The sequence below is a fragment of the Ranitomeya variabilis genome, chromosome 2, assembly GCF_051348905.1.
Source record: "Ranitomeya variabilis isolate aRanVar5 chromosome 2, aRanVar5.hap1, whole genome shotgun sequence".
Taxonomy (NCBI): Eukaryota; Metazoa; Chordata; class Amphibia; order Anura; family Dendrobatidae; genus Ranitomeya; species Ranitomeya variabilis.
The window spans coordinates 471,672,492-471,816,670 of NC_135233.1; the positions used below are offsets into that span (position 1 = coordinate 471,672,492).

Consider the following 144,179-nt stretch of genomic DNA (forward strand, 5'->3'; position numbering starts at 1 on the left):
CACCATACATGTGCTAAAACGTGTACTATGTCTATTTATATTTGTTGTGACTTTTATTTATGTTCTCCTCAATAAAATTTGATATTTTTTACATTTATATTCTGGTGGGTGTTGTATACTCCGTAGTTCTCTTGTAGGATCTATATATGCAGTGGAGTTTGCCCTGTTATATCTTATGTCCATGGTAGGGTATTTCCCTTTTTGAAATCTGATATGCATCAGTGGTTTTTGTATTCTTTATATATCATCTATCTATCCATCTTTGTGTGTAAACATTATTGTTCAATGGAGTATGTAAATGAAGAGGTTGGACAAGAAATGACATCACTATTCTTTTTGTTAAATAATAGATCTTTATTTAGCTTAGAAATCCGCATGAAAATCTACATCAAATCCATGCGGATTTTTACCTGCGTTTTTTGCCAAGAGATGCAGACTCTGTGCAGAAAATTCCACAGGCAAATCTGCAACGTATGCACATAACCCAATACCATTAACACTTTGTGTTTCTATATACCCTCACCCCCTTGTTCCCTGCGGAGTATTTACTGCTGTGATAACTTTATTTAAAAAATCCATTAACTCTTGCTCTGCCTGCTGCTCGTCACTGCATCCCTTGTACCTGCTAGTACATAACACTTAGCATAATCGGCAGGATGCAGTCCAACAGCACGGAGGCAGAAGAACAAGCAGTGGCTCTAGGTCCAGTATCTCGCTGGGGGCAATGTTGAACAATTTGCCAAAGTTTACGGGAAATAACAGCATGTCTGTGAAAACAGTCTGATTGCCCACAACCCATTTGGGCAAGGCTGGAGGGACCTGAGTTTGATGCGGGGCATCACTATGTATGTAATGGTGGTGTGGAATTATTATTATTTATATAGCACCATTGATTCCATGGTGCTGTACATGAGAAGGGGTTACATACAAACTACAGATATCACTTACAGTAAGCAAACTAATAATGACAGACTGATACAGAGGGGAGAGGACCCTGCCCTTGCGGGCTTATTCTACAGGATGGTGGGGAAGGAGACAATAGGTTGAGGGATGCAGGACCCCCGATATTGGTGGTGCGATAGCTTCAGTAGTGGTGAGGAGGCAGTGGGGTCAGTGCAGGCTGTAAGCTTTCCTTTAGAGGTGGGTTTTCAGTTTCCGTCTGAAGGATCCGAATGTGGTTGATAGTCGGACGTGTTGGGGCAAAGAATTCCAGAGAAAGGGAGATATTCGGGAAAAGTCTTGGAGGCGGTTGGGTCAGGAGCGGATAAGTGTGGACGAGAGAAGGAGGTCTTGGGATGACCGGAGATTATGTGAGGGAAAATATCAGCAGATTAGTTCAGAGATATATGGAGGAGACAGGTTATGGATGGCTTTGTTGGTTAGTATTAGTCATTTGAACTGGATACGCTGAGGGAATGGGAGCCAGTGAAGAGATTTGCAGAGGGGTGAAGCTGGAGTAGCGAGGAGAGAGATGAATAAGTCGGGCAGCAGAGTTAAGGATGGACTGGAGAGGTGCAAGGGTGTTAGCAGGGAGGCCACAGAAAAGGATGTTGCAGTAGTCAAGGCAGGAGATGATGAGGGCATGCACAAGAATTTTAGTACATTGACGGTTGAGGAAAGGACGGATTCTGGAGATATTTTTGAGCTGGAGGCGATAGGAGGTGGAAAGAGCTTGGATGTGCGATTTGAAGGACAGGGCAAAGTCAAGGGTTACTCCGAGGCAGCGGACTTCCGGTACGTGGTAAAGTGTGATGTCGTTAATTGCGATAGATTGGTCAGGTAAGGAAGATCTATAAGGTGGAGGAAAAATGATGAGTTCAGATTTGTCCACATAGAGTTTGAGGAAGCGAGAGGATATGGCTGATAGACACTCCGGGATTCTGGACAGCAGAGAGGTGACGTCTGGGCCAGAAAGGTAGATCTGAGTGTCATCAGCATATAGATGGTACTGGAAGCCATGGGACTTTGAGTTGTCCCAGGCCAAGTGTATAGATTGAAAAGAGTAAGGGTTCAAGAACAGAGCCTTGGGGGACTCAAACAGAGAGAGGGTGGGATGAAGAGGTAGTGTGGGAGTGGGAGAAGCTGAATGTGTGGTTGGAAAGGTATGAAGAGATCCAGGATAGGGCGAGGTCTTTGATGCCAAAGGAGGAGAGGATCTGTAGTAGGAAGCAGTGGTCAACTGTGTCGAAGGCAGAGGACAGGTCTAGGAGGAGTATAGAGCTTTGTGCGTTAGCTTTGGCTGTAAGTAGGTTGTAATTTTGGTCAGGGCTGTCTCAGTTGAGTGATGGTGGCGAAAACCAGATTGTGGATTGTCAAAGAGCAAGTTAGATGAGAGGTGGGAGGAAAATTCAGAGTGGGCGTGCTGCTCCAGGAGTTTGGAAGCGAATGGGAGCAGCGATATTGGGCGATAGCGGGATATAGCAGTTGGATCGAGGGTTGGCTTTTCAAGGATAGGCGTGATTGTGGCATGTTTGAAAGCAGAAGGGAAGGTGCCAGAAGTTAGTGAAAGGTTGAAGAGGTGGGTTAGGGATGGGATAAGACTGGTGGTGAAGGGATGGGGGTCGAGCGCACAGGTGGTGAGGTGCGATTTGGAGAGGACACAGTTAAGCCCCCCTTCAGTGATGTTGGATAGGGAGGTTATGGGGTTTGGTATGGTGTACAAAGGGGTTGTGGTGATTCAACAATGAAGACTTGCCTTGTTTGGTTGATCTTATTTTTAAAGTGTGTGGCAAAGTCCCCCAGCAGAGATGAGGGAGATTGGAGGGAGCAGTGGGGGGAGGAGGACGGAGTTAACGGTTTTGAATAACTGTTTGGGGCTGTAGGAAAGGGAAGATACGAGGGTTGTGAAGTAGGCCTGTTTAGCATGAGTGGCCCAAAGTCATTTAACCCTTTAAAAATTAGTTACTTATTCAAACCTGTGAAAATTGGCTGTTTGCCCAATTTGATGGCAGTTCTGATGCCCAAAACCCATTTGGGCCAGGATGGAGGGTCCTGTGTTTCATGCAGGGCATCAATGTCTGTGTATTCTTTGTGTGTGATCAGTGACCCAAAGTCATTTAATCCCTTAAAAAAAATCACTTATTCAAATCGGTTAAAATGGTCTGTTTGCCCACTTTGATGCCAATTCTGATGCACAGAACCCATTGGAGCCAGGCTGGAGGGACCTGGGTTTGATGCAGGGCATGTCTGTGTGTTCTTAGTGTGATAGATCAGTGGCCCAGTCATTTAACCCTTTAAAAACATCAGTTATTCAAATCAGTGAAAATTTGCTCTTTGCCCACTTTGATGCCAATTCTGATGCCCAGAAAACATTTGGGCCAGGCTGGAGGGTCCTGTGTTTCAAGCAGGGCATCACTGTCTGTGTATTCTTAGTGTGAAATCAGTGGCTCAAAGTAATTTAACCCTTTAAAAACATCACTTATTCAAATCTGTGAAAATTGGCTGTTTGCCCAATTTTATGCCATTCCTGATGCCTAGAACCCATTTGGGCCAAGCTAGAGGGCCCAGTGTTTCAAGCAGAGCATCAATGTCTGTGTATTCTTTGTGTGATCAGTGACCCAAAGTCATATAACCCCTTAAAACATCAGATCCTTATTAAAATCTGTGAATATGGTCTGTTTGCCCACTTTGATGCCAATTTTGATGCCCAGAACCCATTTGGGCAGGCTGTAAGGACCTGGATTTGACGTGAGGCATCACTTTGTGTGTATTTTTAGTGTGAGATCACTGGCCCAAAATCATTTAACTCCTTAACCCCCGAGGGCGGTTTGCACGTTAATGACCTGGCCAATTTTTACAATTCTGACCACTGTCCCTTTATGAGGTTATAACTCTGGAACGCTTCAATGGATCCCGGTGATTTTGACATTGTTTTCTCATGACATATTGTACTTCATGTTAGTGGTAAAATTCCTTCTATATTACTTGCATTTATTTTTGAAAAAAAGCGGAAATATGGCATTTACAATTTTCAAACTTTTAATTTGTATGCCCTTAAATCCCACAGATATGTCACACAAAATACTTAATAAATAACATTTCCCACATGTCTACTTTACATCAGCACAATTTTGGAAGCAAAATTTTGTTTGTTAGGAAGTTATAAGGGTTAAAAGTTAACCAGCGATTTCTCATTTTTACAACACATTTTTTTTTTTTTTTAGGGACCACATCACATTTTTGGAATGTTTACAAAAAAAAAATTGACATTTAACTTTTTCACAAAAACAATTATTTCAGATCCAAATTTTTTATTTTCCCAAGAGTAATAGGAGAAATTAGACCCCAAAAGTTATTGTGCAACTTGAACTGAGTATGCTGATACCCCATATGTAGGGGGAACCACTGTTTGGGTGCATGGCAGAGCTCGGAAGGGAAGGAGTGCCATTTTACTTTTTCAACGCAAAATTGGCTGGAATTGCGATTGGACGCCATGTCGCCATGTCGCTTTTGGAGAGCCCCTGATGTGCCTAAACAGTGGAAATCCCCAAGTGACACCATTTTGGAAACTAGACCCCTCACGAACTTATCTAGATATGTGATGAGAACTTTGAACCCCAAAGGCTTCACAGAAGTTTATAACATAGAGCCGTAAAATTAAAAAATCATTTTTCCCACAAACATGATCTTTTAGTCCCCAATTTTTTTTTTTCCCAAGGGTAACAGGAGAAATTGGACCCCAGAAGTTGCTGTCCAATTTGTCCCGAGTACGCTGATACCCTATATGTGGGAGAAAATTACTGTATGGGCACACGTCGGTGCTTGGAAGGGAAGTAGTGACGTTTTGGAATGCAGACTTTGATGGAATGGTCTGCGGGCGTCATGTCGCGTTTGGAGAGGCCCTGATGCACCTAAACAATGGAAATCCCCCAATTCTAACTTCAACCCTAACCCCAACTCTAACAACAACCCTAACCACAAACCTAACCCTAACACACCCCTAATCCTAATTTTAGCCTCAACCCTAACAGGAAAATGGAAAGAATTTTTTTTTTACTATTTTTCCCTAAGGGGGTGATTTGACTTACTATTTATAGCAGGTTTTTAGGTTTGTCAGCTGTCACACACTAAAAGACACTTTTTATTGCAAAAAATTGTTTTTGCATCACATTTTGAGAGCTATGATTTTTCCATACTTTGGCCCACAGTCATGTGAGGTCTTGTTTTTTGCGAGATGAGTGAAGTTTTCATTTGTACCATTTTTGGGCACATAACATTTTTTGATCGCTTTTTATTCTGACTTTTTGGGAGGCAGAATGAACAAAATCAAGGAATTCATGAATTTCTTTTAGTGAAGGTCGTTTATACTGTTCCGCGTGTGGTAAAATTGATAAAGCAGTGTTATTCTTCGGGTCAGTACGATTACAGTGATACCTCATCTATATCATTTTTTTATGTTTTGGCACGTTTATACAATAAAAACTATTTTATATAAAAAATAATTATTTTTGCATCACTTTATTTTGAGAGCTTTAACTATTTTTATGCTGATGACGCTGTATGGGGACTTATTTTTTGCAGGACAAGATGACATTTTCAGTGGTACCAAGTTTATATCGGTCTTTTTGATCGCGTATTCCGTTTTTTGATCGGCGGTGTGATGATAAAGTATTTTTTTTGCCTTTTTTTGTGGTGTTATACTCGAGTCATACCCATGGGTCGGCAGGGGAGGGGGAGCGGCAGCTGTGTAATAATACTCACCTGCTGCTGGCGCTGTGTCCCGAGTTCTCCGGCAGCTTCTTCCTGTAGTGAGCGGTCACATGGTACCGCTCATTACAGTAATGAATATGGACCTGACTCCACTCCAATAGGGGTGGAGCCGCATATTCTTTACTGTAATGAGCGGTACCATGTGACCGCTCAATACAGGAAGAAGCTGCCGGCACTGGAGAACCAGGGACACCGCCAGGAGCAGGTGAGTATAACGCAATGCACGATAGTCACCTGCTCCCCGTTCCGTTGTCGCGGCTGCGTCTTCCGCAGTGACGCTCAGGTCAGAAGGCGCGATGACGCGATTAGTGTCAGTGCCGCCTTCTGCCTGAACAGTCAGTACAGAGGACGGGGAAGATACAGCGGCGCCGACTGTGGAACGCAGAGCAGGTGAATATAGCAAGTGCCGGGGGCCTGAGAGGTGAGTATGTCATTTTTTTTTTTCATCGCAGCCCCAACAGCATTTGGGGAAAATGTCTGTATGGAGCATCTTATAGGGCCATGTGCAGCATTATATGGGGCAAATATCTGTATGGAGCATCTTATGGGGCCATGTGCAGCATTATATGGGGCAAATATCTGTATGGAGCATCTTATGGGGCCATAATCAGCATTTGTGGAGCATTATACGGGGCAAATGTGTCTATGGAGCATCTTATGGGGCCATAATCAGCATTTGTGGAGCATGATATGGGGCAAATGTCTGTATGGGGCATCTTATGGGGCCATAATCAGCATTTGTGCAGCATTATATGGGGCATATTTAATATGGACCATCTTATGGGACCCATCATAAACTGTGTGGAGCATTATATGGGGCGTATTTTGTATGGAGCATCTTATGGGGCCATCATGAACTGTATGAAGCCTTATATGGGGCTCCTGATTCAATATGAATATTCAGGAACACAACCTACTGATGTCTCAATTAATTTTACTTTTATTGGTATCTATTTTTATTTTTGAAATTTACCAGTAGCTGCTGCATTTTCCACCCTAGGCTTATACTCGAGTCATTAAGTTTTCCCAGTTTTTTTGTGGCAAAATTAGAGGTCTCGGCTTATACTCGAGTATATACGGTATTTAAACTTTTTTTTTACTCAATTCTTATTTTTCCACTGTGCCCCACTATGGGACATTCGTTTTGTGCAAGCTGATCACTTCTATAGCATGCAGATCTGCATGCTACAGAAGCTGTCAGCGCTGTACAGAGTTGCACATTGACCTTACAGACTTCCTGGTCATCACTGCGCATGACAGGAAGTCTCAACAGTGGAGACCTGGATGTCGCCATGACATCGGGTCTCCATGGCAGCGACCTGGACCCCGCGTCATGCCGCGGGGTGTCCGATCCAAAGGCAGAGGCATGTTTGATCGCAGTGTTTCGGGGGTTAAAGGGAACCTGTCACCCCCAAAATCAAAGGTGAGCTAAGCCCACGGCATCAGGGGCTTATCTACAGCATTCTGTAATACTGTAGATAAGCCCCCGATGTATCCTGAAAAATGAGGAAAAGAGGTTAGATTATACTCACCCGAGGCGGGCCCGCTGCGGTCCGGTACGATGGGTGTCGTGGTTGGGTCCAGCGCCTCCCATCTTCACGGTCCGGTGCCCCCCATCTTCATAGGATGACGTCCTCTTCTTGTCTTCACGCTGCGGCTCCGGCGTACTTTGTCTGCCCTGTTGAGGGCAGAGCATAGTACTGCAGTGCGCAGGGAAAGATCAGAGGCCCGGCGCCTGCGCACTGCAGTATTCTGCTCTTCCCTCAACAGGGCAAAGTACGCCTGCGCCGGAGCGTGAAGACAAGAAGAGGACGTCATCCTATGAAGATGGAGGGCACCGGACCGTGACGCCCATCGGATCGGACCGCACGCGTGAGTATAATCTAACCTCTTTTTCTCATCTTTCAGGATACATCGAGGGTTTATCTACAGCATTACAGAATGCTGTAGATAAGCCCCTGATGCCGGTGGGCTTACCTCACCTTCGATTTTGGGGGTGACAGGTTCCCTTTAAGGTGCCAGGTGCGGTCTGTGAACGCTCCTGGCACTTAGTGCCGGGTGTCAGTTGTGAAAATCAGCTGACACCCAGCCGCGATCACCCCCGTGATCGCAGCCGATCGCTTAGAAGTACTATTCCGTCCATGGGAATTAGGGCCCCGGTCACATGGACAGAATTGTACGTCTGATGGCAGAAAGGGGTTAAAAACATCAGTTACTTATTCAAATCTGTGAAATGATCTTTTTTGCCCACTTTGATGCCAATTCTGATTCCCAGAACCCATTTGGGCCAGGTTGGAGGGACCTAGGTTTGATGCTAGACATCACTATGTATGTAATGGTGGTGTGGAATCTGTGTTCCAAAGTCATTTAACCCTTTAAAAACTAGTTATTTATTCACATCTGTGAAAATCTGCTGTTTGCCCACTTTGATGCCAATCCTGATGCCCAGAATCCATTTGGGCAAGGCTGGAGGGAGCCAAGTTTGATGCAATCATCACTATGGATCTAATGGTGGTGTGGAATCAGTGGCCCAAAGTCGTTTAACCCCTTTCTGCCATCAGACGGGATAGTACGACCGATGGCAGAACCCTCGCTTTGATGCGGGCTCGGGCGGTGAGCCCGCATCAAAGCCGGGATATGTCAGCTGTTTTGAACAGCTGACATGTGCCTGCAATAGGCACTGGTGGAATCTCCATCCGCCTGCGCCTATTGACTAGTTAAATGCCGCTGTCAAACTGACAGCGGCATTTAACAAGTGCTTCCGGCCATCTGGCTGGAAATGCACGCATCGTTGACCCCCGTCACGTGATAGGGGGTCAGCGATGCGTTGGCATGACAACCAGAGATCGCCTGAAGGCTATTGAAGCATGTCAAAAGTAAAAAAAAAAAATGTTTTAAAAAATATGAAAAAAAAATAAAAAAAAATAAAAATATATAATAATAATAATAATAATAATAATAATATTAATATATATATATATATAAGTTTAAATTACCCCCTTCGCCCCATTCAAAATAAAACAATTACAAAAAATCAAAACATACATATATTTGGTATCACCGTGTTCAGAATCGCCCGATCTATCACTAAAAAAGGCTTAATCTGATCGCTAAATGGCATAGCGAGAAAAAAAATTCAATTGGCTGGAGTACGTTATTTGTCATAGTACTCAGGGGGTCAGTTGGCAGCAAACAATAAGATTTATATTTGATTAAGATTGGTGTATTTATATACTTAGCACTTTCTGGTAATCTTTCCTGTTCTACATATGTTGTGAAGTATTAGCTTTCTTTTTCCCCTCGGGTTAAATTCTTTATGGTCTATTTTGCCATATCATTGTTTTAAATGTATGTCTTGCCTGGCTCTGTTTTTGGATTATGACTTTTGTACAATAAAATTGATTATTTAAGGTTGATCCCATTGGTTTGCATATCTTATCTCTCTGTTCAGTAATTATTTATATGCAATTGTTGATCCCTAATTTTTCTATTGGAGTGGTGCCCGCTTCTCTTTCTCTCTAGAGAAAAAAATTCAAAACGCCAGAATTACGTTTTTTTTGGTCACCGCGACATTGCATTAAAATGCAATAACGGGCGATCCGTGCAGCTGCACCAAAATAGTACCATTAAAAATGTCAGCTCAGCACGCAAAAAATAAGCCCTCACCCGACCCGAGATCCCGAAAAATGTAGACGCTACGGGTCTCGGAAAATTTTGCAAATTTTTTTTTTTTTTTTTAACAAAGTTTGGAATTTTACTACTTAAATAAAAAATAACCTAGACATGTTTGGTGTCTATGAACTCTTAATGACCTGGAGAATCATAGTGGCAGGTCAATTTTAGCATTTAGTGAACCTAGCAAAAAAGCCAAAACAAAAAACACGCATAGGATTGCACTTTTTTCGCAATTTCACCGCACTTCGAATTTTTTTCCCGTTTTCCAGTACACGACATGATAAAACCAATGGTGTAGTTCAAAAGTACAACTCGTCCCCCCAAAAATAAGCCCTCACATGGCCATATTGACGGAAAAAAAAAAAGTTATGGCTCTGGGAAGGGGAGCGAAAAACTAAAAAACCTTCGGTCATTAAGGGGTTAAAAACACCAGTTACTTATTCAAATCTGTGAAAATTGTCTGTTTTTCCACTTTGATGCCAATTCCGATGCACAGAAAATATTTGGGCAGGGCTGAAGAGACCTAGTTTTGATGTGGGGCTCCCTGTTTTATATGTCTCCAGTGTGATATTAGTGGGCCAAAGTCATTTAACCCTTTCATTAACGCCCTTCGGCTCCACGGTGCAGCCCCTCGGTCCTCTCCTCACGGGCTCCACGGTGCAGCCCCTCGGTCCTCTCCTCACCGGCTCCACGGTGCAGCCCCTCTGTCCTCTCCTCACCGGCTCCACGGTGCAGCCCCTCTGTCCTCTCCTCACCGGCTCCACGGTGCAGCCCCTCTGTCCTCTCCTCACCGGCTCCACGGTGCAGCCCCTCTGTCCTCTCCTCACCGGCTCCACGGTGCAGCCCCTCTGTCCTCTCCTCACCGGCTCCACGGTGCAGCCCCTCTGTCCTCTCCTCACCGGCTCCACGGTGCAGCCCCTCTGTCCTCTCCTCACCGGCTCCACGGTGCAGCCCCTCTGTCCTCTCCTCACCGGCTCCACGGTGCAGCCCCTCTGTCCTCTCCTCACCGGCTCCACGGTGCAGCCCCTCTGTCCTCTCCTCACCGGCTCCACGGTGCAGCCCCTCTGTCCTCTCCTCACCGGCTCCACGGTGCAGCCCCTCTGTCCTCTCCTCACCGGCTCCACGGTGCAGCCCCTCTGTCCTCTCCTCACCGGCTCCACGGTGCAGCCCCTCTGTCCTCTCCTCACCGGCTCCACGGTGCAGCCCCTCTGTCCTCTCCTCACCGGCTCCACGGTGCAGCCCCTCTGTCCTCTCCTCACCGGCTCCACGGTGCAGCCCCTCTGTCCTCTCCTCACCGGCTCCACGGTGCAGCCCCTCTGTCCTTTCCTCACGGGCTCCACGGTGCAGCCCCTCTGTCCTTTCCTCACGGGCTCCACGGTGCAGCCCCTCTGTCCTTTCCTCACGGGCTCCACGGTGCAGCCCCTCTGTCCTTTCCTCACGGGCTCCACGGTGCAGCCCCTCTGTCCTTTCCTCACGGGCTCCACGGTGCAGCCCCTCTGTCCTTTCCTCACGGGCTCCACGGTGCAGCCCCTCTGTCCTTTCCTCACGGGCTCCACGGTGCAGCCCCTCTGTCCTCTCCTCACGGGCTCCACGGTGCAGCAGGGTGGATAAAAATCAATGTTTTTTAAAAAAAATCAAAAAAATCGGATTTTTTTGATTTAAATCGGATTTTTTTGATTTAAATCGGATTTTTTTCAATAAACTGCTTTTTGAGGAAAATATTTTACCATCCAAAGGTTCTTCCATCATGAGATAAAGCTGAGTTGTTTAACTCAGTAGAATAAAGGCTGTATATGTGTAACATTCACAATGCCATGCTCTTCGGCTACGTTCACATTTGCGGTCAGCGCCGCAGCGTCGGGCGCCGCAGCGTCGCCGCATGCGTCATGCGCCCCTATATTTAACATGGGGGCGCATGGACATGCGTTGTGCTGCGTTTTGCGCCGCATGGCCGCAAGCGTTGGACGCAAGAAACGCATCAAGTTGCATTTTTTTTGCGTCCAACTTTCGGCCAAAAAGGACGCATGCGGCGCAAAACGCAGCGTTTTAGCGTGCGTTTTGCCGCGTTTTTGTTTGCGTTGTGCGCTGCGGCGCCGACGCTGCGGCGCACAACGCAAATGTGAACGTAGCCTTCCAGAGGTTTCTGTAGGATGCTGACTATCCAACAAGTTTGGGCATGTCAACTGAATGGAAAAAGAAACTAAACCAAAAGTGAAACCAAGCTAGAAGTGTGGAATTAAAGGGGCAGTATGAACAAAATGTGGAGGCTATTAATAGTTTATACAATTAAGACATGCTGCTTTTAAACACCTACCTATTGCCATATAGTAAAACAAAAAAGATTTTTACTTACTTTGGGGTCCTCCCCTCACCCTGGCGTTAGATCGTTGCCCCTAGTTTCGTCCGTGTAACTATGGGCGCACATGCGCACTGCTCTCACTTCTCATTTTAATCGTGATTTATATTAAAAAAAACCTTTTGATTTAAATCAGTGATTTAAATCATGATTAAAATCATGATTTAAATCGATCCGATTTAAATAGAAAAAAATCTTTTGATTTAAATCGTGATTTAAATCATGATTTAAATCGGTGTGATTTAAATCAATCCACCCTGCGGTGCAGCCCCTCTGTCCTCTCCTCACCGGCTCCACGGTGCAGCCCCTCGGTCCTCTCCTCACGGGCTCCACGGTGCAGCCCCTCGGTCCTCTCCTCACCGGCTCCACGGTGCAGCCCCTCGGTCCTCTCCTCACGGGCTCCACGGTGCAGCCCCTCGGTCCTCTCCTCACGGGCTCCACGGTGCAGCCCCTCGGTCCTCTCCTCACGGGCTCCACGGTGCAGCCCCTCGGTCCTCTCCTCACGGGCTCCACGGTGCAGCCCCTCGGTCCTCTCCTCACGGGCTCCACGGTGCAGACCCTCGGTCCTCTCATCTCCTGCAGCCTCAGACATCAGCACACCGCAGCTTCCTGCTATTGGGTCTTCACTGGACAGTGGACATTGAAGGAGGCCCCGCCCCTTCCGGTGACGTCATTACCTCAATAATCAACTCCTTCTAGTATCACTGCCATAATGTCCCGGGCTGTCCGGGATCAGTATGACCGGAGGTATCACGTGACCGACACCCGCACTAATCCGAAGGGATTTACAGAGTACAAGGTCATTGCTGAAGTAAGTGACAAAGCGGCATAATGGGGATGTGTGGAGATGGAGAGCACCGCGGGGGGGCGCTGTATCGTCTGGTCTGGAGGGATCCTGTGCTGTGCTATGGCACTGATACTAGAGGAAGGGGGGAAACTATGGAAAGTTGGAGAAGTGGTGACTGACTGCTGACATCCTGTGACCGCTGCCTGCTGTCACTTCTGTCAGGTCTCCTGTGTAGAGAAAAGTTTCCATGTAAAGTCTCCACTCATAGGTATGTCACGGGACCATGTTTTTTGGATAAAAAAAAAGAAAATTGGGGGGGAAAAAAAATAGAGGCACAACGTATGAGTGCAGAGCACAATGTATGAGGGCACAACGCAGAAGGGCACAATGTATGAGGGTGCAACGCAGAGCGGCACAATGTATGAGGGCACAACGCAGAAGGGCACAATGTATGAGGGTGCAACGCAGAGCGGCACAATGTATGAGGGCGCAACGCAGAGCGGCACAATGTATGAGGGCCCAACGCAGAGCGGCACAATGTATGAGGGTGCAACGCAGAGCGGCACAATGTATGAGGGTGCAACGCAGAGCGGCACAATGTATGAGGGCGCAACGCAGAGCGGCACAATGTATGAGGGCGCAATGCAGAGCGGCACAATGTATGAGGGCGCAACGCAGAGCGGCACAATGTATGAGGGCGCAACGCAGAGCGGCACAATGTATGAGGGCGCAATGCAGAGCGGCACAATGTATGAGGGCGCAATGCAGAGCGGCAAAATGTATGAGGGCGCAATGCAGAGCGGCAAAATGTATGAGGGCACAACGCAGAGCGGCACAATGTATTAGGGCACAATGTATGAGGGCGCAATGCAGAGCTGCACAATGTATGAGGGCGCAACGCAGAGCGGCATAATGTATGAGGGCGCAACGCAGAGCGGCATAATGTATGAGGGCGCAACGCAGGACGGCACAATGTATGAGGGCGCAATGCAGAGCAACACAATGTATGAGGGCGCAATGCAGGATGGTACAATGTATGTGGCACAACGCAGAGCGGCAAAACGCAGGATGGCACAATGTATGAGGGCGCAATGCAGAGCAGCACAATGTATGAGAGCGCAACGCAGGATGGTACAATGTATGAGGGCGCAACGCAGAGCAGCACAATGTATGAGGGCGCAATGCAGAGCGGCACAATGTATGAGGGCGCAACGCAGAGCGGCACAATGTATGAGGGCGCAACGCAGAGCGGCACAATGTATGAGGGCGCAACGCAGAGCGGCACAATGTATGAGGGCGCAACGCAGAGCGGCACAATGTATGAGGGCGCAACGCAGAGCGGCACAATGTATGAGGGCACAACGCAGAGCGGCACAATGTATTAGGGCACAATGTATGAGAGCGCAATGCAGAGCTGCACAATGTATGAGGGCGCAACGCAGGACGGCACAATGTATGAGGGCACAATGCAGAGCAACACAATGTATGAGGGCACAACGCAGAGCAGCACAATGTATGAGGGCACAACGCAGAGCAGCACAATGTATGAGGGCACAATGTATGAGGGCACAACGCAGAGCAGCACAATGTATGAGGGCGCAACGCAGGATGGTACAATGTATGATGGCGCAACGCACAGCAGCACAATGTATGAGGGCACAACGCACAGCAGCACAATGTATGAGGGCACAACGCACAGCAGCACAATGTATGAGGGCACAATGTATGAGGGCACAACGCAGAGCAGCACAATGTATGAGGGCACAACGCAGAGCAGCACAATGTATGAGGGCACAACGCACAGCAGCACAATGTATGAGGGCACAACGCACAGCAGCACAATGTATGAGGGCACAATGTATGAGGGCACAACGCAGAGCAGCACAATGTATGAGGGCACAACGCAGAGCAGCACAATGTATGAGGGCGCAACTCAGAGCGGCACAACGCAGGATGGCACAATGTATGAGGGCACAGCGGAGGACTGCACGATGGCACAACGCAGGGCTGCACAATGTATGAGGGCACAACGCAGAGCAGCACACTATGAGGGCACAACGCAGGACGGCACAACGTATGAGGGCACAGCGGAGGACTGCACGATGGCACAACGCAGAGCTGCACAATGTATGAGGGCACAACGCAGAGCGGTACGACGTGACAACGCAAGATGGCCCAACGTATGAAGACACCTCTGCCTCTGTTTTCCGTAGACTGCAATGTTTACAACAAAAAGATCAAAGGTTCTTCCATTTTTTTTTTTATTGATGAAAAAGCATAGCAGAAGGCATGTTTTGTGTCGTGTTATATAAAAATCAGATCAAAACGGTTGTGTCAGACGGAGACCCATTTGACGTATGTTTTTACCATCATAATTTGTAGAAGTGCAAGCTTAACTATTTATATGTTTACTTTATTTTTGCTTACAAACGGAAGTCAACCACAAAAACGTGATGTGAAACAGGGCTTATTCCACTTCTGTTCCCAAAACAGAACAAACAGAATGTCTGAGAACAGCGGCCATTATTATATCTATATACAGCTGAGTGTCCGTTCTTTCACTGTAGAGGTGTGATCGTGTGAGGGTATGTGCACACGTTGCGGATTCTACTGCGGATTTTTCCGCAGCGGATTTGGAAAATCCGCAGTGCAAAACCACTGCGGTTTTCACTGCGGATTATCTCGCGGTTTCTTCTGCAGATTCCTCAGCGGTTTTTCAACTGCACTTTCCTATTGGTGCATGTTGAAATCCGCACAAAGAATTGACATGCTTCGGAAAATAATCCGCTGCGTTTCCGCACGTTTTTTTCCGCAGCATGTGCACAGCGGTTTTTTTTCCCATAGGTTTACATGGTACTGTAAACTTAGGGAAATCTAGCGTCAAATCCGCTGCGGATCTGCAGCAAAATCCGCAGCGTGTGCACATACCCTGAGTCTTCATCTGCACTGGACTAATTATCAAATAATAAATACAGGACTTTGTCAATGTACTTTTTCTATCAGAAAATGAGAATTAGATCCTACTATAGAGCGGCACGGTGAATCAGTGGTTAGCACTGCAGCATTGGGGTACTGGACTCAAATCCCACCAAGGACAACATGTGCAAGGAGTTTGTATGTTCTCCCTGTGTTTGTGTGGATTTCCTCCGGGTTCTCCGGTTTTCTCCCATATTTGTGGGGTTTATGTCACCTTTGTATTGTCGGGTGACATCAAGCCCACAGGTTAGTAATGGAGAGGCGTCTATAAGACACCTATCCATTAGTAACACCATAGTGATACTGTATAAAAAACCAGACCCAGTATTGTCATTTATTTGAAATAATGACACAGACCCCTTTAATGAATCTTAATTAAAGCACACTCACCGAACACCTAATCCACAGACACCAATGTCTCCTGCAAGAAAAATAAAATAATAAACCACAATATACCTCACCTGTCCGCAGAGAAGAAAATCCATAATGTCCCATGACGATCCTGATCTCTTTGAGAGCAGTCACTGATGTGACTGCTCTCAAAGACAGCCGGCGATACACTGACAGGAGGTGATCGCTCTTGCAATGTATAGCACTGAGCTGCTGTGAGAAATTTCTCACGCAGCGATGCCGTAAGTGAGAGCATCGGAGCTGATAAACTCCGGTGAACTCTCTTACAGCAGCTCAGTGATACACTGCGGGAGCGATTACCTCCTGTCAGTTTTTCGCCAGCAGCTGGGTAGAGCTGTCACATTTCCCGATGTGACTGTAAAACACGTGAGATCGCCGTGGGACACTCTGGATTACGGCGGACAGGTGAGTATACGTATGTTGGTTTATTATTTTACATTTTTTCTAGGAGACGAGAATGTCAGGGATTTGGTGTTTGGTGAGTGTAATGATTTTTTATTTTTATGTAAATGTCTAAGTAATTATTTAACTTTTTTTTTTCAAACTGTGATCACGGTCACCAGCAAATGATACTACGTCTCCCTCTCTGTTATCATTGACAGCAGACGTAGCCCGATGAGAGCAGTAGTCTCATCAGCCCACGCCTGCTGACTTGCGGTAAGCTTTTTACTGCAGGTCACCGCTGCGGGTCACAGTCACAGCTACAGGGTCATGCTGACATCTGACAGTGTGACCCTGCAGCACTCTGACTTATGGTAGCATATACCGGCGGTAGCGTTACCGAGGGTCGCAGTCACAGCTGCGGGGTCACGTTGATATCTGCCAGCATGACACTGCAGCACTCTGACCGACTGTCTTACCGGCAGTAGCGTTACCGCCGATGAGAACCTTCGTGCCGGTGTTTTCCACGCTGTCACACAGATGACAGCGTGGGAAACATCATTGGATGCCGGTAAAACGCAAAACAAAAACTCAGCAAATCCGCAAACATTTTTATACCTGCGTTTTTGCTGCAAATTTGACTGACTCAATTGAAGTCAATGGGCGAAAAACGCTGCAGAAACGAACAAAGAATTGACATGCTGCAGAAAAAAAACGTGCTGCAGAAAAAAAACGTACTGCAAATACTTAAAGAAAATTATTGATCATGTGCACAACACTTCAAGATTGTCATTGGATTAGCTTGCATAAGGATTTCGTAGCATTTTTGGTCCATTTCCGTGTGGAAAAAAACGCACTGTGTGCACATAGCCTTTGGGTACGCTCACATCTGCGTATATAAAGTAGCTGAGATGCTCAGCATAAGTTGGAGAGCGTCAGGCGAGTGTCATGCATTTTTTTCCCTTACCTAGCATCCGTATACAATGCGTTTTTAACATCCACTTTTACATACAGGAATTCTGTCATTTCAAGCTACTTTTCTAACTAATAAAGCAATCTTATACAGATACACAGTAGATAGATGATGGTAACAAATGTCAGTGACATATATAATTGCCGTGCATGTGTAGTTTACTGTACATATATTTAGCTAATTAATAAAAGAAATAAATGGCGTAAGGTTCCCCCATATTTTTAATATCCAGCTGAGGGAAAGCAGACAGCTGTGAGCTGGTATTATTATTCTGGGTAGAGGCCAGTATCCATGAAGCTTCCAGGCTATTAATAAAAGCTCACAGCTGTCTGCTTGGCCTTTGCTGGATATTAAAAAAGGAGGGACCCTTCCCACACCCTAAAAAAATAAAAATGACTTGGCTTCCCCTCCTTATTTTTAATAACCAACAAAGACTAAGCAGACAGCTGTGGGCTGATATTAAAGGAAATCTGTCAGTCGGGTTGTGTTGAGTAACCTACAAACAGTGACAGTGCTGCACCATTAAACTGATTAAAATGATACCTTGGCTGATTAAATCCGTCTTGTATTTTTATTATCAGTTTTGAGTTAATGATATACTCGTGCCCTGGGGCGGGCCTGTGGGGGGGTCTTTACTCATCCTAATTCCCTAAAGGGAATCAGAAAGTAACCTATTGTTAAAATCAGTTATTTATGTCAAATGTAATTTTTCTTCTTTTTCATATCACAATCTGTATTAAAAAAAAATAAATCTGAAATCTTGCAGTTTTCATGCTGTCCACCAGGCCTAAATCTAGACTTGTATTTTTTTTTTTTCCGTAAAACACACATGGATCTTTAGCAGCAATAGACTGACTCTGACCATACTAGTTGTATTGAAGTATGTGATCAGCATGCTCTCATTACAGTTACGGTCATTGTGAAGGGAGGGGGAGCAGGTGAGCTGTGACATTGCCTATTGTGAATAGTGGATTTTGTGCTATGTTCTGTATTAATATGGTGTTTCCTGTAACTAGAATCGTGTTAGTGATGATAACGAGACTGCTGTAAAGTTTTCCATTAAAAAAAAACAAAGAAAAACGGCAAGTATGAATCTAAAATTAGTACTAATGGTCAGTGTGAACGCTGCAAGATTTTTGTATTTTTGAGAAGATAGTGATATGAACAATACATCGGGTTTTTTATTACATTTTCCCTTTAAAACAGTGGCTGTGTAACCACTTGTTATCTTTCCTGAGACTTTGATAACTACCGTATATATTTGTACAAGGGGTACCCATCAAAGTAAACAATGTCTTTCTGGCTAATTATCATGATCCTTATTTGTTTTTTTTCTCAGTTTGTCCATATTACATATATATATATATTTCTTTTGTTTTATTTTCCACAGTTTATATCAAAGAAGAACCCTCAGGATGTTAAAGAGGTACTTTTTTTTCAGTTATATACATGACTTAACTTAAAGGGGTATTGGCATCTTCAAAAATTGATATTCTCGGATAGTGCTTGTAAATACAGCACATTTTTACAATTTAGCGTTTAGTAAAACATTCCGCTGTTCTTGAGATATTAAAGTGGTTGTCCTAGTAGTGGATCTAAATGTCCTGCCCTGTTACAATAATAAAGCTTATACTCGCCTCCTGTGCCAGCACCGTTCCAGCAGTGTCGGCACTCGTGGTCCCCGGACTCTCGTGCGATTGCATTAGGCTAGGGTCACATTGCGTTTATGGCTGAGCGCTAACGGACAGCGTTGCACGGGGAAATTAACGCCGTGCACCGCGTCCGTTAGCGCTCCCATTGCCCGCAATGTTAAAGCGCATTGCTAGCGCGTGTCATTTTCGGCACGCGCTAGCGATGTGCCGGTCTTTTGTAGCGCGCCTCGGACACTGCTTGCAGCGTCCGCGGCGCGCCCGAGGTCCGTTCCCCGCTCTCGCAGATCGGGGATCTGCGCCAGCGGGGACGTTTAACGCGACCCCGAAAAAGACATTGCGTTAGCGCAATTCGCTAGCGCTTAGCGCTAAACGGATTGCCCTAACGCAATGTGACCCTAGCCTAACACGTGATGCCCGGCGCCCAATCAGAGCTGGCGTCGCTGTCTCCGCCTCCTCCTGTCGAATTGAACATGAAGAGGAAGTCCGGGCTGCAATTGATCTCTGACTTCTTCATATCAATTCGTATGAAGGCGGGGACCACGTGTTATGCAAGCGCACAAGATCCCCAGGACCAGAAGTGCCGGCACCGCTGGAACGGTGCCGGCACCGCTGGAACGGTGCCGGCACCGCTGGAACGGTGCCGGCACCGCTGGAACGGTGCCGGCACCGCTGGAACGGTGCCGGCACCGCTGGAACGGTGCCGGCACCGCTGGAACGGTGCCGGCTCGGTAGGTGAGTATAGGCTTTTCCATTTTTTTGTGGCCAAACATTTAGAGCGAGAAGAAGTTGTTCTAGTAGTGAACAACTCCTTTAACATTTTTCTTTTGTTAACAGCTTGTTGCCTCGGAGACCGACCACCACTACAGAACATGCTCAGTGCTTACAAGTTCTTTGCTATTCAGCTTGTAAGCACTGTTTTCAAGCTTCGGAGAGCGCATTGTCGTTTTAATTCCGACCAGCTTCGGCACAGTGCTCACAATCTGGAAAGCAGCGGAGTGCTAGGTACTAGTTGTGCTTCATTGGGACATTTTGAAAAATGTGTCAAAAAGTGTATTTGGCAAAGCGGAGATGTAACATGCATGAGACGTGATCTCAGTATAAGGTAAGTCTGCCAAGAGGTGACATAAGGAAGAGTTTTACCATGTAATGTCATCACTTTGGTGCCGTTTTTTGCACGTCTGGTCTAGTTTATGCTGATTAATCAGAACTAGAGCACGTTCACACGTCCAGTGATCATCCGTTACAACCGATCCAGCAGCGATCAACAATATAGTTTTCCAGACACAACTTTTTTGTCCAGCTAAAAAAAAAAAAAATGATTTCAACTAAATCTATTTTTTTAACATTTGAAGTTTATGGGAAACCGGATCTGATAATGAGCCATCTGTTTTTCGTTCATTTGAAAAGATCAATTTTTGCCTACTGGATCAGATTCAAATGGAAGAAAAACTAATCTATAGTTAGCAGATCCGTCTCCCATAGACTTCAATGTAAAAAAAAAAAAAAGGATTCAGTTGTAAATCTTTTTTTTTTTTTAAGCTGGACATTAAGTCCAACTTTTTAGTTAACAGATCGCTGCTGGATCCGTTCTAACGGATGATTACTGCACATGTGAGTGGAGCCTTATTCATTCGGCCCTCACTGCCTTTTAGATTGTAGTTTGGAAACGCTACAGTGACTTCAAGAAACTTCATGGAGAACTCTCGTACACTCACAGAAATCTCTTCCAGCGCACTCAGGAATTCCCTCCATTTCCCCGTGCTCAGGTGTTTGGTAAGTCATATGCTATGTGCACAAGTCGTCTTTTAGATGTCGACGAGTTTCTGCTTCAGGAATATGTCAGCGATTGTTGTTTTGAAGCAGTTTTGTCTCTGTTCTTGCAGCGGTCTACCACTGCGCGGCCTTCACTCTATACTGTTAAAAGGATATTCCAAGATTCTATCCCAATATGTAGTAGGTGTAATAATAATAATATTAGGAAATACCTCCAATTAGAAATGTAGTATAGTTCTCCTGATTTGCTATGTCTCTTTCCTCATGTGCAGGCATTGCAGGACCTTAGGTATCCATGATTATGACCACTGATATAGTGACAGTTCTCTAGTTGCTAATTGTCATAACCATGGATACCTAAGGTCCTGCAATGCCAGCACATGAGAAAATGGACATAGCGAGTCAGAAGAACTATACTATATTTCTTATTGAAGGTATTTGCAAATATTATTGTTATTATCTCTTCTACCTATTGGGATAGGATCTTGGAGAGGGGAATACTCCTTTAAGTATAGAGAGCTGGAGACATCCTAGCGGAAGCTACCTGAAGCATGAGCATGTCACTTCTTTTAACCATTTCAGTGGGTTTTGGGGTTTCTTTTCAGATGGATTCTGTCTGCAATCCTCCTGAATTAGCCCCTTTATGTGTACATGGCCATAGTGAGAAATCTCCGTTCATTAAAGGGGTTTCCAGTTTATGAAAACCCCAATTCCGCGGTTACAGTGTGTAGTACAAAAAAACAACAAAACTTCTTTACTCAGCCTCCCCAGATCCATCGTTACGTCTCTGTTGATGTTTGGCTGCAGTTCCGTCAACGCAACAATCGCTGAGTTCTGCCCATGCACACTGAACACATCACTATGGTCATTAATTGGCTGCAGTGCTGTGGACAGTAGAGGCTAGTGGAGACAAACGTAGAAGTTCTTGCTACAAGTGTTGTTTATTGTGATTCGGCATCAAGCAAAAGACAATTGTCAGTCAACGTTTCGGCCAACTGGGGGTCTTTCTCCAGGACCTCTGTATGTGTATTTGTTGGGTGCATAGGGTTGTGTGCAGCTCTGTTTAGTTCTGAAGGTCGATCTTTCCTTTACATTGATCCACTTACCTAATAGACTGTGTTTTGAAAACCTATAATTTCCAACCAATTTTCTCGCAAATATGTCAAATTCTACCTTTATTCTTCTGAGCCTGCAATTATATACACATTGCATACGTAGTACGAGAGCTCTGTTTTCAGCTGCTGCGCTCCTTCTCCCTTCAGTTTCACAATTTTCACATGAGTTACAAGTCACAGGTGAAAATCCCATGAAATCATTTTAAAGACAAATAATTTAATTTTTTATCATAATTTTGTCCATGGAAAATTCTGAAAAATGTGGAAATCGCTTTACTAGGAAATTTCTTTAAATATATGTAAGAAAATTGCATGCATGTGGCTTCCACACCCCTGATTGTCCAGAATTTCCCTCCCTTATGTCGGACCGTACTACTTTGGAGTACAGCTGATGGCAGTGATGGATCAGCGCCTGTCTCCTTCCCTTTCTGTCCTGCTTACCAGAACTATCTCCTGCAGCCGTTTATCCCAAGTGTTAGGAAGACCCAGGTGCTGACCCCGTCACTGCCATCATCTGTACTCCAATGAGTACTTTCTGGTAATGTGGACTGGGGAAAATTGGGGGTTTGGTGCCACTTAAAGGCAACTTTATTTTTACAGCAATGAAGACCAAGCCCCTAGTAAAGTTGATTTGCAAAGTTTCATAAATGTTGTGATAAACTAATACATATATGCTTTTGTGTATGACATGATCTACTTTGGCGTTCACATATTCCAGGACGTTTCGAGGCTCCTGTTATAGAGGGACGCAGGCAAGCTGCAGAAGACATGCTGAGGTTCACGGTGAACGTCGTAGCCCTAAACAATAGTCCTCAACTAAAGGAGTTCTTCAGGGTAAGATGTATAAATATAGCTTAAAGGGGTCATCCAGCGCCTCTCAGCTGTGCATCGGAGGTGAGCGGTGCCAACATTAGAACCCCGCACATCAGCCGTGCCTGATACATGCTGATCATGCTCGTCTCTTGGCAGGTAAATGAGATAATGTTATTGACACCTCTCACTTCCAATTAAAAAATCAGCGCTGCCCTTTAATTCAGGAGTGGCCATTTTTGCTAACTGTTTGTGTGGTGTTGTGTTGTCCTGTCACCAGACGGGAGACGTTACCCTGCGATCGGATGGCCCGGACTCTGCAGATACAATGGTGCTGCCTCCGCCGTTAATCCCAGAACCAGTCAGGAGCTCTTCTATAGAATTAAAAGAAGAGGTGGATGGCTCTGATGAGACGGAGACACTAGTGCTGCCTGAAGTTCAGGATGCCATCAGTAGCTGCGGTAAGTGTGCACTATTGGCGGGTGTAGGTGTCCTCCATATCAGATCAGTGAGGGTCCGACACCTGGCACCCACACTGATAAATCGCTCTCAGCTGTGACTTCAGCCAGATGTAAAGGGAACAGCACTGCGCAGATTCATTCATTCATTCATTCATTCATTCATTGTATAGCGGCCACTATCCGTACGTCAGAACAGCTCTAGGGATGAGCGGACCCGCGGACAGTCCGGTTCTGGTACCAGAACTTTATCCGAACTTAAATCTGACCCCACTGGAATGTATGGGGACCCGAACTTCAGAGCTGGAAAATGTTCTCTCTGTTGTTGTTTCTATGTCTCTCTCTCTGTCTCTCTCTGCCTTTGTGTCTCTCTCTGTCTCTTTCTCTCTGCCTGTCTCTGTCTGTGTTTCTCTGTGTCTCTTTCACTCTGTGTCTGTTTTGTGTCTCTCGCTGTCTCTCTTTCTGTATTCATTTCTTTCTCGGTGTGTGTCTCTCGTGCGCTCTCTCTCTCTGTCTATTTGCCTGTCTCTATGTGACTCTCTCTCTGTCTGCCTCTGTCTGTGTCTGTTTGTCTGCCTGTTTCTGTGTGCGTCTCTCTCTGTCTTTCTCGGTCTCTACCTCTCTGTCTGTATGCCTCTCTTTCTTTCTCAGTCTCTCTCTGTATGCCTCTCTGTCTACCTGTCTATGTGTCTGTCTTTCTCTGTGTCTCTCTGTTTCGTGCTCTCTGTCTGCCTGTCTGTGTGTCTCTCTCTCCCTCTGTCGGTCTTCTGTGTGTGTCTCTTTCCCCGTCACTCTCTGTGTCTCTCTCTGTCTGCCTATATGTGTGTATGTCTCTCTCTCCCTGTCGGTCTCTCCCTCTGTCTCTCTCTCACTCTGTCGGTCTCTCTCTGTGTCTCTCTCTCTTCCTCTGTCGGTTTCTGTCTGTCTCTTTTACCCTGGAACTCGAAATATTAAAACTGATGTCTGGGAGGAGTCCGTGACTGGAGTTCAGCTCAGACACTAAGTGTCTGGTATGAACCCCGAACTTTTAAGTTCAGGTCCGCTCATCTAAATCAGATCCCGTATACAATACTGTATGTCCGGAGAAACCCTTTAATTGTCTCTTATGACTGCATAAAGCACGTCCTGGACGTGTAATGCAGTCACTGGTACCTGGCTAGTTACTGTACAGTCTTTAGAGTTGTATTTAGTAACGAGCAGTATGAAAAACAACATTTCCATTACGTCCCTCAGGACAGCACCATGGAGGACGTCCTTCCTTGACCTATAGCGGGACAGGATCATAGAGAGGTTAAAAGGACCCTCCCACCTCCACCCTCCAGTGTTTTTTCCTGTCCCTACAGGGACGGTTGTATGAGAGGTTGCTCCTAGAGCGAAGATATCCTGTGGATTCTCTTCCCCCTGTCAAGTGGTCCGTGGCCGACACCTCACTGGGTAGAGGTCCCTCAGCTATCAGTGCTGTACCAGATGGACTCAGAGTTCGTGGATCTCAGCCTTCCCTTTTCCCGGTCAGACGGACCATGGCCGACTCCCCTTTGAGAGGTTCCTCAGCCATCAGCCTGTGTAATGGGCTTAGGGGGATCGTGCGGCAAGTCCAATCCTTCCCCCTATCAAGTAGCCCAGGGTGGAAACTCCCCGATGGGGAGTCCCTCAGCCCCAGAGACGGGCGGACGGGCTCCTGGGTAGAGCCGCTTCCTCCCAGTGGGGGGCTCTCGGCTCGGACGCTGACCTGCAAAACACCGCTACTTCCGAAAGTCGTGTGGTGGAGAAGGCCGTTGCGCTCCCAGTGACGTCAGAGAGGATCGACGGCACACAGAATCGGCGTGCGTTCCACAATGGAACACGGAAGGGGGCACAGGCAGTAATGCAGCATTTCTGAATGGACGCCGCTTCCTTCCACGGTAGGCTCTCGGCGTTACCAGCTCCCCCTGTCTTCTAGCTGGTATGGAGCCAGCACAGGTGAGTGCATGGTTTAATGTTGCATCGATGGCCAGGGCCTCTGGGCTGACTCTAGTCTCAGGCCTTTGTGCCAAAGCTATACCTGGAACCCATTTGCAGCTAGGCCTTGGACCTCTAGGCTATGGTGGGGCCATATGTCCAGTCTACATCTCATTACTGGACTTTAGTTGTTGCAGGTCTTGTCTGCACAGAGCCTTTTGATCGAGCTTCAGAGTGACTCTGGAAGCATGCTTTCCATTTTCTGGTTCAATAAGCAAGTGTTTCACTTTTCTTTGCAATTTAACTACTCCATCCATAGGAGGACACAAGGTGTTAATTCAGCACTTTGTCTCCATGAAGACTGCCCTCCAGCTGCGGCTCATTAATTAGCTCCTTCGGGTGGAGTCAGTCTGACAAATGAGATGTATTGTTCAGAGTGGAGATTTATCTGAAACTCTGATAGATTGCTCTTTTGCTTAAAAGTGTAAGTCTGGTCTCTTGTTTGGCACCTTCAGGCATGGCCTAGTCATACTGCCTCTATGCATCATATTGAGTGCCTCTGTGCATAATACTGCATAATAGTGCCTCTATGCATCATATTGAGTGCCTCCGTGCATAATACTGCCTCTATGCATCATATTGAGTGCCTCCGTGCATAATACTGCATAATAGTGCCTCTATGCATCATATTGAGTGCCTCCGTGCATAATACTGCATAATAGTGCCTCTATGCATCATATCATATTGAGTGCCTCCGTGCATAATACTGCATAATAGTGCCTCTATGCATCATATTGAGTGCCTCTGTGGCATCATACTGTTTCATAGTTACTTTGTGTATCATATTGCATCATATTGCTTCATAGTTCCTATATGCATCATGGTGCTTCATTGTTCCTATATGCATCATAGCGCTTCATAGTAACTTCATGCATCATATTGCATCATATTGCTTCATGGTTCCTATATGCATCAAGGTGCTTCATGGTTCCTATATGCATCAAGGTGCTTCATTGTTCCTATATGCATCATAGCGCTTCATAGTAACTTCATGCATCATATTGCTTCATGGTTCCTATATGCATCAAGGTGCTTCATGGTTCCTATATGCATAGTGGTGCTTCATTGTTCCTATATGCATCATAGTGCTTCATAGTGCCCTTCTGCATCATATTGCATTATATTGCTTCATGGCTCCTATGTGCATCATAGCGCTTCATAGTGACTGTTTGCGTCATATTGCATCACTGTTCCTATATGCATCATAGCGCTCGTATTGCCTTTGTGCATCATATTGCTTCAGGTTTCCTATGTGCATCATAGCGCTTCATATTGCCTTGTGCATTATATTACAGCATATTGCTTCATGATACGCATCAGCGCTTCAGATTGCCTTTGTGCATTCTATTACAGCATATTGCTTCATGGTTCCTATACGCATCAGCGCTTCATATTGCCTTTGGGCATTATATTACAGCATATTGCTTCATGGTCCCTATATGCATCATAGCGCTTCATAGTGACTTTGCGCATTATATTACAGCATATTGCTTCATAGTCCCTATATTCATCATTTTGCTTCATTGTTCCTATATGCACCGTAACGCTTCATAGTTACTTCATGCATCATACTGCTTCATTATTTACATCATATTGTCTCATTGTTCCTATATGCATCGTAGTGCTTCAAACTGCCTTTGTGCACCATATTTCTTCATAGTTGCTATATGCATCATAGCGCTTCATAGTAACTTTGTACATCATATTGCATTATATTGCTTCATAGTTCCTAAATGCTTCATAGTTCCTATATGCATCATTTTGCATTATAAGGTTTCGGTGCCCTTTGCAGGGCAGGGGGTATCAGAGTGTCGGGCTTGGTGCCTTTTTCGCCTCTGGCTGTGAGCCACTGAATCAGACCTTCTGTCTGGTGCCTTGTTGTGTGGTCGCACATTGTATCATCGGCCTACCACTTCACATTTTTGTCTTGGGCCTCAACTCTGGATATGGAGTCCTTGTGTTTTGGACCCAGATCCAGCTTCTGTTACTTCATTCTTTACAACAGGGCTTAGTCAAGCAAACAGTTATGCTTGAATTGGCTTAGTAAAATCTGCATTTCTTCTGTTTGGAATAGATCTCTCAGGTAGGTTCTACCTTGAGTGCTAAAAGCAAGTCTATTTCATAATTAGCTTTAAAAGATGACATACGTCATTTGGGTACATTCTATAATCCTATAGAAGGACATACTACTGTCCCGGGAGCGGAGAATCCCACGAGTTGAAAGGAAGGATTCCTTCCGCCTCGGAATGCTTTGCCCTAAGATATTAGGACCATCTACAATTTGCATAGTTTTGGGCGCTCCCTTAAGACACATTTGTTCAGAGCGGCCTATCATGTTCCCTGATCAGTCATTTTATGTTGTGCGTGTAGCCCATTCACTATCTCCATCTATCCCCCACCCCCTGAGTGGTTGGGCCATCATTATAAATAAAATATTGTTGATACACACCTGTATTTTGTATCTTCCCTGTCTCATTGTAGAGTGTAAAGGTACCTTCACACGAAGCGACGCTGCAGCGATAGCGACAACGATGCCGATCGCTGCAGCGTCGCTGTTTGATCGCTGGAGAGCTGTCACACAGACCGCTCTCCAGCGACCAACGATGCCGAGGTCCCCGGGTAACCAGGGTAAACATCGGGTTGCTAAGCGCAGGGCCGCGCTTAGTAACCCGATGTTTACCCTGGTTACCAGCGTAAAAGTAAAAAAAACAAACAGTACATGCTCACCTGCGCGTCCCCCGGCGTCTGCTTCCTGACACTGACTGAGCTCCGGCCCTAACAGCACAGCGGTGACGTCACCGCTGTGCTTTCACTTTCACTTTAGGGCCGGCGCTCTGTAAGTGTCAGGAAGCAGACGCTGGGGGACGCATGTAAGTATGTACTGTTTGTTTTTTTTACTTTTACGCTGGTAACCAGGGTAAACATCGGGTTACTAAGCGCGGCCCTGCGCTTAGTAACCCGATGTTTACCCTGGTTACCAGTGTAAAATATCGCTGGTATCGTTGCTTTTGCTTTCAAACACAACGATACACCGCGATCGGACGACCAAATAAAGTTCTGGACTTTATTCAGCGACCAGCGACATCACAGCAGGATCCTGATCGCTGCTGCGTGTCAAACTACACGATATCGCTATCCAGGACGCTGCAACGTCACGGATCGCTAGCGATATCGTTACAAAGTCGTTTCGTGTGAAGGTACCTTAAGGCCATGTTCACACGCTGCGGTTTTTACCGCGGAACCGCCGCGATTTTGATGCTGCGGGTCCGCAGCAGTTTCCATAGCGTTTACATTAACATGTAAACCCTATGGAAACCGCAAACCGCAGTGCACATGCTGCGGGAAAAACCGCGCAGAAACGCAGCGGTTTACAACCCGCAGCATGTCACTTCTTTGTGCAGAATCGCTGCGATTCTGCACCCATAGGAATGCATTGAACCGCTTACTTCCCGCATGGGGCTGTGCCCACGTTGCGGGAAGTAAGCGGATAATGTGCGGGTGGTACCCGGGGTGGAGGAGAGGAGACTCTCCTCCAGGCCCTGGGAACCATAAAATAGTGTAAAAAAAAGAATTAAAATAAAAAATGAAGCTATACTCACCTCTCAGCGCTGCCCGCGGCCGTCCGGTCTCAGTTGCTGTGCCGAACAGGACCTGTGGTGACGTCGCGGTCACATGACCGTGATGACGCCGCGGTCACATGACCGTGACGTCACGAAGGTCCTTGTCGGCACAGCCGCTTGCAGCGCCGGGGAGATCGCGACGTCAGAGGGTGAGTATAGCCAATTTTTATTATTTTTTACATTACTATTGATGCTGCATATTGCTGCATAAGCAGCATCAATAGTACAGCAGTAATCCCGCAGCGGAAACCGCGGAACAAACCGCGATAAATCTGCAGGGATAACCACAGCGGTTTTGCCCTGCAGATTTTCAATTCCGCTGCGGGATTAACCCGCAGAGGAACCCGCAGCGTGTGAACATGGCCTAAGCTTTCAAGAGCAGGGTCGTCTTATTTTGCTTTAATTATTATGGTTGTTACTTATGACTGTTGTGTTTGAAACTGTCAAACTGTAAAGCGCCGCGGAATATGTTGACACTATATATAAATAAAAGTTTATTATTGTTATTATTATTATTATTAATCCTTCCCAAACTCTACATTCGGCAATCAGACAGATTCTTGTCCCATAAGTCTGTTGCGTTTGTTTACCAGGGACGGCACCACTGCCTTCTGTACCTTGTGGTAAAGCAGCAGCTCTGTGTCGTGTGGCAGAGGATCCCATACTCGCTGCTCTTACAGCAGTCGCAGCTCCTAAGATAAATGAAACTGTATCCAGGGCTCTTACTGTTAAGACCCCATAGTCTCACTGCCTCACAGTAGATAATCTCTCTTTTATTAGGAAGAAACCTACTTTTCTCTAGCCATGGAATATGGTTACTCCCACAATGGCAGTCTGAGTGTATAAAGATCCCTGAGAAGATTGCCTCTTGGGATATGTATGAGCGTAATATGCATATATGGACAAATAAGTTGACATACTTATAATGTCTGGACTAATGACTCGTAGAAATGCTGTTCCGAATAATTTCAAGTGTCGGAAGATTTTTACTTGCACCACCACCTTCATCGATTCACAGTTCAGACTCCCTGTGTCTAACATCAGTAAAACAGGAGTGATGATCCACGTTTCTCTTTCAGCGCTTCTAATCAGAAGCCAGACGTTGGTAATGGCAGGAGATATTACCTGCCGGAGGGTGTATTCCTTAGTTTCAATAATATATAACCCTTACTTGGGGTTAGACATCTAAGGATTTGGAATAGACGTGATCTCCTGGATGAGTAATGTGCGTACACCCAATGCTGTGCCATTATCCATGTACTAACTGTTATTGGTTTCATCTTTCCGCAGTCCAGGGCCTCTGTCCTGCAGGTCTCCTTGTAGTACGGTAAGCTGGTCTGTAACCAAGACTTAACCTGAGCCCAGAAGGTCTGATGAAGGAACAATCCTGGGTTATAAGCACATGCAGCTTATTATTGGTCGGTACAGTCCTCATTGTGTGGTGGCTGTGACTTTCACCGTATTTTGCTGGGCAATAAGGTTCTCTAACCCTATTCTGGGGCTGTGATGTCTATAAGTATCTATCACAATAAATAACTTGCTGTGGTTCATTATTGGTATTGGAGTACAATGGGTGAATTTCACTCTCTGCTCCTTATGCTTATTTCATTCACCAAATTCATACTGAAATTGGGCATTATAGATGTATACCAGGCACTCACTACGGTGATTTTCTTTGCGGATCTCTTTAGATATCTATGGTTTTTCTGATCTTTCAGATCCTCTATATATTTAGTCTGGTTTTGCCTGGGACTTTGATTCCTGGGCTTCTGTACCCACCCTGGGAGAGTTGCTTTGGTATTCTCCATGGTGCTGTCCTGAGGGACGTAATGGAAAAAGGGAAATTAGACTTACTGGTAATTCCATTTCCAGGTAGTCCCTCAGGACAGCACCCGTAGTTCCCTCCCTTATGTTTCTGTTTTTTAGGATTGTCGGGATTAATCTACCGGCAGATCGTTTATCCTTTGGGTCACCATGGCTCGAAATTAAGATGAAGCAGTTTAATGGTTTAAGATGAAGCAGTTTAATGGTTATTACAGACATGTTTGTAAGGGCATGTTTAGACCATTTATTTCCATCCTCGGTGGTACTTTGAAACAACACTGGAGGGTGGAGGTGGGAGGGTCCTTTTAACCTCTCTATGATCCTGTCCCGCTATAGGTCAAGGAAGGACGTCCTCCATGGTGCTGTCCTGAGGGACTACCTGGAAATGGAATTACCAGTAAGTCTAATTTCCCTTTTTATTCAAATATTAGAAACTTTGTATAACTTTTCATTAAACTTTTATTTGCTGAAACTTTAATACCCTTTTAACATATTGATCCTTTCTCTGCTTTTAGTAATAGATGTGGGTCCTGAATTAGGGACTCTAATAACTCCGAATGTCATACTATACTAGGGTGTATCAAAACGGATTTGTTTGAAACTGAAGCATCCTGATAATGTAGAGCGGGTTTTTGTATTTTACTTATTTTTAGCAGAACCAAGTCAGTTCGATTTACTCTTTGATCTCGGTGAAGACCTATGCCAAACATTGGAGGAAGAGACCGCAAATCCTACTCCAGCTCCAAAAACCTTGGCTCCCAATGACTTGGCGCTTTTTGACCCTTGCTATGCCGAAGGTACATGTCTTCCTCTTATTACTGCTATTGTTGTTATCTGTTCTGAATGGTATGCTAAACTTGTAAGTTCAGCCATTTTTTTTTTTTAGCACAGTTTTATTATCGGGAGTTTCTAGCCAGTATTAGTCTATTATATAACAGGAAGGGGCCGGACAGATGGCTTCCCGGAATACACAAGGCAAAACTGCGTAACCCGGGGTCTGAGAAGGAATGAAGGAATGAAGATTTCAGACTTGGGGCTCGATCAAATATTAATTTTCTCGGATAGAAAAAAAAAAGCTTCTCCATATTTTCCAAATTAACAGTTTAACAATTTAGCTCGCCCTTCCTCCCAGCTGTTACATTAGCCCATCGTCGCCCCATAATCGCATCGCGGTAGGTTGATGGGGCACATGGTGGTAGCGCCGAAAGCTGCTGTTTAAAGTGGATGCTAGCCAGGGCTGTGGAGTCGGATCCCATTTTGGTGGATTTAAAGTCGGTGTCATGGAAATTGAGGAGTCAGGGGTTTGGCTTATCGACTCCACAGCCCTGATGCTAGCTATGTAATACAGTTCATGGCCTAAATTCACAAAGATTTTACTCCAGAAAACCAGCATAAAAAAAATTAAAAAAAAACTGAGGCTGTGACAAAATTTTGTAACTTTTGGTGTTTTCGCTCCATTTTTGCTCAGGCCTGACAAAGTGTGTGAAGCTGGAGTGGGATGGGGGCATGGCGACCCCTGTTTTTCAAAGTTGTGGTGAGGCACAATCCATTTTTCACCTCGCCTTCTTCATTAAGAGGCCGGTCATGATGTATCGGGGCCAATGGGTCTCATTTATGAGAACCGTCTAAAAGAAACACTCTGTTGCTCCTAGTGACCAATGAAAGCTCTGCTTTCATTTCTTAAACCTTTCTCGTAAAATGAAAGCTACGCTGTGACTGGTTGCTATTGGCAACAAAGCATTTCTTGATTAGATAGTTTTGATAAATCTGGCCCGAATTGTGTAAAAATAGGCAATTTTTTTGGTTTGTTTTGCTGGCACCTCTCCCCAAATTACATTTAAGTTTGTACCTCACATGTCCTATTCCATTCACTAGACCACTGCAGCCAATCACAGGCCTCAATGGTGAGGTGACTAAATACCGGGACGTCATCTCTTCCTGTCCTGGTGGAGACCATCGGATTGTACGCCTTCTTTTATTATTTTAGAACCATCCCTCCATTTTTTTTTTAAGTTTTAGAAGTTGGAAAACACATTTTGGGAATTTAAAGGGGTTGTCAAAGGAGCAGACACCCCCTTTAAAACTATATGACTGTACGGTAGGGGTAAATTCTCTGAAGCACTGCATCCTTCTATACCGTTCCATGTGATTGTATCTGTAGATGGTGCGCTGCCGGAGACAGAGTCCTCTCTGACCCTACTGTCGGTGCGGTGCAAGGAGGAGGAGCTCGCACCCGCCATGCCTGTCGGGGAAGAAGATGGGGCATCGTACCTCTCACAGGCTACCGCTGAAGTCCAGGAGGCGATGGGCAGAGAGTCATCTGGAGACTACGCAGAAGCATTCCGGCTCTTCAGAAACGCTGTGGACATCTTGTTAAAAGGAGTGAAAGGTGACTGTGGATAAGACGCCATTCAGACAGCAGTGATTTTTCTCGTATGAAAAAAAAAAAGTTTTTGTGATTTTCATCAGTGTTTTGCATCAAATTTTCTTCACTGTTTGGTCGGTGATAGTAAAAACTGTCCGGGTTTCATCATCATTTTTTTTTTTTTTTTGTCTGGAGGTTTCTTCAGTGTTCCCTTCCAGTCATTAAAAAATGGACAGCACGCACATGGCATCTGAACGCTATCCAATTTTTATGTTTGTTTTTTTCACGCACCATTAGACTTGTATGGGTAATTTTGATCCATGACTTTGATCAAAATTGACCATGTTCTTATGACCTTTCAGTCTGCAAAAACCAGCCATAGACTATAATGGGCACCAGTTCTATCCATGAAAAACACCATTACAACTTGTACGTGAAAAAGCGACATCTGAATGAGTGCTTATTGGTATAAGGAGCAAAGTATTCTATAATGGTCAGACTGTAATGGAAGCTTGTACAAATGAAGCCTAGAGATGTAGGAACCCATGAACCTAAAGATGGCCTACACCTTAGGCCTCATTCAGAGGTCAGTTTTTCATGTACGTCTTGTATCCATGTTTTTCGCAGATCTACTCTGTACCCTATGTAGTCTATTGGGCTGTTCAAATGTCTGTAGGGTGATTTTTTATTTTTTTTAATTCTCATTTACAAAAGATTAAAAAAAAGCACTGAGACATCCATATTTTGATTCGTCACTGATCAGTCCCGCCAATGTAAGTCTACAGGTCTGTGAAAAATTTGGACTGCACCTGAATGGCATCCTAGGGGTATCATGGTCCCCGTTTTTCACTTGACTGTGAGGAAAAGCTTGAAAAACACTCTAAGAATTTATTTTTTTTTTTTTTTTTTGCATTCAAGAAAAATTGACCGAACACTAATCTTAAAAACTGACACATGGACCAAAAATAGCTGAAAATCTGGTTCACACACTGATTGAAATACATCCGTTTTTTTCGCGTATGAGAAAAAAACAGACGTCTGAAAGAGGCCTCGGATATCTGTAGGATAAAAACACTGTTCGTTATTGCTCCCAATCTCCACATACATGGGTGCACACATGGTCCCTGCTTATGTCCCTAGAGATCCACGAATCCGTCATGTAGATACGTGGTATGAAAGAAAGTTGAAGATGAAGTGATCTCTAAAAGGGCTAAAGTTAAAGATGACACATTTCCTTTGTATTTTAGGCACAAAAAAAAATATTGTCATTTTTTACATTTTAAAAATTACAAAAGAGTAAATAGGCCGATGCAAAAGTTTGGGCACCCTGCATGGTTAGTACTTAGTAGCACCCCCTTTTTCAAGTATCGCAGCTTGTAATCGCTTTTTATAGCCAATTCTTGTTTGAGGGATTTTCATCCGTACTTCCTTGGAAAATTCTTCCTGTTCTGTGAGATTCCTGGGTCGTCTTGCATCCTCTGCTATTTTGAGGTCTAGACACAGATTTTCAATGATGTTCAGATCAGGGGACTGTGAGGGCCATTGTAAAACCTTCAGCTTGCATCTTTTGAGGTTATCTATTGTGGATTTTGACGTGTGTTTAGGATCATTATCCATGTGTAGAAGCCATCCTCTTTTCACCTTGAGCTTTTTTTACAGATGGTGTTATGTTTGCATCAAGAATGTGTTGAAATTTCATTCCCTCTACCCGTGAAATGTTCCCTGTGCCATTGGCTGCAACACAACCCCAAAGCATGATTGATCCACCCCCATGCTTAATGGTTGGCGAGATGTTTTTACTGAAATTCTGTGCCCTTATTTTTCCACACTTACTTTTGATCATTGTGACCAAAGAGTTCTATTGCAACCTTATATGTCCACAGGACTTGTTTCCAAAATGCATCAGGCTTGTTTAGATGTTCTTTTACATACCGCTGACGCTGAATTTTATGGTGAGGACACAGGAGAGGTTTTCTTCCGATGACTCTTCCATGAAGGTCATATTTGTGCAAATGTCTCTGAACAGTAAAACAGCGTAACACAATTCCAGAGTCTACTAAATCTTTCTGAAGATGTTTTGCCATGAAGTGGGGGTTATGATTTGCCTCTCTAGCAATCCTACAAGCAGCTCTCACTGAAATTTTGCTGGGTCTTCCAGACCTTACATTAACCTCCATTGTTCCCATTAACTGTTAAAAGGGCAACTTGAAAACGTTTTGCTATCTTTTTATAGCCTTCTCCTGCTTTGTGGACCTTCACTATTTTAACCCCTTCACCCCCGGAGCTTTTTCCGTTTTCGTTTTTCGCTCCCCTCCTTCCCAGAGCCATAACTTTTTTTATTTTTCCGTCAATTTGGCCATGTGAGGGCTTATTTTTTGCGGGACGAGTTGTACTTTTGAACGACATCATTGGTTTTAGCATGTCGTGTACTAGAAAACGGGAAAAAAAATTCCAAGTGCAGTGAAATTGCAAAAAAAGTGCAATCCCACACTTGTTTTTTGCTTGCCTATTTTGCTAGGTTCACTAAATACTAAAACTGACCTGCCATTATGATTCTCCAGGTCACTACGAGTTCATAGACACCTAACATGACTAGGTTATTTTTCACCTAAGTGGTGAAAAAAAATTCCAAACTTTGCAAAAAACAAAACAAAACAAAATTGCGCCATTTTCCGATACTCGTAGCGTCTCCATTTTTCGTGATCTGGGGTCAGGTGAGGGCTTATTTTTTGCGTGCCGAGCTGGCGTTTTTAATGATAGCATTTTGGTGTAGATACGTTCTTTTGATCGCCCGTTATTGCATTTTAATGCAATGTCGTGGCGACCAAAAAAACGTAAATCTGGCGTTTCGAATTTTTTTCTCATTAAGCCATTTAGCGATCAGGTTAATGCTTTTTTTTTATTGATAGATCGGGCGATTCTGAACGCGGCGATACCAAATATGTGTAGGTTGGGGGGTTTTTTTATTGATTTATTTTGATTGGGGCGAAAGGGGGGTGATTTAAACTTTTATATTTTTTTTTATTTTTTTCACATTTTTAAAAACTTTTTTTTTTTACTTTTGCCATGCTTCTATAGCCTCCATGGGAGGCTAGAAGCAGGCACAGCCCGATCGGCTCTGCTACATAACAGCGATCATCAGATCGCTGTTATGTAGGAGAATTGCAGGTGTGCTGTGAGCGCCGACCACAGGGTGGCGCTCACAGCCACCGGCGATCAGTAACCATAGAGGTCTCAAGGACCTCTATGGTTACAATGGAGGAGCATCGCCGACCCCCGATCATGTGACGGGGGTCGGCGATGCGCTCATATCCGGCCGCACGGCCGGATGCGGTAGTTAAATGCCGCTGTCTGCGTTTGACAGCGGCATTTAACTAGTTAATAGCGGCGGGTGATCGCGATTTCACCCGCCGCTATTGCGTGCACATGTCAGCTGTAAAAAACAGCTGACATGTCGCGACTTTGATGTGCGCTCACCGCCAGAGCGCACATCAAAGCGGGGGTCCCGACATGTGACGTACTATTCCGTCACATGTCGGGAAGGGGTTAATTTTTCGAGTGCTAGGCAGCTGCTTAGAAGAATGGCTGCTGTTTTTTGGCACAAGGTTAGAGGAGGTTGGGTATTTATAAAGCTGGAAATTTGCATCACGTGGCCTTTCCTAACGATGACGGTGAACAAACCATAACCCTAACTGGCTAATTAAGGTCTGAAACCTCGGTCAAAGTTATCTGACCACACAAATCTCCAAGGGTGCCAAACCTTTTGCATCGGTCCCTTTTCCTTTTTGTAATTTTTCAAATGTAAAAGATTAAAATATATATTTTTTTTGCCTAAAATACAAAGGAAATGTGTCCTCTTTCACTTTAGACCTTTTAGAGATCATTTACTTGCTTAACTGTTCACAATAAAAGTAATTTTGACCAGGGGTGCCCAAACTTTTGCATGCCACTGTACTTAAGATCCCCAATCTTTCTTTGTTTCCATTCATTTGACATTAGATAGTTTAATTCAGATAATACTGCAAAAAAATATTTGGTTTAGTTGATTTTTATCTAATGTGAATGGTCACCTTAAAGGGGTATTCCCATCTCCAAGATCCTATCCCAGTATGTATTAGGTGTGGTATTAATATTAGCAAATACATCAAATTAGAAACGTAGTATAGTTTTTCTGATACGCTCTGTCGCTTACCTCATGTGCAGGCATTGCAGTAGCTTAGTTATATAGTGACAGTTAGCTAGTTGCTAGTGGTTGTAATCATGGATACATAAGCTACTGCAATGCCTGCACATGGGGTAAGTGACATAGTGTATCAGGAGAACTATACAACATTTCTAATTTGATATATTTGCTATCGATGTGAATACTTTTCTGCCCAATGATGACAGAAGTATTCTAGGAGTGATACCTTTATTGGCTAACCAGAAAATATGTTTGCAAGCTTTCAGAGCACAGTGGCTCCTTCTTCAGGCAAGATTACAAATAGATTATTAAGAAACAAGCACAACATTTAACCCCTTAACGACCGCCGATACGCCTTTTAACGGCGGCCGCTAAGGGTACTTAAACCACAGCGCCGTTAATTAACGGCGCTGTGGAAAAAGTGAATAGCGCCCCCCAGAGTCGGATTTTCTCTGGGGTCTCGGTTGCCGAGGGTAGCCGAGACCCCAGAGAACATGATTCGGGGGGTTTTTACCGACCCCCGAGTTGCGATCGCCGGTAATTAACCGTTTACCGGCGGTCGCAACAAAAAAAAAAAAAAAAACGCGATTTGCCGTTTAATTTCTCTGTCCTCCGATGTGATCGCACATCGGAGGACAGAGAAATGTGGTCCCCGATGGCCCCCAATAGCCCCCCAATACTTACCTACCTCCCCCGGTGCTCCTCGTGTCTCCCCATGGGCGCCGCCATCTTTTTTCCGGGAAAAAATGGCGGGCGCACGCGCAGTGCGCCCGCCGCCCGGCACCCGGATGTTCTTTGGGGTCTCGGCTGCCGGGGGTAGCCGAGACCCCAAAGAACATGATCGGGGTCGATTTGCACCGACCCCTGCTTTGCAATCGCCGGTAATTAACAGTTTACCGGCGACCGCAAAAAAAAACAAAAAAAAAAACGATCAGTTATTTCTCTGTCCTCTGATGTGATCGCACATCAGAGGACAGAGAAATAGGGGGATTCGGGGACCCTATCATACTCACCCGGGGTCCCTGGGTCCTCTTCTGTCTTCTACCAGCCGGCTTTTTCATCATGGCGGGCGCATGCGCAGTGCGCCCGCCATCTGCTGCCATCTGCCGGCCGGCAGGAGAAGACAAGTTGGGGCTAAAATTAGGGTTAGGGTTAGGGTTAGAGTTAGGGTTAGGGTTGGGGCTAAATTTAGGGTTAGGGCTAGGGTTAGGGTTAGGCTACTTTCACACTAGCGTTTTTTGGCTTCCGTCGCAATGCGTCGTTGGAGAAAAAACGCATCCTGCAAAAGTGCTTGCAGGATGCGTTTTTTCTCCATTGGCTTGCATTAGCGACGCATTGCGACGGATTGCCACATGTCGCATCCGTCGTGCGACGGATGCGTCGTGCTTCGGCGGACCGTCGACACAAAAAAAACTACATGTAACTTTTTTGTGCGACGTGTCCCACATATTTCAGTGCCACGTATTTAAGTGACACGTGCCACGTATCAAAGTGCCACGTGCCACATATTTCAGTGCCACGTATCAAAGTGCCACGTATCAAAGTGCCACGTGCCACGTATCAAAGTGCCACGTGCCACATATTTCAGTGCCACGTGCCACATATTTCAGTGCCACGTGCCACGTATCAAAGTGCCACGTGCCACGTATCAAAGTGCCACGTGCCACGTATCAAAGTGCCACGTATCAAAGTGCCACGTGCCACATATTTCAGTGCCACGTGCCACGTATCAAAGTGCCACGTGCCACGTATCAAAGTGCCACGTGCCACATCTTTCAGTGCCACGTATTTAAGAGACACGTGCCACGTATCAAAGTGCCACGTGCCACATATTTCAGTGCCACGTATTTAAGTGACACGTGCCACGTATCAAAGTGCCACGTATCACGTATTTCAGTGCCACGTATTTAAGTGACACGTATCACGTATAAGTGCCACGTGTCACGTATTTAATTGCCACATATTTAAGTGCCACGTATCAAGATTTTCCATGGAGAACAGACACATCCAGAGATATGTCTGCTCTCCACGGCTGCAGCAACACACTGACAGGAGCCATAGTTCCTGTCGGTGTGTCACTGCGCATGCGCGAGCGAGTTTACCGGCGGTCATTGACCCCGGCACTCTCGCTTAACGGCAGTGCTGCGTGGGAAAGTTCAACGCAGCTGTACTGCTGTTAACCGAGACGCCGGAGTCATTGAACTCCGGAACAGTACGCGATACACTGCTAGGAGCTTCGCTCCTGGCAGTGTATCGCCGGAGAGCAGCCGATCGGCGTGGGACACTCGTTTTATGGATTCTGCGGACAGGGAGTATGAATTTGGTTTATTATTTTTGGATTTTTTCCTGGAGGATCGAGGGCTTCGCCTACAAGTGTGCTGTTGGTGAGTATATACTCTGTGTTATATGTTGTATGTACTGTGTGTCATGTATGTGTATTGTGTGTAGGTGTTTTGTGTAACTTTACAATTGTGCTAAGTCGCCGGACACAGGGACAACTCTCCCATCCTAATACCGGATGGGAGTAGTAGTCCCATACGGCGACTTAGCACAATGGTGGCACTAGCGTCGCATGGGGACACACACACGCACACACACGCACACACACGCACACACACACACACAGAAGGACTCCATGCTGCTTCACTGGGGGGCGGGGGCTTCCCTCTTCCTGTCCGACGTCACGTCCGGTCCTGGGTGTCAACCCCTCCGTACAAAGACGCCGACACCCAGGACAAAGGCGCTGTGTGTGGAAGGTAATATGGGGCCCTAGGGGGATACGCAGACACGCCGCTGCGTAAAGAATTGACATGTCAATTCTTTTTACGCCGGCGTGTTTGCAGACAAAAGCGCCGCGTTTTTTTGCGGTGTGTCTGAACGGCAAAGTGAATTTCTCATTCACTTTGCCGGCAGACGAAAATGACATTGCGCATTTTTGAAAAGCGCCCGCAAAATAGCGCTCAAAAATGCGCTATGTCTGAAAGTAGCCTAAGGCTTCTTTCACACTTGCGTCGGTACGGGGCGGTCGCAATGCGTCGGCCCGATGTACCGACGCACGTTGTGAAAATTGTGCACAACGTGGGCAGCGGATGCAGTTTTTCAACGCATCCGCTGCCCAGTCTATGTCCTGGGGAGGAGGGGGCAGAGTTACGGCCACGCATCCGCGGAAATGGCGGACGCGACGTACAAAAAAAAGGTTACATTGAACTTTTTTTGTGACGACGGGGGCTAAAGTTATGGTTAGGGTTGGGGCTAAAGTTAGGGTTGGGGCTAAAGTTAGGGTTAGAGTTGGGATTAGGGTTAGGGTTTGGATTAGGGTTGGGATTAGTGTTATGTTTGGGATTAGGGTTGGGATTAGGGTTAGGGTTGGGATTAGGGTTAGGGGTGTGTTGGATTTAGGGTTTTGATTAGGGTTATGGTTAGGGTTGAGATTAGGGCTGTTTTGGGGTTAGGGTTGTGATTATCGTTAGGGTTGTGATTAGGATTATGGATCGGGTTGAGATTAGGGTTAGGGCTGTGTTGGGGTTAGGGTTGGAGTTAGAATTGGGGGGTTTCCACTGTTTAGGTACATCAGGGGGTCTCCAAACACGACAGCCAATTTTGCGCTAAAAAAGTCAAATGGTACTCCCTCCCTTCTGAGCTCTGCCGTGCGCCCAAACAGTGGTTTACCCCCACATATGGGGCATCAGCGTACTCGGGATAAATTGGACAACAACTTTTGGGGTCCAATTTCTCCTGTTACCCTTGTGAAAATAAAAACTTGGGGGCTAAAAATCTTTTTTGTTGGAAAAAAATATATTTTTTTATTTTCACTACTCTGCATTATAAATTTCTGTGAAGCACTTGAGCTTTCAAAGTTCTCATCACATATCTAGATAAGTTCCTTAGGGGGTCTAGTTTCCAAAATTTGGTCACTTGTGGGGGTTTCTACTGTTTAGGTACATTAGGGGTCTGCAAAGGCAACATAACGCCCGCAGACAATTCTATCAAAGTCTGCATTCCAAAATGGCACTCCTTCCCTTCCGAGCTCTGCCATGCGCCCAAACAGTGGTTTACCCCCACATATGGGGTACCAGCATACTCAGGACAAATTGGACAACAACTTTTGGGGTCCAATTTCTCTTGTTACCCTTGTGAAAATAAAAACTTGGGGGCTAAAAAATCTTTATTGTTAAAAAATATATATTTTTTATTTTCACGACTCTGCATTATAAACTTCTGTGATGCACTTGGGCATTCAAAGTTCTCACTACACATCTAGATAAGTTCCATGGGGGGTCTAGTTTCCAAAATGGGGTCACTTTTGGGGGGTTTCTGCTGTTTAGGCACATCAGGGGCTCTCCAAACGCGACATGGCGTCCGATCTCAATTCCAGTCAATTTTGCATTGAAAAGTCAAATGGCGCTCCTTTGCTTCCGAGCTCAGCCATGCGCCCAAACAGTGGTTTACCCCCACATATGGGGTGTCGGCGTACTCAAGACAAATTGTACAACAGCTTCTGGGGTCCATTTTCTCCTGTTACCCTTGGCTAAGTTCCTTAAGGGGTCTAGTTTCCAAAATGGTGTCATATGTGGGGGGTCTCTACTGTTTAGGCACATCAGCGGCTCTCCAAACGTGACATGGCGTCCGATCTCAATTCCAGCCAATTCTACATTTAAAAAGTAAAACGACACTCCTTCTCTTCCAAGCTCTGCGGTGCGCCCAAACAGTGGTTTACCCCCATATATGGGGTATCGACGTACTCAGGAGAAATTGCACAACAACTTTTGTGGTCTAATTTCTCCTGTTACCCTTGTGAAAATAAAAATTTGGGGGCAAAAAGATCATTTTTGTAGAAAAAATGAGATTTTTTATTTTCACGGCTCTACGTTATAAACTTCTGTGAAGCACTTGGGGGTTCAAAGTGCTCACCACACATCTAGATAAGTTCCTTGGGGGGTCTAGTTTCCAAAATGGTATCACTTGTGGGGGGTTTCCACTGTTTAGGCACATCAGGGACTCTCCAAACGCGACATGGCATCCGATCTCAATTCCAGCCAATTCTGCATTGAAAAAGTCAAACGGTGCTCCTTCACTTCCAAGCTCTGCGGTGCGCCCAAACAGTGGTTTACCTCCACATATGGGGTATCGACGTACTCAGGAGAAATTGCACAACAACTTTTGTGGTCTAATTTCTCCTGTTACCCTTGTGAAAATAAGAATTTGTGGGCGAAAAAATCATTTTTGTGAAAACAAATGCGATTTTTTATTTTCACGGCTCTACGTTATAAACTTCTGTGAAGCACTTGGGGGTTCAAAGTGCTCACCACACATCTAGATAAGTTCCTTGGGGGGTCTAGTTTCCAAAATGGTGTCACTTGTGGGGGGTTTCCACTGTTTAGGCACATTAGGGGCTCTCCAAACGCGACATGGCGTCCGATCTCAATTCCAGCCAATTCTGCATTGAAACAGTCAAACGGTGCTCCTTCACTTCCAAGCTCTGCGGTGCGCCCAAACAGTGGTTTACCTCCACATATGGGGTATCGGCGTACTCAGGAAAAATTGCACAACAAAATTTGTGGTTAAATTTCTGTTTTTACACTTGTGAAAATTAAAAAAAATGGTTCTGAAGTAAAATGTTTGCAAAAAAAAGTAAAATGTTAATTTTTTTCTTCCACATTGTTTTAGTTCCTGTGAAGTACGTAAAGGGTTAATAAACTTCTTGAATGTGGTTTTGAGCAGCTTGAGGGGTGCAGTTTTTAGAATGGTGTCACACTTGGTTATTTTCTATCATATAGACCCCTCAAAATCACTTCAAAGGTGATGTGGTCCCTAAAAAAAACATGGTGTTGTAAAAATGAGAAATTGCTGGTCAACTTTTAACCCTTATAACTCCCTAACAAAAAAAAAAATTGTTTCCAAAATTGTGCTGATGTAAAGTAGACATGTGAGAAATGTTATTTATTAACTATTTTTTGTGACATATCTCTCTGATTTAAGGGCATAAAAATACAAAGTTTGAAAATTGCAAAATTTTAAAAATTTTCGCCATATTTCCATTTTTTTCATAAATAATCGCAAGTAATATCGAAGAAATGTTACCACTAACTTGAAGTACAACATGTCACGAAAAAACAATCTCAGAATCAGCGGGATCCGATAAAGCGTTCCAGAGTTATAACCTCATAAAGTGACACTGGTCAGAATTGTAAAAATTGGCTCGGTCATGAAGTACCAAATTGGCTCTGTCACTAAGGGGTTAAAGAATACTACAGGAGGACATTTGTTAGGGGGTGGGAAGCGTGATGAGTCCATAGATAAGCCAAGGTAATCAAATTAGGCATTTTCTTACAAATGTAGAGGCAGTGGGAAAAATGTTCTTAGTTATCTGGAGTACATCAGGTGGAGGTGTGAATTGTATCCATGTAGTGACTCATAAATCCAGGTGTTAAATTGAGTCCTAGTGTCAATGAAGTAAACATCTTCATTAGTTTGTATTCCCAAATTTTTATTTCCCTGTGGTCCTTAAAATTACCTTTTAGTATTAAGACTTTTAAGTCTGTCATACTGTGTCCAGGTCCAGAGAAATGTTTTCCCACCGGTGTGTCCATTTCATTCCTGATTGTGTGCCTGTGTAGATTCATCCTAGTTTGTAGTCTTTGCGTAGTTTCCCCAATATAGATACTTCCAGGGCACCTCGTACATTGTATCATGTACACCACGTTGGAGGATGTGCATGAGAAGGAACCCATGACCTTATAGTCCTGATTTGTGTTTGGTACACTGACTATATCTGCTGGTAATATGTGGGGACACGTTTTGCATTTTTTATTGTTACAGGGGAATGTGCCAATCATTGATGGTGATGAGAGGACACTTCTGACAAGCAGATTCCTTAAGTTAGGGGGCTGTTTATAGGAGAGGTGGTAGTTATTATTATTATTATTATTATTATACATTTTTATAGTGCCATTTATTCCACGGCGCTTTACATGTGAAATACGGGGCAAATATAGACAAATACATTAAACATGAGCAAAAAACAAGGCATACGGGTACATAAGGAGGGAGGACCCTGCCCGCGAGGGCTCACAGTCTGCAGGGGACGGGTGATGATACACTAGGAGAGGGTAGAGCTGGTTGTGCGGCAGTTCAGTAGGTTCAGGATCACTGCAGCCTGTAGGCTTGTCGGAAGAGGTGGGTCTTCAGGTTCTTTTTGAAGGTTTCTATGGTAGGCGAGAGTCTGATGTGCTGGGGTAGACAGTTTCAGAGTATGGGGGAAGCATGGGAGAAGTCTTGGATGCGGTTATGGGAAGAAGAGATGAGAGGGGAGTAGAGAAGGAGGTCTTGAGAGGATCGGAGGTTGCGTGTTGGTAGGTACCGGGAGATCATGTCACAGATGTATGGAGGAGATAGGTTGTGGGATGGCTTTGTAGGTCATTGTGAGGGTTTTGAACTGGAGTCTCTGGGCGATAGGAAGCCAGTGAAGGGCTTGGCATAGGGGAGAGGCTGGGGAATAGCGGGGAGACAGGTAGATTAGTCGGGCAGCAGAGTGTAGGATGGATTAGAGTGGTGCTAGAGGGGAGTCCAGAGAGTAGGAGGTTGCAGTAGTCGAGGCGGGAGATGATAAGGGCATGCACTAGTGTTTTTGCGGTGTCGCGGTCAAGGAATGCGCGGATCTGGGAAATGTTTTTGAGTTTGAGGCGGCAGGAGGAGGTAAGGGCTTGGATATGTGGCTTGAAAGAGAGGGCAGAGTCGAGGATCACCCCGAGGCACCGGGCGTGTGGGACTGGGGAAAGTGAGCAGTCATTGACATTGATGGATAGGTCTGGTGGAGGGGTAGAGTGAGATGGAGGAAAGATGATGAATTCTGTTTTGTCCATGTTCAGTTGTAGAAAGCGAGCAGAAAAGAAGGCTGAAATAGCAGACAGACAGTGTGGGATTTTGGTGAGTAAGGAGGTGAGGTCAGGTCCGGCGGATAGGTAGATCTGCGTGTCGTCAGCATAGAGATGATACTGCATACCGTGGGATTCTATGAGCTGTCCCAGACCGAAGGTGTAGATGGAGAAGAGTAGGGGTCCTAGAACAGAGCCTTGAGGAACACCGACTGACAAGGGGCGAGGTGAGGAGGTGGTGTGGGGGAGGGACACACTGAATGTCCGGTCTGTCAGATCTGACGAGATCCAGGAAAGGGCCAAGTCTGTGATGCCAAGAGATGACAGGATTTGTAGCAGAAGGGAGTGGTCCACAGCACGTTACTCCATCTGTCCCCATTCCTCCGTCGGGCTGTGTCTTCCGTGTCCTCTGACTGTGACGTACAGGTCAGAGGGCGCAATAACGTGGTTAGTGCACTCGCTGCCCTCTGCCTGAACAGTCACTGAAGAGATGGAAGACACAGCGGCGCGTGGCGGTGGAACGGGGACAGGTGAATATTGCAAGTGCCGGGGGCCTGAGCCAGTGGTGACACCGGCACCTGGTTCCCAGCGATGAGAAGTGAGTGTGTCATTTTTTTCATTGCAGCAGCAGCATATGGGGCATATTATTCTATGGAGCATCTTATGGGGCCATCAACCTTTATGGAGCATTATATGGGGCATATTATTCTATGGAACATCTTATGTGGCCTTCATTAACCTTTTATTCAGCATTATATGGGACGTATTTTAATATGGAGCATCTTATGGGGCCATTATTATCACTTGTGCAGAATTATATGGGGCATATTTTAATATGGAGCATCTTATGGGGCCATTAGTAACCTTTGTGCAGTATTATATAGGACATATTTTTTGTATGGAGCATCCTATGTGGCCCATCATGAACTTTATGGAGCATTATATAGGGTGTATTTTGTATGGAGCATCTTATGGGGCCCATCATGAAATGTATGCAGCATTATATGGGGCTCCTGATTCAATATGGATATTCAAAAACATTTAACCCACTGATGTCTCAATTAATTTTACTTTTATTGGTATCTATTTTTATTTTTGAAATTTACCAGTAGCTGCTGCATTTTCCACCCTAGGCTTATACTCGAGTCAATAGGTTTTCCCAGTTTTTGTGGCAAAATTAGGGGCTTCGGCTTACACTCGGGTCGGCTTATACTCGAGTATTTACGGTAATCAGATCTTTCAACTTCTGTACTGATCCACCCTGCATGTTTTCACTCCATTCTATGTCAGCAAGCAGCCTGAATGGTAATGAGATCTTTCAACTTCTGTGTGCTGTCTCATCTGCAGCATATCACCTGCAACATATTTGAACTGTTCTTACTGAATATATGCTATAATTCATCTATTGCATTGTTCTCAGTACTGACTGTTGTATATCCGTTAGGGGGTGGCACTGAAGATGTTATCTTGGTAGAGGTGTTATAGCACAGAGATGGAATCTAAACTAGTGTCTTTGAACATCTATCCACACCAGGATGTGTTAAGCAGCTGTTGCTAATTTATCCCAAATCAGCTCCCACAATCCCCCTCTCCTGACTATCTATTGTGGACTATAAATTTAGAAGCATTGTAAGGGGTGCACGCAGGCATCCCATAAGCAAAGCATCCGAGAAGATATGCATCAAGCCAAATGCAGTTATTCCATGGCAGCTAGTCAGGGCAGGAATCAGGTAACCCACACTTTGTACTCCCTTTTATTCATGTGCTCTATTTCTATCCTCCTGAGGTCCCTTGCCATACACATTCACCGCACCATCACGACTCATCCACATCAGCCCCTCTCTCCTTCCCTCTCCCTTGTCCAGCTCCCATGCACTTCTCACCTTCCTGAAAAACCTCAGCCCATCTTCCCCAAACACACTGTACAAAAAACTTTTCTACAATTCCAAAAATTACTTGCTTTTTATCTTCCTACTCCTACTGATTTCAGGGGACATCTCCCCCAATCTCAGTCAACCATCTTTATAATAATAATCTTCATTTTTATATAGTGCTAACATTCTGCAACGCTTTACAGTTTGGTACAAATTATCATAGTTCTGGGAATATGTCTTTCAATTTGTGATCTCTATGGAATATGGGTTGGAGATCAGCACCAATTTTCCTTAGGATGCTCATGTGGGGGTTGTATGTGACCACAAGAGGTACCCTGTTGTTATCCTCTCTCAGTTTGTAATCCAGGAGGCTGTTTCTTGGGATCCTTGTAGCCCTGTGGATCTGCTCATCTATTACCAGTGGATGGTATCCTTGTTGTAGGAATGTGTTCCTCAGTGATCGCAGCTGTAGTTCCCTGTCTTTGCTGTCTGAACAGATCCGAATATACCTCAGAGCTTGACTGTAGATGATGGATTTTTTTGTGTGTCTTGGATGAAAGCTGTTCCAACTAAGATAAGCCGGACGTCCGGTGGGCTTGTGGTAAATGGATGTCTGTATGGCATTGTCCTTGATGTATATGGTCATGTCCAGAAAATGTATTTGGGTCTTTGAAACGTTGAGGGTGAGCTTGATGTTTGGGTGGAACTTGTTGAAGTTATTGTGGAAGGTGAGTAGATCATCTTTTAAACCTGTCCTTTCATCCAAGACACACAAAAAAATCCATCATCTACAGTCAAGCTCTGAGATATATTCGGATCTGTTCAGACAGGAAAGACAGGGAACTACAGCTGCAATCACTGAGGAACACATTCCTACAACAAGGATACCATCCACTGGTAATAGATGAGCAGATCCACAGGGCTACAAGGATCCCAAGAAACAGCCTCTTGGATTACAAACTGAGAGAGGATAACAACAGGGTACCTTTTGTGGTCACATACAACCCCCACATGAGCATCCTAAGGAAAATTGGTGCTGATCTCCAACCCATATTCCATAGAGATCACAAATTGAAAGACATATTCCCAGAACTACCACTTCTCTCCTACAAACAGCCCCCTAACTTAAGGAATCTCCTTGTCAGAAGTGTCCTCTCATCACCATCAGTGACTGGCACATTCCCCTGTAACAATAAAAAATGCAGAATGTGTCCCCACATATTACCAGCAGATATAGTCAGTGTACCAAACACAAATCAGGACTATAAGGTCATGGGTTCCTTTTCTTGTACATCCTCCAACGTGGTGTACATGATACAATGTACGAGGTGCCCTGGAAGTATCTATATTGGGGAAACTACGCAAAGACTACAAACTAGGATGAATCTACACAGACACACAATCAGGAATGAAATGGACACACCGGTGGGAAAACATTTCTCTGGACCTGGACACAGTATGACAGACTTAAAGGGAACCTGTCACCAGTTTTTTTGCCTATCAGCTAAAAATATCATCTAATAGAGTGAGAGCTATACATTCCCCAACTACTTGTGAAACCCCCCGACTCCCCATGAATCCCCCATAAGAACCTTTTATATTGCTCCCGCACTGTATGGAAATATCCTCGGTCCGGTCCGATGGGCGTTGGTTCTGGCCCCTCTCCCCACCCTAAATCTGCGTGCTGTACGCATTCCGTTCTGTGAATACCGTTGTTTGCCTACAGGCCCTGCGCGTGCGCCTTCAAATTGCCTCCTGCGCACTAATGCTTTGACCAACTGCAGACAGAGCCGAAAAGCATTAGTGCGCAGGAGGCAATTTGAAGGCTCACGCGTGGACCTGTACGCAAACAACGGTATTCACAGAACTGAATGCGTACAGCACGCAGATTTGGGGTGGGGAGAGGGGCCAGAACCAACGCCCATCGGACCGGACCAAGGATATTTCCATACAGCGCGGGAGCAATATAAAAGGTTCTTATGGGGGATTCATGGGGAGTCGGGGGGTTTCACAAGTAGTTGGGGAATGTATAGCTCACACTCTATTAGATGATATTTTTAGGTGATAGGCAAAAAAACTGGTGACAGGTTCCCTTTAAAAGTCTTAATACTAAAAGGTAATTTTAAGGACCACAGGGAAACAAAAATTTGGGAATACAAACTAATGAATATGTTTAATTCGTTGACACTAGGTCTCAATTTAACACCTGGATTTATGAGTCACTACATGGATACAATTCACACCTCCACCTGATGTACTCCAGATAACTAAGAACATTTTTCCCACTGCCTCTCCATTTGTAAGAAAATGCCTAATTTGATTACCTTGGCTTATCTATGGACTCATCACACTTCCCACCCCCTAACAAATGTCCTCCTGTAGTATTCTTTAAATGTTGTGCTTGTTTCTTATTAATCTATTTGTAATCCTGCCTGAAGAAGGAGCCACTGTGCTCTGGAAGCTTGCAAACATATTATTTTCTGGTTAGCCAATAAAGGTATCACTCCTAGAATACTTCTGTCATCATTGGGCAGAAAAGTATTCACATCGATTTTTCTGGCTAACACGGTACCACAATACAATTTGTTATTGTACATCATGATATATTTGCTAATAATATTATTATTACACCTACTACATATTGGGATATGATCTTGGAGATGGGAATACCTTTTTAAGGCCAATTTTATGTGAGGTTAATACATTTCAATCCTCTGTCTGATCATTTGAACGAACAGCATCAGTAGAAGCCATGCGGCTGTTGGTTTGGTGATCAGGGTAGGATTTACACCCGCTCATGTAAAATTGACCAAGGCTGTGACAAAACCACCAAAAAAAAAGTTCCCCTTTTAAATCCACGATTATGACACAGTTGTGAGACAGCTCAGTCTCTACTGATGATAAACGCCCTTTGCTGTTGGGATGTAAGTGATATTTTTTCAAAGGATTTTGTTGGATTCTAGGTCTTTTCTTTCAACTATTTAAAGGGGTTTTCCACTTTTTAGAAAAGTGGTCTTTACATGACAGGCAATGGTTAAAGTGACAAAATCAGATAACAACACTCAACCTCCCCGGGTTCAGCGCTGGCGCCCCGCCGCTGCTTTAGTTTGTGTTTTGGTTGCAGCGGTGATGTTACATTGGCCGCTCACATCTCTGCTGCAGCCAATCACTGAGCTAAGTGGCTCATGCTGTCTACGGGCTGTCCCACACGTCCAGATAATTCCGGTACCGGAATAAATCGGTACCGGAGTTATCCGTGTCCGTGTGCCTGGGAACTCACGGAGGCCATACCTGCGGCACACGTGTGCCGCCCGTATGGCGAGTGGGTACCACACGGAGCGTGTGGTACCCACTCTGCATGGTGCTGAAGCTGCGATTCATATCATCCCTGCAGCAACGTTTGCTGCAGGGAAAATATGAAGAATAGTGTTTAAAATAAAGATCCATGTGTCCGCCGCCCCCCCACCCCCTGTGCGCCCCCCCCGCTGGTCAGAAAATACTCACCCGGATCCCCCGTCGGCAGTCGCTCCTTCCTGGTCTGGCCGCGGCTTACTGTATGCGGTCACGTGGGGCCGCTCATTTACACTCATGAATAGGCGGCTCCGCCCCTATTGGAGGTGGAGCCACATATTCATGAGTGTAATCGGCCGCATACAGTAGGAGGCGCGGCCAGACCAGGAAGGAGCGACAGCCGACGGGGGACCCGGATAAGTATTTTCTGACCAGCGGGGGGGGCGCACAGGGGGTGGGGGGGCGGCGGACACATGGATCTTTATTTTAAACACTATCATTCATATTTTCTCTGTAGCAAACGGTGCTACAGGGAAGATATGAATGGCGGCTTCAGCACCATGTGGGGGGGACAGCGCTTACTGTAGCGCTGTCTCCGGCACGCCACACGGACCCCAGACGGAGAATGTCCGTGTGAGGTGCGTGTTTTACACGGACCCATTGACTCTATTGGGTCCGTGTAATCCGTGCGCTCCCACGAACACTGACATGTCTCCGTGTTTGGCACACGGAGACACGGTCCGCACACGGTCCGCACAAAATCAATGACATCTGAACAGATGCATTGATTTTTATGGGTCTACGTGTGTCAGTGTCTCCGGTACGGGAGGAAACTGTCACCTCACGTACCGGAGCCACTGACGTGTGAAACCGGCCTACTACTGAACTCAGGGATTGGCTGCAGCGGTGATGGGAGCTGCCGACGTGACATGACCGCTGCAGGTAAAACGCTGAATCCTGAGCAGGGAGCCGTGCTGTACACAGACGGGGGTAAGTACTGACTAATTGTTATTTTTCAGCCGAGTAGATCCCTTCCATGACTTGATTTACATCAGTGTATGACTTCCTTTTTAATTTCTTCTACCAGATGACCACTGTCCGGACAGACGTGATGCTGTGAGGCGCAGAACGGCAGAATATCTTCATCACGCTGAACAAATTTTTCAGGATCACATGGGTGGGAGCATTGAGTGACCCCCATATTTATAAAGAGGGTCCCTGGATCTGGTACAAAAAGTGACCTTTTATTTCAAAGTTTACAACCACCAAGATGACAATTTTGTGCACTTTCTTTCTGACCTAGAACAAAGGATCTCTTGCTCCGCAGAGGAGTCTAGAACCAAACGCTTTCATTACCTTTTATTTGTTTTTCCCCATTGTCCTCACTGTACAGTCAGAAAATCTCTTGGACATTGCTGCAGATAATAGAAGGTTACTGAGACTTTATTTTATATTTTTTAGCTATTAACATTTGTTTTGCATCATAACTGGAAGACCCTGTTCAAAGTGGCCAAAACGGATTATTAAAAGTACAATATCCAGTTCTTACATTACCTCCGGAGTCGTCTTCTAATCTAATGTTTGTCATGTAGAGGACTTTATTGTATACACATTTCTTGGTACGAGCGGTTGTAACAACGTATCACTGCTTCATTGCAGATGAAAACGTCTTCATTCCCATTAATCCTGTGTGTCTTGTGATATCTTTGTCTTCCAGGGGGACGTGCTAGATTTATTTCTGATTCCCGTATGAATAGCCCAAGTAAATGTCAGGGCGTACAGAGTGCATGTATTTGGTTTTTGCTCCCCCTCTCGGAGCCTTAATCATTATCATGGGGTTGTCAGGTTTCCAAGTCTTCTGTTATACAGGGGGACACCATTGTTTGCCTATTAATGATGAGCAAGCATGCTGGGGTGCTAAGAGTGACTTCGGCGTGCTCGAATAATATGTTCGAGTCCCCGCGGCTGCGTGTCTTGTAGATGTTAAGCCGCAATACATGTAGGGATTTTCTGTTAGGCTATCCCTGCGTGTGTTGCAGCTGTCAAACGAGACATGCAGCCATGGGGACTGGAACATATTTCTCGAGCACGCCGAAGATACTCTATTAGCACCCGAGCATGCTCAGATAACACCTTACCTGAGCATGTTCACTTATCACTATTGCCTATCCCTTCATAATAAATCCTTGGGATGTCACCAGTGTGTTATCTATAGGGGTCCAACCTCCGATACCCCAGCAATCCGCTTCACAAACAGTCTGCAGCACTCCATCAGTGAAGGTGCAGCTGCATGGATGGGAGTGAAATCCAGTTCCTGGCGCACTGCTAATTCTTCATTATGATATCTACCTTCACCACACTTATTAGAATGCAATTTTTTTTACCTTTATTCTCAATGTGGAGACCCAAAAATCATATGGCGTCCCCACACATTGATGGCCTTTTCTTGGAAAACCACATTAAAACCCCCTTAGGGTGCGTTCACAGGAACGTATTATCAGTCCGAGGCCTGTCTGGGTGGAAAACAGACGACACATGGACAGAACATGGATCAATTTTAATCAACAAGTTAGTTTACATGATTGCTTTTGCACACAGATCAACAGTCTGTTTTGAAAAAAATCTCAGCATACTCTAGTCAAGATTATCCGTTTTATGGATGAGTCACCTATACATTTCAATGGGTACACACACAAAAAATCCTGAAGCAATACAGACCCTATCTGTGTGGCATCCGTTTTTAATGATTTAATTGCAATTATTAAAGGGAACCTGTCACCAGAAAAATACACTATTAACCTGCAGATATGGGGTTAATCTGCAGGTTATTAGCGTTATTAAGCTGCCATTCTTGGCCGAACGTCATGGGAGAGGCGCCGGCTGAGTATAGAGAGCAGAGTCTGTAACTGCGTCCCCGACCCTGACTGACAGCAGCTCAGCATTAGAGCCGGCCGGCTGTTAGTCAGTTAAGAAAAATAATACTACAGAGAAAAGATCTAGGTGTATGGCCTCATTTACACTTTTGCATTCTCTTCAGTATTCTGCATCAGTAAAGCTCTATTTACCCTGAAAGATTATCGTGAAGTTCTTTCTTGATAAGGCTCATACTTCCCCTTCCTGCTTGATCTAACAGCATCAAGAACTGCACATGTGATTCCAGCCTATACATTGGCCCCCTCCAATTGAGTAATTGATCAACGTAACAGCTTCCCATTGACTGGACCTGATCTTTTTGTCACTATAGTCCGTCCCATCAGGCTCCATTCACATTGCTTTTATGCTGTTTTCAGGGCTGTGCAGTGCATTTTGTTAGAAAGTTCTTCCAATCTGCGCATCTTATGTGTCCATGGTCAGTAAAAGTTTGGCAAAGACGATCTTTTTTTTTTTTTTTTTTTTTTTTTTGTGTCTCATCTTTATACACTTTGATCTAACTATGCACCACCTTTTGCATCTTGTCCAATTTGGCTCATCTTAGAGGGGTTGACCATTTAAAAACAAATTATTGCCTACCCATAGGACAGGTGATAACTTGTTAACCGTTGGGTGTCTCACCAATGGGACCTTCATCAAACGGGAGAAAAGGGAACTTGTATCCCTGTTTCAATGGCGCACCAGTAGCACAAGGGCGATTCCCCACTCTATTAACTCTCCATGGGGCTGCTGAGCACCTTGATTGGCGTTTTCTGGCAACGAATGTAGTGGCATCCAGGCTGCCTCTCCATTTTGTAACAGCGAGACGAATTCCCCGTCATTGATCAAAATTCCCCAAATCTGACCCCCACCAATCAGCAAGTTATTACCTATACTTGTCTTCACTCAACAGCCCCTTAAGTTAGGTTCAAACGCTGGGGCAGAGTTACTATACCTGTGTAGCATTCAGGCCGTATAAATGTAGATGAACCATAAGAAGATTTTCATTGTGGCTCTCACTCTGTAACATCTTCGGCGCAGGTTTTACTGCGCTTCCTATGTTAAACCAGATCTTGGGTCTTATACATTAGACATAAAACTTGCACCTAATAATTGGTGCAAGCCAGAAATAAATCTTACCAAAATTGAATCTCATTTTCAAGAATGAGATCATCTGTTCTTTTTTTTTTTTTGGCCCAAGTTATTAATAAAAAGTCAACATTTATTTTAACCAGAATTTTAGTGCAACCGTAAAAGTAAATTTGAGACAATCTGACAACAGTAAATCTGCTCCAATGAATTCTAAATAAGGGTGAGTTCCAGAATATGGGAATCGTTAGCATTTTTTTTTTGTTTTTTTTTTTTGGCTGAACATTTAAATCGTTCCCACAGAATCGAAAATCCACGTCAGCCATGATCACGAGGGCGACACGGGTATTGCAGCCGAAGAACCTCTCAGCGCAGCTTTTATGTAGGACTACATTGTAGACTTTCAGTGATTCTTGGGTAGAAAACCACATGAGAGCAGTAAGGATGTAAAGATATAAATTAACTCCTTGTGGTTTTAATTTCAGTTCTATTATTATATGGATGCTGCGGTTTCCAGAGTTGATGCGGCATTATCCAAGGCCGTGGTGGCCACGGTGATGTGGTGGTGTACAAGGTCCCAGTCCACTTTTAGCCCCGTAGAAACTGCATTGGCGTAAGCGTCTGCAATGCCTGGGAAGGTGACCACGCTGGAACTCCGGGACGCCCAGATCACATGACTGTGGGGATGAGGGAGACAGATGTAAGCAAAAAAATTATTGCAAACACTCTACAGCAGGAATAAAACCTATTCTGACCTGGAAGAAGCATCTCAAAGAAGATAGATATAAAAAATTAGCCGTGTTTGCTCCCCTTTGTCTTCATTGCACTTCTCCATCTTTTTGCTGGTTACACAAACAATGTTAAAGATGTCCTCCCATCAAAGTTTTTATCCTCTTAATATATTGCAATCATCATATTATATAGCACTGTGTACTTACAATTGCTCCTATTTTCTTTCTACCCAGTTAATTATTCCCTTTTCCATTAGGTCTATGACATCACATGATTAAAAACTGACTAGCTGAATCTTCTAAGCTCGGTAGAAATAGGAGGTCAATTTTCTCTGCATGAGTCATCACTTCAAAAGTCCCTGGCTGGAGGAGGGAGCAACTGAGTCAGGAGTAGAAAAAGGGAATGATAAATGCAGGGACAAGAGACTTCCTGTTTCTATATAGAGCAGAAAAAAGAGAAGAATTACTGGGTAGAAAGGCAAAATGAGCAATTGTAAGTACACAGTGCTGTAATATGATGACTGCAATATACTAAGAGGATAAATACTTTGATGGGAGGAGGAGGAGTGCTACATTAACCCCTTCACAACCCGTGATGTATAGGTACGTCTTAGGTCATGTCCCCGCACTCCATGCTGGCTCTGGCGCTCAGCTTGCTGACATTTGCCCCTAACAGCCGCAGGTGGAATCGCGATCCAGCTACCGCTGTTGACCTGTTAAATGCCGCTGTCAATCTCTGACAGCGGCATTTAACACTCTCTCACCAGAAGCATGTCTCAAGCCCCGCCCATCAGTGCCCATGTCACATGACCACGGGTCGCAGATAGGTTGGTATGACAATCCCTGTGGTTGTCTGCCGGATTGCTATGAGCATTTTAACTACGCATAGCAAGGCTTTAGCCCTTCTATGTGTGGCACAGGCAATCGGATGATCGCAGCTTCTAGTCTCACACGGAGACTATTAGCCAGTGGAAAAAAAAAGTTTTTAAAAATATAAAAGTTCAAATCACCGCCCATTCGCGCCATTCAAAATAAAACCATTAAAAAACACACACATTTGATATTGCCATATTCAGGAATGCCCGATCGATCAAAATATAAAAATAATTAATCCAATCGGTAAATAAATTGGCGTACCAACAAATAAAATAATTAAGCCAGAATTACATTGGAATAAAATGCAATAACCGCAAATAAAAACATGGGGTGCAAAAAATGAGCCCTCACCCAGCCCCAGAAAATGAAGACGCTACAGGTCTCAAAAAATGGTGTGTTTTTTTTTTTTTCAGTAAACGTCGGCGCTTCTTTCATCACTTAAATAAAACCGAACCTACACGTGTCCGGTATCTGTGAACTCGTAATGACCTGGAAAATCATAGTGGCAGGTCAGTTTTAGCATTTAGTGAGCATACTAAAAAAAATTTTAAAAAAATCAATTGTGGGATTGCACTTTTTATGCAATTTCACCGCACTTTTAATTTTTTTTTCCCGTTTTCCAGTTCACGACATGGTAAAACCAATGGTGTAGTTAAAAAGTACAACTTGTCCCGCAAAAAACAAACCCTCACATGGCCATATTGACCAAAAAAATAAAAAAAGTTATGGCTCTGGGAAGGAGGGGAGCAAAAAATGGAAATGCAAAAAAACGGAAAACCCCAAGGTTGTGAAGAGGTTAAACTTCACCTGTGCAACTCAATGTGACCATTACAGGGTGCGCTATCAGTGGGTACAGTAAAAAATAAAAAAAAAATCAATGCAACTTTTCGAGAAAGTTAAAAACTACATAGGTGATTTTATTTAGTAGCTTCATCACCCAAGTAAAACGCTGGGTGGAGTGCGCAGGATTTTGCAGTGTTTTTACTTGTTTTTTTCCCCTTCATTTCAATGAGTGAAAAAAAGCTGCGAAAATTTACAAATTTGAAAAAAAAAGAATGTAATCAAATCTGCAAGGAAAAAAGCAGCATGTGCATGACATATCAGAAATCTCATTCTTTTCGGTGGTACCGTAAAAAGCTGCATTTTTTCCTTGGAAAAACACAAGGTGTGAACAAGCACAACTGCATTTCTTCATTAGTTTTAATATCCATTTCTAGGTTTAGTGTTTCTTTAGTTTAGCATAGATTAATAATAATAATATCTAGTACCTGTAATAAACTTTATCTGGGAAGGCAAAATGATTGATGAAGGCTCGTTCCAGCAGCATTAGTTGGTCATTGATCATGCGAACTCTCAGTGGCCTAGAAGGGGAGAAGGAAACATGGCGGAAGAGTGGTCATTCCTGACCTTCATACATAAAACAATTATGGAGCAGCTTTGCTTAGATCTCTGCATCGCTCCGGTCCTCCAAATGCAAAACTGTGTGATCCACGCATTTTATACTTATAGGGATTCATTATGTAAAATCTGTGAAAATGAACCGTAACCTGGAAGTGAGGATACATTGTACATGTAACTTACGTCTCTTCCGTGTTTTTCAGCTCTGAAATTGTCTTGTCGAGAGCTTCCGAAAATTTCTTGTATCTTTCAACTGCGTTTTTTAACGGTACTGAAACATAAACGGACTGCGTTATTATTGTCTCCGAATTTGTGCCCCCGGCCTCGCCTGCATGACTGGTCTGCTTATTCCTGCACCTGTACACCCATATATCTGGATCACGAGGCAGAATTACTTTTAGGCCAAGCAAAATGGCCCACGAGCCCTGTGGGAGCAGCAATGGTAGCCAGAGAACTTCTCCATGATTATAAGAATCTGTTATATTCACTTTTCCAAATTGCACAGAAAAGGGTTCAAGCCTGCAGTCACCTAATGTAAGTGCAGACTTGTGGCATCCTCATAGCGCACAGTGTGCACACTGTCAGGATTTGTTGGGAGCTGGCAGGTACATTGACTGCAAATATGCGATTTGCATATGTGCGGTTACATGCCAACGAGACATGACACTGCTAGTCTGAATGTGACCGGAAGTATGCAAATCGCATCTTTGTGGGTCACATGCGGTACGGTCACATACCAACTAGACGTGAGACGTCTAGTCTGAATGTGGCTGGAAGTATGCAAATCGCATATTTGTGGTCACATTACTGCCAGCTCATGGCATCAGTGAAGTCTGACAGTGTGCACTGTGCGTGCTGTGAGGATTCACAAGTCTGCAGTAACATAGAGTGAATGCAGATTTCAGACCCAACCCCTGACAACCCCTTTAAGGCCCATTACCCAATTGGATTCCGTTTTCTAAAAGCTTGGCGGAAAACTCCGTTTCAGCAGTCTTGTAGTAGGTTTCCAGCGTTTCTGCATAATCCACTGGTCCGAGTGGAAGGATGAGGCTGTCTGCAAGTCGCAGCAGGACATTACCCGCTGTGCGGGCCACAGTCTGATGGCTGGTAAATCCTACAATCAAATATAGAAGATATGAGTCTGACTTTAAGCACAAAGATACGGTGGAGATAATGATCTACATAGTGCAAGGATGGAAAGGAAAAAACAGATTCTCATCTATCTGATTAGAATTTCATCCAGAAGAGAACACATCGATTTCATTTTTTATTATATTTTTTTTTTTAAATAAAATCCTTTTATTCATCAGTTTTCCTCCTCTTTGTTTATAAAAGAACTTTTCCATAATTAAATATTGCATTTCTCTGTTACATTACTTTGGAATAATGCCCCTGTGTCTAGGTCCTAGACTGTAGGATATTGCTGTTATATACATTATGGCGCCCCTACTGTTCTTTTGGTTAGATCTGACAAGGGCGACCTTATTTGCCCAGTTCTGCCATTTACACATACTCAGTAGCCAACTCCTAGATTCTCAAAGATTGTGTAAGCCAGTTAATAAGTATCAGAAGCTGCTTCACGCCAACACATTGGGCTGATGTTCTAAAAGGGACTCAAAAGAACAGCAGGTGGTGCCGGAAGGCCCAGTTCACACTGGATTCCGAATAGAACAGCAGGTGGCGCCAGAAGGCCCAGTTCACACTGCATTCCGAATAGAACAGCAGGTGGTGCCGGAAGGCCCAGTTCACACTGGATTCCGAATAGAACAGCAGGTGGCGGGCGCCAGAAGGCCCAGTTCACACTGGATTCCGAATAGAACAGCAGGTGGCACCAGAAGGCCCAGTTCACACTGCATTCCGAATAGAACAGCAGGTGGCGCCAGAAGGCCCAGTTCACACTGCATTCCGAATAGAACAGCAGGTGGCGCCAGAAGGCCCAGTTCATACTGCATTCCGAATAGAACAGCAGGTGGTGCCAGAAGGCCCAGTTCACACTGCATTCCGAATAGAACAGCGGGTGGCACCAGAAGGCCCGCATCACACTACATTCCGAATAGAACAGCAGGTGGCGCCAGAAGGCCCACATCACACTACATTCCGAATAGAACAGCAGGTGGCGCCAGAAGGCCCACTTCACACTGCGTTCTCTGAGTTCCATATCTTTGTTTCATTCTAGGAACAAAAACATGAGATCAATGTGGCAAACCGATCCCTTACACAAAAAATGCAAACTGAAGCAGAAAATTCCTATTTGCTGTAAACTCCAGCACAGTACGCTTTTTATTTGGTTTAAGAAATTGACACCAGCCTGAGCCTATTAGGTTGTGTTCACATGTTGCTTTTTTTGCTGCATTTTTTTTTTCTGCAGGCAAAAGACGCTAAAAGAAAGCGGCTGGTTTTGCTGCTTTTTTCATGAGTATTTGCTGCAATTTTTTTTTATCCGGATTATATGGTATGTCATTTGTCTACAGTGCATGCTTAATAAAGTTAGTTTTATTCATCATAAACACATGGTTGCATTTTTTTCTGCAGCATTTTTGTACTTTCTTGATGCTTTCTATGGTGGAAAAACTCCGAAAGCATTGGCTTACTGCAGTTTTCCAATTCGGTCAGGTGTTCATGAAATTTCTGAAATCTCATAGCTTTTGCAGCTACTTTTTAAAAGCACCTTTTTAATTTGCGGGGAAAAAAAATCCTGCTGCAAAAACGCAACGTGAATATAGCCTTATACTGTGTGACCGCAATAGCTACTCACAAGCTTTTCCCTTTTCAAATACATCAAATTAATAACTTATTACATTTGGATCTGGCACTAGGTTTTACAATGCTAAAAAATAGATTATTACATATATCTCTTAAACCTGATCAGACTGGTGTACTTACTTTGAAAATCCATGCCAGAATTTTTGTACGTGGCTCAATGGACTCATACAATGATAATTTTAACACCAAGAACTAAAAGAATTAAAAAAAAAATTATACAGCCTTTTTTACATGGATTTTCATAGTAAATTTACCAGCCCCATCAAGTCAATAAAGATTTAATAATGTATGCAGCTTATCTTCTGAAATCTGGTGAGACTGATCTAACAGAATACAACTCTTGGACTTTTATTCTAATTCCAGAGTAGAAAAATATGTAACGTCTAGCAGACACGAGTTGTAGTCACATTGATTTGGAATCAATTTATGAGCTGAAATGCCCATGTGAACGAGTTCTTATATCGTAGCGATCGTGCTCTGTGGTATGGAGACGATATGTTACCTGGATCAATATGTTTATCTGTATAGTCAAATGTGTCAAATGCAGTGTGATACGCAGGATAGATACGGGCGGAGGTCTTGCTCTGTGGAGTGAAGAAAAGAGATATAGCTACATCACATAAGAAGATTGAAAAATCGCAGACAGCACATGGGTAGCACCAGTCTGCAGTCAGTATGCTGTCCATGATTAAAGGGGTTGTCCGGTCTTAAGCTACTGACTGTGACTGCAGACTTGTAAATCCTCACATTGCACTTTGCACTGTGAGGATTCGCCGGGAGCGGGCGGTCATGTGATCGTGAGTATTTGATATGCTTACTTCCAGCCACATTCCGACTAGACTTGTCTGGACGCCCTCAATACACTTACATTGAGCGAGGTTGCGCACTACTAGTTGGCATGTGACTATGTATACAAATCACAAACTTGCCGCTCTCGATACCAGAGAATACTGACAGTGCACAAAGAGTGACTGCAGACTTGTAGCTTAAGAACCGACAACCCTTTTAACATTGTAGTGGGCAGGAAAAGCAAATTTGCATTTTTTTGCCACAATTTTTGTTTACTTAACCAGCTTGATAGCTCTTTTTCATTGGTTAATCTCATTTACCGTGTCATAGGTATATGCGAGGTCCATGCTTGAGATGCCCAAATAATGAAGGAATGGAGCATAGTCACTGCCAGCACCGAGTGTGCCCAACCTGTGTAGGAAAAATGGAGGTATTATGTGAAAAATGGAAACATATAGCAGTGGAATATTATTATCGCACCGATATTTCTATGTAGTGCAGTCATGATAAATCAATTATTAAACGGATTTTGACAGTCCTGATGGATCCATTAAGTCCTTCACGGTGTCCAATATTTTTTATTGAAATTCTGTATAGTGTATTCTACCATAGCCGACAAACAACTTTTGCTTAATTTTTTTTACTGGATAGAATATTACAGTAAGCTACAGTCTTCGGCCATTAAATAGCCACAAACCCACATTACGGCCTAGTTCCTAATTATTGAGTATGACTCTCCCAAAATTACACATGATTCCTTTATAATGGGAGCGTCCATCACTCTGTATATTATTAGAAAAAATAGTTTGCTTTACTAATGTAGAAATGCAATGCCGATGATGATAAAATACACACAAAACAGGAATGTGCACACGCTGATATGAGAAAGGTTCACCAGGGGTGTTGCCCCCAGAGGAAGCACTGTACTGTGGTCCAGGAAATATATACTGTACTAGCCATTGAACCCGTTCTACACCCGGGTGGCTAGAATTTTTATTAGTACATTTATACAGTGCCAAGGGTCTCCTGACCCAAACTATCAGCATCATAGGCACATACGTAGTTAGATTGCTTCAGGAGACACGTGGCTGGTCCATGCATTGCGGTCTCTACACAGAGCGTGAAATACTATACACTTGTATAAAAGTGCCCAACAAGGGAGACCTCACCAGTTAAGTAACTTGGCGAGCCTAAAAGTAACCCTACCGGAGATAAATCCTAAAAAGACACCTGACTGCAGAATGGTGCTTACCCACCCCAACACATGTTTCGCCACTGCTTCCTCAGGGGGTGACACCCCTGGTGAATCTTGCAGACAGCAATGTGTGTACATTCCAATTTTTTTTATCTGTTTCTGTGTCTATTTTATTATTGTTTGTATTGCATTTATACATTAATTAAGAAAACGTTATATATTTTATGGAGTGGTGCATCCTTTTATTGAATAGGAATTGCATCAAATAGCCAGGGAAAAACTGATAAAAAAACAAACAAAACGAAAGTGTGACAAACTATAGAAGTGTGACTTACAGAGGTATTAGTTTCCCATGCAGTGAGCTGGTTCTATTAAAGTGACGGATCCAGTTGTCATAGACACTCAGGGAAGCACTGACTGGTGTTGCCACCTATGAGGATTATAGGAGCAATGGTTAATACACAGATCTAAAAATGGATCAGTTGTGGATACCATTTCTTCTGGTCAAGGATTTGGACTGCACATATATGACCGTCTAATTTTATAATCTTATGTTACCTGTCGTATTTAGTAAAACCAATTATTGGTTCTTTTAGAGTCAAGTCCTAAACCTTCTAGATGAGATTTCAGAGAATCCCTATAAGGGCTCCTTCTCACTTGTGAGAAATACGTCCAGAGTGGAGCGTGCAGCTGCACAGCAATACATGGAGCTGCACGCTCTGCTCCGGAGTGCCGGCACCAGAGCAGAGTTTTAACCTGCGAGACTCCGACGTATTTCTCGCAAGTGAGAAGGAGCCCTTAAATAAATTTCAGGGAGTAAAAATCGAAGGTCTGTCTTTGGAAAGAGCCATCAATGTTTAATCACTGGTGTCCGATTCCTAGGTCGGTTTGATAATCGGCGGGAAGTGGATGCAACACTCCATCTTGAATAGGGCTTAGATGCCATATCAGGCATAGCTGCTGGTATAAGGAATGATGTATCTGTGCAAACTATGAAGGGTCAGCAGTGCAATCTGACATACAGTGAAGCCCCTTTTATTGTGCTGATCAGCAAGGGTCCCGAATAAAGAGGAGTGAATCGATTCCCGGACCCTAGTAATGATGCCCAAGTGAGTATTTTGTGACTGCTGGGAGTCCTGTGAGTTGCCTCCTACCAGACTATATCCGCACCTCCTCTTGATTAGCTGGCCTAGAGTGCCATTATGCCAGGCCGGCTAAACAAAAGGGGAGTCTCGGACGCCGGCAATTAGGAGTAAGTTTTACAGGGCTCCCATCCAGTGGCCACAAAATACTGACCTGGCCACTGGACTAGCGGCCTATGAATTCATTCACTCATCTCTAGTCTTGAGTCCTGGAAGTCCAATAGTGATGAGCGAATGTGTGTAATGCAAGGCAGGAGCAGTCAGTGATCGATATATTACTATTTGATTGCAATAGTAATTTTACAGTAATTTAAAGTAACTGTGAACAATTAGTGATTATAACACAGCAATCAACAATAAAACAAAACAAATAAGCTGAGGATGTTAAACAAAGTGTCACTATATAGTGTTAATGTTCCCTTAACGAAGGTGGTGCACCCATTCAGGAGAGTCACCACGTAAGTTCTCTCTGCAGCTCGGTGTCACGTCCTCCTGGGAGATCTGGGGTTAGGCGATCTTTCTGTTCTGTGAATCACAGGTCTTACATTTAGCCTGTGTGTTTTGTTCCTCCTTATAAATGGACTTAATTTTGCTTTTGCGCTGAAGAGGTTACCGACTCTTTGTATGCCGGTTAGTGACATGCAGCTCCATCTCACAGCTGCTCCTGACCTGCTCATTTTGTCTCTCTAAAACCTGGCCAGACCTTCTCATCCCTGCCTGTGAAAGTTAACTTTCTGGCTTGTTGGAGTTGGTGTGCTGAAGTTGGAGTTCGTAGTTGCTGCTGGAGATTGTTGTCTGCTGTTTTGGGGTGTATGCTTTTTCCATTATCCTTTTCCCATTTGGTTTGTACCTTCCTATCCTTCCCTATATTCCTCCCTACCTTTGGTGGGTGTTTTTGTATACAAGTTGCTTTTTGTTATCCCTGTTTGTCTTGCGTGTTTATACACTAACATATCTGCCCCAGGTCTCCTGGGGGAGGGGACAGCTTAGGACATTAACAGGAGCATAGTAAGGTCAGAGACACGGGCTGCTCTACCTTCAAGAGTACCCCCGGTCCCAGTTCCAGGGACAGTTTGAAGCAGACCATCTTTACTGAAGACTGTCACAGCGTGACACTCTAGCCTTAGTTGGGGTCTCCGGGTTTTCCCGCTAGGCCGCAAGTCTCTCTCTGATGTAGTCTATTAAAGAACCTTGAGCCTCCCACACACCAACTGGCCCCCTCCCAACCTGTTGCCCTAGTCCCGGCCAACCCCTTTACCGTGAGTTATAACTGGAAGTGACAACCCTACTCAGTTGCGCTGTCCCTCTGCAATCTCAGGCATGACTCTCATGTCACAGTCTCATTGCGCCCCTTCTCGGCTTGACAGTCGACTGAGGTCTCGGGCTTGGTGTAGAAAGGATTAGGCCTAGGCTCTTGAAAGGTGATGTCTGGTCTCTGAGGCTTGACTGATGTGTGGGGCGGATCCTGGTAGCGCTGGTGGAACTCGGAGTCCTAAACGGAATCCGGGCCTTGCCAGGCGGTGACCAACACCTTAGTGGTGTAAACTTCCCGCTGGGGCCTGTCACGCTGGCCTTTGGGACATCCCTGGAGCGCGTCTGCTCTGCTCTCTTCTCTGGCGCCAAATCTGCCTGCTGTTTGGCGCCCAGGCATTTTATATTCAGGAACTCTGGGCTGCCAGTCACCTGATCAGGTCCAGAACCCGTAGTAGCTCCCCCTGCAAATCTTCCAGAGCAAATTGGTTCCATCTTATTTCACCTGGCCTGCAGATGGCAGTCTTTGTCCACTAATGTGACCTTTTGCAAGAGCTCTTCAGGGATCTATTTGCTTCCTCTAAGGGTGAGTGTCCACGGTAAGTAAACGCTGCGTGATTGACGCTGCAGCGTCAAACACGCAGCGTCCAGATGTTCCAGCATAGTGGAGGGGATTTGTTGAAATCCCGTGTCCACTATGCGTGGAAACCCGCACGCGGCGGTCCTGCGACTCCGGACATGCTGCGCGTCTTTTCAGATCGCAGCATGTCCGTACACCTTGCGGGGACGCAGCGTCCCCGCAAGGCATATCACAGGGCCCTATGGCGAGGGGTGCGATGATCCCGGATGTGTACTGTACACATCCGGCACCATCGCGTCCCAGAAAGGGGGCGGGGCTTAGCGCCGAGCGGCTTCGCCGCTGCGGCTATACCGCCGGCCATCCTGAGCGTGGACACGCACCCTTAGGCTGCTTTCACACATCAGGTTTTTTGTTTCAGGCACAATCCGGCAGTTTTTGAAAAAAAAACGGATCTTTTTTTTTTTTTTACGCCGGATCCGTTTTTTTCCCATACAGTTGTATTAGTGCCGGATTGTGCCTGAAGGGCATGTGTTTCATCCGTTTTGTGCTGGATCCGTCCCTTCAGGCTTTTTTGCCGGACACAAAAAACGTCTACTGCAATGTTTTTTCTGTGCGGCGAAAAAGCCTGAAGGGATATTTCCGGCAATAAACGCATGGAACGTTTTTTTGCAAATTTGCCAGATTTAGCCTGAAACCAAAAACCTGATGTGTGAAAGCAGCCTTACACGTGCTAAGGGTAAGGTCATATCTGAGGATGCTCTGGTGCTATCCAAGTGTCTTTGCTGTGCTTGTAAAATATGTTCGAGTCCCCGTGACTGTATGTCTCGCGGATGTTCAACAGCCACAACACATACAGGGATTACCTAACAAACGGTCAATCCCTGCAAGTGTTGCGGCTGTCTGACCGCTGTGAGACATGCAGCCATGAGGACACTTGGTTAGCACATGAGCATGCCATTATAACACCTTATCCTAGCACGTTCGCTCATCAGTAAAGTCCAGCAATCAATCATAGGCCATCAGTGTTTTACTCCTGGAATTCCTATATAGAGATGATGTTCCAGGTCTCTTGACCTATCAGCTTTTGGCAATATTTGTAATCCCATACTATATTAATTTTAAAGCATCTTTTCTTAGAAGTCTATAATGTTTGTTTTGCCTTCTGCTATTTCTCCTAAAAATGTAGAAATAAATCGACAACTGGGTGTTTTTCTTCTTGGCAGTTTGTCTTGTCCTGAAACTGTCTGATCAGTATTGAAAGGACTGTATCAACCATATCAGCTCTTTGACAAGGGGAATGATAACACGTATGTGTCAATCTATTCATAACATTCTTGGAGGAATGGTAGAATAATAGCACAATCCAGAATTAAAGGGAAATAGTGAGAAATACAGTATTTATTAAAAACAGATATGTCTGGAGCCCACAAGTCATCTTTAAAACTAAGCTGGTTACTTCTTCTGCAACATCTATGTGTACAATGGAGACAATAGTATCAGCCCATTGGCCATTCCTGCCTGAGCGCTAGTCACCTGCGCCGGTTCCCGTACCTGTTTTGCAGCAGTGAATATAACATTCTGGACAGCTGGGGTCCCTTGCGCTCTCAGTGTTGCATTTGCTGGTTCAAGACAGAAATATAATAATGTTATCAGTCCATTTATCTGAGATCTGTGTAATGATTATTCTGTGATTCTAAAGTTTTTTAAGAAAGCCCAATATCCTTACAAAATAAATAGGCCGTTCTTGTCATTTCTACATTGTAAATCCCTTCCTGCAGTCAGTTATGGCCCATTTACACAAGCAATTAATCTGCTCGAAACATGAAACGATCGTCAATAGCCTCCCGTTTACTAATGGCTGCTGGCTCCAATTATTGTGCACTCATACAATCGTCCAATATCCACAGTTTCTATTATTCCATGGAATACAAAATAATGTTTTTTTTAAATGTGTATAAATTATTTCATATTTACATTTGCTAAAAACTAAACTATAATAATAATTTATCAACAATTTATAACCAAGATGTAATCAAATCCTTACCAAACACAGAAATGTCCACATTGATATATGCTGCAGTTCTGTCCCTCAGTTTACTATAGTAGTCCTAGACAGAAATTATTGGAAATGATTGGTTAACCAAAAAAAATCTAAAACATAGTTTCAGAATTAAACTTCATCTACCCGGGTCTTATGATAAATTACCCCTATTGCACCTACCAAGGCTTCCCTTCCATCAGAGCAAAGAGGTGGTTCTCCACTCAAACCTATTATCAAATTACTTTGGCCAAGGAAAAAGGGACTTGTATGCCCCTCATCGCACAATATGGATAACCTCACATTGAGCAAAGCATTTCCATTCATCTGTGGTTCTACAAGATTTTTGAAGAACCAGAGCCTTGATATCTGGTTGCAGACAAATGCCTATGGATTTAATTGACTCTTTATCATAATTATCTACAGTATGTTCCATTCCCCTTGCAAAAAAGAAAACTATGTTGGATTTCCCAAGTTGCCTATTTTTGCCATATGGACATACATTAGGATCCACACTTACCTGAAAAATGGTGGTTCCCAACTTTGGGCCATGAAACATCCAGGCAGAAAATATGTGCATGATGCTGTCTATTCACTGTGGAGTTAGAGAAACGAACAAGCATAGGACCTCATCCTCCACGGAAGAGATCTGCTCAGAGGCAGGACCCAGATATGACTTCCAGCATGGGAATCTGTCACCAGGTTTTGCTATGTAATCAAGAAGCAGCATGATGTAGGGGTTGAGACCCTGATTCCATTGATGTATCACTTGCTGGGATGCTTGCTGTCATTTTTGATACAATCACTGTTTGCTGCAGAGCTCAAATGCTGAGCCCTGTATAACCCCGCCCACAACAGTGACTGGCTGCTTTCAGTGTATACATAGACACAAAGCTGCCAATCAGTGCTGGGTGGGGGCGTGGTTGGACTAGGAGGCACAAGACACCTAGTCCTGTAGTGATAATCTCCTGCTGATAAAACACTGATTTATTGAAATAGCAACACACGGCCCAGTAAGTGATTGTGGCCACCTTCATCAACCCAACTTACATGGTCCGAGTATGGACAGCGATGTCTGGACCAGGTGCTGCTCTCCTGACCCAAACTCAGCAGCCTGATACATGGTTAGGAGGTTGTTGCATTCAGGTCAGGAGACTCTCGACAGGTTGTGACATCGAGATCTGAACTGTGAAAGTTAGATGTTCGAAACTGGCGTTAGGGGAAGAGCTTTTGCTTTATCTGCTGTCTCCCCAGAAAGGCATTTCAGATTGAGTTTCGGTAACTCGATATTATACATTGTGAACTCTTCTGTTTTCCATATTGTCATCCCAATGACGGCTAGTATTAGACATCAGTACTAGGAAAGTGAAAACATTACCTCTGCAAATTCTGTAGATCCAATTAAACCAAATTCTTCTGCTCCCCAGCTTCCAAAAATGATAGTTCGACGTGGACGCCATTTTCCTATTAACAATAAGTATTATTAGGAGTGAAGAAAAACACAATGAAGCAATCATCAGCTCACTAGGTTGAGAAATGCCTGGATGGGGGGTGCGGTGCATGAAGGTTTCAGGCTGGTTTCTTGAGCAAGTGAACCGTGGAAAATCCAGCAACCACAAGTTAAAACATGTTAGCGCAAAGGTCGGCGGTCATGATTAAGAGCTAGTGTAGCTCGAAGCGCGTAGACCGTTGCGCTAACATGTTTTTTAAACTTTACTTCTTCATGTTTTAATCTACAAATAAATGTGATATTTTAATGAATTTTGTGGGTGCTGGATTTTCCACTTTTCTTTTCGTTATTTGGTGTGTGTTTTGTATCTCTAAGTTGCTGCCCTAAGTCTAAGACGGCCAGGCGACAATGCTGAAAAATGTGTACTTCAAAAACATTGCTGCCATTGGTCAAAAACAGCGCCTCTCCGTCGACACCTTGTGTCCGGTATTGCAGTTCAGCTCCATCAAAATGAATGGGGGTCGAGCTGTAATACCAAACATAGCCGATTGACAGACGTGGAGCTATTTTTTAAAACGCAGCCATGTTTTTCTAATCCTGGACAATCCCTTCAAGGTGCCCATACCCCTGATATAGCTGTCAGCAACAATAGCTCTTCAGTCTCATTTTACTTTTCCGTTTAATGGTGAATCCATCAGTGAGCTCATTCTAATGGTCTGATAGGAGGTTTTGTAACTACTGATGAGTGAACGTGCTGGGATAAGGTGTTATCTGAGCATGCTCGGGTGCTACCTGAGTGTCTTCAGCGTGCTTGAAAAATATGTTCAAGTCCCCGTGGCTGCATGTCTCAGCTGTTCGACAGCTGCAACACATGCAGGGATTACCTAACAAACAGGCAATCCATGCATGTGTTGCAGCTGTTGAACAGTCATGAGACACGCAGGTGCGGGGACTGGAACACATTATTCGAGCACGCTGAAGACACACGGTTAACACCCGAGCATGCTCAGATAACACCTTATCCCAGCACGTTCACTCATCACTATTTGTAACTCTTTTATTTGTCTTTTTCTGAGCTGATTTATGACCAAAGACCACATCAAGGATGAATATGCAGGGAAAAAGAACAGCCTAAAAAAAAGCCAAATGGTGCAAAATGTTGAATGGAACCCAATTGCAAAAATTTATATTTAATCTAAAATACATGCAATTATATAGGTGAACAATCCCTTTAATGTAATTTTTATGGGGCCTTTAGAAGCCAAGCTATCTGACGTCAGTACCCAATCCGAGAAGTCAAGCTATCTGACGTCAGTACCCAATCCGAGAAGCCAAGCTATCTGGCGTCAGTACCCAATCCGAGAAGCCAAGCTATCTGACATCAGTACCCAATCCGAGAAGCCAAGCTATCTGACATCAGTACCCAATCCGAGAAGCCAAGCTATCTGGCGTCAGTACCCAATCCGAGAAGCCAAGCTATCTGACATCAGTACCCAATCCGAGAAGCCAAGCTATCTGACATCAGTACCCAATCCGAGAAGCCAAGCTATCTGGCGTCAGTACCCAATCCGAGAAGCCAAGCTATCTGACATCAGTACCCAATCCGAGAAGCCAAGCTATCTGACATCAGTACCCAATCCGAGAAGCCAAGCTATCTGACATCAGTACCCAATCCGAGAAGCCAAGCTATCTGACATCAGTACCCAATCCGAGAAGCCAAGCTATCTGGCGTCAGTACCCAATCCGAGAAGCCAAGCTATCTGACATCAGTACCCAATCCGAGAAGCCAAGCTATCTGACATCAGTACCCAATCCGAGAAGCCAAGCTATCTGACATCAGTACCCAATCCGAGAAGCCAAGCTATCTGCAGCTTAGCTAATCCGAGTCATTGATAAGAACGCACGCAAGGAATACAATGGAGTTTGAGAACTCGGTAAATGAATACCTTGTTTGACCTTGGTTCCCAGGATCTTTGTAACTTCCAGCATGACGGCCGTACCGCTGCTGGGGTCTATTGCTCCATGGACCCAGCTGTCTCTGTGATTGCCGTATAATATATACCTATCTGGAAGCACAAACAAGATTTCAGGCCTCGGCTACATTGTAACAGTTTGTGATTTGTGGAATAAATAAATATAAAATAAAAATAAATACTTAAGAACATAAAAGGACAGTCAGGAAAATCACTCTATATACTCCACAGGTAATAAGTAGAAGATAATACAAATAACTCAGAATGTTAAAATCGATTGCAGAGTGAGGACCAGACCAGTAATAAGCAATGAAACCTCACTAATGCTCTACATCTGAAGCTAACCATATACTGATTAAATAGGCCGATTATCTCGCCTCAATAGGGCCAGTCTGATCACAGGTGGAAAGAAGGATTGGGCATGTTGGATTCGAACATGTCTATTCATTTTCTTTTTGTTTGGAGTTTGACCACTGCTGGCACATCCCCTTTAATAGACAAACGCTCAAATGATCAGCTCTCATCTGTTTCAGTAAATGCATTCACTCTCCATAGAATAAAAATACTAGAGCACATTTTTTGGCTAATTTCTCTGATGTTCCCATTGGAAATGAATGTATAATTTGTCAACTCGGTAGTGCTATTGCCCAGGAAATTGGGACATGTCCTAAAACATTTTCCCTATATCCCATCCATGCTTATAGTATCAGATAGTACTGGGAATTTCAATATTGGCAATGGGAAAGATGCACTGTTTTGTCATTTCTGGCCCTGGTTACACTGCGTTTATGCAGTTCCTTGGGGAGGATCCATCTAAATCCCCAAAATATAGTGACCACTGGTGGAGCCATAGACTGCAATAACACGAGTAGACTCTGTAGATTTGTCCTAACATTATTTGTCTTTTCAGACAGGCACAAAAAGTAGTGTGAAGAAATTTATCAGCAAAATTTCACCCCCCCCCTAAACTATTTATTTGTGTATGTAGGGGTTCAGGCTGAATCCCTTTTTTGGGGAGATTCCAATAAAACTGGGGATACTCTGTAAAATTACAGTGTGAATGGGGCAGCCTTCTCATATTTCTGGAGGAAACAACACAATATAGAGTTGTAGGAACAGATGTTCCAAGTTTTTGTCATTTCATGGGTGACAGATGTCAGTAGAACCTTTAAAGAGGCTGTTCAATCTCATCATATTCACAGCAGTTGCTGCTTTTTCCATTAGTTTGTACATGAGTTCCAATAGTCGGTCCCACATCAATTTGAACTAGCCCTTTAAATATAAATGTATAAATTAAAATAATAAGGGTGCCAGTTCTCTTACCAGGCTCCACGCTTCCTCTAATGATGCCCATCACGTTCGCCGATGACCTAGTTTCTGCATAATTATATACATTGACATGGACATCACTGATGGGAAAAAAGGGGGATTCAAATGTTACCACCATGATTAGATCTACAGACTAGTATTTACTGTTCAGGTAATGGATGACATCATGTGCACAATCATACCGTATAAAAAAGAAGCTCAGACAGCGCAATAAAAAAAACTTGGCTACCCAATCTGCCGCCTAAAAAATAAATGTACTCTAAATTAAGCTTTTAACAACAAAGTTTAACTACAAAATAAAACTATAAATTAGAACCAATAGATAAATAATAAATAAATATATATACTAGCTGTACTACCCGGCTTCACCCGGGTTAATAACTGCTGTTAGCAAAATAGAATGTGTTAACAAAAATTTATTCTGCACACAAAAACCACAAAACAAATAGATAGAAATGTAATTATTAAAAGGCAAAAACTAAGCTAATAGAAGCATTTCACAACATATATTTCAACACCAGAGATATTCCACACAGATTTAACTAAATTGGCCAAGTAATGTGAAGCAATCATCTACTACTTATTCGAGAGCCTTTTGATAAACAACATTCTTAGTTTTTCCTTCAGGTGCAAAGAAGAACAGATTTTTGGCTGTTCCAACTCTTCAACAGGCCACATAAAGTTGACCATGAGAAAAGCATGGAGATTGTAAATCGATTCCAACTACTTTCAAGGACTGTCTTCCCTCTCCTCAGAAAGTTAATTGGTCCTTGAGGAAGCAGCTCTTGTTTTCATGTCTGCAAGCCTCACTTCCCTCTCCTCAGAAAGTTCATTGGCCCTTGAGGAAGCAGCTCTTGTTTTCATGTCTGCAAGCCTCACTTCCCTCTCCTCAGAAAGTTCATTGGCTCTTGAGGAAGCAGCTCTTGTTCTCTTGTCTGCAAGTCTTGCTTCCCTCTGCTCAGAAAGTTAATTCGCTCTTGAGGAAGCAGTTGCTGTTCTCATGTGTGTCAGCCTTGTTTCTCGGTCTTCACATTTTTCATTGGCCTGTAATGCAGCTTTTCTTTTCGCATCAACTGACATCCGTGCCATGGAATTCCTTTTCTTATGAGGCATTATTGTGGTAAAAATAAGGTAATGTGACTGACATCAGCCTTTCCACCAACACACCCTAACTGACATGCTATTACCTCACACAAGCTTTGTTATACTGAGAATGTCCTTTGTTGCCTATATTAACCAATCAGAGCTCAGATTAATTAACTGTAGCAAAATAGAAGCTCAGCTGTGATTGGTTGCTATTGGCAGCCTGATAAATCCCCAGCCAACAGGAAGCCCTCCCCATTGGCAGTATATATTAACTCACACATACACATAATAGACAGGTCATGTGACTGACAGCTGCTGTATTTCCTATATGGTACATTTGTTGCTCTTGTAGTTTGTCTGCTTATTAATCAGATTTTTATGTTTGAAGGACAATACCAGACATGTGTGTGTTTTAGGGCGAGTTTCATGTGTCAAGTTGTGTGTGTTGAGTTGCGTGTGGCGACATGCATGTAGCGACTTTTGTGAGATGAGTGTTGTGTGGCGACATGCATGTAGCGACTTTTTGTGTGTCGAGTTGCATGTGACAGGTTAGTGTAGCAAGTTGTGTGCAGCAAGTTTTGGGCATGGCGAGTTTTGCGCGTGGCGAGTTTTATGTGTGGTGCGTTTTGAGTATGTGCAAGTTTTGTGTGAGGCAACTTTTGCATGTGTTGCAACTATTGTGCATGTGGCAATTTTTCCGCGTGTGCAAGTTTTGCATGTGGCGAGTTTTCCATGAGGTGAGTTTTGCATGAGCCTAGTTTTGCATGAGTCGAGTTTTGTGTGTGGGGTCGAATTTTGCGCCTGGCGAGTTTTGAGTGGCGACTTTTGTGTTTCCACTTTTATGTGGCGAGGTTGGTGTATGTGTGGTGAAATGTGTGCTGAGGGTGATATATGTGTTCAATCACATTTTTGTGTGTGGTGCATTTTGTGTGTGTTCATATCCCTGTGTGTGGTGAGTATCCCATGTCTGGGCCCTACCTTAACAACTGTACGGTATATACTCTTTGGTGCCATCGCTCTCATTCTTTAAGTCCCCCTTCTTCACATCTGGCAGCTGTCAATTTGCCTCCAACACTTTTCCTTTCACTTTTTCTTCATTATGTAGATAGGGGCAAAATTGTTTGGTGAATTGGAACGTGCAGGGTTAAAATTTCGCCTAACAACATAGCCTATGACGCTCTCGGGGTCCAGACGTGTGACTGTGCAAAATTTTGTGGCTGTAGCTGCGACGGCGCAGATGCCAATCCTGGACATACACACACATACACACACACACACACATTCAGCTTTATATATTAGATAATAGAGCTGGAGTGACAGAGGCTTCAGATCGACAGCCTCATTTGCATATCAATTCAAATCCTGATTTCTTAGGACCCGACTGACCATGTAAAGGCATAGACCATGAAACCCAGAAGGGTCTCATTATCCTTCCTACTTGCTGGGGGCTGTATACTCCTGATTGATTAACAGCTTAGACTGTGCATGCTCCGATGCTGCAAGCAAAGATAACGCATTAGAGGCATGGTCATATAAAAACTGGCAGGAAGATCGACCATCGCTGATAGAATGCAGACGTGGTCTATCACCTAGGAGATGACCAGTAAACAAGCATAACATTAAAATAAAAGAGAAGTTCTGTGGTATTTGCTCAGTTTGTTGAAGGAAAAATTAACATTGTTATTATTGGGGGGGATAACTTTGGTACAATGGGGAACAGAAGAAAAAGAAAAACTAATCCAGAATCTGTGGTGCAGTACTAATCGGAGGAGGTTGTCAATGGTCTTCTTTAGCGAGTGGATCCATAATAAGAACTCTTACACTGGCACTAACATGCTGTGATGTTCTTAAATATAAATTCCATTTCTTAAAGGGAGTTTGTCAGCAGGTTCTCACCCCCCAAACTATTTATATGGGCATGTAGCTCTTTCAAAGACACGTCCGGCAACACCTTTACATGGCCATTCCCTTTCCCGTTACTGAGAAATCAGCATTTGAATTGATATGCAAATGAGGCTGAAGTGCGATTTGTAAATCTAGAGCCTCTGTCACTTCAGCTCTGTCACTCCCCACTGGGTGCAGAATAGAGCTGGAGTGACAGAGGCTTCAGATCTATAGCCTCATTTGCATATCAATTCAAACCCTGATTTCTCAGTAAAGGAGGAACAGACTGGCCATGTGGACTTGTCTTTTAAAGAGCTACATGCACATATAAACAGTTTGGGGGGTGAAATTTTACTAATGGATTCCCTTTAAAGGGATGTTTAGTTTAGACATCTATTTGTTTAATGCCCCGTAAGGACATATGCTAAAATCATAAGTTTCTCTCTCCACATAAGCCATGGGGAGTACAGTATTTTCACCTTCCATAACTCAAGGCCCAGGGACTCGCATACGCATACCCAGTAAACTGCAGTCTGTCAACTGGAAATGTATGGAGTTGGGGTGCTGCCCCCATAATATGCACGATATATAAGAGAATATAGAGGATTGTACTGTATCACGCATTATTTGAATTCTTGTATTTTTTTACATTTTCAATAATCTCTCTAGTTATTGAATAGTAAAAAGTAGCATTCCTGAACCCATAACCTTCCTTATGTTCCCAACAGAACATTGCCAACCACCTACTGTAGTAGCCTCATCTTATTATTATAACTTATCACTTGCAAATTATTAGCATTAGGTAAAATAACAAGATCTTACCCTCCATTATATTCTCCATCTGTGCGAAAACCGGGCCCAACGTTGTAGGTACAGGACAACCCGCCTTGCCATGAAGGGTTGGCGGAGGCACCAGTCAGCTGACTGCGAACAGGGGTGACACATACATTACAAATAATAAATTATGCATATACAGTACAGACCAAAAGTTTGGACACACCTTCTCATTTAAAGATTTTTCTGTATTTTCATGACTATGAAAATTGTAAATTAACACTGAAGGCATCAAAACTATGAATTAACACATGTGGAATTATATACTTAAAAAAAAAGTGTGAAACACTGAAAATATGTCTTATATTCTAGGTTCTTCAAAGTAGCCACCTTTTACTTTGATGACTGCTTTGCACACTCTTGGCATTCTCTTGATGAGCTTCAAGAGGTAGTCACCAGAAATGGTTTTCACTTCACAGGTGTGCCCTGTCAGGTTTACAGTAATAAGTGGGATTTCTTGCCTTATAAATGGGGATGGGACCATCAGTTGTGTTGTGCAGAAGTCTGGTGGATACACAGCTGATAGTCCTACTGAATAAACTGTTAGAATTTGTATTATGGCACGAAAAAAGCAACTAAGTAAAGAAAAACGAGTGGCCATCATTACTTTAAGAAATGAAGGTCAGTCAGTCCGAAAAATCGAAAAATTGGGAAAACTTTGAAAGTGTCCCCAAGTACAGTTGCAAAAACCATCAACCGCTACAAAGAAACTGGCTCACATGAGGACCGCCCCAGGAAAGGAAGACCAAGAGTCACCTCTGCTTCTGAGGATAAGTTTATCCAAGTCACCAGCCTCAGAAATCGCAGGTTAACAGCAGCTCAGATTAGAGACCACGTCACTGCCACACAGAGTTCTAGCAGCAGACACATCTCTACAACAACTGTTAAGAGGAGACTTTGTGCAGCAGGCCTTCATGGTAAAATAGCTGCTAGGAAACCACTGCTAATAACAGGCAACAAGCAGAAGAGACTTGTTTGGGCTAAAGAACACAAGGAATGGACATTGGACCAGTGGAAATCTGTGCTTTGGTCTGATGAGTCCAAATTTGAGATCTTTGGTTCCAACCACCGTGTCTTTGTGCGACGCAGAAAAGGTGAACAGAAGGACTCTACATGCCTGGTTCCCACTGTGAAGCATGGAGGAGGACGTGTGATGGTGTGGGGGTGCATTGCTGGTGACACTGTTGGGGATTTATTCAAAATTGAAGGCATACTGAACCAGCATGGCTACCACAGCATCTTGCAGTGGCATGCTATTCCATCTGGTTTGCGTTTATTTGGACCATCATTTATTTTTCAACAGGACAATGACCCCAAACACACCTCCTGGCTGTGTAAGGGCTATTCGACCAAGAAGGAGAGTGATGGGGTGCTACGCCAGATGACCTGGCCTCCACAGTCACCAGACCTGAACCCAATCGAGATGGTTTGGGGTGAGCTGGACCGCAGAGTGAAGGCAAAAGGGCCAACAAGTGCTAAGCATCTCTGGGAACTCCTTCAAGATTGTTGGAAGACCATTCCAGGTGACTACCTCTTGAAGCTCATAAAGTGAATGCAAAGAGTGTGCAAAGCAGTCATCAAAGCAAAAGGTGGCTACTTTGAAGAACCTAGAATATAAGACATATTTTCAGTTGTTTCACACTTTTTTGTTAAGTATATACCGTAATTCCAATTGTGTTAATTCATAGTTTTGATGCCTTCAGTGTGAATGTACAATTTTCATAGTCATGAAAATACAGAAAAATCTTTAAATGAGAAGGTGTGTCCAAACTTTTGGTCTGTACTGTATATGAGATCACATAAACCTATAGAAAATTCTATGTGGACATTAGTTCCTCTACTACAGAGGTGCAGCGAAACCGGGGATGCAGAGGTAACAATCCTACCTAATGGAGATCAGTGCATCTTCATAATACATGGCACATGGCCGATATGGGGCCGTATTGCAGATCTTGCATTAGGACCAAGACTATGTTCTTCCACCAAAAAATGGATTTAGATGTCATTGCCAAATGTGCTTTACCAGTTGCCTAATCAGTCCCAAGTAGAGAAGAGTGAATACATTTGCAGGACCGCCCACCCGCGATTACTAGAAGCACGTCCGGGCTGTAATACACAACCATGATCTGCCAGGTATGGGGCAGACTGACCGTGTGACCCCGCTCTATACACCCACTTCCGACTTGCACGGTATATGTATGGCGGATGTCATGAAGGGGTTAAAGTGTCTCCGAAAGAGAATTATTGTTTCAAGCAAACTTCCATTTTTTTAGTTTAGTTGCCACCTCTTACCATATAAGTTTCTCTGCATCTCCAAATCCAATCGGTTGGGTTGGGATCGGCGGGCGTCCTTTAATATCATTCTCATCTATTCTGTAGGTAAAATCTGGAAAAAAAATTTCATAGTCAATGATAGAAACTAATAAATATTTGAGATGAGTAAAATGAAGACGAACAGTCATGCAAAGAATAATAATAAGGGCAAAATGGAAGACCGTAGAGATCCATGGCCAATACTAAAAACATACAAGAATATGTACGTGAATAAAACCAAGACCGGTTTCCAAGTTTCATCCATTGTTCATCGATGTTTACCATCACTGTGGCATCCATTTTTCTTGTATGCCAAAAAGCAAAATTACCGGCTTCGACTCCCCAATAAACATCAGCAATAAGGAACACTTGGATGACACCCGGACGGCATTAGGGTTCTGGACATTCTTTTCACAGAACCAAAGGAAGAGCTAAGATCTGTGACTCGGATCAAAACCTGACATATCTATGTTTTTGTTTTTCAGGAGACTCAGCCCTCAGTCAAACATGTGAACAGCACCATAGACTAGAACCGGTATAAGTTCTAATACATGAAAAAACACTGACAGATCAGGTAAGTGAAAAACGGCTGTGTGAATGGGGTCTTATACTTACTTTTAGCTGGATAATATGGAGTACGCAGATCTCCAAAGTTTTCAACATAAGATCCTCGCTCCACCCCACTGGGGGGCATGTACCAGGAATGAGGATATGTCTGAGATTCGGCAGAAGCCCCATCATTAATATCTTTGGGGTCTGTATACACAATGAGGCCAATTACGCCAAATTTTTCAGCATTTATTGCCTAAGTAAGAAGGAAATCGTTAGAATGTGAGCTTTAAAACATGTCTTACTGGTTATATTTACGAAGTATCATGGAGTAGTTTTTCGTAATATTTCTAAATGTTCGGAGGTTCACTCAGATTTTGGAGTGAAATCGCACTGCGCTGAATACAGCTCAGAAAAAAATGCAGATCTGCACTGTCTCATTGAATAATATTGGTCCCAGTGCTATCCCTTTTTTTGTAGTATTGCACTTGTCCGATTTATAGTCTAGTGTGAGCGAGCCACAAAGGTTTGTTCTCCTTTTCCTTCTTCAGGCGGACACAACTTCCTGGTTCCTGGGGGCGGGTGCTCCTAATTGATAGTCAGACCAGCGGCTACAGGTTTTTGCAGTAAATGCTAACATTTTCAAGCTTATAAAGCAGGTACATAATTGATAATGTATTCTAGCTTAAAGTTTGCATTTCCGTTAAAAATTATATTGCAAATGTTGTTCAAAAAAAGTGGCTTTACTTTTGCCATACTTTTCTAAAAGTAAAAAATATCTTATAAAAAAAATAGATTTTCACTAAATTTGAGTGAACATAGAGTTGTAGATTCATATCAGCAGTTACTAAAGTAAATCTGTCATATAGTTTTTACACTTTAATCTGAGAGCAGCAAAATGTAGGGCGAGAAAATCTGATTCCAAGGATGTCACTTATTAGGCTAGGTGCTGAAGTTTCAATAGAACCACTGTTTTATCAGCTGGAGATTATCGCTGCTGGACTAGGTCTCACATGTACAGCAGTCCAGCTAAACTGTGTAACCACACCCCCACCTGTGATAGGCAGCTTACTGACAATGTACACAGAAAGCTGCCAATCAGGGGTGTGGGCGGGGTTATACACAGCTCAGTATTTGAGCTATGCGATCTGCAGCAGAGAAAACAGGGATTCTATCGAAACTACACCAAGGAATCCAGTAAGTGACATATCACTGGAATCAAAGTCTCTTGCGCTATATTATGCTGCTCTCAGATTACATAGCAAAAACCTGCTGAGAGGTTCCTTTTAAAGCACAACTAAAGAGCTTTCATGTTTATCTGCCATCTCTAGGATTCATTTTTAGGGAGCTAATATCTAAAATGACCACCTCTGAAATCACTTTTTCGTGCATTAGAAAATTGTATAAATAACTGCTATATATTAATGGAAATGCTTATCCAGGTGATCTATCAGCAGAATGCTGGCTGTCAGCAAAATATGTGTAAACCTGCAGCCTGTGAATGGACTATAGACCTGGACTGTTGCAAAACCCATCAGCATATGCAGCCTTTGCCTACAGTCAACGTATAGAGCAAATTCCACCAGACACTGAGCAAAATGAGATTCTCAGCAGCCCTGGGGGTCATTAGAAAATCATTCATGGGTGCAAACAAAACATTGACACACATCTCTCTACAAATATGTTTTGGCAAATAACATTGTTTCTATATGAAGAATTTACTGATAAAGAGAAAAATGGCACCTTAGTTGACCTGCCAGCTCCTCCGTAGCGCACAATGGCAATGGTCTCAGTCAGATTCACGGTTTGACTAAGAGCTTCAAAGTCACTCAGTTTACCTTGGTTGGCGTATACCAGCTTTCCCTGTAAGACAAGAAAAGGATCAGACATGTTAAGCCGATTTTTACTCACAGTACTATAACCCCTTTATTTCTGCCTCCACCGGAGGCGGCACATGCGCAGTTGGGGATCTTAGCGTTGAGGTCTCGTCTCCGGGAATCTACAGGAATAACAGATGCTCTCTGTGTGTTCCCTGGCTCTCAGAGAGGTGCTAATAAAAGCAGAGATAATTGCCTCTTTTTCACATCAGGTTTTTTGCATCAGGCACAATCCGGCTAATTATTGGATAAAAAAAAAAAATTGGAGCATGCTCAGTTTAAAATAAAATGGAATCCGGAGCCGGAATCCGTCATTTTCCGGATCCGGCACCTTCCGGCTCCCATAGGCTTCCATTCTAGCAAACAGCCGGAAGCGTCGGATCCGGCGCTTCTGGCTTTTTCGCCGGAGACAAAAAATGTTGCTATGGACGTTTTTTCCAGAAACCAGAAATGGCAGATTTGCCGTATCCAGCGAAAAATGGACAAAACGCAATGTCATCCGGAGCAATCCGGCACTAATACAAGTCTATGGGGAAAAAAACGGATCAACATTCTCCGAATCCGGTTTTTTGAAATTTAGGCGGATTGAGCCTGACAGCGAAAACCTGATGTGTGAAAGTAGCCTAAGTAGACTGTACGTCTCCAGTCCATACCAGGGACATCACATTGAATCAACGGAAATGCCATATCTATAATAACCTTGGTCAATAAAATCCACTGATATATCTATATTAAAGGGACATAATCACTTCTGTGGTTTCAAGCAGCAGAATTTTCAGCCTTGGGAAAACACATAAACATAATATCCACTTGAATTATGGATGGATCATACTCATGTTTGATGTGTCTAGGATGGTGGAAGAATGCTCGGAAATATGGCAGTTATATTTCTCTACTAGGAGGTCCTCGAGAGGGGATTTATCGTTGCATACCATTAGATATCCTCCTCTCACCAGACCAAAAGAAGGGGTGAAGGGTGAGAATAAGACCCATGAAAATTACTCATTTAGGGAAATTCATTGTCGGACCTAGGAGAAACAATGAGTATGGTAGATATGTCCACATTTCCGCAGTGTCTCCTCTGCTAGAAGATTTCACAAATACAATCTGTAAGATGTTTTTATGTATACATTTTATTTTTTAACTGTTCTCGTGTGTGCATCTTTCTTATTAAATCTTTTTTTACTTTATAATCGCTGTACACTTTTTTCATATATTCAATTTAAAATGTAATAGGTTTGTTCCTTGCTGCTCTAAACGTACCCACAACCTCAAAGAGGGAAAGTACAACCTGGTTATGTTACCTTGTGTAAGCCAGAGTGCTATCAATGTACCTTTCTGGTGATTGGGAAAGCTTGGTGTGCTTGTGTACCAAGATCAGGCACCTTGCTTGCCTAACAAAACAGCGATTAGTGGCAGTAAGAATTGTGGCGTGGATGTGTGACTGCCGGTGGGGTGCGCTTAGCTCCTTGTCAGATTATTGCTATTGTTGTGTGCAACAGTGAGTGTGCGAAGCGGAGTCCCCCTTTTACAGTCGCATCTGAATAAAGTTTGCAGCGAGTGGGCGGTGTTTGTATCACAGCTATATCTACTTTTCTGGTCATCAGATACTATTGGGTGGTCCCATGTCCAGTTCCTACGTGAAATTGAAGTCACGTACTAATACTTGGCATACCTTTACATTACCACTGGGACCATACGCAGCATATGGCTTCACCACATTCGGATCTGCTTGATCTTCAGTTACATGTTTTTCAGAGAGTTCTGACTGGAATGGCTTGTTACCATTTGCTAAAACTGATGTGTGGAAAAAAAGACATAAGAATTCATAAAAAAATGTTGATAATTGAAAAATATAGTTAAAACCAAACTTATCCAACCCCCCCAGTGCAAATGATATTTATTAGCAAAAACTGCCTGCTGTTTGTTATAAATCAATATCATATACATACCCTAATCAAAAAGATATACCTTATTAATTAAAAGGAAACTACTACATCTTTATCGGGACACAATATATCTGGATATCGGGCCTCCTGATGAGCCTAATGAGGCGAAACGCGTTGAGGCGGTAATTGCTAAGTGGCAGTGGTGGTTGAAAAATGAACAAGGGATAAGATGAGTATCAACATTATGTGTATATGATTTGCTATTGAGCATGTTCATTCACAAAGTCCTCTGTATGTTTTTGTGAAAATACTCCATGATGGAGAAGGGGTGTTTTTTGAGCTACCTGGCTTGACCCGTTTGTAGCAGGTAGGGAAGTGGAGTTACACTCCCCCTGACATATATATGAGTGTATTAGGATGCTATGTGGGCTCTAGAACCGAGAAACACTAAAAGACATCAATTAATTTGATAGAGGATTTTTTATTTTTCATATTGTATATTGGTGTGGTTGATCCCTACCAACACCAATAGCTTGGTCTGGAAAAGGCTTTGTTCATTAGACAATATATGGACTATTTACCATCGTACCACCACTTGCCATATGTGTTCAAATTTTGTTTTTAAGGGTTGGGAATCTAGAGTCTCTTTAGAATAGAATTGTTTATGTCTAGGGGTCCCTTTAGAATCTGGGTAGAGGGTTTCCTTAGTGGCTGCAGGGTATATCAGGAACCCTAGGGTCAGTCATCGTGGAGCGGGGGCACCAATACGTTCCCCCCCTAGGGTGTCAACCTCCGCAGCCAGGTAGGTGTGAGCTTAGTGGACACACCTAGGAACTTCTAGTTTATCCCAACAGTTTTAATAGGTTTATTTGAGCACTTTTTTCTTTGTTTTTGTTTTTTTGTGGGTCACTTTTTGGTGTGGATTCTATTTTTGGTCCTTTTAATTAATAAAGTAGATCTTTTTGATTAGGGTATGTATATGATATTGGTTTTTGAGACCCTTGATATATATATTTTTTTAGATTGATTGTTATAAATCAATTACACAAAAACAATATAAATAGCTCAACACAATTAATAGAACAAGTGGCTGACTAATCCAGTCCGGGCTCGGGGAGAATCCTCTGGTAGGTCGCCCCTGTGAAGGATTACTAATGAGTAGTGCTACTACACTTGATTCATAATTTCCATAAAAATGTATAACCTAATCATTTATTAAACAAGCTAGCCAAATTAATATTACATAGAAGCAAACATAAATTTGTGTACTAGAGTCAGGTTATTTTTGCATGTAGCTGAACAGTGGACACCAGAAATCAATGTTACTGGTGGGCCTTTGCCTCCAGGCTCAGGATTCTTCAACTCATTTATGACAAGCATCTTTATACTTAAAGAGAATCTGTCAGCAAATTTAACGTGGTACGCCCGAACACTTACATTCTGGTTCCAGGGGCAGTGCATGCACAGTGACAAAGTGTGTGTGTTTCCATGAGAAGATCACACAGCCCATGCGTTGCACAATATGGCGAGATTTGCCATCGCTACACATAGGGATGTCAGTGGCAGAGAGGGTTGGAAACAAAAAGTATTTCAGGAATACTTGAAAATGACTCAACCGATTCCCTTTAATAAAGCTCCTCTGGCTGTTATAACCTGCTGCAAATGTGAAGCATAGCCAGACACTAGTTTCGGGCTGCGTCCCTGAGGAATACCCAGGGTATTCTCAAAGTTTATTTCATTGTTCCGTCTTGAGACATACCACTGATCCATAGACACCAAAAATGTTTAATTTTTATTTTCTCCAGAATAGAATCCCCAAACTTTTGTGGCTTATTTATCTGGTTTTGAACAGATTGAAGCCGACTTTTCTTTTTGGGTCAGCAGAGGTGTGCTTCTTGGAGATCGAGCAAGGAATTAGTAAACTTCTTACTGTGTAATCTGAAACCTCAGTGATGCTGCCACCAAATATTACTGTAGGTCTTTTGCTGTTACTTCAGGGGTTTGGACCTTTCTCAGTAATCGGGTGGCAGCTGGTGACAGATTCCTCTTTCTGCCACATCCAGGTATCGTAGCCACCTTTCCTATAACTTTGATTTTGCAACTACGCTTTCAACTGTACTTCTAGGGACATTTAATGCCTTTGCTATATGTTTTGTATCCTTTTGTTTGTTTGTGCCCACTTTCTTGATAACTCAAGAATATTAGTAAACTGGAGCCCATTGTCCATAAAGATGGCTGTCGGACAAACCTTTGATGGTTTATTCAGTTGATCGGTAGGCAGCTATCTTGCCCAACTCTCCCATGTACAGGAGCACTCGCTCCACCAAGCTCTCCTGTGTCCTCTATAAGCCGCTGCCAGACACGTCTGGTTGCAGCTTATCTCAGGGGGAACAAACAGGCAGTCTGGAACCTCAGCCATTGTTGGAGGGAGACAGTGATGACCCAGGACAGGAGCACAGGGTACATGTTGACAGTTCTTCATACCTGTGTGAGAGGACTGTGAGCCCTAGAGCTGCACCACAGCTAAGCACTAGATTGCCAGGATTTGCCCATCCCCACCTGGCTTCCTATATAGAAAAATCCTGCCTGCCATTCCTTGTGTCACCAAGCCTGTGGACCCTGAAGCCCCAGGCTGGAATCCTTTGTGACTACAGACTTGCTCCATCAAAGAATAGCTACGGCTAGGATTCAGGGTTCCACTGTTGAGAAGTATATTATAGCTATCTATAAAAGAGCTCTATTGGTTCTTGTGGTTCCACATATGAGGAGTTTATGATAGGACTAGCCGTGGAGATGATTTTGTTTTCATTAAGTGCACCAATTGTTCCTGAAAGCACGCCAACATCTGCAGCAACTGGGGCCCCAACATGGGCCTGTAATACTTGCGTGGCTACAGCCATTTGTAGGTTAAGAGTGATTAGTTAGGAGCGTGCCTGTTGTAATTTTAAGGAGAAGCGCCATCCCTAACATTCAGGTTTATTACAAAGCATATATTGTGCCTGTATAGTAGATTGGGTAATATTATCTGTTTGCTGTTCCTTGTTATTCCCCCTGTAATTGTCACCACTTATCCCCTATAACTAAACCTATTACGTGTTTAAACCTCATTTCTTTTGAGTGTGTACGGATCGTGGTTCTCCTGAATCGACCCCTGGCAGAAGAGAAAGACCCTTCTGCATTCTTCTAGAGCGTCCAGCAAAATTCGGGTGGAGGCACTGAGCCATAATAGGGTGAGAATTACCAGACACCCTGACTATGGAGGTGGCTTAAAGGGCGGTTACATATTCACATTGTTTTTGTTTCATTGGTTCATTGGAAATAGCCAAAAGTTAGTAAATTCTGCTAACAAACCTAACTTGCACTGGGGGTTGAATAATTTTGATTGCAATTATAACTGTACTGCAAATAATATATGAAATACAACTTTGACCTATCAGAGCTGCATTGCCAGACAAGGCCTACCAGCAATAATGGCACTGTTTCTAGAAAAGTACACCTTCTTTCTAATCTTTCAAATCTTTCAGAACCCCACCGACACCAATCATTTGATAACCTGAATTAAGTTGTGAAGACAATGAATAACTTCTATATAATTTTTATTGCAACTTTATATTTTGCTCAATTAATAAGCTTTGGAATATACTATCATCAATCAGTAGGCTATAGGAAGAAATCTCCAAGGCATTAGATTATTGATGTGGCTTTATCACTATTCAATTCTTACGTACCCACTTCAACATTGTTAGGTTTGTCTGCGTTGGGGAATGATAGGTAGACGTCGTATCTTTCCTCCTTAGCTTCGTCAAGCCCAATTTTTGAGTCTTTCCATTGATCAAGGATCATCTTCACTAAATCCTCATCTCCTTTAGTTGTGGCCATGTGAGGATACTTACTAAGTTTCCTGTACAAAAAGGAGAGAGAGTTTATGTTGCACAAAGAAATTACAAGAAAAATTTCATCAAGATGCCCCAAAGTCTTATGGCAAGAAAAACTGGGATCAATTAACTTGTCTAATATCAGCCCTAGAGAAATCTGACAACCGTACAGATCTGGGAAGGTTATCTTGACTCTGATAACGCAGCACTTGGGATATCATGGCAAAAAAAGTGTAAAGCTGGAGTTACACTAAACGACTTACCAACGATCACGACCAGCGATACGACCTGGCTGTGATCGTTGGTAAGTCGTTGTGTGGTCGCTGGGGAGCTGTCACACAGACAGCTCTCTCCAGCGACCAACGATCAGGGGAACGACTTAGGCATCGTTGAAACTGTCTTCAACGATGCCGAAGTCCCCCTGCAGCACCCGGGTAACCAGGGTAAACATCGGGTTACTAAGTTCAGGGCCGCGCTTAGTAACCCGATATTTACCCTGGTTACCATTGTAAAAGTTAAAAAAAACCAAAAAACTACATACTCACATTCTGATGTCTGTCACGTCCCCCGCCGGCGTCCACAGGGTTAAAACTGCTTTCGGCAAGAGCGCTGCTAATGCACGCGCTGCTGCCGAGAGCTTCCCTGCACTGAATGTGTCAGCGCCGGCAGTAACAGCGGTGACGTCACCGCTGTGCTCTGCTTTACGGCCGGCGCTGACACAGTCAGTGCAGGGAAGCTCTCGGCAGCAGCGCGTGCATTAGCAGCGCTCTTGCCGAAAGCAGTTTTAACCCTGTGGACGCCGGGGGACGTGACAGACATCAGAAGGTGAGTATGTACTGTTTTTTTTTTAACTTTTACAATGGTAACCAGGGTAAATATCGGGTTACTAAGCGCGGCCCTGCGCTTAGTAACCCGATATTTACCCTGGTTACAAGTGAGCACATCGCTGGATCGGCGTCACACACGCCGATCCAGAGATGACAGCGGGTGATCAGCGACCAAAAAATGGTCCTGATCATTCCCATCGACCAACGATCTCCCAGCAGGGGCCTGATCGTTGGTCGCTGTCACACATAACGAGATCGTTAGCGGGATCGTTGCTACGTCACCAAAGGAGTGACGTTGCAACGATATCGTTATGTGTGACTCAGCCTTAATTTGTCATTGGACAATGGCTTTTACAATGTTATCTTAATACTCTTAAGTGAGAACTTGTCACCAAAGGTTCTCAAGATGGTGCCTTGTGAGTCATAATAACCTCTGCTACCTATGTGTACTCTCGTGTACTCTCAGGTACTGGCAAGCAAGTTATGCTCACACGTTCTCCTTAGATGGTCTTCTAGGGACACTTCACCCCAAGCTTTGGTGTTAGGGAGACTTCTCCAGTAGGAGGCTTGCGTTAACAAACACATGAAATGTAAAGAGGTCTTTGGAGCAGATTTTTGGTGACTGCACCCCAATTATAAATATTAGCATCTCTTAGACCCAGGTATAAAATGTGGACTATGGACCACTGCCTATTTGGACCATTAGATATCATGACTCCACAGGAACTATATACAACATAAAAAGGAAGTATACAGGAAGCTCTCTGTGTCCGGACTTATTTTATAAAGTGCAATTACTTTGATTTCCAACTCAGCACTGAGTAGTATTATGCTGCAGACAGGCATATGGGCTACAGCTATTTCTATGCCAATGGTTGAAAATACTTAATTATTATACTTAGTTGTATAGCACCACCATGTTCTGTAGGCTGTACAGACATTGTCATCACTGTCCCCATTGGGGCTCACAATCTAGATTCCCTATCAGTATGTCTTTGGAGTATGGAAGGAAACAGGACAACCGTGAGGAAACCCACGTAAACACGGGGAGAACATACAAACTCCTTGCAGATGTTGTCCTTGGTAGGTTCTGAAACCTGAAGCAACAATGCTATCCATTGAGCCATCAAGTGTTCTCCCCAGAAGGTAGGCGACAGGGAAACCAGATCAGCTTGGTCTAGGACACGATGACCCTGGAGTTCACTTCCAACTCTAACATTCTATATTTTATAAACCAAGATCCTATTGTTCCCTTCATGGATGATGAACTGTTAGAGGTGTCTATCAGTGGTAAATTTTATTTTCCACTGAAATAAACATATTTAATATGTCATCTATGTGTCTGGCTCAAAGTGGCATTCCCATTTTAGACATTTGTGGCATACAATATATACAGGAAATGCCAAAATTGTATAATAGATGTGGGAACTACATCATCTCTGGGAACCAACCCTTCATCCAGAATGAGGTTCTCCTGACCCCCTGTCCTACATGGTGCAGCAGTCTCTGGCCATCGCAACTAGGTGGAGAGAGTGGAGAGGTGGAATTAGATACAAATACTGTATGCTTGGCTGTTTTTGTGACTCCCACACCATTCACGCTCTACCTAGGTGCACCAATCATCAGCCACCTCTCCAGGTGGTGAATCCCCTGTTCTAGAGACAGGTGAGGTTCCTAGAATTGATACCTCCATCTATTAGACATTTATGGCACAGCCTGTGTATTTGACACAAATCTCTAATACCCTTTTACCTGCTAGCCAAAGATATTTCTGTTAATAATAATAATAATAATAATAATTTTATTTATATAGCGCCAACATATTCCGCAGCGCTTTACAACTTATAGAGGGGACTTATACAGACAATAGACATTACAGCATAACAGAAATCACAGTTCAAAACAGATACCAGTAGGAATGAGGGCCCTGCTCGCAAGCTTACAATCTATGAGGAAAAGGGGAGACACGAGAGGTGGATGGTAACAATTGCTTTAGTTATTTGGACCAGCCATAGTGTAAGGCTCGGGTGTTCATGTAAAGCTGCATGAACCAGTTAACTGCCTAAGTATGTAACAGTACAGACACAGAGGCTATTAACTGCATAAAGTGTATGAGAAGATGGAGGAACGTGTTAATAAATACCATCTATCTATTATCAGCTTGAAGCAAAAGGACGTAGAATTTTAGCATGAAATCCTACACTGAACTGTCAAAAATAATAAAATTGACCATGAAAAGTAATTATTACCCACAGTAGATATCATCTAGTACGTCTGGCTTAATATTCAACCAAAATTTTACAGTGTCTCAAGTTTAACAAAGTATAAATGTGTTATAAATGTTGATCAGAGGCCATATATGCTTCATCGGTTGTCTATCTATTACATTAGTTATGCTCAGAAGGAGAAAAAAACTGATGGAAGTTTTCAAACAGTTTCATGTCGAACAGTCCGTGAAAAACGGGCAGCACAAAGATGATGGAATCTGACTGCTGTCCAATTTTTTCACGGACACAGTCTTACATTGGTGAATTTGATCCAACACTTGGATCAATATTGGACATGTCTCCATACTTATGTGGGTATCACTCGGTCAGAGGAAAAAAAATCAGACATGTGAACTACCTCTACAGACTATTGTAGGTGTGTCATGTCGGACGCTGTTCACACTAGGGCATCCGACAGACAGCGGTAATTCCTCATACGTCCACTACACGCTCAGTGGCGTCGGCTAGACTTTATCCAGCTTGCTCGGGGTTAATCTAGCTGGTAATCAGGTTGGAGGCTGGGTCACGCCCACGGCCTTTAAATAGTCGTGCTGGACTTTGGGCGTCGCCGATTATAGCTTGTGTTTTGTGCCTAGTGATTCCGGTCTGGAGTGGTGGTCTTGTTATAGGAATATCGTATCTGGTGGTGCATTATCCTTCGTTATATTTCTCCTTCCTATATTTGTATTTGTTTTGCCCTGTGCACATTATAGTGTATTCCTGTGTGTCTGCGGCGTGGTGCGTTTTTCAGTTTTCCCTGTCTGTGCTTTCTGTAGGGGTTGGTGTGTGGTCTTATCACTGGGTGGCGGGTGGTGGTTTCAGCTTAAGGCTGAAACAGGAGTCAGGGTCAGGCCTGGCAGCCCAGACATGCACACCTTTAGTGTAACTTCTGGGAGAGGGACAGACAGGGTTTCCCTAGCCTGAGGGATATCGCAGGAGCCCGGGTAACCAGCCTTAGTCTACCCAGTACCCCCGTGACAAGGTGCAAGTGCTATCTGTGAGATATCCTATCAAAATTCAAAGGTTTATTAATTCATCGTTAAAAAAATTAACAAATGAAAAAGACACAAAATTATGGGAGACGGTGAGAAATCTAATGAAAACAGTACAGAATTACATGCGAAAAATGCTCTCGATAGACCAACAATAAATTGGAAAAATACTACATGAGGAGTATAGGAGTAATTCCAGTAATGCTTAGGGATAAAGAGCCACAAACTAGCATGTCACGTGTAATAATTCACCTGGGGTGAGCATGTATTGGAGTGTTGGGTCACGTGGCATTTGGGGCTCTTTGACACTGAGCACTGTTTGCATCACTTCTACGCCATCTCATTATTCCATGATCCTTCTGACTTACGCCCTAATGATTATTAACTACTTTTGCACTTTGTCGATGGCTAGGAGTTTCTTTTGTATAAACTTTTTATGTACTATTCACTCCATTCTGCTTCATATGGGTAGACTCTTTTTACCCAATTCATCATTTGCAGGGTTGTTTTGTTTTTTGTATTGGTTGAATTATTTTTTTTTTAAAACAAATTCTTCAAAATGGCGCACATTGTTCATGAATTTTGTGCAAAATAAAAATGTTTTGTCGTTAACCTAATCTTTACCCTAAAGTATCATATTCTGTTAAAAATTGTGCAAAAAATACGGTAACAAAAATGACAGATGTACATAAAACCATTCTAAGGGGAACTGGAACATGTTGGTGCAAAACTTTTTCAACTTCTAAAGTCGCAATTAATGAATCAGCTGAAAACCTTTGGAAATCCCAAACTCTGCTGCATAAAACAAAAGCAGGCAAACATATATCAAATTACTTAAAAAAGGGGGCAAAGTAAAAGAACAAGGGGCAAAGAAAAAAACAGGCAAAACCACCAAAAACTAGACTAACAATGCTATAAAGAATCTGGCCCTTTGTCTATACGTAGTCTCTTTTAACGTTTTTATGTTATTTTTTTTAAACAATGAATTAATAAATCTCTGCTGTCTATGGCACTTAAGTATTATAAGTTTTTTTTCTCATGTTGGTGGTTTTATTATAATGTTTAAAATATTACATAGTAACATGGTTTTTAAGGTTGAAGAGAGACTTTAAGTCCATCTAGTTCAACCCATAGCCTAATCTAACATGTTGATCCAGTGGAAGGCAAAAAAAATCATGTGGCAAACAGTAAGCTCCACATTGGGGAAAAAAAATTCCTTCCCGACTCCACATACGGCAATCAGACTAGTTCCCTGGATCAACACCTATCAAAGAATCTAGTATATACCCTGTAACATTATACTTTACAAGAAAGGCATCCAGTCCCCTCTTAAATTTAAGTAATGAATCACTCATTACAGCATCATACGGCACAGAGTTCCATAGTCTCACTGCTCTTACAGTAAAGAATCTGCGTCTGTTATTATACTTAAACCTTCTTTCCTCCAGACGTAGAGGATGCCCCCTTGTCCCTGTCTCAGGTCTATAAGTAAAAAGATCATCAGAAAGGTCTTTGTAGTGTCCCCTCATATATTTATACATTGTAATAAGATCACCCCTTAGTCTTCGTTTTTATCAGATGTATCCAAATCTAATTGTGGCATTTGCTGGTCATTATATATGTCCCTAGAAGAGGAAAGCAATGGTGAAAGGCTGATAGAATAGAGGCTAGTCGATGTAAGTTCCTTAAAATCTAATTTCTGATATTGACAGAAAATTGCCCTCATGTATTAGTATTAATCTGTTTCATCCACATTATGTGGGCAAATAACGAGACAAACCAAGAGCCTTGATGATAAACTGCAATTAAAAGCATCTTTTAATAAAATGATGATACAAGTTTTACATTGTTTATATACTTTACACATTAATTTTCAAATTATTTTGAAATTCTTATTTGCCAAATGTCATAATTAGATAGATCATTACAAACCACAATGGATAATTTTTGAGCAATTCTGATAATTTTTTGATCAATCAGAAGCTATCTCTGCTACTGAACAATGACCAGTTATTACTCATATTAATGTAATGAATAGTGTACCTGTCCCCATCAGACAACATTAGCGATATTATTGATACATGTATTGATTGATTACTGTTCATTTCGTTACAAAACAAAAAAAATTCTCACCTCAGATTTTCCCTGATGTTTTGGCTGTCTACTTCTTTCATGAACTCTCGAATAAAATCTTCATCGACATCTTTTGAAAGATCTTTAACCCATGATGGTGTGGAAGTCTTTGAGATGCCAAAGTGTCCAATAAGTAATCCAATAGCCAATATCAAAGCTCCCCCAAAAATGCCCCCAACTATTTTCCATAAATTCATCGTTCCTCGCTAATCCGAGACAACCAAAAGAAGAAAAACTGTTCTTGCTCTGAACTTTTTATAAAACTATTATCTCATTACGACCTTGGTTTAGATTTGGCTTCAGATAACGGAGTAAGATGTTCTTCCACCATATATAACAGTGCAAGTAACATATTATCAGTTTATAGCACTACAACGTTTTTTTTTAAAGTCATAATCACCAAAATGTGTCCTTTGTCCTTTGGTAAAACGAACTAAATGCATTTATCGCAGCATTTATTGTAGGGTAATATTAATTTTTATAATATATTGCTATTCCGAATCAGGTAATGTGTGGAGGAGGTCATACAGTGCAACACGTGCTAATGATATGTCTTATTCTGTTTCATAGCACTGAGTTTTATAACTACTTATTAAGCTGGCAGTACATTTTCTGCAAATCAGAGTTTACTTCACAAGCTGATACAAGATTATCTACCTTTGATCCAAAAGATTATTATTTAACCAGACTGAGTGGATCTCTTAACAGAAAGGCTGATGACAGTGCCCTAAAGATCAAGACAAGAAGTGTTAGATAAGACCCCGTTTACTGAAGAAAGCCGTGGGAATGGTGCCCGTACATCAGCACATGGCATCCTCTATCAGTCTGTAGGAACTCTGTAGGTACTCAGGGGTGGACTTTTAACTGGTTCCTCCACCTCCAACAGCTGAGATTATCAAAGCAGGAGAGCTCCAGGAGCGCTCAACTGAACAGATTAACCCCTTCACTGCTACCAGAAACCTGCACTGTTTAATATGATAGTGAAGTGCTTCTAATCAGTGCAGGAGTATGTAGAATCAGACACCACGTTCTTCTGGTCCCTCTCTGTCGTGGTAAACCCTTGACAGTACCCTCCCTTCTACAAGGGACCTTGGGAACCTCAGGGACGGGTCTATGAGGATGTGCTGCGTGAAAAGACCGAATCAACCTGACCACATGTACGTCAGATGCTGGTTCCCCACATTCTCTCTTCAGGATCGTAACTGTTCCATTGTACCAGATACTGAAGAGACTAACAAACCAAGTGAGAATCAATGATCTTAGCTATCTGAAATTCCAAATTCCCATCAACAATGACCGGGGATAGAGGTGGTGGTGATGGTTCAGAGGACGCAACATATTTTTTGAGTAGAGATCAGTGAAACACATGATGAATCCTAAAAGTGGGTGGCAAGGCAAGGCAGAATACTACAGGATTGATGACAGCCACAATCTTATAGGGCTCAATGAACTTGGGTCCCAGTTTCAAGAAAGAACTTTCAACGTAATGTTCTTCAAGGACAACCACACCAAATCACCAACACACAAGTCCGGATCCACCAAACGTCTCTGATCAGCCACACACATATTTCGACCCCATCCTCTTCAAATTATTCAGAACCCCTTGCCACATACTGTAGATGTAATAGATGATGAAAACCTTCCTCTTCAGGTACTCCTAAAGAACAATTCCTATTAAAAGCAGAACTGAGAATGAAACCCGTATGCCCCAAACAACAGGGACTTACCAGTTGACTCATGACAATGGTTATTCACCATGAATTCAGCTAGAGGTAAGGAAGTAACCCAATCCTCCTGATTCTCAGACACAAAACACCTAAGATAAATCTAAAGATTCTGGTTAACGCGTTCAGTTTGCCCATTAGACTGTGGATGAAATGCTGAAGAAAACAATAGATGGATCCCCAAACGAACACAATATGCTTTCCAAAATTTGGAAATAAATTGTACCCCTGTCAGAAACCATATCGTTAGGAATCCCATGTAATTTCATGATTTCCTTATTAAAAATTTGCGCCAAGGTCATGACGTTGGGTAAAGCGGGTAGTTCAATGAAATTAAACATTTTGCCACCACCATCAAAATAACTGTATTACCTGCAGATACGGGGTAAATCAGTTATGAAATCTACCGATAAATGAGTCCAAGGTCTACTGGGAATCGCTAATGCTTGGAGAGACCCAGATGGACAAGTATGAGGGGTTTTACAATGCGCACAAACACTGCAGGCAGCTACATACTTCCGAACATCCTGGCGTACCCCAGATCACCAAAAACGCAGAGAAAGTAGATCTGAGGTGGCTTTACTACCAGGATGTCTGGCCAAGATCGAATCATGATGTTCACTTAAAAGTTTAAGATGGAGGGGATCCCCCTGAGCCTCTACCACCTCCTTCTTAACATCAGAACATATACAGTAGATGCAATAACCACCCCTCTCTGTAGTATAGGAACCCCAGGAAAACAACGAGATACGGCATCCACCTTAATGCCGTTATTCCCTGGCCTATACGTCACAAAAATGTTGAATCTGATGAAGTGGTGAGGAACAACGACTATCGTGCCTGTCTAGGCATCAGATACTGAGTAGATTGTAAATATAAAAGATTTTTATGATCAGTGATGAAGTGCCCCTTTCAGAAAATGTTGCCACTCATCAAAAGTCAACTTAACTGCCAAGAGTTCCCTGTTACCAATGTCATAGTTTTTCTCAGCATACAATAAATGGCTGAGTGATGTCATGCTGTATAAGAATCAGCGCAGATGCAAACCATTTTTTCAAGGTATTAAATGCCTCCATGCTGGACTGAACCATTTGAAAAAGTCCATCCCTTTCTTGGTCATATCCGTCAAAGGTTTGGCCACTGCCAAAAAGTTTTTGATAAACTTACGGTAGTAGTTGGCAAAACTACAAAACCTTTGAAAGGCCATTAAGTCCTCAGGATGATCCCTATCCAAACCCACCTGGACTTTCACCAGATCCATGCAAATAAACATTGAACAGCAAAGGTACCTTCACACTAAACAACTTTGCAACGATAACGACAGCGATCCGTGACGTTGCAGCGTCCTGGATAGCCATATCGTTGTGTTTGACACGCAGCAGCGATCTGGATCCTGCTGTGATATCGCTGGTCATTGCTGAAAGTCCAAAACTTTATTTGGTCGTCAGATCGGCGTGTATCGTCGTGTTTGACAGCAAAAGCAACGATGCCAGCAATGTTTTACAATGGTAACCAGGGTAAATATCGGGTTACTAAGTGCAGGGCCGCGCTTAGTAACCCGATGTTTACCCTGGTTACCATTGTAAATGTAAAAAAAAAACAGTACATACTCACCTTCTGATGTCCGTCAGGTCCCTGGCCGTCTGCTTCGCGCACTGACTGTGAGCGCCTGCCGGCCGTAAAGCACAGCACAGCGGTGACGTCACCGCTGTGTTCTGCTTTTACTTTACGGCCGGCGCTCACAGTCAGTGCAGGAAGCAGACGGCCAGGGACCTGACGGACATCAGAAGGTGAGTATGTACTGTTTTTTTTTTTACATTTACAATGGTAACCAGGGTAAACATCGGGTTACTAAGCGCAGCCCTGCGCTTAGTAACCTGATGTTTACCCTGGTTACCCGGGGACTTCGGCATCGTTGGTCGCTGGAGAGCTGTCTGTGTGATATCGCTGCAGCGTCGCTTAATGTGACGGTAACTTAAGAAATAACAGAAAAAAGGATCTCCTGAACCGAGAATATACATTTCTCTGGTTTGACAAATAATTTATTATCTCTAAGTATCTGTAAGACCAGCCTGACATGTACCTGATGTGACTCGAGGTCAGGCAAATAAATCAGTTTGTCATCAAGATAGATCACAACAAATCTATATGCCAGGTGACTAAAATGTCATTTACAAAGTGTTGAAAGACGGCGGGAGCATTATTCAACCCAAATGGCATCGCAAGGTTTTCATAGTGTCCCTCAGGTGTATTGAAGGCTGTCTTCCACTCACCCCCCTCCTTAGTTCGAATAATATTAAATGCCCCCTTGAGATCCAGTTTCGAAAAACCATTTTGCTCCTATGATCTGGTTGAAGAGGTCCGGGATGAGAGCGAGAGGATATGGATCCTGGACCGTGATCCGATTAAGTTCACAAAAATCAAAGGAGGGGCGTAACCCCCATCTTTTTTCTTTACAAAGGAAAACCCTGCTGCCAGACTTCCAGCGATATAGTCCTTCATGGACTGCCTCTCTGAACCAGAGATATTATTTAGCCTGCTCTTTGGCAGCTTGGCCCCAGGTGCCCAAACAGTGTCCTTGGCAATACTCACTCCACTTTACCACCTCTTGGGTCTGCCAGTCTACCACAGGATTGTGCAGCCTAAGCCAAGGTAGTCCAAGAACAACAGGAGAGGGCAAGCCCTCTAGCACATATCAGTCAATAAATTCTGAGTGCATGGCTCCTGCCTGTAGATGTAACACTCAAATGATCTGAGTAAAATATCCCTGGCTCAAGGGTGCAGAGTCAATGGCAATTATGGGTATTAGTCTAGACAATTTATGTAGTTTGAGGCCCTGGACCTGGACGAACCTAGCGATGATCAAATTAAACCCTGCCCCACTGTCCAAAAAGGCTGAAATAACCACCTTATTTTTGCCCTGATGGATCTCAGCTGGTATAAAAAAAAAATTGTGACCTACCCACAGAGGAAATATGCACATCCAGGCTCCTTAGTTTACCCACAAAATGATACTTTCCACCACAGAAAAACACACAGTACCCCTTTACGCCGAACTACAGTTGGATGAAAAGAATGAGTCACTCCACCCAACTGCATGAGTTCCTCAGATGACTCTAACCTAGATTCCCTTGATCCCCGACACCCCACAATTGGAGGATAGCCAGAGTCATGGCCGCCTCAAGGGAAAGCGGAGTCTTATAGAGAGAAAAGGCATCCTTTGCCCTTACAAATAGTCCTTGACTGAACTAGCTACAGAGCATTGGGTCATCCAACTTAGTATCTGTGGTCCACCTCCAAAACTCAGAGCAGTACTCCTTTTCCGGTCGGTCTCCTTGCTGAAACTGACGTAGACTCAGCCAGGAAGATGTATATATGACCCAGCACTTGAAAAAATTCTTCAACCCTCCAAAGCGGCTGAGAGTCTGCCAGGGGAAAAATGCCCAGGCTTGGAGGTCACCCTGAAAGAAATTACGATCCCCGGCCGTTACTCCTCAGTTCCTGAGGAGTGAGGACATAAGTTAAAGTAAAGCTTACAGCATCCATAAAAACAACAAATTTGTCTTGCCCCACAGACAACATGTCAGGTATAGCGATCTCAGGCTCCACCAGCGGTTGCCTGGGACTTACGGTCTCTAAACCATATGTGTGTGCTGCAAAACAACAGTGTTAAGGTCTGCCACCTCCAGACTGAGTTGCTGCAGTTGCCCTGACAGAGCAGTCACTGTATCCATGATGGATCTAAAAAATTGTTTGGGGTGGTGTTAATGTCAGGGCACTGCTGCAGGATATTCCGGGGCTAGGAGGGCCTTCCTTATCCCTTATGCTAGGGGCGCCCTAGCTATTCGTGCTGCCCAGCTTAATTCTGATGGTGAAGACACAGTGGCCACGTGCCTTGCTAAGCTTCTAAATCAGCCCTTAACTGTCACCTCCACCACCCAGGGAAGAGGGGAGTTGTAGCGTATAAGAATACACAAACCTGTTATGGTTCTCAATGGCAAGAGAACATAGCCCAGCAAAAATAAGTACTAGCTCTTGGAAGGATGGAAACTAAACTGACCATGAACTAAACCTGCCGCACAACTAACAGTAGCCGGGTAGCGTTGCCTACGTTTTTTATCCCTAGACGCCCAGCGCCGGCCGGAGGACTAACTAATCCTGGCAGAGGAAAATATAGTCCTGGCTCACCTCTAGAGAAATTTCCCCGATAGGCAGACAGAGGCCCCCACATATATTGGCGGTGATTTTAGATGAAATGACAAACGTAGTATGAAAATAGGTTTAGCAAAATTGAGGTCCGCTTACTAGATAGCAGGAAGACAGAAAGGGCACTTTCATGGTCAGCTGAAAACCCTATCAAAATACCATCCTGAAATTACTTTAAGACTCTAGTATTAACTCATAACATCAGAGTGGCAATTTCAGATCACAAGAGCTTTCCAGACACAGAAACGAAACTACAGCTGTGAACTGGAACAAAATGCAAAAACAAACGAGGACTGAAGTCCAACTTAGCTGGGAGTTGTCTAGCAGCAGGAACATGCACAGAAAGGCTTCTGATTACAATGTTGACCGGCATGGAAGTGACAGAGGAGCAAGGTTAAATAGCGACTCCCACATCCTGATGGAAACAGGTGAACAGAGGGGATGATGCACACCAGTTCAATTCCACCAGTGGCCACCGGGGGAGCCCAAAATCCAATTTCACAACAGTACCCCCCCCTCAAGGAGGGGGCACCGAACCCTCACCAGAACCACCAGGGCGATCAGGATGAGCCCTATGAAAGGCACGGACCAGATCGGAGGCATGAACATCAGAGGCAGTCACCCAAGAATTATCCTCCTGACCGTATCCCTTCCATTTGACCAGATACTGGAGTTTCCGTCTGGAAACACGGGAGTCCAAGATTTTTTCCACAACGTACTCCAACTCGCCCTCAACCAACACCGGAGCAGGAGGCTCAACGGAAGGCACAACCGGTACCTCATACCTGCGCAACAATGACCGATGAAAAACATTATGACTAGAAAAAGATGCAGGGAGGTCCAAACGGAAGGACACAGGGTTAAGAATCTCCAATATCTTGTACGGGCCGATGAACCGAGGCTTAAACTTAGGAGAAGAAACCCTCATAGGGACAAAACGAGAAGACAACCACACCAAGTCCCCAACACAAAGCCGAGGACCAACCCGACGCCGGCGGTTGGCAAAAAGCTGAGTCTTCTCCTGGGACAACTTCAAATTGTCCACTACCTGCCCCCAAATCTGATGCAACCTCTCCACCACAGCATCCACTCCAGGACAATCCGAAGATTCCACCTGACCAGAAGAAAATCGAGGATGAAACCCCGAATTACAGAAAAAAGGAGACACCAAGGTGGCAGAGCTGGCCCGATTATTGAGGGCAAACTCCGCTAAAGGCAAAAAAGCAACCCAATCATCCTGATCTGCAGACACAAAACACCTCAAATATGTCTCCAAGGTCTGATTCGTCCGCTCGGTCTGGCCATTAGTCTGAGGATGGAAAGCAGACGAGAAAGACAAATCTATGCCCATCCTAGCACAGAATGCTCGCCAAAATCTAGACACGAACTGGGTTCCTCTGTCAGAAACGATATTCTCCGGAATACCATGCAAACGGACCACATTTTGAAAAAACAGAGGAACCAACTCGGAAGAAGAAGGCAACTTAGGCAGGGGAACCAAATGGACCATCTTAGAGAAACGGTCACACACCACCCAGATGACAGACATCTTCTGAGAAACAGGAAGATCCGAAATAAAATCCATCGAGATGTGCGTCCAGGGCCTCTTCGGGATAGGCAAGGGCAACAACAATCCACTAGCCCGAGAACAACAAGGCTTGGCCCGAGCACAAACGTCACAAGACTGCACAAAGCCTCGCACATCTCGAGACAGGGAAGGCCACCAGAAGGACCTTGCCACCAAATCCCTGGTACCAAAGATTCCAGGATGACCTGTCAACGCAGAAGAATGAACCTCAGAAATGACTTTACTGGTCCAATCATCAGGAACAAACAGTCTACCAGGTGGGCAACGATCAGGTCTATCCGCCTGAAACTCCTGCAAGGCCCGCCGCAGGTCTGGAGAAACGGCAGACAATATCACTCCATCCTTAAGGATACCTGTAGGTTCAGAGTTACCAGGGGAGTCAGGCTCAAAACTCCTAGAAAGGGCATCCGCCTTAACATTCTTAGAACCCGGCAGGTAGGACACCACAAAATTAAACCGGGAGAAAAACAACGACCAGCGCGCCTGTCTAGGATTCAGGCGTCTGGCGGACTCAAGATAAATTAGATTTTTGTGGTCAGTCAATACCACCACCTGATGTCTAGCCCCCTCAAGCCAATGACGCCACTCCTCAAAAGCCCACTTCATGGCCAAAAGCTCCCGATTCCCAACATCATAATTCCGCTCGGCGGGCGAAAATTTACGCGAGAAAAAGGCACAAGGTCTCATCACGGGACAATCGGAACTTCTCTGCGACAAAACTGCCCCAGCTCCGATTTCAGAAGCATCGACCTCAACCTGAAAAGGAAGAGCAACATCAGGCTGACGCAACACAGGGGCGGAAGAAAAGCGGCGCTTAAGCTCCCGAAAGGCCTCCACAGCAGCAGGGGACCAATCAGCAACATCAGCACCCTTCTTAGTCAAATCAGTCAATGGTTTAACAACATCAGAAAAACCAGCAATAAATCGACGATAAAAGTTAGCAAAGCCCAAAAATTTCTGAAGACTCTTAAGAGAAGAGGGTTGCGTCCAATCACAAATAGCCTGAACCTTGACAGGATCCATCTCGATGGAAGAGGGGGAAAAAATATATCCCAAAAAGGAAATCTTTTGAACCCCAAAAACGCACTTAGAACCCTTCACACACAAGGAATTAGACCGCAAAACCTGAAAAACCCTCCTGACCTGCTAGACATGAGAGTTCCAGTCATCCGAAAAAATCAAAATATCATCCAGATACACAATCATAAATTTATCCAAATAATCACGGAAAATGTCATGCATAAAGGACTGAAAGACTGAAGGGGCATTTGAAAGACCAAAAGGCATCACCAAATACTCAAAGTGGCCCTCGGGCGTATTAAATGCGGTCTTCCACTCATCCCCCTGCTTAATTCGCACCAAATTATACACCCCACGGAGATCTATCTTAGAGAACCACTTGGCCCCCTTTATGCGAGCAAACAAATCAGTCAGCAGTGGCAACGGATATTGATATTTAACCGTGATTTTATTCAAAAGCCGATAATCAATACACGGTCTCAAAGAGCCATCTTTCTTAGCCACAAAGAAAAAAACGGCTCCTAAGGGAGATGACGAAGGACGAATATGTCCCTTTTCCAAGGACTCCTTTATATATTCTCGCATAGCAGCATGTTCAGGCACAGACAGATTAAATAAACGACCCTTAGGGTATTTACTACCCGGAATCAAATCTATGGCACAATCGCACTCCCGGTGCGGAGGTAATGAACCAAGCTTAGGTTCTTCAAAAACGTCACGAAATTCAGTCAAGAATTCAGGAATCTCAGAGGGAATAGATGATGAAATGGAAACCACAGGTACGTCCCCATGCGTCCCCTTACATCCCCAGCTTAACACAGACATAGCTTTCCAGTCAAGGACTGGGTTATGAGATTGCAGCCATGGCAATCCAAGCACCAACACATCATGTAGGTTATACAGCACAAGAAAGCGAATAATCTCCTGATGATCCGGATTAATCCGCATAGTTACTTGTGTCCAGTATTGTGGTTTATTACTAGCCAATGGGGTGGAGTCAATCCCCTTCAGGGGTATAGGAGTTTCAAGAGGCTCCAAAACATACCCACAGCGTTTGGCAAAGGACCAATCCATAAGACTCAAAGCGGCGCCAGAGTCGACATAGGCATCCGCGGTAATAGATGATAAAGAACAAATCAGGGTCACAGATAGAATAAACTTAGACTGTAAAGTGCCAATTGAAACAGACTTATCAAGCTTCTTAGTACGCTTAGAGCATGCTGATATAACATGAGTTGAATCACCGCAATAGAAGCACAACCCATTTTTTCGTCTTAAATTCTGCCGTTCACTTCTGGACAGAATTCTATCACATTGCATATTCTCTGGCGTCTTCTCAGTAGACACCGCCAAATGGTGCACAGGTTTGCGCTCCCGCAGACGCCTATCGATCTGGATAGCCATTGTCATGGACTCATTCAGACCCGCAGGCACAGGGAACCCCACCATAACATCCTTAATGGCATCAGAGAGACCCTCTCTGAAATTCGCCGCCAGGGCGCACTCATTCCACTGAGTAAGCACAGCCCATTTACGGAATTTCTGGCAGTATATTTCAGCTTCGTCTTGCCCCTGAGATAGGGACATCAAGGCCTTTTCCGCCTGAAGCTCTAACTGAGGTTCCTCATAAAGCAACCCCAAGGCCAGAAAAAACGCATCCACATTGAGCAACGCAGGATCCCCTGGAGCCAATGCAAAAGCCCAATCCTGAGGGTCGCCCCGGAGCAAGGAAATCACAATCCTGACCTGCTGAGCAGGATCTCCAGCAGAGCGAGATTTCAGGGACAAAAACAACTTGCAATTATTTTTAAAATTTTGAAAGCAAGATCTATTCCCCGAGAAAAATTCAGGCAAAGGAATTCTAGGTTCAGATATAGGAACATGAACAACAAAATCTTGTAAATTTTGAACTTTCGTGGTGAGATTATTCAAACCTGCAGCTAAACTCTGAATATCCATTTTAAACAGGTGAACACAGAGCCATTCCAGGATAAGAAGGAGAGAGAGAGAGAGAAAGGCTGCAATATAGACAGACTTGCAAGAGATTCAATTACAAGCACACTCAGAACTGAAGGGAAGGGGAAAAAAAAAAAAAAAAAAATCTTCAGCAGACTTCTCTTTTCTCTCCTTTCTCTGTCAATTAATTTAACCCTTTTTGGCCGGTCAAACTGTTATGGTTCTCAATGGCAAGAGAACATAGCCCAGCAAAAATAAGTACTAGCTCTTGGAAGGATGGAAACTAAACTGACCATGAACTAAACCTGCCGCACAACTAACAGTAGCCGGGTAGCGTTGCCTACGTTTTTTATCCCTAGACGCCCAGCGCCGGCCGGAGGACTAACTAATCCTGGCAGAGGAAAATATAGTCCTGGCTCACCTCTAGAGAAATTTCCCCGATAGGCAGACAGAGGCCCCCACATATATTGGCGGTGATTTTAGATGAAATGACAAACGTAGTATGAAAATAGGTTTAGCAAAATTGAGGTCCGCTTACTAGATAGCAGGAAGACAGAAAGGGCACTTTCATGGTCAGCTGAAAACCCTATCAAAATACCATCCTGAAATTACTTTAAGACTCTAGTATTAACTCATAACATCAGAGTGGCAATTTCAGATCACAAGAGCTTTCCAGACACAGAAACGAAACTACAGCTGTGAACTGGAACAAAATGCAAAAACAAACGAGGACTAAAGTCCAACTTAGCTGGGAGTTGTCTAGCAGCAGGAACATGCACAGAAAGGCTTCTGATTACAATGTTGACCGGCATGGAAGTGACAGAGGAGCAAGGTTAAATAGCGACTCCCACATCCTGATGGAAACAGGTGAACAGAGGGGATGATGCACACCAGTTCAATTCCACCAGTGGCCACCGGGGGAGCCCAAAATCCAATTTCACAACACAAACCAGACTAACAAGGGAAGACGATCAGGGATAAATGAAAATACCAATCATACAAATATGCACTCACAAACAATACAGTGGAACACCGGGAAGTAAAGGAATGAAAAACCAAATAGGAGAGGATGAGGATATACATACAGACAAATCACCAAGCAACAGTTTTCTGAACAAAACTCCAAATGCCTCCTCAAAGAACAAATACCTCCAACTCCAGAACCAGGCAGTATGAAACTAACACTGGAAATCACTGATTGCCAGAGGTGACAGTATATAGCAGAGGGGAGTGGGCAATACTTAACAGCTGAGACCATCAAAGCAGGAAAGCTTCAGGAGCTCTCAACTGAATAGATTCACTCCTGCACTGCTAGCAGAAACCTGCACTGTTTAATGGGATGGTGACATGCTTCTAATCAGTGCAGGAGTACATGAAATCAGACACTGCGGTTTTCTAGCCCCTCTCTGTGGTGGTAAACCCATGACGGCAGCATGATCTAACACTCTAAAACACAATGTGCAAGCAGCCAGGAGATGTTTCTAATCAGCGGTCGCTGATCCAGTGCACCTATCAATATTCCAGAATAGTGGATGTCTACTCTGACGAAATAGTAAAGGCTGCAGTGGTCACACGACTCAAAAATGACCTCACATGCTGGGTAAAGCGGTGCCCAGAACGATGCAATGGCGCCACTGCAGGAAGTGAGTATCTGTTGTTTTTATTTTCTATCATGCACTGAAGTGATTGAGCAAGGGATGTTCAATAGTGGACAAACCCTTTACGAATGTCTAGTCTGTGTTTGCAATGTCTAAGAATTATACAGTATTGATTAATATAACTCTTGTTTTTGCCAATGGTGTCCTTCTTGACATTTCAGCACACCGGTCAGAACCACTCAGGAAGGTATGGATTGCTGAATGTGTGCAGTGAAATGACTGCAGTTCGATATTTATTGCATAGTTACAGATATGTCTCTGTTAATAATTACGCACTTTATTCTATTCTGACAATGTACAGTCAGGTTTATGGTCTATAACTTTGAATGAAAGACCACTTCATGGTGAATTACATGTTGATGTATTTTTTAATCACTCTCTTATCTTTTATTACTTACACAATCCAATGTCTAGTAAGGTAAACCAGTCCATCTGTTATTAGCTGTCATTACTTAGGTTGGACGTGAGATCGTGATAACCGGTGACGCTTCCTGTTCAACTTTCCTATGTTTGTACAACAAGTGTCTGTTATTGAATCGTTGATTCAAATTCAATGTCAATAGTGTGATAATGGTGAATCTGGATATGAATCACAGAAAAGCCAGTTCTTATCACTGATTACTATATTATGTGCTTAAACGTATCCATAAAAGTAATCAATTTATTGTAGCAAATCTAGAAGTATGTTGTGTTGCTATAGAATAAAAGTGCCAGTGAAGGAATGTACATACATATAAAAGGGAACCTGTCAGCTGATTCACGCTGCCAAAACTGCGGGCAGAATGAATCTGAACACAGCAGCAGCTGGTATGTTTTCCTCTGGAACTCTCCAGTGGGGACCATTCTTGGAGATGAGACCTTTGGCCGGCTATTCCCAGCACGGTTAGGGGTTATTGGCAGCTCTTTACTAAGTGTGTACATTAGGAGAGACCTGTTAATCACTCAGAGTGGTGTTGGGTCTTCTTATAGTCCTCGGCTTGAACTTTTAAAGCATATTTTCTGTTTAACGCCAGAGCGTTTCAGAGAATAATATACAGCACCTGGCTAATATTGTGCAGCCAGGCTGCATTACATGCTGGCCACGAATTGGACAACATGGGTCAGCTGACAGGTTCCCTTTAAAGGCAACATATACATTTACCATCATCTTATTTGTCTCAATGCCTTTACACTGTATGACAGAAAATATATGGACACCACCCGTAATTATTGAGTTCAGATAAAGGCCCCATACACATTAGATAAACGTTGTCCTAACCTGGCAATTTTAACAGGATCTGCCAACCATCTATTGCGTACTCGGTCTTCTCAACTTTCAACAGTAGTAAAAAATCCAGCAGTTAGTTATGACTAAGAGGCATATTTGGCCCTGAAACGCGTAACGCGGCATCTGGGACCCCTGCTATTTCTGCCATTTTCTTCTATTGTCGGTTCTCTATGCTTTTATATGAAGATTTTGGAAAAAAGCTTATTGGAGTGCAACCTCTTGGTACTGGATTTTTTACTACTTGTTGGATTTTCCTGGGATGGCAGCCATGCACAGAGTGGACATGTGAGCTGAAAAAGACTTTTTTTAAATTTACTCTTCCCGAATTTCCCTTGACAAATTATGTTGGGGGCCATAAGGATCAAGTGGTTGCAATACCCGGCTGTCCGCAGCTGGGTATTGCACATCCGCCCCCACTCTGTAACTTTACATGGTCTCCACTTCATGGCTTAGTTGCTGCGTCTCTTTCCACTTCCTAATAATATCACTCACATGGGATGAGGGAGTATTTAGGAGGGAAGAGATGTCATGCACTAACTTGTTATACCGGTGGCTCCTATTACAGGACCATGATGGTATCAGGGAGGTCTGCACCACCAGCCGTTCTATCACATGTTAGTACAGGCTAAAGTCATGGTGAGGACCATTGTTATATACCGGGGCGAAGGGTGGGATGTTAAACATCAGGGGTAAAGGGTGGAATGTTATACAACGGGGCAAGGGGCCAGATTTTTTACATCGAGTGGAGAGAGTCTGAATGTCCCAGAACACAGCAAAATACTTCCAGGACATAGTGCGCGGGTGCATGCGCAGTAATGCTTTTCGGCTTTGCTGGCAGTCGGGCAAAGCGTACTGTGCGTGTGCGAGCGAAGATTGCATTGCGCATATGCGAACTATGGAGGAAAAGTACTCTAATTCTCGAACATATTGCAGACAACAGAGACGGATGGGGTGGAGAAATGAAGACGAAACGCCGCCCATCGGACCGGAAAAAAGGCATTTACATATCCTGCCAATTTGAGGTGACAGATTCCCTTTAAGAGGGGTGTCCTAATACTAGAGTAGCGTGTACCTCTCACTACTCTTTTTACAGTCTGCAGCTGGACTAATTTATTAGAACTTATGACTGAAATTGACGTAAGGGTGCTATTACATGTAGTGAATGGGGGGCAGTAGTGAGCCGTGTGGCTGAGAACTGTGCAGTTGATTTACCACAAACTGCAGTGGTTTTACTCTGGTCTTCATCTGTGATACATCTATATATATAATTGTCTAAGGGGTACTTCCGTCTGTTTGTCTGTAACTTCCGTAATGGAAATCCGGCTGGCCGCGACCAATTAGCGATATTGGGGCGGGATTTACTGCTTCACTTTTTACTGTTGATGTTGCCTATGCAGCATCAATAGTAAAAACATATCATGTTAAAAATAATTTAAAAAAAACCATTATATTCTCACCTTCCGCCGTCCGCACCAGCCTTTCCGGCTCCTTGCGATGCTCCGGTCCCAAGAATGCATTGCGGCAACGACCCGAGATCACGTGGCGGTCTCGTGAGACCGCTACATGATCATGTAGTATTGCCGCGAGGCATTACTGGGAACGGAGCGTCACGACGAGCATCGCTAAAGACCTCGGCTGGATCCGGGATCGACGGAAGGTGAGTATATAACTATTTTTTATTTTCATTGTTTTTTTAACAGGGATATGGTGCCCGCATTGCTATATACTACGTGGGCTGTGTTATATACTACGTGGGCTGCGCTATAAACTACGTCGGCTGTGTTATATACTGCATGAGCTGTGTTATGTACTGCGTGGGCTGTGTTATATACTACGTGCCTGTGCAATATACTACGTGGCTGTGTTAGATACTACGTGGCCTGTGTTATATACTACCTCACTGTGCTATATTCTACGTGGGCTGTGCTATATACTACGTGGCTGTGTTATATACTGCGTGGCTGTGCAATATACGTGGCTGTGCTATATACTACGTGGCCTGTGTTATATACTGCGTGGGCTGTGTTATATACTACCTCGCTGTGCTACAGTATATACTACGTGGGCTGTGCTATATACTACGTGGGCTGTGCAATATACTACATCGCTGTGTTATATACTACATGGCTGTGCTGTATACAGTCATATGAAAAAGTTTGGGCACCCCTATTAATCGTAAGCTTAATGTTTTATAAAAATGTTTTTTTTTGCAACAGCTATTTCAGTTTCATATATCTAATAACTGTTGGACACAGTAATGTTTCTGCCTTGAAATGAGGTTTATTGTACTAACAGAAAATGTGCAATCTGCATTCAAACTAAATTTGACAGGTGCATAAGTATGGGCACCCTTATCATTTTCTTGCTTTAAATACTCCTACCTACTTTTTACTGACTTACTAAAGCACTTTTTTGGGTTTTGTAACCTCATTGAGCTTTGAACTTCATAGCTAGCTGTATGCAATCATGAGAAAAGCTACTTAAAGTGGCCACTTGCAAGTTGTTCTCCTGTTTGAATCTCCTCCGAAGAGTGGCATCATGGGCTCCTCAAAAGAACTGTCAAATGATCTGAAAACAAAGATTATTCAACATAGTTGTTCAGGGGAAGGATACAAAAAGCTGTCTCAGAGATTTAACCTGTCAATTTCCACTGTGAGGAACATAGTAAGGAAATGGAAGAACACAGGTACAGTTCTTGTTAAGGCCAGAAGTGGCAGGCCAAGAAAAACATCAGAAAGGCAGAGAAGAAGAATGGTGAGATCAGTCAAGGACAATCCTCAGGCCACCTCCAGAGATCTGCAGCATCAACTTGCTGCAGATGGTGTCACTGTGCATCGGTCAACTATACAACGCACTTTGCACAAGGAGTAGCTGTATGGGAGAGTGATGCGAAAGAAGCCGTTTCTGCAAGCACGCCACAAACAGAGTCAGCTGAGGTATGCAAAAGCACATTTGGAGAAGCCAATTTCTTTTTGGAAGAAGGTCCTGTGGACTCATGAAACCAAGATTGAGTTGTTTGGTAATACAAAAAGGCGTTATGCAGGGCGGCAAAAAAACACAGTGCGTTGTATAGTTGACCGATGCACAGTGACACCATCTGCAGTAAGTTGATGCTGCAGCTCTCTGGAGGTGGTCTGAGGATTGTCCTTGACTGATCTCACCATTCTTCTTCTCTGCCTTTCTGATGTTTTTCTTGGCCTGCCACTTCTGGCCTTAACAAGAACTGTACCTGTGTTCTTCCATTTCCTTACTATGTTCCTCACAGTGGAAATTGACAGGTTAAATCTCTGAGACAGCTTTTTGTATCCTTCCCCTGAACAACTATGTTGAATAATCTTTGTTTCAGATCAGTTGACAGTTGTATTGAGGAGCCCATGATGCCACTCTTCGGAGGAGATTCAAACAGGAGAACAACTTGCAAGTGGCCACTTTAAGTAGCTTTTCTCATGATTGCATACACCTGGCTATGAAGTTCAAAACTCAATGAGGTTACAAAACAAAAAAAAAGTGCTTTAGTAAGTCAGTAAAAAGTAGGTAGGAGTATTTAAAACAAGAAAATGATAAGGGTGCCCATACTTATGCACCTGTCAAATTTTGTTTGAATGCAGATTGCACATTTTCTGTTAGTACAATAAACCTCATTTTAAGGCAGAAACATTACTGTGTCCAACAGTTATTAGATATATGAAACTGAAATAGCTGTTGCAAAATAAACCATTTTTATAAAACATTAAGCTTAAGATTAATAGGGGTGCCCAAACTTTTTCATATGACTGTACTATGTGAGCTATGTTATATACTGCGTGGGCTGTGTTATATACTGCGTAGGCTGTGTTGTATACTGCGTGGGCTGTGTTATATACTACGTCGCTGTGCTATATATCCGATTTATGATGTTAGAGGCTTTCCTGTCAGCTCCAGGCAATCACAGGATATTTATCTGCGGACAGTCTGTACTGAGCGATACAGATTTTTTATTTCTACCTCTGTTTTTCTCAATTATCACAATTTTCCTTTTAGTAAATGTTTCAGTTGTGATAACGGAAGTTATTAGAGAACAGTTGTAGATAAAAGTCCCATATATTAATGTGGAGTTACTGGAGGGATCGACTGTGTATAGTCCGCTCAATAGTGAAAATATCCAATAAATCCAACTTTCTGCCTTATGTATATGGTAATTTAGTATTTGTGGAAATATTATACTAACTGTGCATATTATAACCATCAGGAAACATCAGAAGGTGACTCCAAAGAGGGGCAAAACCTGAATATGACTGACCCTAATACCAGTCACCAGGGACTAAACACTGATCCGAAGGAAGGTAAGCCGAAAATCTATATTTTTTATATTCAAATATTAAGATATTATAGAGAACGGCAGAGGATAAACAAATTTACTCTACATCCTCTGTATGAGGCCGGTGACGGCTCCTGAACCCCCTATAGACTATAATTGAGGGGGCGCATGTAATTCTGCTTCTCTCCTTTGGGATTTTCTCTGCTCCAAAATGTACAAAGAAGCTGATAGGTGACCAATCAAGTAATTGTTCAAGAATTAATCAGATCCTCCACACATTTATGGTGCAGTACATCTATCTATGGATGTGTCATAAATATATACAGTATTTGCCGAATATCCGTATACCAAGTATTATATGATTTACAGAGGTCTTGTCATTGCCTACATTATATGGATCTGCTATATATTAAGTAATGATTTAGACTGATACATGACGTCTCTTCTCTATTGTATCATTACTTTAGAAATAACCGTGGCGGCAATTACTGATGGTGAAATATGCGAGACTTCAGAATCTGTCAGTGTAAGTATCAGAGGAGACATCTGTATATCATCAGATAAAGGGGGATGAATTACATATATAATATTATACCTCATATAACAATGGGATACCTCTGTTCTTATGTACATCAAACCTATGGTGTGTGATGATGGCATTAATATTCCTGCCTCCTCTACGTAATGTCCCTTATCCCCTGCAGTACAATTATTTCTGTGTGTGGAGGATATCCCGCTATAATAATCTAATAGTGTCTGTGGAGGGTCCGACTTGTATCATGTCCTCTACACCTGCTGCAGTGTAATCAGCAGGGACATACCGTGTTTTCCCGAAAATAAGACCTACCCTGAAAATAAGCCCTAGCATGATTTTACAAGATTTTGGGAATGCTTGAAATATAACCCTAGTCCAAAAATAAGTGCTAGTTACGGTCAGTGATGGCACTGGGGGATTCAAACTGGGCAATTTCACAGGCCCCCCATTCTCTTACGGGCCCTCAGCATTTTTAGTCAACGATGAAGACTGCTTAATGATGTCACCAAAGGTCTTTTAAATGCAGGAGTCTTGAGGAACTAAAGAGAAGACAGGTTGGTATGTAACATATATGCAGTGTGTGTATACATGTGTATGTGCAGAGTGTGTTTCTACATGTGTATGTGCAGTGTGTGTATACATGTGTAGGTGCAGAGTGTGTTTCTACATGTGTATGTGCAGTGTGTGTCTACATTTGTATGTGCAGTGTGTCTCTACATGTGTATGTGCAGTGTGTGTCTCTACATGTGTATGTGCAGTGTGTGTCTCTACATGTGTATGTGCAGTGTGTGTCTCTACATGTGTATGTACAGTGTGTGTCTCTACATGTGTATGTGCAGTGTTTGTATCTACATGTATATGTGCAGTGTGTATTTACATGTGTATGTGCAGTGTGTGTATCTACATGTGTATGTGCAGTGTGTGTATCTACATGTGTATGTGCAGAGTGTGCATCTACATGTGTATGTGCAGAGTGTGTATATACATGTGTATGTGCAGTGTGTGTATCTACATGTGTATGTGCAGTGTGTGTATCTACATGTGTATGTGCAGAGTGTGTATCTACATGTGTATGTGCAGAGTGTGCATCTACATGTGTATGTGCAGAGTGTGTATATACATGTGTATGTGTAGTATGTGTATCTACATGTGTATGTGCAGTGTGTGTATCTACATGTGTATGTGCAGTGTGTGTACCTACATGTGTATGTGCAGAGTGTGTATCTACATGTGTATGTGCAGAGTGTGTATATACATGTGTATGTGTAGTATGTGTTTCTACATGTGTATGTGCAGTGTGTGTATCTACATGTGTATGTGCAGAGTGTGTATATTCATGTGTATGTGTAGTATGTGTATCTACATGTGTATGTGCAGTGTGTATCTACATGTGTATGTGCAGTGTGTGTATCTACATGTGTATGTACAGTGTGTGTATCTACAGGTGTATGTGCAGTGTGTGTATCTACATGAGTATGTGCAGTGTGTGTATCTACATGTGTATGTGCAGTGTGTGCATCTACATGTGTATGTGCAGTGTGCTTCTATATGTGTATGTGTAGTGTGTGTATCTACATGTGTATGTGCAGTGTGTGCATCTACATGTGTATGTGCAGTGTGTGCATCTACATGTGTATGTGCAGTGTGTGTATCTACATGTGTATGTGCAGTGTGTGCATCTACATGTGTATGTGCAGTGTGTGCATCTACATGTGTATGTGCAGTGTGTGCATCTACATGTGTATGTGCAGTGTGTGCATCTACATGTGTATGTGCAGTGTGTGCATCTACATGTGTATGTACAGTGTGTGTATCTACATGTGTATGTGCAGTGTGTGTATCTACATGTGTATGTGCAGTATGTGCATCTACATGTGTATGTGCAGTGTGTGTATCTACATGTGTATGTGCAGTGTGTGTATCTACATGTGTATGTGCAGTGTGTGCATCTACATGTGTATGTGCAGAGTGCATCTACAGGTGTATGTGCAGTGTGTGTATATCTATATGTGCAGTGTGCATCTACATGTGTATGTGCAGTTTGTGTATCTACAGGTGTATATGCAGTGTGCATCTACATGTGTATGTGCAGTTTGTGTATCTACAGGTGTATGTGCAGTGTGCATCTACATGTGTATATGCAGTGTGTGTATCTACAGTACATGTGTATGTGCAGTGTGTGTATCTACATGTCTATGTGCAGTGTGTGTATCTACATGTGTATGTGAAGTGTGTGCATCTACATGTGTATGTGCAGTTTGTGCATCTACATGTGTATGTGCAGTTTGTGTATCTACAGGTGTATGTGTAGTGTGCATCTACATGTGTATGTGCAGTGTGTGCATCTACATGTGCAGAGTGTGTATCTACATGTTTATGTGCAGTGTGTGTATCTACATGTGTATGTGCAGTGTGTTTATCTACATGTGTGTGTGCATCTACATGTGTATATGCAGTGTGTGCATCTACATGTGCAGTGTGTATATCTACATGTGTATGTGCAGTGTGTGTACCTACATGTGTATGTGCAGTGTGTGTATCTACAGGTGTATGTGCAGTGTGCATCTACATGTGTATGTGCAGTGTGTGCATCTACATGTGCAGAGTGTGTATCTACATGTTTATGTGCAGTGTGTGTATCTACATGTGTATGTGCAGTGTGTGTATCTACATGTGTGTGTGCATCTACATGTGTATATGCAGTGTGTGCATCTACATGTGCAGTGTGTATATCTACATGTGTATGTGCAGTGTGTGTACCTACATGGATATGTGCAGTTTGTGTATCTACAGGTGTATGTGCAGTGTGCATCTACATGTGTGTTGTGAATTAGACTTTTTGGCTCCCTCTTGTGGTCACTAGTGGTATGACTCTGGGATTGTCTTTTTTTCTGTTTGGCACTCACCTGGGTCGTTAGTCCAGGGGTGTCGCTATATTAACTTCCTGGATCCTTAGTCCAGTGCCTGGCATCGTTGTAATCAGATCCTTCTGTTGCTCCTGTCTGCTGGTCCTGGCTCTCGCAAAATTAAGCTAAGTCTTGCTTCTTTGTTTTTTGAGTTACTTGCTTTGCTACTATTTTTGTCCAGCTTGTACTAAATGTGATTTCTGACCTTGCTGGAAGCTCTAGGGGGCTGGTGTTCTCCCCCCGGCCGTTAGACGGTTCGGGGGTTCTTGAATATCCAGCGTGGATATTTTAATAGGGTTTTTGCTGACCATATAAGTCATCTTACTATATTCTGCTATTAGCTAGTGGGCCTCTCTTTGCTAAATACCTAGCTCATTCTTATGTTTGTCTTTTCCTCTTACCTCACCGTTATTATTTGTTGGGGGCTTGTATCCAACTTTTGGGGTCTTTTCTCTGGAGGCAAGAAAGGTCTTTCTTTTCCCTTCTAGGGTTAGTTAGTTCTCCGGCTGGCGCGAGACGTCTAGAACCAACGCAGGCACGTTCCCCGGCTGCTTCTATTTGTGGTGCTAGGATTAGATATATGGTCAGCCCAGTTACCACTGCCCTATGAGCTGGTTTTTTGTGTTTGCAGACTTGGTATTTATTCCTGAGACCCTCTGCCATTGGGGTCATAACAGTATGCCAGGCCTACATTGAATGTTTAATGCATTGCAGAAGTGGGATATAAGAAAGGAAATTCTGAATTTTTTTTTTTTCTCCTCTCTTCCTCCCCTTTACCTCTGAGTGGCTTGAGCTTGCTGTAGACATGAATGTCCAGACCTTGATTACAAGTGTGGACCAGCTTGCTGCTCGTGTGCAAAGCATACAAGATTTTGTTACCAGTAGTCCTATGTCTGAACCTAAAATACCTATTCCTGAACTGTTTTCTGGAGACCGATTTAAGTTTAGGAATTTCAGGGATAATTGTAAATTGTTTCTATCCCTGAGACCCCGTTCATCTGGAGACTCAGTTCAGCAAGTTAAAATTGTTATCTCTTTTTTACGGGGCGACCCTCAGGATTGGGCCTTCTCGCTAGCGCCAGGAGATCCGGCATTGGCAAATATTGATGCGTTTTTTCTGGCGCTCGGATTGCTTTACGAGGAACCCAATCTTGAGGTTCAGGCAGAAAAAGCCTTGCTGGCTATTTCTCAGGGCCAGGATGAAGCTGAAGTGTATTGCCAAAAATTTCGGAAATGGTCCGTGCTTACTCAGTGGAATGAGTGTGCTCTGGCCGCAAACTTCAGAAATGGCCTTTCTGAAGCCATTAAGAATGTGATGGTGGGTTTCTCCATTCCTACAAGTCTGAATGATTCCATGGCGCTGGCTATTCAAATTGACCGGCGTTTGCGGGAGCGCAAAACCGCTAATCCTCTGGTGGTGTTGTCTAAACAAACACCTGATTTGATGCAATGTGATAGAATTCAGACCAGAAATGAGCGGAAAAATCATAGACGTCAGAATGGGTTGTGTTTTTATTGTGGTGATTCTACACATGTTATATCAGCATGCTCTAAACGCCTAACAAGGGTTGTTAGTCCTGTCGCCATTGGTAATTTGCAACCTAAATTTATTTTGTCTGTGACTTTAATTTGCTCATTGTCCTCCTACCCTGTTATGGCGTTTGTGGATTCAGGTGCTGCCCTGAGTCTTATGGATGTGTCATTTGCCAAGCGCTGTGGTTTTGTTCTTGAGCCGTTGGTTAATCCTATCCCTCTGAGGGGTATTGATGCTACGCCATTGGCGGAAAATAAACCGCCGTTTTGGACACAGGTAACCATGTGCATGACTCCTGAACATCGGGAGGTGATTCGTTTTCTTGTTCTGCATAAAATGCATGATTTGGTCGTTTTGGGGTTGCCATGGTTACAGACTCATAATCCAGTCTTGGATTGGAAGGCAATGTCTGTGTCAAGTTGGGGCTGTCAGGGTATTCATGGTGATTCCCCGCCGGTGTCTATTGCTTCCTCTACTCCTTCGGAAGTTTCTGAGTATTTGTCTGATTATCAGGATGTGTTCAGCGAGTCCAGGTCCAGTGTTCTGCCTCCTCATAGGGACTGTGACTGTGCCATAGATTTGATTCCAGGTAGCAAATTTCCTAAGGGAAGACTATTTAATCTGTCTGTACCTGAGCATACCGCAATGCGTTCGTATATCAAGGAATCTCTGGAGAAGGGGCATATCCGTCCTTCCTCTTCCCCTCTTGGTGCGGGATTCTTTTTTGTGGCCAAGAAGGACGGATCTTTGAGACCTTGTATTGACTATCGGCTTTTGAATAAAATCACTGTTAAATTTCAGTATCCTTTGCCTCTGTTGTCAGACTTGTTTGCCCGAATTAAAGGTGCCAAGTGGTTCACCAAGATAGATCTTCGTGGTGCGTACAACCTTGTGCGCATTAAGCGAGGAGATGAATGGAAAACCGCGTTTAATACGCCCGAAGGTCATTTTGAGTACTTGGTGATGCCTTTTGGGCTCTCTAATGCTCCTTCAGTGTTTCAGTCCTTTATGCATGATATTTTCCGGAAGTATCTGGATAAATTTATGATCGTTTATCTGGATGATATTCTGTTTTTTTCTGATGACTGGGACTCGCATGTAGAGCAGGTCAGGATGGTGTTTCAGGTTTTGCGTGAGAATGCTTTATTTGTTAAGGGCTCAAAGTGTCTCTTTGGAGTACAGAAGGTTCCCTTTTTGGGGTTTATTTTTTCCCCTTCTGCGGTGGAGATGGACCCAGTCAAGGTCCGTGCTATTCATAATTGGACTCAACCCACGTCAGTTAAGAGTCTTCAGAAGTTCTTGGGTTTTGCTAACTTCTACCGTCGTTTTATTGCTAATTTTTCTAGCATTGCTAAACCTTTGACGGATATGACCAAGAAAGGTTCTGATGTTGCTAACTGGGCTCCTGCAGCTGTGGAGGCTTTCCAGGAGTTGAAGCGCCGGTTTACTTCGGCGCCTGTTTTGTGCCAGCCTGATGTCTCACTTCCCTTTCAGGTTGAAGTGGATGCTTCTGAGATTGGGGCAGGGGCCGTTTTGTCGCAGAGAGGCCCTGGTTACTCTGTGATGAGACCTTGTGCCTTTTTCTCTAGGAAGTTTTCGCCTGCTGAGCGGAATTATGATGTTGGCAATCGGGAGTTGTTGGCCATGAAGTGGGCATTTGAGGAGTGGCGTCATTGGCTCGAGGGTGCTAAGCATCGTGTGGTGGTCTTGACTGATCACAAAAATTTGATGTATCTCGAGTCTGCTAAACGCCTGAATCGTAGACAGGCCCGCTGGTCATTGTTTTTCTCCCGTTTTGACTTTGTGGTCTCATATTTACCAGGTTCAAAGAATGTGAAGGCTGATGCTCTTTCAAGGAGCTTTGTGTCTGACTCTCCGGGAGTCGCAGAACCAGTTGGTATTCTTAAAGAGGGAGTTATCTTGTCAGCCATTTCTCCGGATTTGCGACGTGTGTTACAGAGATTTCAGGCTGGTAGACCTGACTCTTGTCCACCTGACAGACTGTTTGTTCCTGATAAGTGGACCAGCAGAGTCATTTCCGAGGTTCATTCCTCGGTGTTGGCAGGGCATCCGGGAATTTTTGGCACCAGAGATCTGGTGGCTAGGTCCTTTTGGTGGCCTTCCTTGTCACGGGATGTGCGGTCGTTTGTGCAGTCCTGTGGGACTTGTGCTTGAGCTAAGCCTTGCTGTTCACGTGCCAGCGGGTTGCTCTTGCCCTTGCCTGTCCCGAAGAGGCCTTGGACACACATTTCCATGGATTTCATTTCAGATCTCCCGGTGTCTCAGGGCATGTCTGTCATCTGGGTGGTATGTGATCGCTTTTCTAAGATGGTCCATTTGGTACCTTTGCCTAAGCTGCCTTCCTCTTCCGATCTGGTTCCTGTGTTCTTTCAGAATGTGGTTCGTTTACACGGCATTCCTGAGAATATTGTGTCTGACAGAGGATCCCAGTTTGTTTCCAGGTTCTGGCGATCCTTTTGTGCTAGGATGGGCATTGAGTTATCGTTTTCGTCTGCCTTTCATCCTCAGACTAATGGACAAACGGAGCGAACTAATCAGACTCTGGAGGCTTATTTGAGGTGTTTTGTTTCTGCGGATCAGGATGATTGGGTGACCTTCTTGCCGTTGGCTGAGTTTGCCCTTAATAATCGGGCTAGTTCCGCTACATTGGTTTCGCCATTTTTCTGCAACTCTGGTTTCCATCCTCGTTTTTCCTCGGGACATGTGGAGCCTTCTGACTGTCCTGGGGTAGATTCTGTGGTGGATAGGTTGCAGCAGATTTGGAATCATGTGGTGGACAACTTAAAGTTGTCACAAGAGAAGGCTCAGCGTTTTGCCAACCGCCGCCGCGGTGTGGGTCCCCGACTTCGTGTTGGGGATTTGGTATGGCTCTCTTCTCGATTTGTTCCTATGAAGGTCTCCTCTCCTAAATTTAAGCCTCGCTTCATCGGTCCTTACAAGATATTGGAAATCCTTAATCCTGTGTCCTTTCGCTTGGATCTTCCTGTGTCGTTTGCCATTCACAACGTGTTCCATAGGTCTTTGTTGCGGCGGTACGTTGTACCTGTGGTTCCTTCTGTTGAGCCTCCTGCTCCGGTGTTGGTTGAGGGCGAGTTGGAGTACGTGGTGGAGAAGATCTTGGATTCTCGTCTCTCCAGGCGGAGGCTTCAGTATCTGGTCAAGTGGAAGGGCTATGGTCAGGAGGATAATTCCTGGGTGGTTGCCTCTGACGTGCATGCGGCCGATTTAGTTCGTGCCTTTCACACTGCTCATCCTGATCGCCCTGGTGGTCTTGGTGAGGGTTCGGTGACCCCTCCTTAAGGGGGGGGGGGTACTGTTGTGAATTAGACTTTTTGGCTCCCTCTTGTGGTCACTAGTGGTATGACTCTGGGATTGTCTTTTTTCTGTTTGGCACTCACCTGGGTCGTTAGTCCAGGGGTGTCGCTATATTAACTTCCTGGATCCTTAGTCCAGTGCCTGGCATCGTTGTAATCAGATCCTTCTGTTGCTCCTGTCTGCTGGTCCTGGCTCTTGCAAAATTAAGCTAAGTCTTGCTTCTTTGTTTTTTGAGTTACTTGCTTTGCTACTATTTTTGTCCAGCTTGTACTAAATGTGATTTCTGACCTTGCTGGAAGCTCTAGGGGGCTGGTGTTCTCCCCCCGGCCGTTAGTTGGTTCGGGGGTTCTTGAATATCCAGCGTGGATATTTTAATAGGGTTTTCGCTGACCATATAAGTCATCTTACTATATTCTGCTATTAGCTAGTGGGCCTCTCTTTGCTAAATACCTAGCTCATTCTTATGTTTGTCTTTTCCTCTTACCTCACCGTTATTATTTGTTGGGGGCTTGTATCCAACTTTTGGGGTCTTTTCTCTGGAGGCAAGAAAGGTCTTTCTTTTCCCTTCTAGGGTTAGTTAGTTCTCCGGCTGGCGCGAGACGTCTAGAACCAACGTAGGCACGTTCCCCGGCTGCTTCTATTTGTGGTGCTAGGATTAGATATATGGTCAGCCCAGTTACCACTGCCCTATGAGCTGGTTTTTTGTGTTTGCAGACTTGGTATTTATTCCTGAGACCCTCTGCCATTGGGGTCATAACACATGTGTATGTGCAGTGTGTGCATCTACATGTGTAGCGCCCCCACTGCCGCAGGGCCGAGGGGTACCCGGTACCGGGCCTCTGAGTCTCTGCTCTGGGGTTGTCACGGTGGCTAGACCCGGTCCGTGACCCTGCTGAGGGGCGCCCAAGGAGAGGTGTGGGTGGTGATGATGTTGTAGTGGTGCGGTGCAGGTCACAGTAAATAACAAGGACACCAGGTTGCAGTCTCTTTACCTCTTTACTGAAGGCTTCAGGATCCTCAGTCCGAAATACGGTTAACCAGGCTGCGCAAGTCCGACCGGTCCGATGGCACCTCCAGAGTTCCCTTTGCAGGTGGAAATCTGTGCCTACCTTCTAGCGCTTGTGTGTTGTAGTCCTCCCCTGCTGTGCTTACGGGATAGTCCCCACAACTGTTGTGTCTGTTTCTGAAGTTCCCTCACAACTCGATTATGATGTTCTGCTTCGTCCCCCAGATCATATGGCTAGGACGCACCCGTATGACGGGTAGGCTCGGAGCTCTTCCGGGACCCTAGTGTCGCCCCTCTCCAGTTGTTACCCCCTATGTCTTCTTAGGTGATTTGGGTGAGACAGCCCGCCTATAACTGACTGTCCTGCCGTAGGTTTGAAGTTAGGCCTGGAGCTCTATACTTCCTCGGCGTTCCGGCCACCGGCTGCGCGCCTCAGTAGGATGTTGCCTCGTCTTACAGCACGACTCCTACTGGTGTTTCTCCTTGTTGCATTGATCTCGTTTCTCACTCAGCACAATAAACCTCGCTTCTTGTCCTTTCTTAGGGCACCGCCGCTATCTCGTGCAGGCGCGGTCCCGTAACGTTCTCTCTGTTCGCTAGGCCTCTGTCAGGATCCCACCCCTGACAGGGACCTGTTATGGTTCTCAATGGCAAGAGAACATAGCCCCGCAAACATAAGTACTAGCTCTTGGAACGATGGAAACTAAACTGACCATGAACTAAACCTGCCGCACAACTAACAGTAGCCGGGTAGCGTTGCCTACGTTTTTTATGCCTAGACGCCCAGCGCCGGCCGGAGGACTAACTAATCCTGGCAGAGGAAAATATAGTCCTGGCTCACCTCTAGAGAAATTTCCCCGATAGGCAGACAGAGGCCCCCACATATATTGGCGGTGATTTTAGATGAAATGACAAACGTAGTATGAAAATAGGTTTAGCAAAATTGAGGTCCGCTTACTAGATAGCAGGAAGACAGAAAGGGCACTTTCATGGTCAGCTGAAAACCCTATCAAAATACCATCCTGAAATTACTTTAAGACTCTAGTATTAACTCATAACATCAGAGTGGCAATTTCAGATCACAAGAGCTTTCCAGACACAGAAACGAAACTAAGCTGTGAACTGGAACAAAATGCAAAAACAAACGAGGACTAAAGTCCACTTAGCTGGGAGTTGTCTAGCAGCAGGAACATGCACAGAAAGGCTTCTGATTACAATGTTGACCGGCATGGAAGTGACAGAGGAGCAAGGTTAAATAGCGACTCCCACATCCTGATGGAAACAGGTGAACAGAGGGGATGATGCACACCAGTTCAATTCCACCAGTGGCCACCGGGGGAGCCCAAAATCCAATTTCACAACAGTACCCCCCCCTCAAGGAGGGGGCACCGAACCCTCACCAGAACCACCAGGGCGATCAGGATGAGCCCTATGAAAGGCACGGACCAGATCGGAGGCATGAACATCAGAGGCAGTCACCCAAGAATTATCCTCCTGACCGTATCCCTTCCATTTGACCAGATACTGGAGTTTACGTCTGGAAACACGGGAGTCCAAGATTTTTTCCACAACGTACTCCAACTCGCCCTCAACCAACACCGGAGCAGGAGGCTCAACGGAAGGCACAACCGGTACCTCATACCTGCGCAACAATTACCGATGAAAAACATTATGAATAGAAAAAGATGCAGGGAGGTCCAAACGGAAGGACACAGGGTTAAGAATCTCCAATATCTTGTACGGGCCGATGAACCGAGGCTTAAACTTAGGAGAAGAAACCCTCATAGGGACAAAACGAGAAGACAACCACACCAAGTCCCCAACACAAAGCCGAGGACCAACCCGACGCCGGCGGTTGGCAAAAAGCTGAGTCTTCTCCTGGGACAACTTCAAATTGTCCACTACCTGCCCCCAAATCTGATGCAACCTCTCCACCACAGCATCCACTCCAGGACAATCCGAAGATTCCACCTGACCAGAAGAAAATCGAGGATAAAACCCCGAATTACAGAAAAAAGGAGACACCAAGGTGGCAGAGCTGGCCCGATTATTGAGGGCAAACTCCGCTAAAGGCAAAAAAGCAACCCAATCATCCTGATCTGCAGACACAAAACACCTCAAATATGTCTCCAAGGTCTGATTCGTCCGCTCGGTCTGGCCATTAGTCTGAGGATGGAAAGCAGACGAGAAAGACAAATCTATGCCCATCCTAGCACAGAATGCTCGCCAAAATCTAGACACGAATTGGGTTCCTCTGTCAGAAACGATATTCTCCGGAATACCATGCAAACGGACCACATTTTGAAAAAACAGAGGAACCAACTCGGAAGAAGAAGGCAACTTAGGCAGGGGAACCAAATGGACCATCTTAGAGAAACGGTCACACACCACCCAGATGACAGACATCTTCTGAGAAACAGGAAGATCCGAAATAAAATCCATAGAGATGTGCGTCCAGGGCCTCTTCGGGATAGGCAAGGGCAACAACAATCCACTAGCCCAAGAACAACAAGGCTTGGCCCGAGCACAAACGTCACAAGACTGCACAAAGCCTCGCACATCTCGAGACAGGGAAGGCCACCAGAAGGACCTTGCCACCAAATCCCTGGTACCAAAGATTCCAGGATGACCTGTCAACGCAGAAGAATGAACCTCAGAAATGACTTTACTGGTCCAATCATCAGGAACAAACAGTCTACCAGGTGGGCAACGATCAGGTCTATCTGCCTGAAACTCCTGCAAGGCCCGCCGCAGGTCTGGAGAAACGGCAGACAATATCACTCCATCCTTAAGGATACCTGTAGGTTCAGAGTTACCAGGGGAGTCAGGCTCAAAACTCCTAGAAAGGGCATCCGCCTTAACATTCTTAGAACCCGGCAGGTAGGACACCACAAAATTAAACCGAGAGAAAAACAACGACCAGCGCGCCTGTCTAGGATTCAGGCGTCTGGCGGACTCAAGATAAATTAGATTTTTGTGGTCAGTCAATACCACCACCTGATGTCTAGCCCCCTCAAGCCAATGACGCCACTCCTCAAAAGCCCACTTCATGGCCAAAAGCTCCCGATTCCCAACATCATAATTCCGCTCGGCGGGCGAAAATTTACGCGAGAAAAAGGCACAAGGTCTCATCACGGAACAATCGGAACTTCTCTGCGACAAAACTGCCCCAGCTCCGATTTCAGAAGCGTCGACCTCAACCTGAAAAGGAAGAGCAACATCAGGCTGACGCAACACAGGGGCGGACGAAAAGCGGCGCTTAAGCTCCCGAAAGGCCTCCACAGCAGCAAGGGACCAATCAGCAACATCAGCACCCTTCTTAGTCAAATCAGTCAATGGTTTAACAACATCAGAAAAACCAGCAATAAATCGACGATAAAAGTTAGCAAAGCCCAAAAATTTCTGAAGACTCTTAAGAGAAGAGGGTTGCGTCCAATCACAAATAGCCTGAACCTTGACAGGATCCATCTCGATGGAAGAGGGGGAAAAAATATATCCCAAAAAGGAAATCTTTTGTACACCAAAAACGCACTTAGAACCCTTCACACACAAGGAATTAGACCGCAAAACCTGAAAACCCCTCCTGACCTGCTGGACATGAGAGTCCCAGTCATCCGAAAAAATCAAAATATCATCCAGATACACAATCATAAATTTATCCAAATAATCACGGAAAATGTCATGCATAAAGGACTGAAAGACTGAAGGGGCATTTGAAAGACCAAAAGGCATCACCAAATACTCAAAGTGGCCCTCGGGCGTATTAAATGCGGTCTTCCACTCATCCCCCTGCTTAATTCGCACCAAATTATACGCCCCACGGAGATCTATCTTAGAGAACCACTTGGCCCCCTTTATGCGAGCAAACAAATCAGTCAGCAGTGGCAACGGATATTGATATTTAACCGTGATTTTATTCAAAAGCCGATAATCAATACACGGTCTTAAAGAGCCATCTTTCTTAGCCACAAAGAAAAAACCGGCTCCTAAGGGAGATGACGAAGGACGAATATGTCCCTTTTCCAAGGACTCCTTTATATATTCTCGCATAGCAGCATGTTCAGGCACAGACAGATTAAATAAACGACCCTTAGGGTATTTACTACCCGGAATCAAATCTATGGCACAATCGCACTCCCGGTGCGGAGGTAATGAACCAAGCTTAGGTTCTTCAAAAACGTCACGAAATTCAGTCAAGAATTCAGGAATCTCAGAGGGAATAGATGATGAAATGGAAACCACAGGTACGTCCCCATGCGTCCCCTTACATCCCCAGCTTAACACAGACATAGCTTTCCAGTCAAGGACTGGGTTATGAGATTGCAGCCATGGCAATCCAAGCACCAACACATCATGTAGGTTATACAGCACAAGAAAGCGAATAATCTCCTGATGATCCGGATTAATCCGCATAGTTACTTGTGTCCAGTATTGTGGTTTATTACTAGCCAATGGGGTGGAGTCAATCCCCTTCAGGGGTATAGGAGTTTCAAGAGGCTCCAAATCATACCCACAGCGTTTGGCAAAGGACCAATCCATAAGACTCAAAGCGGCGCCAGAGTCGACATAGGCATCCGCGGTAATAGATGATAACGAACAAATCAGGGTCACAGATAGAATAAACTTAGACTGTAAAGTGCCAATTGAAACAGACTTATCAAGCTTCTTAGTACGCTTAGAGCATGCTGATATAACATGAGTTGAATCACCGCAATAGAAGCATAGCCCATTTTTTCGTCTTAAATTCTGCCGTTCACTTCTGGACAGAATTCTATCACATTGCATATTCTCTGGCGTCTTCTCAGTAGACACCGCCAAATGGTGCACAGGTTTGCGCTCCCGCAGACGCCTATCGATCTGGATAGCCATTGTCATGGACTCATTCAGACCCGCAGGCACAGGGAACCCCACCATAACATCCTTAATGGCATCAGAGAGACCCTCTCTGAAATTCGCCGCCAGGGCGCACTCATTCCACTGAGTAAGCACAGCCCATTTACGGAATTTCTGGCAGTATATTTCAGCTTCGTCTTGCCCCCGAGATAGGGACATCAAGGCCTTTTCCGCCTGAAGCTCTAACTGAGGTTCCTCATAAAGCAACCCCAAGGCCAGAAAAAACGCATCCACATTGAGCAACGCAGGATCCCCTGGAGCCAATGCAAAAGCCCAATCCTGAGGGTCGCCCCGGAGCAAGGAAATCACAATCCTGACCTGCTGAGCAGGATCTCCAGCAGAGCGAGATTTCAGGGACAAAAACAACTTGCAATTATTTTTGAAATTTTGAAAGCAAGATCTATTCCCCGAGAAAAATTCAGGCAAAGGAATTCTAGGTTCAGATATAGGAACATGAACAACAAAATCTTGTAAATTTTGAACTTTCGTGGTGAGATTATTCAAACCTGCAGCTAAACTCTGAATATCCATTTTAAACAGGTGAACACAGAGCCATTCCAGGATTAGAAGGAGAGAGAGAGAGAGAAAGGCTGCAATATAGGCAGACTTGCAAGAGATTCAATTACAAGCACACTCAGAACTGAAGGGAAGGGAAAAAAAAAAAAAAAATCTTCAGCAGACTTCTCTTTTCTCTCCTTTCTCTGTCAATTAATTTAACCCTTAATTGGCCGGTCAAACTGTTATGGTTCTCAATGGCAAGAGAACATAGCCCCGCAAACATAAGTACTAGCTCTTGGAACGATGGAAACTAAACTGACCATGAACTAAACCTGCCGCACAACTAACAGTAGCCGGGTAGCGTTGCCTACGTTTTTTATCCCTAGACGCCCAGCGCCGGCCGGAGGACTAACTAATCCTGGCAGAGGAAAATATAGTCCTGGCTCACCTCTAGAGAAATTTCCCCGATAGGCAGACAGAGGCCCCCACATATATTGGCGGTGATTTTAGATGAAATGACAAACGTAGTATGAAAATAGGTTTAGCAAAATTGAGGTCCGCTTACTAGATAGCAGGAAGACAGAAAGGGCACTTTCATGGTCAGCTGAAAACCCTATCAAAATACCATCCTGAAATTACTTTAAGACTCTAGTATTAACTCATAACATCAGAGTGGCAATTTCAGATCACAAGAGCTTTCCAGACACAGAAACGAAACTAAGCTGTGAACTGGAACAAAATGCAAAAACAAACGAGGACTAAAGTCCACTTAGCTGGGAGTTGTCTAGCAGCAGGAACATGCACAGAAAGGCTTCTGATTACAATGTTGACCGGCATGGAAGTGACAGAGGAGCAAGGTTAAATAGCGACTCCCACATCCTGATGGAAACAGGTGAACAGAGGGAATGATGCACACCAGTTCAATTCCACCAGTGGCCACCGGGGGAGCCCAAAATCCAATTTCACAACAGGGACCCCCCTGAATCTTCCCCTGCAACACCCTCTGCCACAGGATGTTGCCTGGCTCCAACCCAGTCAGCTTCTCTCTAACTTCCTGTCTAACCCCCAGTTTTACCAGACTGTGAGGAGTGGCCTAATACATAGCGCCCTTAGCTCCCCCTGGAGGCCAAACTGTGAAGTGCATTGGTGTCTGTGATATCTGGTGAGGTGAACTCCTTCGGTGCCATCAGACGTACCATAGCCCCCCTTAGCGGCGGAGCATCAGTACTGCAACGACCAGGACTCTGGGGCGCTGCACTCCCCCCCGGTTAAATCCAGTACTCCTGGACTGGGAAGAAAACAACAATACATGTCAGCAAAAAGACATACAATTTTGAAATGCAATAACAATAAGTAAGTTTGAACAGAGCTTTCCTTTATGGGAGGTGAGGACACTTGAACGTTACAAACATGGTTAAATATTTTAAATAACATACTATAAATAACTTCTCTTACCCAACTGGGTATTCTACTAAGTGCAAATTTTTGAACAATAATTTAACATTGCCTTTAAGGACGTACACCTGAATCCACTAAAGACCTTCTTATAAAACACTATAAGGCTAATTAACTTTTCCTTCATTTTCCATCCTTACATCTGCAGGACCGCCTGTCTATCTGCCCCAGGCCTACTGCCTCTCGTTCTGTTGCAGGACCGCCCCTTTCCGCCCGGGCCTACTGCCTTTCTGCTACTATACACAGTATAGAACGTATCATCCATCTCTCAGTTCAGGATCACCGAGCCATCTCTGTATGGCTCCTAGGAGGACTCACCGACTAACCCCGTACGGGTTCACTTCCTGTCCTCATTCTCTAACACATTATTAAACATTCCTTACAATTAACTAGCTAACTACATATAACTGCTACATGTCAGCATTATTCCTTCTTCTGTCAAAGTATCATCATTTCTAAGTGCTATCGATGAACGTCCCCTTTAAGAAGGGACCAAGTCTCTATGAGGTAGTGCAACTTCTCACGCTGCAAGTCCGTATGCAGTAAGGACTCCGGTGCTGTTTCCAGGAACAGTTTCTTCGCAAAGAGTCCTTTCTTTTGTAAAACCAGTAGAGGGCACCTTTAAGAAGGTGCAAACTATTTACAGGGAGTTTGTAATCATGCAGTGTTCATGATCCAGCAGTTCTTTCAACAATGATAAAACAGAAAACAAAAACAAAAACAGAGGAAGGGATCCCGGGTAAACAAAGGGATCCCTTTAAGAGTTACCCTAGTCGGGTCATAGCAGCAAAACAGCAAAAGACAGTCAACTATTTACATGTGATGCAGCATTCTTGCTTACTTAGCTTCTGGCTGCCCCCACCGAGGTTTTACCTGGCAGGTGGCCCTCTGCGGCCCAGACAGGCCGGACTCCAAGTCTACTCCCGATGCCAGGTGTACCCCGTGGGCTCGGGTCTTCTGCACGACCAGGTCATGCGCTGCGATAAGTGTCTGCGTGGGTCGATGGATGATGCTGGCGGCGGCAGAGGCTGCAGCAGCGGCTTCAGCGGCAAGCTCCTCCCCCTCGGTTTGGGGTACCGCCAGAACGGCCGTACAGCGCTGCATATCCCGGGCTCACCAGCTGCTTCCCTTTAGACGCCGGCGGTACGTCACCACATCCCCCGGCTTCAGTAGGGACTTGGCTCCTTCTTTACACAGGCAGGGCTCCACTTCGTCCCGGGTGATGCGGACCCTCAGGGCTGTTCCAATCTCCTGCACGAAGCCCTTCCCTTTCTGGGGCTTGTAGACGATTACGACGCCCCATTTCGGCAGGGAGCCCTCCCGCAACTCACCACGCGCCTCCCGCTCCACTTCCCGCTGGAACTCCACAACCAGGTGGTTCCTGTATTCTCCCCAAGGGAAGGGCCCCAGGTCCGGCCCCCCCGGTACTTTGGGGCCATGCTGCGGGAACGCTGGGGCACCAGTGGTCGCAGCGGCAGCCGGGTCTGGTGCAGAGGTGAGGCGGCCTCCCTGGGGGTCGCGGCACTCAGTACCCCCACTTGGGGTAACTCCTCTGGTGCCACTCCACTCTCCTGAGGGAGGCACACAGGTTGGGGACCGCGCAGGCAAAGGATGCCCCATCGACAGCTCCCACGGGTCCAAATCCTCCAGCAGGGGCATATCGGAATAATCCTCCGGTGATGGGGATCGATGCGGGGCCATCCTCTTTCGCAGGCCTTCTCTGGTCTCTAGTCCCACCTCATCTGAGTCATAGTTTCGTTTCCTCGGTCTCCGCCCGCCATAGAGGATCAGGAGGCGGATCTCCCATGCTGACGGGCACGTCCCCAGGACACAGAAATATTCAGACTGGGCGGCCATTGCCCTTCGTACTCTCCAGCTCAGGCACGCCCACTCCACGCCCTTCTCCTTCTTCTGCACTTCTCGGAGTGCTATAATGGCGGCGGTTTTGGCGGGAATTTTTGGCGGCAGTGGCAATGCACAGCCTTTGCGCTAAGTCACAGTCCAAGCACAATAAATCACAGTCCCAAGGCACACATGACCTGATTCTTCAGGCTTAAGTAGATCCTGTTCGTGACGCCAAGTTGTAGCGCCCCCACTGCCGCAGGGCCGAGGGGTACCCGGTATCGGGCCTCTGAGTCTCTGCTCTGGGGTTGTCATGGTGGCTAGACCCGGTCCGTGACCCTGCTGAGGGGCGCCCAAGGAGAGGTGTGGGTGGTGATGATGTTGTAGTGGTGCGGTGCAGGTCACAGTAAATAACAAGGACACCAGGTTGCAGTCTCTTTACCTCTTTACTGAAGGCTTCAGGATCCTCAGTCCGGAATACGGTTAACCAGGCTGCGCAAGTCCGGCCGGTCCGATGGCACCTCCAGAGTTCCCTTTGCAGGTGGAAATCTGTGCCTACCTTCTAGCGCTTGTGTGTTGTGGTCCTCCCCTGCTGTGCTTACGGGATAGTCCCCACAACTGTTGTGTCTGTTTCTGAAGTTCCCTCACAACTCGATTATGATGTTCTGCTTCGTCCCCCAGATCATATGACTAGGACGCACCCGTATGACGGGTAGGCTCGGAGCTCTTCCGGGACCCTAGTGTCGCCCCTCTCCAGTTGTTGCCCCCTATGTCTTCTTAGGTGATTTGGGTGAGACAGCCCGCCTATAACTGACTGTCCTGCCGTAGGTTTGAAATTAGGCCTGGAGCTCTATACTTCCTCTGCGTTCCGGCCACCGGCTGCGCGCCTCAGTAGGATGTTGCCTCGTCTTACAGCACGACTCCTACTGGTGTTTCTCCTTGTTGCGTTGATCTCGTTTCTCACTCAGCACAATAAACCTCGCTTCTTGTCCTTTCTTAGGGCACCGCCGCTATCTCGTGCAGGCGCGGTCCCGTAACGTTCTCTCTGTTCGCTAGGCCTCTGTCAGGATCCCACCCCTGACAGGGACCCCCCTGAATCTTCCCCTGCAACACCCTCTGCCACAGGATGTTGCCTGGCTCCCACCCAGTCAGCTTCTCTCTAACTTCCTGTCTAACCCCCAGTTTTACCAGACTGTGAGGAGTGGCCTAATATATAGCGCCTTTAGCTCCCCCTGGAGGCCAAACTGTGAAGTGCATTGGTGTCTGTGATACCTGGTGAGGTGAACTCCTTCGGTGCCATCAGACGTACCATAGCCCCCCTTAGCGGCGGAGCATCAGTACTGCAACGACCAGGACTCTGGGGCGCTGCACATGTGTATGTGCAGAATGTGCATCTACATGTGTATGTGCAGTGTGTGCATCTACATGTGTATGTGCAGAGTGTGCATCTACATGTGTATGTGCAGTGTGTGCATCTACATGTGTATGTGCAGTGTGTGCATCTACATGTGTATGTGCAGTGTGTGTATCTACATGTGTATGTGCAGTGTGTGTATCTATATGTGTATGTGCAGTGCATCTATTTCTCCTCTGATATTTTCTGATCTAGAAAACGTTTCCACTGGTGTTATTTGTCGCATCTATTTCCGCTAATCATCATCTCATTCCTTTGTTGGTTTCCAGATTTTTGGCTCACCTAATTACACCGCCCCAGAAGTCATTTTACAGGAAGGCTATGGAAGGCCATGGAAGGCCTGCTGACTGGTGGTCAGTTGGGATCATCTTACACAAATTTATTGTAGGACGTGTACCATTCGATGGGAAATCCAAATATAAGACCGTATTATTGTCAGGGGTAAGTAAAACAATCTGAATGCTATGTGATGTCATTGTTATTTAGTTAGATTGGTAAAATACTTTTTTATGAAAGAAAACAATGAGGTTTTATTTTCTGTAATATATGCTTTCTAATAATACAGATGACATAACTTGGAAATTTAATAATTCTGCTCCTCCACACAATGCACAGGACATCATCACTAAGCTGCTCAGAAAAGATCCAGCACTTAGACTTGGGACAGGTAATGTATATTAATAATGACTTATTACACCCATGACCAGACAAATTATTATGTCCATGAGGATCAGCACTGACATTCTCTATTCTATCAGCATGTTCATTCCCAATACTTCATGATATGACTTTCATTATATTTCCTTCACTTTGGCTCTGTAACATTTTCATTTCAGAGTAACATAAACTGAACTGATATGGAGCCATCTCTCTGGCAATGTCTATACTGTTATTTATTGTCTTCTTTTTTCAGGAGGAGCAAATGAGATCAAGATTCATCCATTCTTTTTTAACTTAGACTTTGAGAATTTTCTAAGTCAAAAGCCACTGTTTATTCCTGATTTTAAGTCAGAAGAGGACACCAGCTACTTTAACAGTAAGTAGAATGAGACGTCATCTGCAGAAAACTGCTGTTTGTCTTGTCTTTCATTTTATGTGACATTTCGTTTCAATTATTGTTAGTAATAAAATGTTGACTGTCTGACTGAGTTATACTAAAGATCTTTGACAACACTTGTACTTTGTAGATCGTTCTGGAAAATACAAACATAAGGATTCGAATAAGTGGGACACAAGTGAGGACAATGACTGGCCAGAAAGTAAAAACTTTGTATCATCTTCTAAAAGGCTTTCTAAAGTAAGTGAATGCCCGGTAACATCCATAAAGCCTATAATTAAAAAAGTTTAAAATAAAAATGTTATAAAAATGTTATATTTCTTTGTGTATTTTAGCTCTGTTCCATCAATACCGAGATAATGAACAATGAGGAACCCAAGTCACCACCAGAGTGCTCTCCAGACACTGCAAAACACTCAGACATGTAAGTATATTACACTATATATTACACTAGTGAAATGGGTCACTAGATGGCACAGCAAACTAGGAACGAAGCACACTAGGATGTAGTGTACTGTTCCTTGAATAGATGACATGCATATACAGCAGGTAGCAGGTATAAAGCTTGTCTTCCTTAAGTTCTGCTTTACACAGAGGTAAAAACTTTGCATTAACGGCTGCCGGCACATGTTTTATGAGAAGTGTCTGTAGGAATGGGTCCCTCCATTTTTAGCTACCTTTCATCCTCAGCTCACTTCCATGTAGAACAAGCTCCAGCCTTGCAAGCCCAGGATCTCCTTACTAATGAACCTAGGTCTAGCCTACACGCAGCCTCTATCCGCCATCTCAGGGTCCCAACTAACACATATAATTTATGTTTTTCTTCTACCAAACAGGCAGAAGAATCGACTTCTTCTAAATCTGATGGTGACAAGAAGTGTTTCACTGTTAAAAACAGCATATCTTCCCCATTGTCAGGTATGTACTGGCTTATAAGATATCCTATTACAGCCTATTATCAAACAGTGTAATGTGAATGTGCACATAAAGGCCTAGAAAATTACCACGTCTTTCCTCCTATAAAATGATTAACAGTCCAGCACTTCATTGTGTTAAAATTCTCACTCTTTTATGTTATGCATTCAGTTATTAGGAGCCATTCAGTCTTCTCCCAAACTAATCCTGAATACTACACCCCTGGCTCCATATGGGCCTACGCTGATTCTCCTTGTTTGCCTAATGTTACCCTGCAGTCTTATCTAACTGATTATAAGATAACATCGGACATAGTTCCTTGTGCATACACCACATGGTGTGAAACCTATAGGTTTAATATTAGTTATTTCACGAAGTAATCTAATTCTCAAACCCTTCGGCGATGTATTGTGTATATCACAATCTCTCTATTATGGTGCAATAATCGATTACCAGGAATACAGGATATAAGAATAACATACAGTAATTCTAGATATGATCTATAGGGTAATATTTCTTCTTGTGAAGATTGACATGCCTAGCCTGGCATGCCAATGTGAGGAGGCTTATAAGCCAAGCAATGCACCTTTAGGGAAATTAAACATGCAAATTGCCTCTTCATAGAGGAAGAGAACTTCAACTCTAGTGCCACCTATTAGAAGTAGCATTCCTAAAAGTCACTCTCGACCCTTTAACGAGCCTTGACATAGTTTTAGATAAAACTACAAAGCTAATCTTTTAGTAATTTATAATCAACATATTTTTCTTGTTTTTTAATTAGAATTTCCAGTTCAGGGGAGAAGAAAATCTGTATTAAAATGTAGAAAACAACCAAAATCTGAGAACGTAGAAGAGGGAGAAAGTAGAAGGGGTAAGTATGACCATAAGCTCCATGTATGAGATCAGTGAGAAAACATCATGTGGAGCAGATGTTCTCTGTCAGTGGTGGGGTGGTCACATGTATGATGAGTGACAATGATCCCTGACCTCTGTATGGAGAAGATTCCTCTACCGTCCTGCCACAGTGACACCATATTAGTATCCTCTAAAATGGAGTCCCATTACTTACATTAGTTACATCTTTTCTCATAGATTCCATCTTCCGCCGGTTGATCTCATCCTGCCGGTGTCGATTCTGCAGTTAATGGAATATTACTGATATTTCTGGCATATCAGTAATATACAGTACGTCATGTATGTCTGATGTTTGGGGTTACAAACAGGAGAATATTGGTTCCATGTCTCTCATTATATCCTCTAAACCTCGGCCAAGAGTGGAGGAGAGGACCAGTGATTCTGTTCCACTTACAGAGCAACGGTCGTTTTCATTTTCTTTTCATAAATCACTAGAGCGCATAAAAATAAGAAACTTAGTAATCTATCTTATCAGAGAAATCTGCTTCTTTCTTCCATGACTTCCTCTTCTGGTCTTCACACCGCGGCTCCGGTGCAGGCGTACTTTGTCTGCCCTGTTGAGGGCAGAACAAAGTACTGCAGTGCGCAGGCGCCGGGAAAGGTCAGAGAGGTCCAGCACCTGCGCACTGCAGTACTGTGTTCTGCCCTCAACAGGACAAAGTACGCCTGCGCCGCGGCGTGAAGACAAGAAGAGGACGTCATGGAATGAAGATAGGAGGCGCCGGACGGACCTGAGACACCCATCGGACCCGGACCACAGCGGGACCGCCCTTGGGTGAGTATAATCTAACCTCTTTTTCTCCTCTTTCAGGATACATCGGGGGCTTATCTACAACGTTACAGAATGCTGTAGATAAGCCCGATGATGGTGAGCTTACCTCACCATCGATTTTGGGGGTGACAGATTCCCTTTAACCCCTTCCCGACCTGTGATGCCACGTAGGGGTCATGAAAGTCGGTGCCAATCCGACCAGTGACGCCTATGTGGCGTCATGGAGGGATCGCGTCCCTGCAGATCGGGTGAAAGGGTTAACTCCAATTTCACCCAATCTGCAGGGACAGGGGGAGTGGTACTTTAGCCCAGGGGGGTGGCTTTGCCCCCACGTGGCTACGATCGCTCTGATTGGCTGTTGAAAGTGCAACAGTCAATCAGAGCAATTTGTAATATTTCACCTATGAAAAGTGGTGAAATATTACAATCCAGCCGTGGCCGATGCTGCAATATCATCGGCAATGGCTGGAAACACTGATCTGCCCCACCGCCACCGATCTCCTCCCTAGTCCTCCGTTCTGTGGTCCGCTCCCCTCCGTCCTCCTGTCCGCTCCCCCCATCCTCCTGTCCGCTCCCCCGTGCTCCGATCCAACCCCTCTGTGCTCCGATCCACCCTCCTGTGCTCCGATCCAACCCCCCTGTACTCCGATCCACCCCCCCGTGCTCCGATCCACCCCCCCATGCTCCGATCCACCCCCCGTGCTCCCCCCCACCCCATCATACTTACCGAGCCTCCCGGTGTCCATCCGTCTTCTCCATGGGTGCCGCCATCTTCCAAAATGGCGGACGCATGCGCCAGCCGGCAGATTTGTTCCATGTGCATTTAGATCACTGTGATAAAACCTATCACAGTTATCAAAATTAAAAAAAAAGTAAATGAACCCCCCCTTTATCACCCCCCATAGGTAGGGACAATAATATAATACAGAAAATATATATATATATATTTTCTTTCACTAGGGTTAGGGTTAGAACTAGGGTTAGGGTTAGAACTAGGGTTAGGGTTAGGGCTAGGGTAAGGCTATGTGCACACGTATTCTGGTCCTCTGCGGATTTATTGCGGATTTACCGCGTTTTTTCTGCGGATTTCACTGCGGTTTTACAACTGCGGTTTTCTATTGGAGCAGTTGTAAAACCGCTGCGGAATCTGCAGAAAGTGATACGCTGCGGAATGTAAACCGCTGCGTCTCCGTGCAGTTTTTCTGCAGCATGTGCACAGCGATTTTTGTTTCCCATAGGTTTACATTGAACTGTAAACTCATGGGAAACTGCTGCGGACCCACAGCTGTGGAAACGCTACGCATCCGCAGCGTGTGCATATACCTTTAGAATTGTGGGGGGTTTCTACTGTTTAGGCACATCAGGGGCTCTGCAAACGTAACATGATGCCCGCAGACCATTCCATCAAAGTCTGCATTCCAAAACGTTACTACTTCCCTTCCGAGCCCCGACGTGTGCCCAAACACTGGTTCCCCCCCACATATGGGGTATCAGCAAACTCAGGACAAACTGGACAACAACTTTTGGGGTCCAATTTCTCCTGTTACTCTTGTAAAAATAAAAAATTGCGGGCTAAAAAATAATTTTTGAAGAAAGAAAAATGATTTTTTATTTTCACGGCTCTGCGTTATAAACTTCTGTGAAGCACTTGGGGGTTTACAGTGGTCACCGCACATCTAGATTAGTTCCATGGGAGGTCTAGTTTCCAAAATGGGGTCACATGTGGGGGAGCTCAAATGTTTAGGCACACAGGGGCTCTCCAAACGCGACATGGTGTCCGCTATCGATTGGAGCTAATTTTTCATTCAAAAAGTCAAATAGCGCTCCTTCCCTTCCGAGCCCTGCCGTGTGCCCAAACAGTGGTTTACCCCCACATGTAAGGTATCACTGTACGCAGGAGAAAGTGCCCAATAAATTTAAGGATCAATTTTATCCTGTTGCCCATGTGGAAATGAACAAATTGAGGCTAAAATAAATTTTTTGCGAAAAAAAAGTACTTTTTCATTTTTACGGATCAATTTGTGAAGCACCTGGGGGTTCAAAGTGCTCATTATGCATCTAGATAAGTTCCTTGGGGGATCTAGTTTCCAAAATGGGGTCACTTGTGGGGGAGCTCGAATGTTTAGGCACACAGGGGCTCTCCAAACGCGACATGGTGTCCGCTAAAGATTGGAGCCAATTTTTCATTCAAAAAGTCAAATGGCGCTCCTTCCCTTCCGAGCCCTGTCGTGCGCCCAAACAGTGGTTCCCCCCACATATGTGGTATCGGCGTACTCAGGACAAATTGTACAATAACTTTTGGGGTCCAGTTTCTCTTTTTACCCTTGGGAAAATAAAAAAATTGTTGCTAAAAGATCATTTTTGTGACTAAAAAGTTAAATGTTCATTTTTTCCTTCCATGTTGCTTCTGCTGCTGTGAAGCACCTGAAGGGTTAATAAACTTCTTGAAAGTGGTTTTGAGCACCTTGAGGGGTGCAGTTTTTAGAATGGTGTCACTTTTGGGTATTTTCAGCCATATAGACCCCTCAAACTGACTTCAAATATGAGGTGGTCCCTAAAAAAAATGGTTTTGTAAATTTTGCTCTAAAAATGAGAAATCGCTGGTCAAATTTTAACCCTTATAACTTCCTAGCAAAAAAAAAATTTGTTTCCAAAATTGTGCTGATGTAAAGTAGATAAGTGGGTAATGTTATTTATTAACTATTTTGTGTCACATAACTCTCTCGTTTAACAGAATAAAAATTCAAAATTTGAAAATTGCGAAATTTTCAAAATTTTAGCCAAATTTCCATTTTTTTCACAAATAAATGCAAAAATTATCGACCTAAATTTACCACTAACATGAAGCCCAATATGTCACGAAAAAACAATCTCAGAACCGCTAGGATTCGTTGAAGCGTTCCTGAGTTATGACCTCATAAAGGGACACTGGTCAGAATTGCAAAAAACGGCCAGGTCATTAAGGTCAAAATAGGCTGGGTCATGAAGGGGTTAAGGAATATGGTGCTCATACAGTTCTCTGAAGAACTAGAACTGTGGTTTCAGGAGCGCTTGCTGCATAATGTCTATCTTTGATTCTATTTCTTTCTCTTCCTTTTTTCATAGAATTTTAAAAGCACCAATTGTCATCTCCTGTCTCCACAATGTGAAAATCTGTCCTCACTGAATACAGATTTTACACGTGAATTGAGAGTGAAAGATCAATTTCTCTGATTGCAAGTTTTCTGATTTTCATGTGTGCTATTGATTCATGAAATAAAGAGTATTAGTCGTTGTAATTTCTAAGAATGGCAGTAAGTCTAGGGGTAAATATGTTCTCATCCACAGATTTTACTGGCACTCAGAACCTTTTACCTAAATGTGGCTGTATTTCAGTTCTTTGCACAGTTGAATTTGGTGCTGTGCATCCTGAGGGTCCCAGCAGTCACATCCCCAATGTTCACATAAAAAAGACATGATAAAGGTTTTTCTATCCAGCACAGTAAATTAAAAGCAAAAGAAATAATTAATTGTGACTCCATTAAAATAACAGCATACTCATAGAAAAAAATACTCTTTGAACCAGTGGAGTCAGTAAACGAAACTCTTAGCTATAATAATTACTAATAGCAAATTTACTGCAACAAATAAGAATAAATATTCAGCAATTTATGCAGAAATTAATTTATATTATACAATATTACCAATATAGAAGTTTTTACATTTTTATTTTCTACCTGCAGTTGGTATGTTCTACTGATACTGTCGCGGGTTTACCATGACAAAGAGGAGCCAGAAGACCTCAGCGTCTGACTTCTCCTACTCCTTCACTGATTAAAAGCACTTTCCCTTTATATTAAACTGTGTAAGTTTCTTTTAGCAGCGCAGGGGTTAATCTGCTCAGTTGAGAGCTCCTGGAGGCATTCCTGCATTAAGGTTCTCAGCTGTTCACTGTAGCTCATATCCATTCTCATCTGGATTATTGCAACTCTCTACTAATCGGTCTCCCTCTTTCTAAACTCTCCCCTCTTCAAGCCATGCTAAACGCAGCACCCAGGATGATATTCCTTTCCAACCGCTACACCTATGCCTCTACCCTGTGCCAGTCGTTGCACTGGTTGCCAGGTACGGACTGGGGCTGAAATTCAGTCCAGATATTTGAAATCACACAGGCCCATGTTGTCCCCGTCCCCATGAACCAGATGGGATATATCACTAATATTACCCTGGATGGAGGAAAGGAAGATTTACTACAAGACCAATATTTCTAATGATACCCGTGGCCTGCTGGGGTAAGTGACGGAGTCAGCAACTTTGTGCTCCAACTCAACTCTTAACAGTATGGGGATCTTGAGAACACCAATTCTGTTAACAATGTAGCAGACAAGGCGGCCCATGACCAGACAGGCCCTTCTGGCATTTGCCAGAATTGCCAGATGGCCAGTCCGGCCCTGCTGGTTGCCCATCCGATACAGAGTTCAATATAAACGTATCACTCTTGCCCACAAAGCACTCGACGGTTCAGCACCACCCTGCATCTCCTCCCTCATATCTGTTTACCACCCAGCCCGTGCTCTCCGTTCTGCTAATGACTTAAAATTAAAATCCTCAATACGCCGACCCTCCCACTCCTGTTTCCAAGACTTGTTGTATGCTGTGCCAATTCTTTGGAATACACTACCCAAAACAATTGGATTAATTCCCATTACCCACAGTTTTAAGAGTGACCTTAAAATATATTTCTTTAAACTGGCCTATCGCCTCACCTCACTTATCTAACTATTCCCATTTTGCCCATACAAAGCTTTCTTGAAAATCATGACCTCGTAGCATCTGTTCATACCCGCCATGCATTTAATTGCTCTCTGAGTCTGTACTGTACACACACTGGCTGGTGACCGGTTCATGCAGCATTATGTACATACCCTACTTAGCATATTATGGCTGCATCGTACAATATAAGCAAATTTTATCATTCACCTTTTATCATTTACTTTTTGTGTCTCCCCCTATTTCATCATAGACTGTAAGCTTGGGAGCGGAGACATCACGTCTTTTGGTAACTGAATTATGTGTCATTCTGTGATGTTTGTACATGTCCCCTCTAAAATGTAAACTGCTGCAGAATATGTTGGTGCTATAGAAATAAAAATTATTATTATTATTATGTGGGCCTGGGAAGCCACAAGTGAAAATGCATGTATTATCAATTGAAGAAATGCTGTCAAAAATGATAGGGAGTGGATACAGGGGGAATAAAAACATATAATAGTAATGATCACTGTGGAACAAATGGAGTCACCCTAAAAAAAACCTAGCAAATTCTACGTTATATTTTTACATATTCATCACTACTGTTAGAAGTGTCTGTGTGCAAAATTTGGGAGCTCTATGTGTTAACCCCTTTACCCCCAAGGGTGGTTTGCACGTTATGGACCGGGCCAATTTTTACAATTCTGACCACTGTCCCTTTATGAGGTTATAACTCTGGAACGCTTCAATGGATCCCGGTGATCCTGACATTGTTTTCTCGTGACATATTGTACTTTATTTATAGTGGTAAAATTTCTTTGATATTACCTGCGTTTATTTGTGAAAAAACGGAAATTTGGCGAAAATTTTGAAAATTTCGCAATTTTCCAACTTTGAATTTTTATGCAATTAAATCACAGAGATATGTCACACAAAATACTTAATAAGTAACATTTCCCACATGTCTACTTTACATCAGCACAATTTTGGAACCAAAATTTTTTTTTGTTAGGGAGTTATAAGGGTTAAAAGTTGACCAGCAATTTCTAATTTTTACAACACCATTTTTTTTTAGGGACCACATCTCATTTGAAGTTATTTTGAGGGGTCTATATGATAGAAAATACCCAAGTGTGACACCATTCTAAAAACTGCACCCCGCAAGGTGCTCAAAACCACATTCAAGAAGTTTATTAACCCTTCAGGTGTTTCACAGGAATTTTTGGAATGTTTAAATAAAAATGAACATTTAACTTTTTTTCACAAAAAATTTACTTCAGCTCCAATTTGTTTTATTTTACCAAGGGTAACAGGAGAAAACGGACCCTAAACATTGTTGTACAATTTGTCCTGAGTACGCCGATACCCCATATGTGGGGGTAAACCACTGTTTGGGCGCATGGCAGAGCTCGGAAGGGAAGGAGCGCCGTTTGACTTTTCAATGCAAAATTGACAGGAATTGAGATGGGACGCCATGTTGCGTTTGGAGAGCCACTGATGTGCCTAAACATTGAAACCCCCCACAAGTGACACCATTTTGGAAAGTAGACCCCCTAAGGAACTTATCTAGAGGTGTGGTGAGCACTTTGACCCACCAAGTGCTTCACAGAAGTTTATAATGCCGAACCGTAAAAATAAAAAATCTTTTTTTCACAAAAATTATCTTTTTGCCCCCAATTTTTTATTTTCCCAAGGGTAAAAGAAGAAATTGGACCCCAAAAGTTGTTGTACAATTTGTCCTGAGTACACTGATACCCCAAATGTGGGGGTAAACCACTGTTTGGGCGCATGGGAGAGCTCGGAAGGGAAGGAGCGCCGTTTGACTTTTCAATGCAAAATTGACAGGAATTGAGATGGGACGCCATGTTGCGTTTGGAGAGCCACTGATGTGCCTAAACATTGAAACCCCCCACAAGTGACACCATTTTGGAAAGTAGACCCCCTAAGGAACCTATCTAGATGTGTGGTGAGCACTTTGACCCACCAAGGGCTTCACAGAAGTTTATAATGCAGAGCCGTGAAAAATAAAACAAAAAGTTTTGTATTTTTCCGAGGGTAACAGGAGAAATTGGACCCTCAAAGTTGTTGTCCAATTTGTCCTGAGTGCACTGATACCCCATATGTGGGGGGAACCACCGTTTGGGCGCATGGGAGGGCTCGGAAGGGAAGGAGCGCCATTTGGAATGCAGACTTAGATGGAATGGTCTGCAGGCGTCACATTGCGTTTGCAGAGCCCCTAATGTACCTAAACAGTAGAAACCCCCCACAAGAGACACCATTTTGGAAAGTAGACCCCCTAAGGAACTCATCTAGATGTGTGGTGAGCACTTTGACCCACCAAGGGCTTCACAGAAGCTTATAATGCAGAGCCGTAAAAATAAAACAAACATTTTTTCCCACAAAAATTATTTTTTAGCCCCCAGTTTTGTATTTTTCCGAGGGTAACAGGAGAAATTGGACCCCCAAAGTTGTTGTCCAATTTGTCCTGAGTGCGCTGATACCCCATATGTGGGGGGAACCACCTTTTGGGCGCATGGGAAGGCTCGGAAGGGAAGGAGAGCCATTTGGAATGCAGACTTAGATGGAATGGTCTGCAGGCATCACATTGCGTTTGCAGAGCCCTTAATGTACCTAAACAGTAGAAACCCCCCACAAGTGACACCATTTTGGAAAGTAGACCCCCTAAGGAACTCATCTAGATGTGTTGTGAGAGCTTTGAACCCCAAAGTGTTTCACTACAGTTTATAACGCAGAGCCGTGCAAATAATTTTTTTTTTCCACAAAAATTATTTTTTAGCCCCCAGTTTTGTATTTTTCCAAGTGTAACAGGAGAAATTGGACCCTAAATATTGTTGTCCAATTTGTCCTGAGTACGATGATACCTGATATGTGGGGGGGAACCACCGTTTGAGCGCATGGCAGAGCTCAGAAGGGAAGGAGCATCATTTGGAATGCAGACTTAGATGGATTGGTCTGCAGGCGTCACATTGCGTTTGCAGAGCCCCTAATGTACCTAAACAGTAGAAACCCCCACAAGTGAGCCCATATTGGAAACTAGACCCCCCAAGGAACTTATCTAGATGTGTTGTGAGAACTTTGAGCCCCCAAGTATTTCACTACAGTTTATAACGCAGAGCCGTGAAAATAAAAAATCTTTTTTTCCCCCACAAAAATTATATTTTAGCCCCCAGTTTTGTATTTTCACAAGGGTAACAGGAGAAATTGGACCCCAAAAGTTGTTGTCCAATTTGTCCTGAGTATGCTGATACCCCATATGTTGGGGTAAACCCCTGTGTGGGCACACGGGAGAGCTCGGAAGGGAAGGAGCACTGTTTTACTTTTTCAACGCAGAATTAGCTGGAATTGAGATCGGACGCCATGTCGCGTTTGGAGAGCCCCTGATGTGCCTAAACAGTGGAAACCCCCCAATTATAACTGAAACCCTAATGCAAACACACCCCTAACCCTAATCCCAACGGTAACCCTAACCACACCTCTAACCCAGACACACCCCTAACCCTATTCCCAACCGTAAATGTAATCCAAACCCCAACCCTAACTTTAGCCCCAACCCCAACTGTAGCCTTAACCCTAGCCCCAACCCTAACCCAAGCCCTAACCCTAGCCCTAATCCTAACCCTAGCCCTAGCCCTAATGGGAAAATGGAAATAAATAAGTTTTTTTAATTTTTTACTAACTAAGGGGGTGATGAAGGGGGGTTTGATTTACTTTTATAGCGGGTTTTTTAGCGGATTTTTATGATTGGCAGCCGTCACACACTGAAAGACGCTTTTTATTGCAAAAAATATTTTTTGCGTTACCACATTTTGAGAGCTATAATTTTTCCATATTTGAGACCAAAGAGTCATGTGAGGTCTTGTTTTTTGTGGGACGAGTTGACGTTTTTATTGGTAACATTTTCGGGCACGTGACATTTTTTGATCGCTTTTTATTCCGATTTTTGTGAGGCAGAATGACCAAAAACCAGCTATTCATGAATTTCTTTTGGGGGAGGCGTTTATACCGTTCCGCGTTTGGTAAAATTGATAAAGCAGTTTTATTCTTCGGGTCAGTACGATTACAGCGATATCTCATTTATATCATTTTTTTATGTTTTGGCGCTTTTATACGATAAAAACTATTTTATAGAAAAAATAATTATTTTGGCATCGCTTTATTCTGAGGACTATAACTTTTTTATTTTTTTGCTGATGATGCTGTATGGCGGCTCTTTTTTTGCGGGACAAAATGACGCTTTCAACGGTACCATGGTTATTTATATCTGTCTTTTTGATCGCGTTTTATTCCACTTTTTATTCGGCGGTATGATAATAAAGCGTTGTTTTTTGCCTCGTTTTTTTTTTTTTTTCTTACGGTGTTTACTGAAGGGGTTAACTAGTGGGACAGTTTTATAGGTTGGGTCGTTACGGACGCGGCGATACTAAATATGTGTACTTTTATTGTTTGTTTTTTAAATTTAGATAAAGAAATGTATTTATGGGAATAATTGTTTTTTTTTTCTTTATTTAGGAATTTTATTTTTATTTTTTTTTTACACATGTGGAAATTTTTTTTAAAACTTTTTTACTTTGTCCCAGGGGGGGACATCACAGATCGGTGATCTGACAGTTTGCACAGCACTCTGTCAGATCACCGATCTGACTTAGAGCACTGCAGGCTTACCAAGCGCCTGCTCTGAGCAGGCACTCGGTAAGACACCTCCCTCCCTGCAGGACCCGGATGCAGCGGCCATCTTGGATCTGGGACCTGCAGCGAGGAAGGAGGTAGGAGACCCTCGGAGCAACGCGATGACATCGCGTTGCTGCGGGGGTCTCAGGGAAGCCCGCAGGGAGCCCCCTCCCTGCACGATGCTTCCCTATACTGCCGGCACACCGTGATCATGTTTGATCGCGGTGTGCCGGGGGTTAATGTGCCGTGATCCCCCGTGAGCGCGGCCGATCACGCTGGATGTACTATTCTGTCCTTGGGAAGTAGGGCCCACCCCACATGGACGGAATTTAGCCTCTCTCTTCCCACTCCCGAGTAGCGGTGGGATATGGGGTATTAAGGGGTTAATGTCACCTTGCTAACGTAAGGCGACATTAAGCCAGGTTAATAATGGAGAGATGTCAATAAGACACCTATCCATTATTAATCCAATATTAACAAAGGGTTAAGAAAACACACACATTATGAATAAAGTATTTTAATGAAATACATACACACATGGGGTTTTAAAATCTTTATTGTACGCTCAATCCACCTGAAGACCCTCGTTCTGTAAAAAAAATAATATAAAAAAACAACAGTATCCCATACCTCTCCGGCGTTACAGTCAAGTCCCACGCTGTAAATCCCTCTGAAGGGGTTAAATAAATTTACAACCAGGAGCCTGCTAATGCAGCTGTGCTCCTGCCTGTAAAAACTGGGAAATGAATGGAATGCAGGGGAATGTAGCTACCTAGACTGGCGGTGCTGTGCCCCCTGCTGGCATAACCTCATATGAACTCTAGCTTGGGAATTTTTCTCAATATTTTCCCACACTAGAGTTCATATGTTTGATAAGGAGATAGCAATTGAATTACCGGCTTTTAAGCTATCTAGCTCTGTATTAAATATAAATATATATGTGTCTCAATGACGTATATTTATATATATATATACAAGTGCCTACAAGTAGTATTCAACCCCCTGCAGATTTAGCAGGTTTACACATTTGGAATTAACTTGGCATTGTGACATTTGGACTGTAGATCAGCCTGGAAGTGTGAAATGCACTGCAGCAAAAAAAGAATGTTATTTCTTTGTTTATTTTTTTTTTAAATTGTGAAAAGTTTTTTCAGAGGGTCATTTATTATTCAACCCCTCAACCCACCAAAATTCTGTTTGGTTCCCCCAATGTATTAAGAAGTAGTTCAGGCACAAAGAACAATGAGCTTCACATGTTTGGATTAATTATCTCCTTTTCCAGCCTTTTCTGACTATTTAAGACCCTCCCCAAACTTGTGAATAGCACTCAAACATGGTCAACATGGGAAAGACAAAGGAGCATTCCAAGGCCATCAGAGACAAGATCGTGGAGGGTCACAAGGCTGGCAAGGGGTACAAAACCCTTTCCAAGGAGTTGGGCCTACCTGTCTCCACTGTTGGGAGCATCATCCGGAAGTGGAAGGCTTATGGAACTACTGTTAGCCTTCCATGGCCTGGACAGCCTTTGAAAGTTTCCTCCCGTGCCGAGGCCAGGCTTGTCCGAAGAGTCAAGGCTAACCCAAGGACAACAAGGAAGGAGCTCCGGGAAGATCTCATGGCAGTGGGGACATTGGTTTCAGTCAATACCAGAAGTAACGTACTCCACCGCAATGGTCTCCGTTCCAGATGAGCCCGTAAGGTACCTTTACTTTCAAAGTGTCATGTCAAGGCTCGTCTACAGTTTGCTCATGATCACTTGGAGGACTCTGAGACTGACTGGTTCAAGGTTCTCTGGTCTGATGAGACCAAGATCGAGATCT

At 44.0% G+C, this 144,179-nt stretch overlaps 3 protein-coding genes across 4 annotated transcripts; 2 read left to right on the forward strand and 1 right to left on the reverse strand.

The window, feature by feature from the left end:
* Positions 1 to 12,394: 12,394 nt before the first annotated feature.
* Positions 12,395 to 53,604, forward strand: SNX15 (sorting nexin 15). 2 transcript variants are annotated; one of them, XM_077287744.1, is made up of 8 exons: positions 12,395 to 12,551; positions 18,659 to 18,694; positions 20,573 to 20,693; positions 22,527 to 22,642; positions 22,899 to 23,079; positions 31,175 to 31,315; positions 32,680 to 32,907; positions 51,193 to 51,789. In XM_077287744.1, exons 1-8 carry the CDS (start codon positions 12,453 to 12,455, stop codon positions 51,297 to 51,299), a joined length of 1,029 nt encoding a protein of 342 aa, XP_077143859.1. In that variant the 5' UTR covers positions 12,395 to 12,452; the 3' UTR covers positions 51,300 to 51,789. The 2 variants fall into 2 exon arrangements, with proteins under 2 accessions (XP_077143859.1, XP_077143857.1); XM_077287742.1 differs by having other exon boundaries at positions 12,396 to 12,551; positions 31,172 to 31,315; positions 51,193 to 53,604.
* Positions 53,605 to 54,192: 588 nt separating this feature from the next.
* On the reverse strand, positions 54,193 to 92,723 carry NAALADL1 (N-acetylated alpha-linked acidic dipeptidase like 1). Its single transcript, XM_077287741.1, has 19 exons — positions 92,146 to 92,723; positions 85,780 to 85,952; positions 81,838 to 81,959; positions 80,029 to 80,148; positions 78,352 to 78,541; positions 77,716 to 77,809; positions 75,412 to 75,513; positions 71,614 to 71,699; positions 70,264 to 70,383; positions 68,246 to 68,331; positions 66,874 to 66,937; positions 66,381 to 66,448; positions 62,192 to 62,286; positions 60,982 to 61,072; positions 60,375 to 60,456; positions 58,050 to 58,223; positions 57,293 to 57,380; positions 56,980 to 57,072; positions 54,193 to 54,781 (listed from the first exon to the last, which is right to left on the reverse strand). The coding sequence occupies exons 1-19, from the start codon at positions 92,340 to 92,342 to the stop codon at positions 54,598 to 54,600; spliced, it is 2,229 nt and encodes a 742-aa protein (XP_077143856.1). The 5' UTR covers positions 92,343 to 92,723; the 3' UTR covers positions 54,193 to 54,597.
* Positions 92,724 to 129,735: 37,012 nt separating this feature from the next.
* LOC143809615 (microtubule-associated serine/threonine-protein kinase 3-like) lies at positions 129,736 to 132,121 on the forward strand. Its single transcript, XM_077292663.1, has 6 exons — positions 129,736 to 129,947; positions 130,194 to 130,316; positions 130,468 to 130,577; positions 130,673 to 130,761; positions 131,174 to 131,255; positions 132,034 to 132,121. The coding sequence occupies exons 1-6, from the start codon at positions 129,827 to 129,829 to the stop codon at positions 132,067 to 132,069; spliced, it is 561 nt and encodes a 186-aa protein (XP_077148778.1). The 5' UTR covers positions 129,736 to 129,826; the 3' UTR covers positions 132,070 to 132,121.
* The last annotated feature ends 12,058 nt before the right edge of the window (positions 132,122 to 144,179 follow it).

What these genes read in the sequence shown, in the direction of transcription:
- NAALADL1 (XM_077287741.1), bottom strand. Translation starts at nt 92,342, where the DNA reads ATGAATTTATGGAAAATAGTTGGGGGCATTTTTGGGGGAGCTTTGATA. An exon ending in ACCTAACAATGTTGAAGTGG is followed by an intron (nt 81,960 to 85,779) that starts GTACGTAAGAAT and finishes TCCACACATCAG; the next exon opens with TTTTAGCAAATGGTAACAAG. An exon ending in GGGAACCAAGGTCAAACAAG is followed by an intron (nt 68,332 to 70,263) that starts GTATTCATTTAC and finishes TATTGTTAATAG; the next exon opens with GAAAATGGCGTCCACGTCGA.
- SNX15 (XM_077287742.1), top strand. Translation starts at nt 12,453, where the DNA reads ATGTCCCGGGCTGTCCGGGATCAGTATGACCGGAGGTATCACGTGACC. An exon ending in ACCCTCAGGATGTTAAAGAG is followed by an intron (nt 18,695 to 20,572) that starts GTACTTTTTTTT and finishes ACTGCCTTTTAG; the next exon opens with ATTGTAGTTTGGAAACGCTA. An exon ending in TCCCCGTGCTCAGGTGTTTG is followed by an intron (nt 20,694 to 22,526) that starts GTAAGTCATATG and finishes CACATATTCCAG; the next exon opens with GACGTTTCGAGGCTCCTGTT.
- LOC143809615 (XM_077292663.1), top strand. Translation starts at nt 129,827, where the DNA reads ATGCTTTCTAATAATACAGATGACATAACTTGGAAATTTAATAATTCT. An exon ending in CTTCTAAAAGGCTTTCTAAA is followed by an intron (nt 130,578 to 130,672) that starts GTAAGTGAATGC and finishes TGTGTATTTTAG; the next exon opens with CTCTGTTCCATCAATACCGA. An exon ending in CATATCTTCCCCATTGTCAG is followed by an intron (nt 131,256 to 132,033) that starts GTATGTACTGGC and finishes TTTTTTAATTAG; the next exon opens with AATTTCCAGTTCAGGGGAGA.